The 144,179-nt window shown below is 34.5% G+C and overlaps 1 protein-coding gene and 1 pseudogene across 1 annotated transcript; one reads left to right on the plus strand and one right to left on the minus strand.

Annotated features, from left to right (window-relative positions):
- Positions 1-27,206: 27,206 nt before the first annotated feature.
- On the minus strand, positions 27,207-71,386 carry LOC149561406 ((S)-8-oxocitronellyl enol synthase ISY1 pseudogene; annotated as a pseudogene).
- Positions 71,387-140,358: 68,972 nt separating this feature from the next.
- LOC149561407 (protein PLANT CADMIUM RESISTANCE 7-like) lies at positions 140,359-143,063 on the plus strand. The gene is made up of 4 exons (XM_089823783.1): positions 140,359-140,765; positions 140,956-141,027; positions 142,363-142,572; positions 142,676-143,063. Exons 1-4 carry the CDS (start codon positions 140,621-140,623, stop codon positions 142,729-142,731), a joined length of 483 nt encoding a protein of 160 aa, XP_089679909.1. The 5' UTR covers positions 140,359-140,620; the 3' UTR covers positions 142,732-143,063.
- Positions 143,064-144,179: the final 1,116 nt, after the last annotated feature.

The raw sequence follows: 144,179 nt of genomic DNA on the forward strand, positions 1-144,179 counted from the left end.
TGATTGAATAAGCCTAGTTCCTAAATAGAATAGAGGAAGAATAAAAAAAGATGGATAAAGAGAAATAACATTAACAATGGGGAAAATGGACCTTATGAATAACCATACCCTCAATGCACAATTCTCCAAGAACTATTGCAGTAATGCATGGTCCTTCATTGCATCTAAGTCTAAAATAAATGGATAATCCCCAACAATATTGATGAGAAGAAGATAGTTTGATGTTAGAATCACAAAAACTATCAAGGCTTGGAGGACTATCTTCTAGAGATACATTGGGAAAATGAATTACTGAAAACCCCTATATATTGGGGAAATTGAATATGTCTATTAGGGTCCTCTTCAATGGTTGGTGGAATCAAGAAATAAAAGAGGTTGGATGATCTATTTCCCCCACCTTCACTAACCAAATTGATGAAATAAGTGTCAAAGATGCTAAAAAGAAAACAAGGAAGGAACATATCCTTTATTCCATCTAAAGGGGTTTAGTCAAAGAAGTGACTTCAATTTTTTTTTCATGCCTCCAAAGAATAGGGGTGAATTTGACATAGAATCTAAATATTACACCAGTTCATGGATTCTCCTAGGTTGGAGAAATTAAAAAGGAGAACTATAACTCCTATATGATGCTAAGCACATGGTTCGTGAGAATTATGAAAAAAAAATAGACACAAGACTTAGAGGCCCATTTGCAGAAGCTCCTCCAATAGCTCACATGTCCTATCTCTATAGAAATACCATAAACCTCCTCCTTAAAAGTGTCACTTCCATAGTAAGAAATGGAGACCTTATAGAATATGAAGATGAATGCATTAACAGTAGACAACTGGGTCTCTAGGTAGCTAAACATAGCTAGAACCATTCTTATGTATTCTCTTCTAGAATTATTATGGGACTTAATCATAGTTTAAGAGGTGGAAGAGATGGTTTTAATTTGGTAGCATGATATAGACTACCACACCAAGTTGAAGGAAACCATTAGAGAAATCTTGGAGCTTAGAGAAGAAGTAGTGAATGAGTCTAGAATTTTGGATGCAGAGACTAAAGAAGTCATAACACTCCTCTACCAATGACTTAGATTTAAGATTACTTATTGAAGAAGGTGATATATTTGATCTAACCTCATTATTTCACTATCCATGAACCTATTGAACAATATTCTTCATTCATTTAGGATGCCACATTAGAAGATCCTAAGATTATAGATGGATTTTTCATGTGTAGATTCTTTTCCTTTATGGTTTGACAAGTAGGAAGAAAAGAGGTTTGATCAACCTAAGGCATTGCTAAAAAAATGAAGATATTGAATAGCTTTTTTTTGGGAACCTATAATGCTATTAAGGTTTAAACTCAAAATAAATCCACTAGTAGGAGGCTCAAGATCAAATGGGGAAAGATAAGACCTATCTAGATTGTGTAAATGGGGTTGATAAGGATAGACTCAGTGAGATCATAAAGCTGTAAAAAAAATTATAAAGGAAATCAATATTTAGGTTAATGAGTTCCATAATTCTCTCTTTCAAAATTCTTTCATTGATTTTTTTTTTTTAAATATCTCAAAGCCTTGAATCTCAAAGTTTTAAAGCATAATTTGTTGATCTCTTATTCTTTCTAATGGTGAGAGATTTTGCATCCTCTAGAGCCAATCAACCCTTTCCCCTAGAAAAATGTGTCATGCTTTCCATGTTAGAAATTTTCTATATATAATTTTATTGAGATGTAATAAGATATTGAGGCAAAGAACACTAACCACATCCCATTGCCCATGATAGTGATTAAAATTTAAAGATGCAGGAACATGGTAGTATTTTGATACAAAAATCCCTCTAATGCAGGAGCATCCTAGGCTTTTTGGAAATCCTGCATGTTGGAGTGATTTGACTTTGAAGTTGGAGGACTTGGTCAAAGGAGTGTTACTCAATCGCTATTAGGTATATTTTTGGCCAAGGTGCTCATTAGTTGAAGGAGCTTAGTCACTGAAGGACCTTAGCATATAGTGTGGTGCTTGTCATATACAATGGTGCTTGACATAATCTATAGTGCTCGGCATGCATTGGGAGCTCAACATACACTGGGAACTTGACATGTACTGGTAGCTTGACAATGCTTGTGGGAGCTTGGCAACACTTGTGGTTTTTTAATGCTCAGCTTAGTTTTCCTAACACTCAATTTGGTCTTGGTTACTGTAGGTGCCAAGTTGTCTGTGAGCTAACTTTTGGTATTTAATTCATGTTATAGCTAACTTTGGGTACTTAATTTGCATTGTAGCCAACTTGTGGCTCAACATATATTTAATGTATGGGAATTAATTTAATTTGTAATAAAATCTGATGGCCTGTAGCTTAGTTGGGTATAAATAAGGAGGTTTTGTGGAATATTAGGTAGGAATTTTTTATGATCATCTAGCTTGGAGAAGAGGATGAAGAGAGGAGAAAACATTGAGAAGGGCTAGTGATTGTGGTTGGAAAACTAGGAGATTACTTGGTGGGCTTGCGGGCACAAGTTGAGATTTCCTTGGGGTTTTCTTCTAGAATGTAGATATGGACTAGCTGGGATTGGGATTGTAAGTTGGAACTTATAGAACTATTTGTTTTGTAATTGTTGTTGTTGTTGGAAATATAAGAGGAGTAACCTGAGAGGGGAGGGGTGAATCAGTTACCACAAAAATGAATCCAAGTCCCTTAAGATGTCAATACAAAACTATTGGTGTAAATAAGTATTTATTATTTACACTTTACTTAAGTTTACTTAGGTTAATGCATTATTTTATTATTTATTAGTTTGACACCTAGGAGTATGCATACTTATACGTGTTGTCTTGTTGACAACATAGGAGTTAGCAACTCTTTTATGCACATGGTGTCTACAACACATGAGTTAAAATCTAATTTAAGCACATGGTGTCTACAACATCTCTATATGAGATACACCTTGTCATACTTATCCTCTCATCTATAATGGGGGATAATCCATGTCTGGTGGACGTGTGCTTAGTTGTAAAGCTTATCTCCTAGCTCATTGTAGAGACATTCTAGATGCATCTTAGAGGCCTTTATATATAGGCACTCCTAGTGCATATGTACATGACATGACATTACATCAATTCAAGTTGATATTTTAATTTTGATCATACTTTATTGGTCCATCTTGTGCTTGTGCTTGAGTTCACTAATCTTGGGTGATTTTTCCCTAAGGAAAATTCTTACAAGGTATCAGAGCTGAGGGAATTTCTCACCACATAGCCATTGGAGACCATCTTTTTACTTCATCTCTTTGAGGACCTCGAGTTAGATTAGGAGTATCATAGTTATTGGGAGTGTCTAGAACCAAAGTGGACCCCACCATTGTGTTTGAAATATTGATTTGGTAAAATTTGACTATAAATTCACCTACCCTAGGTCATAGTCAAATTTGAGGCTTTATTCTTTCTCTCACTTTGTGCCTAAGTCTCCTTCACATGCCTTGTTGACATAGTCTCAATCACAAAGAAAATTATGGCATGAGTGGTATGGAAATCTTGCCTTCCACTACCTCCATCAACTTAGCTCAACAAACATGGTTAAAGGTATATGTACAATCAACTTTTCTAAGGGTGAATGTTCAACTTGTTCAATGGATATGCATCTAGAGGAGAAGTTTGATAAAGGGAAGTCTTCAAGAGCATCAGTTGTTCTTGAGTTGGTTCACTCAGTTCTAGTAGGCCATTTTTCAATAACATCAATTAGCAAGGGTTGCTATGTCCTCACTTTCATTAATGAATTTTCATGCTACACATGGGTCTACTTTCTTGATCACAAGAATGAAGTGTTTGATAAGTCTCTAGCCTTCAAGAGTCATGTTGAAAAATAGTCAAGAAAAGCCATCAAGGTTCTTCATATGGACAATGAAAGTAGATATGTGAACTTAAGACTTCGAGACTTTTGTGAACTTGAGGGTATTGATCTTCAAAATCCAATAGCATTTAGTCTACAAAAGAAAAAAGTTGTAGCAATGAGGATTATAAATCTTAAGTCAATGGAAAGTTGCATGATTCAAGCCAAGTCTCTTGATCCAACACTTGAAGTCAAAGCTATAAATAGTGCCAATCACATACTTAATATGTCTCCTCATTATGTCCTAGATGGAAAGAATCCTTTTGAGGTATGGTGCAGTAGAAAATAAGTTGTGAAACACTTCAGAGTCTTTGTTGTCTAGCATGGGAAAACATATCTTCAAGGGAATGCAATGCACCACCACCAAGGCCTTGTACTTTCATTAGATATGTAGACAATGTTAAGTCATATCAACTTATGGATCTTGAGACTTATGAGTTATTCATAGAGATGAATGTTGACTTTGAGGAAAGTTCACCTAGCTTATCCTCTAGTCCTCTCTGTACTTCATACATTATGGAAATTGATAGTGACACCAGTGATAGTGATTCAACAAATTTAGATATGTGGGATCCTATTGACAGATACAAGTAGAGGTCACAACATAAGCACATTCCACATGTATACATTGCTACAATGATAGATCCATGCAATTCAAAACAACAGGGTACACCTAGTCTTCCAGTTCCAACACCAGGGGATGACTGCATAACAAATATTTTAGGTTTGTTTGTGGAGTCATACATAGCAGATTTGGGAGACATCATTGATGATATACATCTTCTCTATGATGAAGAAGATCCTTCTTTAGTTGTTGCAAGGGCTCACTCTGACCCTCTTGTCCATTCTCTATATGATAAATCTTCCTAGGTTGATATGATTGTGGATCCTTATGTACAGTAGATAGTTGGTTCTTTGGGACATGTTCCACATCCATCCTTGCTAGATCTACACTTTTTCTTTTTAGAAGTGTTAGAAGGAGCGACTATCAGTATCGACACATGGATAGTTGAGCAGGTTTCAGAGACACCATTCATCTTTGAGATTCTTTCTACACATTGGGGAAGTATCTTGTATCTACCTATGTCATTGTTTCTTCCAAAGGGGAGGAACATTATTTTGCAATCATGGATTAGCTTCTACATTGGAGCAGCTATCACTGATCAACATTCTACATTTGGGGGGGAGGGGGATACCTTGTCTCCTTTCTTCATCTTCTCTTTTATGGGGGGACTTTTTCCTCTTATGGGGTTTTGTCCTTCTCATACTTCTCTATTGTATATACATGATGTATGTCATAATGGGGGGGGGGATCTTGATTACTCCATCCATCCATGCATCTTTTTTTCTCATCTCTCTTTTTGGGGGAGGGTTTTTCGCATGAGGTTTTCCCTCTTTCTCTACTTTATGAGAGATTTCAATGTCTTTTGTACATGGGTACCTAACATGGCCTAGTAGCGAGAACCCATCATGCATTTTCATCTAGCTTTTGTGAGCTTAAGTGCATTCCTCTAAGTTGCACTTAAGGTGGGTGTTGGTGTAAATAAGTATTTATTATTTACACTTTACTTAAGTTTACTTAGGTTAATGCATTATTTTAGTATTTATTAGTTTGGAATCTAGGAGTATGCATACTCATATGTTTTGTCTTGTTGACAACATAGGAGTTAGCAACTCTTTTATACACATGGTGTCTACAAAATCTCTACATGAGATACACCTTGTCATACTTATCCTCTCATCTATAATGGAGGATAATCCATGTATGGTGGATGTGTGCTTAGTTGTAAAATTTTTCTTCTAGCTCATTCTAGAGACATTCTAGATGCATCTTAGAGGCCTTTATATATAAGCACTCCAATTGTGTATGTACATGACATGACATTACATCAATTCAAATTGAAATTTTTATTCTAATCATACTTTATTGGTCCATTCTAGAGTTCCTTGATGTTGGGTGATTTTTCCCTAAGGCAAATTCTTACAAAAACCAAAACCAAAACTCTATTGAATACATTGTTGTAACTCAGTTAGCACAATATCACTTGGTTAACACTAAGAATTATTGTCATTGGGTAAACACTTGGTTAATACTGAATATAAGAATTGTTACTTGGTTAACATTGAACATGTAGATCTTAAGATATTAAGTGTGATTAACCTTAATTAACTTGGTTGCATAAGCATAAAAAAAATAACATGTACACATGAGACACCAAGATTTAATGTGGAAACTCAATTTAGGGAAACCACCAATTGCAACTAGTTACTATTTTTCACTCTTCTGAAGTGAACCCTATTAGGAGCCAACCCTATTTAAGGTTACAAAACACACTATTACGTGTGATCCCATTAAAGGATTTAGATCACCCTGTTAGTAGTGGCCTTATTAGAGGTCTTCAGACACTTCAATCTAGAAATGCCACCTTGTTAGAGGATTTGGAAAATAGATGTTAAGCTAACTCTATTAGGAGATTTTATTTACTACTACAATTATTAGAGAGTAACAATGAATTGACCCAATTGATGATGTAATTGTCTTCCTGATTTTAGATCTCTATTTTGGTTTGATTACGTGATCCTCCTTGATCATAATGATCTTTTTAGCTCAAGAAACTCAGATACTCTACTATCCTTCCAATTGCTTCCTTTATTCATATTCTATTCTTCCACACATACTCATATTCAATCCTCAACTTGACCTTATACTTATATGAATTACCTTGTCAAGTAAGCTTGAACACACTTTTAAACAATCAATAATCAACCCTTAAGTTAGCTAGAACTAATAAATAATTCCATCAAACTCAATATGTTGTAATAGGAAAATCCTTCATTAGCCAACCCAACTCAGTCAACACTAACTTTGAAAATAGTTTTCTTTGTTAAACAAGTGAGCTTGGTTAACACGCATCCTGAACTAAATTTTATTTTGTAACTGAGTGAGCTTGGTTAATACTGGTTCTATGCCAACTTCTCTTTGGTAACTAAGTGAGCTCAATTAACACAGGTTCCATGCTAACTTCTCTTTGGTGCTCAAGTGAGCTCAGTAGACACTAACTCTAAACTTGGTTGATATTGGAATGATTAGCATACATAGGAAACTATCTTCATCACTTGAGTGAGCTCAATAGACACTGACTAGTAAAGACTTGACATTTTGTATAACATCAAAGACAATATACAATTGAATAATTATTTTCAACAATATTTCTCTTTAGTATTGATGGCAACACAACATGTCATAATATAATGAAATTTTAGATAAAAATAAAAGTAAGGATAATATCCTTAGTTTGATTCTGATTCTCATCCATGAGAACTCCCTCTATCAGTGTGAGCTCCCTTTGACATCAATTTTCTCCATTTATCAGTAAATTATCCCTCTTTGACATCTTCATGCCAAAAGCATAAATTCTCCTTTCACAAAATTTCTTTGATATGATAGCATAAACTCTCCCTCTTTGACATCCTATGCCAAAGACAACATTAAATAGACTTCCCATGTACTTGATGTACTAATTTACATGCAATCTAGTCTTACAATACCACATCAGCCCTAAGTGATCTTCAAATACTTAGTTGATGCATCACTAAACATTGTTTAGTGAGCTTCAAATAGGGGAATAACCCCTAGCTTACCTCTTAGATACAATAATGCATCCTTAGGCAATGGCTTGGTGAATGTGCTTGCAATTTGTTCTTTTGTATTCACATATTCCAATCTCACCTCTTTGTCTTGCACCAATTCTATTAGAAAATGATATTTTATTGTAACATGTTTAGTCTTAGTATGCACCACACGATTCTTGGAAATGTTGATTGCACTGGTGTTATCATAGAAAAAAATACTGGATCCTTGATTTCTTTCTTCACACCTGACAATAGTTGTTTGAACCAAACAATTTTTGAACAATTGACTACTACTACAACATATTTTGTTTCTTCTATAGACTGAGAGATGCAATTCTACTTTTTGCTTGTCTAAGACACTAGCCTCTTTTCAAGAAAGAATGCTCCACCACTAGTTCTCTTCCTATCATGAATACTTCCTACCCAATCTACATCAGCAAAGGCTTTCAATTCAAAGTTGCCTCCTTTCTTATACCACAAATGATAGTCTTTAGTACCTTTTAGATACCTCATGATTCTTTTTATTTCCATCATATAATTTTCTTTTGGATTAGCAGAAGATCTTGCCACCATATCAACTGCTAGTGTAATATCAGGTCTGGTATGAACTACATACTGAAGCTTTCCAATCATTGATCTATATGTAGTGTAATCTACCTCTTTGGAGTCATCAATTTTGGAAAGCTTATGTCCAATAGACATAGGCATTCCAACTAGTCTAGAATCCTCCTTTCCAAACTTCTTCAATAACTCCTTGATGTACTTTGATTGAGTGATGTAGATACCATCTTTCCTCTATTGAATCTGCAGGCCAACAAAGAATTTGATTTCTCCAAACATTGACATTTCAAATTCCTTACTCATTTCATTAGAAAAATATTTGCACAATTCATCATGTCTAGTAAAGAATATATCATCTACAAAGATTTCTGCTAGGAATATCCTCTTTTGTGGTCCTTCCTTGATGTATACGATGTTGTTATTGCTTGTCCTTTGAAAACCAATCTTTTCCAAATAACTATGAAATCTTTCATACTAGACTCTGGGGGCTTGTTTGAGACCATAAAAAACTTTGTGTAATATGCAAACCATATTCTTTTTTCTTGGATCAATGAAACCTTCAGGCTACTCAATGTAGACTTCTTCTCCGAGGATTCCATTCAAGAAAGATGAATTTACATCCATCTTATATACTTTTAATCCTTTATGTCCAACATAAGCAAGTAGTTTTCTACCACCTTCTAGTCTAGAAACAAGAGAAAACTTTTCTCCATAGTCAATACCTCCCTCTTGAGCATAAGCCTTACATACTAGCCTTGCCTTATTCCTTGACACTTATCCATTTTCATTCAACTTATATTTGAATACCCATTTTGTGCCAATTACATTTTTGTCCTTGGGTCTAGGAACAAGGGACCAAGTCTTATTTCTTTCAATTTTTTCTATCTCTTCATTCATAGCTTCAATCCAACTTTCATTATCTAATGCATCTTTAATAGCTTTAGGTTAAAATTCAGTAACCAAACATGTAACTTTTAGTTTTTTTCTGGAGATTTTGCCTTTTGACTAATCTCCAATGATCTGCTTAGGCGCATCATACCTTTTGACATATCTAGCAAGCATAGGTTCCTTCTTTCTAATTAGACCTAGCTCACCATCATCTTTTGAATCATGCTTGGGTCCCACTATCTGATTCAGGTTGTTTAGACTATCAATCAATTTCCACTAGTTGAAACTTGGGTCCTTTTGATAGAGACTTAGGTCCTTTTTATTGTGACTTGGGTTGCATTGGTCGTAACTTGGGTTAAACTAGAGATATTGGAGACTTGGTTGGTGAAGCTTGTTGATTCCCATTAGTTTGAACTTTAGGTGAAGTATTAGGTTCATACTAAGTAAAGTTTCTATATTTTTTAGGTTCTTTACTACTTTGTTCTTCACTCTTTTATGCAAACTCATCAATCATTATATGTGCACTTTCTATAACCTGGTGAGCAGTTAGATTCAAACATTTATATGCTTTTCTTTTGTTGGAGTATCCCAAAAATATGCCTTCATCACTTTTCACATCAAATTTTCCTTTTCTTGTCTCTTTTAAGATATAACATTTTCTTCCAAATACTTTGAAATAATAGACATTAGGTTTATAGCCATACCATAATTGATAAGGTCTTTTCTCCAAATATTTCTTCTGTTGAACTCGGTTCAAGGTATGAAATGTAGTGCTGATTGCTTCCTTCCAATATTTGATTGCAACATTTTTCTCTATCATTACTATCCTTGCACAATCCATGATGGATCAATTTCTTCTTTTTTCTATGCAATTTTACTGAGGTGTACTAGGTACTGATACCTATCTTTTGATTCCTCTTTCATTGTAAAATTCATTAAATTTATTTGAGACGAATTCTCCTCCTCTGTTTGATCATAAAAATTTAAATTATTTTCTGTTTTCTTTCTCTACTCTAGCTAGATACCACTTGAATTTTTGAAATGCTTTAGATTTATCCTTCAAGTACATTACTACCATCATCCTAGAATAATCATCAATAAATAAAATAGAGTACTTATCTTCATAGTAGATTTTTGCGCCAATAGGTCCACAAAGGTCTATATGAACTAGCTCCAAAACTTCTTCAGAATGATAGTTCTTGCTCTTGAAGCTTGTCTTTCCCATCTTCCCAATTTGACAATTCTTGCACATGCCCATAGTAGATTTCTTGAGGCTTGGAATGCCTCTCACTCTTGTATTCTTGCTTATGTTGGCTAGGTTATTAAAATTCACATGACACAACCTTTTATGCCATAACCAACTTTCTTCTACTTGAGCTAGGAAACATGGAATTTTAGTTATATCTTGATAGAATAGATTACCTTTTGTTTGATTACCAATAGCAACCAGATTTCCTTTCCCATCTAGTAGCTTGGCCTTACCATTCATAAGTTCTACCTTGAATCCAATGATGTTGAATTGTGCCACACTAAGTATATTATGTTTCAGTCCCTCAACCCAATAATCATTATCACATATGAGTTCATTGGTTAGTGCAATGCATCATTTTCCTTTTACATAACATGGTTCATCATTTCCAAATCCAACACTTCCACCATCATAGTGTACCAAGCTCTTAAATTTATATTGATCACCAATCATGTGTGAGAGCAACCACTATCTATGATCCATGTGTCACTCTTGCTAATATGAGAAATGAGCGCCATCTTACCATTTTCATCATCTGATTCATCTTTAATAGCAATGTAAACCATTTCATCTTCATCTCTACTATTAGAGTCTTTTTCCATGTAACAATATTTCTTATGTTTATTCTTGTTATTCTTGTAGCTTTTGAAATATTTCTTTCCTTTACACTTGCTCTACTTATTTTTGATGCAGGAGCATCCAGAGGTATAAGGGCAATCCTGTGTCACCCAAAAAAAAAAAGTACTTAGACTTAGTTTCTGTTTCATGTCTTTACATTTTTGGATACCCATTTGGGTCAAATAAAGGTTCCAACTCTCATAGTTCCACTATCAGTGTGTTTGAAAATCCCAAAAAAATAGAAGCATGCAATTTGGCCATCATTTTGGTGACCTAGAAGGTGTGAATTGGCCAAATGAATGTAATTGTGATTTAGAGCATTCCAGAAAAAGAATTAGGTCAAAAGGCCCCACGATTTGAAAGTTATTGCAATTTTTTGGGTTTTGGAGACCTCCTAAGAATGCTTCAAAGTCAGGTTTGGGGCATTAAATGACCTCCAAAAGGGTTGAAAAATGGGGGACGAGCAAAGCTGGTCCATAGGGCTATAGAGCGCTTCAAGAGATTTTTGAAAATGTAAACAGTTCGTCAATCGGAGCTACGGTTCAAAAGTTATGCCTCTCGAAAGTTTGGCTACCGTTTCTGGATTCTTCTAGATTTTCACCGACTTCTAACGTAGCTTCTGGAACCTTCTATTTTGTCAGTGGATGCCTACTAGCACTTTCTAGAATGTACTCCTAGTCCTTAACCCTCCGAGGTCTATTTAAGGAGATTTTTGGCATTGTAAAAGGTAGTTCAGAGTGGAGTTTGAGAGGAGGTGCTAAAAGGAGAAATATTCTCCAGATTTATGCTATTGTAAGCCCTTAGGGCATGTTCTGAAGTTTATTTTCTTTGTACTATTTGTACTAGCTTATTTTCTCAGTTAATATAATTTTCCTTTTCTGTTGTGTCCATTCTGTTCTTGGGTTGTGTCCCCATCAAGTGGTATCAGAGCGGGTTTTCCTGAGTGTGTAGACAGAGCGCCGACTATGAGGCAGTTTGCACCAGGACTGTGTGGTTGTGGGTTTGAGTTAGAAGATTTCTCCACGAAGAGAGCATGGTGGAAGGGCTAGAGCTATTGATCCTGAGGAGGTTAGAGCCCTCCAGAGGCAGGTACAAGCATTGCAAGAGGAGCTTCGTAGAGGAGCAAATGTTGCCGCAGGTGACAATAGTGAGGATGACAATGAAGAGGAAGTAATGGGACCAGAAGAGGAAGTTGACAGGGAAGTTATGAATCCTGTAGAGGAAAGGCTTTTTAGGGCCATTACTAAGTTTGGGAAAAGACCTACAATTAAAGTGGGTATATTTTCAGGAAATCTGAAACCAGATGAGTTGATCGATTGGATCAATGAACTGGAAGAATACTTTGAGTATGAGGATATAAGGGACCCAGATAGGGTTAAGTTTGCAAAGGCCAAACTGAAAGGCCATGCCAAAATCTGGTGGTAATAGGTTCAACTGGAAAGACCTAGAAGAGGAAAGGAGAAGATCACAAGATGAGATCGCATGGTGGACAAATTGAAGAAGCAGTTCATTCCTGTGGACTACGAGCTTGATCTGTTTAAGAAGATGCATGGGTTGAAGCAAGCAGGAAGATCAGTCCAAGAATATATAGAGGAATTTTACCGACTCTTGATTAGAGTGGGGCATGCAGAAGCAAATAAGGAGAAGGTTGCTCGTTATATCAGTGGGTTGCGACCTAGCATCCAGGAGGAATTAAGTCTAGTAAGAATGACCAGCATTGAAGAGGCATACCAGTTTGCCCTACGAGTTGAAGAGAAGCTGAGTAAAAGGTTTGAAGGAAGACATAGAGGGTGCGGTCAAGGAGGAAGGGGAAGCGGTAGATCATCTGGAGGCCGCAATGAAACCCAAAAGAAAAATGAAGATGTGGGTACTTGTAGAAACCAGAGGAATGAGGGTTTCAACCGCTCCTATGATCAAGACTTTTGAAATCAAAGAGGAAGAGGTAGAGAACGTGGACAAGGAAGAGGAGGCTTCCGTGGTACCTGTTTCCATTGAAATGAAGAAGGTCATCGTTCCTTTGAATGCCCTCAACGACAAGGAAGGACAGATAGGAGAGCTGAGTATTACGAGTAGAACTATGGTCAAATTTGGGATATAGGTTTTAAAAATGACTCCAATAGTAGAATATTTTAAATTGTATCTTGTTCATGAAAGCGAAATTTTAATTCACAACACAACTATTTAGATGATGTAAAAAGTGTGAAAAAATAGATAAGAATCAATTTTATGGAAAATATTTCTCCATGATGATGTAAGAACATTATATATTGTTGAATTTTTAATAATGCTAATACAAGTTTTATTGCAACGATTAAGAATTATAATCAATAAGCATGCCTATCATGAAGGACATCTATGTAGGCTTATGATTTTATTTCTTAATTAACATATTTAGTAACCACATCCATTGAAGATATCTTTTGTAAAAATATATTTATTTTTTTCTTGTTCTCTTCTTGATGAAAGTTACATAGAACAATGGCAAAACACAACTCCTAATACAAGTAATTAGAAGAAGTAAAAGCCCAAAAATAGAGACAAGAATGAACAATATACATAACATTTATCTATAATGGTGTAAATGCATGCCACATTCTTCAATGATTAGGATTGTATTGCAACCTTTATTTGAATAATGATTGTGAAAGACTTTGTTTGTTATCCACTTTTGCATATGTGTCACGCATGAATTTTTCTGCATCTTTCATCTACATTACTTCCATTTCCTCAACATAGTCAATTGATGATATTGCATTCTCCACAACTTTAATTATATTTGTGTGTGACTCTTTAATTATTTGTCGGCATTTATCAAACTTTGTATCCAAGAAATTATTTGACACCACTGAAGTAGTTAGGCTAGTATCAATAATGTTTGATTCTTTGTTCAAGGCATCCATAACTCAAATATTAACTTGCAAATTTATAAGCAAACATCAACATATAGAAATAATTAGAATAAAAAAGTATTAGAAATTAACATAAATTCTTTCAAATGAATAATGTTCAAAACAAGATAAATAAAACTCAAAACTATTTTGAATGAAACATTTAGATTGTAATGTTTGAAATATGGTGGCATTGCCTTCCAATTTTCAAACACTACAAACATAAACATTATATACATATTTTTTTAGTAAAAAATACTTAAATAAAATACATATATAATCTAGTTTAATACTGACAAAACAAAAACTAAACATTGCCATCCACATTAATGATATCATTTAATTATGAAACATGAAAATATAAGTTTTCTGAAACATGCAAATGTAAAACTACTATGAAACATACAAATCTAAAACATGCAAATCAAAACCATTTTGAAATATGTAAATCTGAAACTAATATTAAACATGAAAATCTAAAACTAATTTGAAACATGCACATTAAAAATATGTAAATGAAAAGTATTATAAAATATATAAATCAAATAGATTTTGAATGCAATTTTAAATCTAAATCAAACATGCAAGGCTAAACTATTGTATGCAAATCTAAACAATTTTGAATGCAATTCTAAATCTAAATGAAACTAATTTAAATTTAAATTTAAATCACTGTAGAATGCTACAACTAACTTTAAAAATAAATCTACATCTAAATCAAAACACATAAATAAATCTAAAAATAAATGCAAAACTAAATTAAAAATTAAAAAAATAAAATTAGAAATCTCACCTGCAAAAAAAATTCTTCCAAAACTTCAATCAACTCCTCTTCAAAAACTTCAATCTACTCCCCCAATAATCTCCACCTTTTCCTCCCTCCAAACACAAAATGAAAGTGAGGTGATGAGCCCTTTTTATAACTTGTGAGAGGCTCCTCATATTCCCCAATGGATGTCGTTTCACATTCCACAAATTTGTTTAAAATTCCACCACTATCCAAGAAAAATAAGCATAAACGTGCATGCAAAAAATAATTAAAAAAAAAAAAAAAATTTAATATTTAAATTTTAAACGAAATTATTTGATCCCTATTTTTTCGGCCCCTATTTTTTAGGGCCTAATATTTCAGCCTCCATTTGGCTTCCTATTATTTCAACCAGCTATTATTTCGAGAATGCTTTGTAACCGCTCCATTTTCTTTCTTAAATTGATTTCTAAATATAAATTTCATGTGTAACTCCCATCAAATTTATTTTTTATTTCTATTTGTTAATAATTATGATTGTCAAATGGTACTACACATTTTAATTTGGTTTTTAACATTTTTGTGAATGCCAAATGGCATTTTCTATTTTAAACTAATTTTTAAAACTAAATTTTATTTGTAACTTCCATCAAATTTATTTTTTATTTCTATTTGTTAATAATTATGATTGCCAAATGACATTCCATATTCTAATTTGGTATTCTTTTTGTGAATGCCAAATGACATTTGTTATTTAAATTTATTTTTAAAAGTGAATTTTGTTTTTAACTCTCACCAAATCTTTTTTCCTTACACAAATTATTCCTTGGAATACTCTCATGTTGGGAATTGTTGCTCCCATTGTATATGCCTCTCGACATAATTATAACATTAAATGTAGACAAATAAATTTATTATAATGTAAGAAAATTATATGTTAAAATTAGTCTATAACATACAATCCTATGCTAATATTATTTTTATTTAATCATCAAATAATTTGATATTCAATTCAAATTGTATGGTTGTATACTAAATCATTTCATTATTAAATAAAAACAATTTTAACTTAGGATTGTAATCTTATAGACCAAATTCAACATATAATTATCTCTTCTTACACAATAATAAATTTACTTCTCTATTTACTTTATAATATATTTTGACAATTATAAATATTGTTAATTTTTATTTTCAGTTAAACTTTATCAAAATAATAATAATTAATATAGTGAAGTTGTAAATTTTTTAATAAAATAATTTTTTGAAATTAAGAACTGGCTAAATACCAAGTGTGGTTTCTTCCATTACTTCTGTTAGTTTCAATAAACTGTAGTGCCTCAGTTGACTTGTGTGTTTACCCATTACAAAAAAAGGTTAAATTATTTTATCCTATGTGCTTTGATTTGACCTATTAAGATGCTCATTAAATAAAATAATAATTTTATATCTCATTCACCTATATAAAAGGAAATAGTAAATAATTATGAATAATATAACACTTGTTTATGCAATAAAAAAAAAAATGTATTATATAAGATTATATCAAATAAATGTATTAATAAATTGAAAAAAAATGTTAGACATTGATAAATATATTGAAGAACTTTTGATACAAAATTTATGTTGTCCAAAACAAAAGTTTGATGTAAGCTAAGTGTTGCTAGTATAATATTAGAGTACATACAAAAAATTGTACTAATATATAAAATCAAAAACTTAAATGGGTGAGAGAATTTAAAATACTTTATAGAGAATTTGCATGTTTTATTAGTCCCACCTAGATAGGGTGGAGACTTATGTTTTTGATTGACTTTTATTTTATTTTTCCAATTCAAAAGACTTATATTGAAAATATTTATATAATGCTTGTCAAAAACATTTATATCTATATTTTAGAAGATAAAGAATTATTATAACAAATTTAAGATAAGAATTCACAAATTTACAGGCAAGAGCCTACAACACAATGGTAAATTGTGAGCCTCTTATCGAAGAGGTCTTGGGTTTGAATCCACTCACAAATTAATCAATAATAATAATAATTAATAACAACACATAATAATTAATCTTGGCTTCGGCCTCTTACCGATAAAAAAAAAAGAATTCACAAATTTATAACTTATTATAAAATTTAGGATTAAATGTATAAAAAAATTGAATTAAATAAATATCTATTTTTGAACCCATTGTTCATTTATAAAATTATATATATAATATTAAATTGATTTTTAATTTTACTTCTCAAGTTAATTATAATATAATAGATTTATTTTAATTTTTCAAAATAAAATTACTAGTGCTTTATTTTAATTTTTCAAATCAAAATTACTAGTGCAGTCTACGGTTCTTAAAGACAAATCAATTAAAATGTGAGTTCTACTTTTTACTTGCTCATTAAAATTGAATCAACTCTTATGAATCTAGGGTCAATGAAGCAATTTTGTTTTAAATGTTGATTATTTTATAGTTAAGTTTATAAAATATTAAATTATTAAGATAATAATTTAATTTCATAATAGTTAAATAATATATTTTTATTCTATAATTTATTTTAAACAATTTAAATATTATATAAATCTATTTTTAAAATAAATAAATTTAATAATTAGTGTATAAAATAAATTTATTGAAGTTTCAGCTAAATATTATATCATTTTTATTAAAAAAAATTTCTCCAAAAAGTTTATATCAATTAAATTTTAGAAAATTTATTTTATTAAAAATTTACAACTAAAAATTAATAATATTTATAATTATCAAAATATATTATAAAGTTAAATAGACAGGTAAATTTATTATTGTGTAAGAAGAGATAATTATATGAAAATAATATTGACATAGAATTGTATCTTATAGACTAATTTTAACATATAATTTTCTTACATTCTAATAAATTTATTTATCTATTCAATGTTATAATATATTCTATAATATATTTTGACAATTATAAGTATTTATTTTCTATTTCATAAATTATTTTAAATAAACTTCATAAAAGTTTGAACAAGTCCTATAATAATTACTATGGTGAATAGAACATATAATAATTTATTTTACCCAACATTGGTGCCCATTTAATGGGTCAAATCGAAGTACACAAAATAAAATAAAATAAAAGTAAAAAATAACATTTGTAAACAGGCGGGTCAAATCATAAATACAAGTGGAATAGGCATATATGTAAATTCTTAAAATTTTGAATTCTTCATTTGGATGCACCAAATCGAAATTAGAATATGAAATAAAATAGGAATATGTATTCCAATTTTGGCCCAAAAATGAGGTTTTGCAATTCCACCTAAATAGGTGGAATTGGAATATGTATTCTGATTCCAATTTTATTTATTTTAGAAAACATAAATTTTTGGGTACACGAATTCCCATCAAATTCTGGCTTAACCAAACAAAGAATAGGAATGTGTACCCCCATTTTCTATTCTAGAATAAGTATTCCATAATAGCTATTTCTATTCCTCTGTTCCTATTCCTGCAGCCAAACTAAAGGAGGTAATGACATTGACTATTTAGCCGGTGCAAATATTCGATTGTTTAGCCAATGCCCTCACATGGAAAATGGTCTTAATGATGACAAAAATCGACTAAAAATAAATAGCCAAATCTTGATTGGAGAGTGATAGCTAACAAATTACTTGCAGAGGAACCCAACAAATGGATATTATAACATTTTCCTGGACATTCTTATCTTTTCATTCAGGATGAATGGATTTCAAGAGATGCCACCCACCTCCTAATGTGGTGATAGAAGATGTTTGTAAAATCTAGGCCAGCACTAGATTCTTGGTAGTTGTAATGCATGGGTCTCATAGATACTGGAATGCCCTTGTTCTATAGTGCATTTTATAAATTGGTCCTATAATCATAAGGATGTTATGGTTACATAACATGTCTTTTTAAGTATTTGTAATGATTAAATTTGTACAATGATATAATAGATATAATTAAAAAATTATATATACATGTTATTTTCAAAATAATAGTCAATACTTTTGAATGAGGAGTGAATTTGCGTCAGTGTTTTTGGAAATCTTCTGTAGTCAATTTTGGATTGGGGTTTTATTGTTTGCATGGCAGGGCTTGGGATTTCTTCTCTGTTGGTGAGAATAGATGGTTCTTCTCCAACTATGCATACAATGCGATTTGAATCATTTTATTCAGGGGAGAGCTCCAAGCTGAAAAAAGTTAATGGTTGTTTTCCGCATAGCCATGATCACCCTGTTCTGGTTATTCCTCCAATGGTTGTAATGGAGGACATTGACTATTGGACCAAGCATGCTTTGATATGCAAATTTCTTGGAATCCGGATTTCCCTATCCGCTCTTGAGGCATGGATCCACCGCTCATGGCAGGTGGAAGGCGATATGGAGATTATGTTGGCGGGGAATAGTTATTTTTTTGTTGTATTCTCTTGCATGTCTGATCGGGATCGTGTTTTTGAAGGGGGCCCTTATTTCTACAACCATGTGGGGTTATTTGTCAAACTTTGGCATTCAGGTTTTAATTTTGTTGAGGATCTCCCTTCAACAGTGCCAGTTTGGGTTCGCTTGCCTCGTCTTCCCTTGGAATTTTGGCGTGAAGACATCCTTCGACAAATTGCTGCTTTTTTGGGGAAGCCGGCTGCGATCGCACATCAATCCCTCGATAAAAAGGTTATTTCTTATGCTAGAATTTGTGTTGAAATTAATTTGAATAACCCATTACCAGATTCTTTGGAAATTTTTATGGGGGATTTTTCTTGGGTGCAGCAGTTAGATTATGAATCTCTCCCTTTTCGTTGCCAGATTTGTCATGAGTATGGTCATTTACTGCATCAGTGCCCCTGTAACTCAAGTTTCAAAGGAGTGGATGGTTCTATAGCTGGCAATACTGGTGGTTTGGCAGATACTATAGGGAAAGGACAATCTCAAATGGCTAATACTACCAAGGGGATGAATCCGCAAGATGCTACAGGTAAGGGTAAGGCTCAAATGCAGGATAAGGATGGATTTACCCCTGTTCACCCTCGTGCTAAGGGTCATGGTCAAAAGAGGCCTTTGAAAGAAAGATTATCTGATTCAGGTTTTAACCGCTTTGAGGTGCTGTATAGTATGGTTCTAGAGGAGGGTATTCCTCCTCCTATCTCTTCTGATCCAGTTTTCCCAGATGAGAGATCTGTTCCTAATGATGCTTGTGGGGCATCCCAAGTTGTAGTATATTAGAACTGTGAGGTCCCTGTAGCTCCTGTGACAGAGGCTCTGGTGACTCCTGCAGTGTTGGAGGATAATGATGTTGTTTTAGCTGACTTGGTTAAGGATGTGCTACCATCAGGTAAGGGCAAGGGTTCTCCTCTCCCCTTGGGGTGATGTCTCAACCCTTTAAGCGGGCTTCTTCTACTCCTCCTCTAAGGAGTGGGCGCAAAACAGACCAAGAGAAGATTAAACTCACATGAGATATATTGATTGAGTCTAGTTCAGTGAAACCTTTGGATTCTCATTTTCCCAATTCTACCCAATGATGATTATTCTCTCATGGAATGTAAGGGGGTTGAATAGCATCCCTAGACAAAAGGCTATTCATAACTTGGTGGTTGATCATAGCCCTGATGTTTTTTGTATCCAAGAGACTAAGCTCTCTGTCGAGTTTATGGTCCAACATGCCTCTAGTATTTGGTCTCGTGGCCAATGCCAGTGTGTTGGGGCAACAGGCAGTGCGGGTGGTTTAGCTATATTTTGGGATCCTCAAAAAATTTCTCCTCTTGGCTGGATGTCTTCTCGCTTAGCTCTCTCTATGGTAGCTTCTACTCTAGACTCAGGAGAGGTAATCATGGTTACTAATGTGTATGCACCTGTTGATCTTGTGGGAAAGGAGGAACTTTGGGAACATATTCAATATGTTAGAAATTGTCATCCTTATCATCCTTGAGTGTTAGCAGGGTACTTCAATTCAGTTCTAAGTTTGGAGGAGAAGCATGGTGGTTTGGCTAGATTGGGGCCTTCTTCTTCTCTTCTTCGGCAACATATATCTCTTTTGCATCTCTCTGATGTTAAGCCTTCTAATGGTCTCTATACCTAGAACAATCACAGGACTAGTGTTGTTGCTATCTCAGAATGTCTGGATAGATTTCTTATTTCTTGCTTCTGGGTTAGTGGCACCCTTACTATCTCTTCAGAAATCCTTGATTGGAGGGGTTCAGATCATTGGCCAATCAAATTTTCCACTATAGGGGCTTATGTTCTGAAGCATCCTCCTTTTAAGTTCTAGTTGATGTGGCTTCGGGACTCCTCTCTTCATGATTGTGTTTTTTGTTGGTGGAAAGATGGTGCTCCTGCCTATGGTACTGCAATGTTCTCATTTTCTAAAAGGCTTCAATATGTTAAAAGGCAGCTCAAGATATGGAATAGGGAATGCTTTGGGAACCTTCACTTTATGAAGAGGCTTGCTCAAGAAGATCTTGATGTCATCACAAGGGAGATTAGAGATCGAGGCTTCTCAGAGGATCTTGGCAAGGCTAAATCCCTTGCTTCTAGAACTCTAGAAGAATGGGAACTTCGAGAGGAAATTTTTTGGAAGCAAAAGGCTAGAGTTGATTGGCTCCAGGAAGGTGATCGTAACACTGCCTTTTTCCATAAAACAGTGCAATCTCATCGGAATCAGAGCACTATCTCTTCTTTGGTTAATTCTCAAGGTATCCAACTGAATTCCTTGCCAGCTTTGTTCCAGGAGGCTATTTGGTACTTCTCTACCCTCTTCTCTGAGGACTCTCCTCCTGTTGATAATGAAGAAAATCTTATTTTGTCCTGTATTCCTTCCCTTATCACTCAGGAAATGAATGATTATCTCATGCATCCTATTTCTTTGGAAGAGCTGGAGGAGGTGGTCTTTGGCATGCCTAAGGGGAAGGCTCCTGGTCCTAATGGCTTTCCAGTTGAATTCTTTCAAGAATTTTGGGACATCATTAATCATGATTTGTTGGAGGTGGTTAAAGAATCCTATGCTAGCAAGCAGATGCTTCGAGCTTTGAACTCTACATTCTTGACTCTTATTCCTAAGAGAGAGGGTGCTAATCAATTGGAGTTTTTTAGACCAATTGCCTTATGTAATGTGGTTTACAAAGTTATTACTAAGTTGATTGCTGAGAGATTGAAAAGGTGGCTTCCCATTATTATCTCAGAAGAACAAGGTGGTTTTGTTGCTGGCAGACAAATTTTGGATGGGGTGGTTATTGCTACTGAGGCTATTCACTCTATGGCTACTTCAAGGGAGAGAGCCATGTTTGTTAAGCTGGATATGGATAAGAACTACGATAAATTTAAATGGAGCTTCCTAAGGAGTATTCTTCTTTCTTTTGGATTTAGCTCTGACTGGGTGAGTTGGATTATGAGTTGTGTTACTTCTGCCTCTTTTTCTGTTCTTATTAATGGTCAACCTTCTCAATTATTTGGTGCTTCTAGAGGCCTCCGCCAGGGTGACCCTCTCTCCCCATATCTATTCATCATCATGGCTGAAGGCTTGAGCAGATTCATTAAGCATCAGGTGTCCCAGAATTCTATTCAAGGCTGGCGGTGGGGTAATGGCTTACCTTCTCTTTCCCATCTTCAATTTGTTGATGATTCTGATCTTGTTGGTCTTGCTAGGATCAAGGAAGCTAAAGCCTTTCGACATGCTTTGGACGTTTATTTGGTAGCTTCAGGCTAGAAAGTTAATGAGCACAAATCTTCCATTTACTTTTTTAACACTCCTGATTCTATTCAGCATAGGATTGTTAGTATCCTACAGTTTTAGATAGGATCACTTCCTTTGACTTATCTTGGCATCCCTATTGCTGTTTCTAGGCAGCCACGTCTCTTCTGGCAAAATTTGATTACCAAGCTTCAAAATAAGGTAAATCATTGGACTCATAGATGGCTTTCTACTACTGCCCAGGTTAATCTTCTTCAAGCTGTTATCCAAGCTCTTCCTACTTATCGAAGCATGGTTCACGCTGCACCTATTTACTTTCTCAAGGAGTTTGATGTTCTTTCTCGACAATTCCTTTGGAGTGGTAATTTGCATAGTACTAAATGGAGCTTGGTTAATTGGGCAACTGTTTGTAGGCCTAAAAAGGAGGGTGGTCTTGGTCTTCGATCTGCTCTATTGAGTAGTCAAGCTTTGGCTACTAAACTTTATTGGCAATGGTGCTCTGGACAACATCAACTTTGGGCTCGTATTATCACTCATAAATATTTTCATGGTGCTGATCTTTGCTCTTTTTCTGTACTTCCTCTTGAAGGTCGTGGCTCAATGGTTTGGCATACTTTGAAGACAGGTGTGATGTTGGTAAAGAGGGGTCTGTTTTGGATATGTAAAGGAGGTTCTCAGGCTTTGTTTTGGTCTAATGCTTGGGATGGATTCCCTTCCATTTTATCCATATACCCTCATCTTCAGCCTCTTTGTGACTCTTTTCTTGCCACTGGATGGAATAAAGTGGCTCATTACAAGACTCCTTATCAATTGGGACCTGTTGTTGGTTACAGATGGAAGCATTCTTCTGATTGGCCTCCTGGAGGTACAGACATGGATCGTCAGGAGCTTTCTCAAATTCTGGCCTCTAGAGAGTGTTCTTCTTTGCTTGGTCCAGATGTTTTGGCTTGGGGCGATACCTTGTCTGGTAAATATCATGTCTCTGCTGGGTATCAGGAGATAACTAGACAATTATTTGCGGATGCTGAGGTCCCTTGGTGGAAGCAAGTTTGGAATAAAGTTTCTTGGTCCAAGTGCAATTTTTTCATGTGGCTAGTGGCTCACAACCGTTGTCTTACCTGGGATAATCTTTGTAAATGTGGATTTCAGGGCCCCTCTTATTGTGTTTTGTGTGGTAATGGAGAGGAGTCTGTCTCCCATCTATTCTTCCATTGCTCCTATTCTACTCAGATATGGCACCTTTGGTGGAGCGCTTGGGGTTGCTCTTGTCGGCATGCTTCCTCTTTGCCTGAGTTTTGGGCCCGCTTGGGTATTGCTCCCTCCAAGTCTTCTTTTCTCCATGCTGCTTGGATTGCTGGCCCATCTTTCATGCTTTGGCATATCTGGTTGGAGAGGAATTGTCGCATATTCCAAGATGTTCGGCTTGGTGTTTTGCATCTTTGGTCAAAAATATCACATTCTCTTCAGGAAACTATTCTTGTGAAGTGTGAGCTTGATGGGGGTATGGATCCGGTTGATCTTGCTATCTGTAATTGCCTCAATTTTCATTTGTAGGATGGGGCTGTAGCTCATAGGTTTCCTTCTATGTCCAGGAAGCTTCACCATCAAAGGAAGGGTCGGGTTAACCGGGATGGGCACTGGACTCCTCCTCCCTATGGAGTTCTGAAAATTAACACTAATGGTTCTTCCTGTGGGAATCCTGGTCCAGCTGGTATTGGCGGAGTGGCTCGTTGTAGTTCTGGGGATGTCAAATTTTTCTTCTCAGTTCATAAGGGTGATTATACTAACAATCTCATGGAAGCTCAGGCTATTTTATATGCTGTGGAACAGTGTTGTTTGCGGGGATGGAGTAAGATTATCTGTGAGTCTGATTCCCAGGTGGTGGTGAACATGCTTTCTTCGCAAGAGCTTGAGGATGTTAGTTGCCAGCTGGCCACTATCCTCTTTTCAGTTCATTAGGTTCATGTATATTCCTCGTGAATGGAATAGAATTGCTGATTGTTTAGCCAAATGGGCATCTAGTCATGATCTGGGTTGGAATATTAGGGATAGGAGGCAACTGTCCTTTGAGATGGTGCAAGAATTTGATGATCTTGTTGCTCAAGATCGAGCTCCTTGTTGAGCTCTCCTTGTTGTATTCCTTTCTTTCTTAATAAATTTTTACCCCTCTTTTTGCAAAATAATAGTAATATTTCTTATATATCCAAAAACTTGTGAGAGTCGAGTTGTGGTGCCTTATGTCCACTCAATGTTGTAATACCGCTCAGATTTGTGCATAAGCAGCTCCTAGTGTGGAAAACTCTCCATGTCAAAATTCCTATAATGACCAACTTTCATTTATCAACCTTCCTTTTTCTTTTAAAATGAGACTATCAAACGTGCCTTTTGGGTCTTCCCTCATGCCCAACAACTCTAGAAGTTCCTCTTCTCCGCTTTTCCTGCATTATTTCCTCAAGCTTGGTCTTGGAAAACTACACTGCTTGGTCTTTCCTACATTACTATTATGCAATCTTTCAGACACATTATCCTTAAGCACATTTGGAGAATTAGATGTAGGGCTACCTTTTCATGCCCCTTTCACTCTCATCAAATAGAATGTTTGATAATCACTCCAAATTTCTCTCCTCTTCTCCTTTCTCTTCAAGATACTCTCAAGACCAATGTTGGGCTTAGAAGAGCACTTGATGATCTTTAGACTCAGCTCAGTGTGTTTGAAGCAAAGTACCAGGGTAGGTCCCTTGAACAACACCAACCTTGGTATGACTATTTTTCAAAATAGGGGATGAGGTACTTTCTAACTTAAATAACTAACAAATCTGATTTCTACAACAACTAAAAAGGAAATTAAAAACATTTTAATTTATTCTATGACTATCCATTAAGTAAAATAAATGTATTTGTAAGGATCCAAAACACATACTAAAACTAATTGAAAATATCTGAAGGTGTTGGTCAAGCCTCGACATCGGGTAAGAGGAGAAGCATTGACATAGGATTAACCTCCCAAGCTCAGACCTTATAAATCCTCACACAATCTTTTAACAAGAAAGGCCCTCCTACCCTGAGTTAGGCTTGGGGCACTATAGTCCAGCCATTTGAGCATACTAGTGTTTAGAATGTCCACTTAGTAATAGGTGGGCATGCCTGATTAACTGACACCACTAACATCTTGTGATCAAATTAGGTCAGGATGCCTCAAATCAACCTTGTCCAAGGATTTAGATGGGTTTCTAATACTCAATCACCACCACTCAACTTGATAGTAGGGTACAAATTGGACAATTATGAGATGACTTGGATGTTTTTAGAAATCATCATAAAGTTTACAAATGTCTATACATGGAAATTTTAATTTTTCGTTACTTCTTCCCTTGCAGGGATCCTCTCCTATCCATCCTCCTTCATTGGCTATACCAGCCCAGGTGATTCCTTAGAGAATATCACTTCATACTGATTTAATATTTCATAATGATCTTAAAATATTACCCATTAGCGGATGTATCATGATCACTATCATATGCAATGATGTATTCTATTTTGGTTATCAGGTTCATATTACAGAGTTCTTCTAAGAAAGTACTCGAAATTCAGAGAAGAAAGAAGATAGACATTAAAATCAAGCTTTGTACATATCGAGCCTCAAATGGCCGATTAGAAAGGTTGCAGAAATGTAAACAAAACAAGCCATAGTATGATCGAAATGAAAAGAAAAGAAACTAAGAACATAACCTGATCGAAAATGAGCAATGCCAAGGAAAAAACCAATTCTTTCTAAGCCACACGGCTTGATGGCCAATCCTTGATGGTGGTTGGGAGAGTTAGGACAGTAACTAAGAAAACCCAAAGGAAAAAAGAGTTGGTTTACTATGAGATGGAAATTGTGTATCGCTTGATGCAAGACGTTAATAATATAACATTCTCTTCGGCCAAGCAAGTCGTAGCCTTAAGCACTCGCCTTGATCAAGATGACAATTTCAAAGATCTTCGGTTTTCAAAGGTCGTTGCATTGAAAGGTCGCCTCTCATGAGAAGATTATAAGCTTTAAAATATTAAAAGTTCCTTTTCTCAAAACATTTCATATGTGTGCATATGTGTGTGTGTGTGTGTGTGTGTGTGTGTGTGTAATTATTTTAAATATATGATTTCATCATGTTATTTATTATATCTAAAGTCACACCTATAAATATACGTGTGTAGTTCAGAGGAATATGGTTTATCTCTAACATCATATTCTCTTTGTATATGCACATGTGTGTGTGATAAAAAAAATATTGACGGCATCACAAAACAAAAAAGGTAATGGTTGTGAAAAAGAATTTTTAATATTTACTATTTATATATGTTTGACCAAGTAGCTCATAATTGTCCAATGGTGTACTCTATTGTGAAGTCACTAAATCTTTATCAAGGTAGTTAGAGGCCATACCTGACAATCCAACAATGGACTAGGATTGCCCCATTCCTTGAATCCCGTTTAGCAATGCTTTCTCCCTTTCGTCTGCTCTTGCAACCAACAGCACAACATTTCCACAATAATAACAAGTTCCTCCGTTTAAATCAAATATTAAAATATATTACTGATAACTATAACAATGGTTAACTACCATAATCAATAAACAAGTAAACATAATAACCCGATTCAAATAAACAATCCATTTTTACATGAAATAAACAATTAACTATAACTTCCCTTTTCACATGATCAAGACAATGATAGTTTTAACTAATCATCTCAACGGCTAAAACGTATTTTAATTAGGTCAAAATTTTGGGATGTAACATATTGCAAATAGTAAACTTCTGACTTGAACAGTGATAAAGTTTACTGTGAATCAGTACTGTATCAAAGATTCGAACTGATTACATATTGAATTAAGCTTAATAAATAACAAGTTGATATGAAAACACAAACCGAAACAAAAATCAGTAAATCTCTTGGAAATGATGCTCTTCACTGAGTACACAGTACTTCGGTACATGTACCCTTGCAACCTTGCATTTTACTCATGGTGCAATTGCAACAATACAGCTATATATGATGCATACTTCAGGTAGCTCACTCTAGGCTGTCACTCTGCCTGCTGACTAACATTAGCTTTCAGGCATACTGACCAGAGCCACGGAATAATCTTAAGCAACTTCATTTTGTCAATCCATGATACAAAAGAAGATTTAGTATTACAAAACCCAAAGAAACCAGTGACAGACTCAAATGAGGCATTTAGTATGATGTCAACAAACCACCAATTTCCAACTTCCTCAATTTTGGTGAGGCGTAAATTATTTTCCCTCACAATTGCCTCCCAGATATGTCCTTTGTCCTTCATTGCTTCAGCCACACTAAATCCTTCACCTTCATATGGTAGCATTTCCAGCTCAAACTTCTCTACAATTCGTTTCCACAGTTTTTTCCATTTAAACACATCTCCATTAGAATAATTGAAGGCCTAGTTCTTAGCAATAGGTTCTACAACAGCCCATATTTCTTGCTCTGCAATCAATTCAGCATCAACTACATCCATAAATTGTTCCCAAGTGATTCTATTGCCTGGGTATTTGAAAGAAAGACCCTCATGTTTGCAAATAGAAGCATAGACATAGAGAATACCAATCATGTTCATTAAGCTCCAAGGAGAGAAGCCAAATATGACTGTAGGGCAGTGAGTGGACAAAGTCATTCCCTTTCTTCATGGCACAGTCAAACAATATATCTTCAAGTGTGTAGTAGAAATTAGGCCCAGGTAGCCTAGGAAGCTCTTCATGAAGGGGTGGCTCATGGGGCCGAATATTTCAATTTTCGGTCAAATTATCAAATGGACCATAGTAATGTTTCACAGCAGTCTGCATATAGATGTGCTCAATATTTTGAGCATTGGGTACTAGTAGATCTATTACATTATTAAACGTTCTGCCATTGTCTTCACAGTTCTGTTCCCCTGTCTCTCTACTAGCCCAACAAACCCAAAAAAGATGAGTCACATCCTTGAAACTAGAAATCCTTTATAAAGTTTCTCCTCTGTTTAACACCACATTGGATGTAATCAACTGTAGCATGTGGAGACCAATCAAGCTTAAGCCTCCTGGCAACACCATAAACTTTCCAGGGTCCATCAGGAGTGTCTGGCAAAGGCAAGATTTCAGCCAAGCTATTGCCCACAATTCCTGTGACTCTTAGGATAAGGGCTACTCTTTGCTTCTCAGATTTTGTTTCTGAGACTTGAACGTTCTGTTGAGCTCTTCTCTGCACCAAAAAAATGGTCACATACAGAATTCTGCTAGATAAGTGAGTCCAGTACACTCATTATTTCCCGTTTCAATGGTGGAGTGAGAAGAAATGGACAATTGACATTAAGTTGAGCAAGGATATATCAACTTTTGATCTTGTTTCCCCTAAACATCATTTATACAAGTTAGACATGCAAATCAAGTTAACATCCATTTATCTTGATTGGAAAAGCCACTACATAATACACTATATTTGGTACATAAATCTTTTCCTACAGGGTAGAACGTTCAATGTACAAATTATTTTCCCTGATATCTGAGAATTGGGAATTGCATCATTTCGAATATAAACTTTATTTCAGGATCACTGGCCAGTAACCTTCACATTGCCCTCCTGAAATCTTTTCCATGGCCTAGCTTTGTACTTGAAAATTTGAAATCATAATAATTTAATAAGCATAGCATAGCTTATTACTTAAGTCCACATCAATTCAACCCAAAAAACGGAGCAGTTCAACAACTCTTAACACTAACTTTTCAAAACCCTCCAAACCATGTTGCTACTCTCATAACTGCCTAGATACCATAAGAGCAAAGAGTTCACAATTACTATTTTTGAAATCACAAAACCAAAATAACTGAGAGCCTTAGCAACCAAAACAGAGCAGTTAGACCAGAAAACCAGAGCAGTTGATAAACAACATTTTTTTTTAAAACAGAAATTGAAGAGCAAATATGAAAGATGGAACGTTGAAGTTATCTCCATTAAAGGTGTTTAACATGAAGTTAACACCTATTACCCGCAAAGGACTACAATTAAGAGTTGGGTTCCAAGGAAGCAACAAAAGAACCAGTGAGGTTCTTGACTACTTTGCAAGTTTGCTGAATTCGATTATCTCAGTTATCATCTGTCCTACACAAGCCAATATTTTAAAATGTATGGGCAACTAAATACTTACTGTTCTATGACCAAGAGAGCCTTCTGATGCAGGGGCATCATGAGATTAGCAATTATTCAATGATCCAAGATTTTATATGCATTTATCATAATTTAATTGTTGGGTTATGTCTTAGTTTTAAAATGACTGTTTTAATGATGTAATCAGGGGGACAAACATTAGTGCCGTTAATAGAATAATGAGTTGTTTAGAAGTTAGGATTAGTTGAGGAGCCGGTTATGGGAAGTTATTGGGTTTATTTGGTCTTTGCAAAGTTATATATACAAGGCAATAAAATCTCTGATAGTAGGAGGGGTAGAGTAGGAGAATGGTATGGAGAATCGATGAAGAATAATGAGGCAATGTATTGGAAGATTGAACAATGAAAAGAAAGACTGAATTTTTCTTCAAAGAACTTCAGTTCTATAATTTCTTAGTTGTGATTCTCTGTTTATAATTTAGTTTCAAAAGAGCTTTATTTTTGGGACTATTTGTGTTTGGAATAGATGGTGTTTTCCAATCAAGGTATCATGTTCTAATTTTATTTTGTGCTTATTCACCCTTCTGCTGTGCGCACCTTCCCACCATGAGAGCCAACTTATTATGCCGGATCCAACAAAAAAAAACTAAATGCTAACCTGCCATAAAACACATTAGTTAAGAACATTCATACTGGAAAATATAATACACACTGAATAGAACATCTATATTTTCTTTCTCTATTATATGCATCAAAAAAGGCATTTCAAGCAGAAAGACTCTATGTTCATTAGAATCACTAGGCCGAGAACAAATTTGGCACAGCTTAGCCATATATTGCAATTAAATTGAATTTCAATCGTTCGAGAGAATTCAGTTTTCAGAAAAGTGAATGAAGAAAACCTAAATTAACACACGTCAATCCTATTTTATTGTTGAAGAGATTTCTTAAATTCTTAACTCAAAATGAAACATACAGAGCTTGGACAGTCGGTAATTGCAGGCTTCTTGCGATTTCTAAAATTGTAGAAACTAGTTTATAGACTGTCCAACACACCGGATGCAAATTATATCCGATATCTTCAAATTTAGCGAGATTGACGTTTTGGTTCAGTCCCACTCAAGAGGAATTAGTCAACCTAACATCGGAGCTCATGACAATGGTGACTGGTTCTCATATATTTCTTCTTTCTTGTTTGATCTGCTAATATTTTAATCATTCTGCTCTCTCCCCGATTGTTCTCATGACGAATCATTGTGTTTGATCCAAAATATTGACTAAAAAAATGACACGATCTAATCTAAAAGAAAACAATTTGAACTATAGAAACTTAAAAAATTTAAATGGAAACTAGTGTTCCATATATGTTTTCCTCTTTTTGGAGGTTTTATCTATGAATTATACTTCTGGTGAGATAAAAAGCATCTTAATTGAGGAGTCGGGAGTTGTATCAGTATCTTGAATGTCCAAGCTCTTTGTGGCAAGAATTTCAGATATCTATGGAATAACGAAAGCGGACCAATGTGGGCATTTTTGGGTTTAAATGTGTTCCAAACTGTTTAAATGTATTCCAAACTTCGAAGCCCATTTATTGTTGCCCGGCTGGGGTACGGTGGTGGTTTTTTCCTGTTTCTTTCTAGACTGAGGTACGGTGGTGGTTTTTTCCATTTTCGTTTTTGTTTATCATATACGTGAAGCGTGTTCTTGTGTCCCTTAGACTCTTGTAGTATCGTGGACCTCATTGAAAGACATTCATTTAGTTAGTGGAAGCTGACCTCATTAAAAGACCTGGAAGTTTTTCATTTTTTTTTTATATTGACAATGTGAGATTTGAACCATTGACCTCTCTAAAAGAAGTCATGCCAATTCATTGTTGTACCATGGGTAGCGTCTTTGTGAAGTAGAAATGTAATCTAGTTCAAAAGTTTAAATTTAGAAAGTTAACAAAGGTGGTGGACAAAAATTAATAAACAATTTATTTTTTATTTCAAGTTTTAAGCAAAAATCTAAAATTTTAAACGATTAGTAAATACTAGAAAAAAAAAGTGTCAAAATGTGTATTCTTATGTCATATTGTTTTGCATCACTATCATGTGCACGACGTAATTTGACAAATTTTGGTTATCTTGTAATTTTAAATTAAGTCTAAGTAGTAGCATTTAGATATTCATTCCATATATGAAGACTAATAAAATAGAGAGAGAATAAGCTCTGCTTGTGAAAAATGACAATTAGCGAATTTCAACCTTGGATTCATCCAAAACAAAATAAACGAAAAACTTAAGAAAAAATAAGGTTTTTGGAAGTATGCGACAAAAACAGAGGGGAAATCATTTGGGAAGCAAAAGGAAGTCCGATTGCCAAGACATGATCAAGCTGGGAAATATGAAATCTCTTCTCTGAAAACATCTAATTCTTTCCAGCCATTGGGAAATGTTAGGGCGCTGGACAAGGCTAGGCATCAGAATGGAAGCAAATTCGAAAGTTCAAATACTACAAAGTTTCAACAAAATGCTTCCACTCTAAACAATGAGGCACTCAACTTACATCTAGTTATCTTCACGGCTGAAAAGATCGAACAACAATTTAAGTTTTTTAATTTTACAAAATATGCGAAGCAAGGGGTTTTCAAAAAACCTAGCCCTGGTTTAGCCGATTCTCCAAAAAATAATAATGGCTCGGCTCCCAAAAGCCCTAATCTTTCTCTGGCATACATCCCTCCTCACCTCAAGAGAGATAATCTCAAATCAAATAATTCTCAAAAAAGCCCTAAAAAGGGTTTAACCTAGCAAGTGGAGGAGAATGTGGTTATTATTAGCAATCAATGTAGTGAAAAATGATGGAAAGAATGCTAGGATTTCAACATCTTTGCCTATTGGAATGGGCTAGTGCAAGAATTCAATAATCTTACAGATTGGCTGGAAGATTTTTGCCTGGAATAGGTAAATATCTCTCATTTTACCAATAGAATAGCTTATCTGCATTGTGCTAGTGAATTGATTAAGAAAGAACTTTTACAGCTTTCTGAATGTTTTTTCAAAGGATATGCCATCAAGTTTTTTGAGTGTTTCCCTGACTATAAGGAGGAGAACTTAGATTTCCTTATCCCCACATGGATAACCCTTTGGTCAATCCCACCAAAACTAATGCATCTAGAAATCTTTAAAAAATTAGGCTCCTCTTTGGGAGATCTAGTTGGAATTGATGTCTATTGTGAATTTTGTAACAGCATTAGATTACTAATAAAATGTAAAGCCAATTCTTTCTCTTTTAGTGCTATCAAAATCATCACAAATTCAACAATTTATAGCATCAATTGCCCCAAAAAGGATTTAGAGATTTTTGAAATTTTCAGATTAGATATTGAATGGAACACTAGTTTCAAAAATATATAGCTTAGTACAGATCTTGAGGATGCCCTACCTATGATAAACATAAATAACCAAAAAGAGCATAAAGAATACGACTTAGATCTCTTGAAGCCTCAGTTGAAATCAATTATGATCAGAGATGTAAATAGAGATAATAGTCTAAGGAGGGCTGAAAATTTGGATCAATCAAACTCCCCCAATGAGGAAATAGCAATAACATCTACAGCTCAGGAAGGAAATTTCAAGGATGAGGAGAGAGATCCTCAATAGATTCCTTCTTTTAAAAAAATAGAGTCTCCAAAAGAAAGATCTAGAAGCAGAAAAAATAAGAGAAGACATAGCAAAAAGAAAGAGAAATCTAAGAATAAGGCATCCCCTAGTTTAAGCAAAGAAAAAGAATTCCAAGAAACAAAATAGGAGAATGTGAATGATGAGGCCTTAATCAGCAGTGGAAGATGGATACAAATACAGTCATCACAGAATTAAATCCAGAGTTGGCAACAGATGAATCCCTACAAGTTAGAAATAGTAAAAAACTTTCCAAGTTTTGGCAAACACCTAAAAATTAGAGTATTAAGGAAAGAAAAGGAGAGCTCAATAATAATGATCAGGATATTGGAGAAATCTCTCGGGATTTCAGATAATTTTTGAATAATGATACCAACTACATAGAGGACTCTAAGTGGGAAGATAAAGATAACGAGGAATTTGAGCACCTTACTGAAGATCTCATTCAAGTCTTTAGTCTAGACAACATTGATAAAAGCAATACAGTTCAAAAGGAGAATCTTCTAAAAGGAGTTCTCAAGTTAGGTGGAGAGAACTACTCCTTTGAAGATTTAAGGATAGATATCATGAGTATAGAATGTGAAGACAGTAAACACATGCAAAAATCAAGAGAAACCTTAGAAGAGATTAGCATGGAACATATCATCAGTATAGAAGAAGACCAGACCAACATTTCAAAAAGAATTGTATTAGAGCTTGAAGCAGAGGGAAAAAAAAATGCTTGAAAACGAACAGGATAATGATATCAGCATTAACAACTAGGAGTAGTTAGGTATTTGTATGAATCAAGAAGGCATCAGAGCACCAAGGTATCGGATAACGAAAGTTAAAAGAGGTAGAAAATCATTAAAAGAGCTTAGAAAAGCAGATGGTCAGGCCAAGGAACATCAAAAAATTAGTGATATCTTTAATTCTGGGAAGGGGAAGATCATTCCCAAGGAAACATGAAGATCACTACATGGAATGCTAGAGGCTTAAATTCCTCTAGCAAGCAAAGGCTTTTATACCAAAATCTAAAAGCCTTTGAATCCAAAATCATAATGTTGCAAGAAACTAAACTTAACAAAGAGGAAGGACATAAATTAGAAAACAAAATGAGAAGATGGAAAATGCACCTACAAGAATCTAGAGGGTCTTCAGGAGGTCTGGGTCTTATATGGAATCCTAGGAGGGTATGTCTCAAGATCATTGACTCACGACATTCTTGGATCAGCAACTACATCAAAGGTATTAATTCTAACCTCCAGTTTTTGTTGATTAATGTATACAACCCTACTCAAAATTTAGATAAAAAAGTTTTGTGGGTAGAATTAAGTACATTCATAGAGGAACATAATAATGATCTAATAATCATAGGTGGAGATTTTAATACCATAATTGGTTTAGATGAAAAAGCTGGAGGAGCAAAGCAGATTCACCCAACTTCAATAGATTTTAAAAACTGGATAGATAAGAATTACTTAGTTGATATTCCAACCAACAAAGGAAAATATACTTGGAACAATAGGAGGAAGATTTCAATAATATAGCAAAAAGACTAGATAAATTTTTTGTGAGAGGAGATCGTAGCTATTTTGATTTCGATATCCAATCCTCCATACTTCCTATAGCTGGTTCAGATCACTACCCAGTACAAATTAGCCTAACTAAACCCAAAAAACCACATAAAAATCCTTTCAAATGCAAAAAGATGTGGTTCTTAGACAATAACTTTTTGAATCTAATCAAAATATGATGGAATGAAGAAACTTTCAAAGGATTAAGAATGTTTTCCTTTGTATCTAAAATGAAATATATTAAAGAAAAGATTTTAAAATGGAATAAAGAACACTTTAGAAATATTTTTAAAGAAAAATTAGACATAGAAGGAGAACTAAACAAACTAAATACCAAAATTATTTAAAATGGCATGAATAACAATTCTTACCTTCTAGAGAAAGAATTGTTAAGTAAACAAGAAAATATTTTAGCAAAAGAAGAAATCTACTGGAGACAAAAGTCCAAAGAAAAATGGTTAAATGAAGGATACTGTAATACCAAATTTTTTCATAATAGTACTATTTCAAATAGAGCCTTTAAAAGTATTACTAAGATTAGAGACTCTTCAGGAACACTAATAGAAAATCCAAATTAGACAATTGAAATAATGGTGAATCATTTCTATAAAATTCTTAATAACTTTGAAAGCTCTAACAAGATAGCCCAAGATAAAATGTTGGCAACCATTCCCTCATTAACATCTTCAGAAGATAATAAGAATTTAAATAAACCAATTTCTTTGGAAGAAGTTAAGTCTGCCTTATTTAGTATGAATCCAAACAAATCTCCTTGCCCAGATGGTTTTCAGGCCTTTTTCTTCTAGAAATGTTGGGACATAATCGGAGTAGACTTATGGAAAGCTGTCGAAGCCACAAGAAATGGAGGCTTACCTTTATCTAAAATTAATTACACATTTCTTACCTTAATGCCCAAAACTAATAATCTAGAAAATCCGAGTGAGTTTTGACCAATAGCTCTGTACAACACTATTTACAAGATATTTTCCAAAATTCTCTCTATCTATTTAAAACCCCTACTATCTAAACTTATCTTCGAAGAATAAATTGGTTTTTTTCCAAGGCATTCTATCTTAGATGGTATTTTAATCATTTAAGAAGCTATCCATTCAGTTATCAAAAATAAAACCCCAAGTATGTTTATTAAACTCGATATTTAGAAGGCATATGACATGGTTGATTGGAGATTTTTATGTAAAACTCTAGAAGCATTTGGCTTCAATTGACAATGGATCAACTTAATATATCAATGTATCTCTACAACCAAAATTTCTATTTTGATAAATGGAACTCCTAAAGGATTCTTTGATACTTCGAGAGGTCTAAGGTAGGGAGATCCGCTATCCCCTTTCCTTTTCATCATCATGGCTGAAGCCTTGGGTAGAGCATTTTCTAAAGCTCAATCTGAAAAGAAAATCAATGGTATTTCTGTAACTAAGAATGTTCCAAACATCACCCAGCAACAATATGCGGACGATACAATTCTCCCTAGTGAGAGCTCCTATGTAGAAGCTACCAATATCAAATCTATTATTTAGACATACTCGAAAGCATTTGGCCAAAAAATTAATGCAGATAAATCTGAAATCTTTTTTTATAAACACTACTCCAAAAATGGAAAAACTAATATGTAGTATCATGGGCTTTAGAAAAGGTGAATTCTTGTGTAAATACCTAGGTATTGAATTAGAAAATGGTAACAAACATCATAAAGTTTCGAAGCAGGTTCTCTCTAAATTAGAATCTAAGATTGGAGAATGGAAGGACAAATGGCTAACTTAGGTTAGTAAAGTAACCAAAATCAAAGTTGTCCTTTCTGCATTACCCATATATCCTTTATCTTACCTTCCTCTTCCTAAATCCATTAACAATAAGTTAGAAGCAAAATTAAGGAATTTCCTTTGGAAAGAGTGTGAGGAGGATAAAAAGGTGGCTCTCATCAAATGGGATAAAATTAGTAAACCAAAAGAAATGGGAGGTTTAGGAATTAAGAAACTTAATTGGCAAAATGAAGCATTGGGCGCAAAACTAACTTGGAGGCTCTTTAAGGAACACAATAAAAAATGGGCTAAAATTTTGTACAACAAATATCTTGATACAGATAACCCCCTTTCTATATTTAGAAAGAAAAATCTACCCAAAGGCTCTGATATTTGGAACTTTATTTCCAAAATTAGACATCTCATAACTAAGTATCTTTCATGGGATATTGGTAGAGGTCAAGAAGCATTGGTCTGGGAGGAATCCTAGGACGGATCCCCTCCTATAGACTCTCTAGGACTTCCAGATAAATGCAAACATCTCCTCACCAGCTTATGGGGATCAAAAGTAAAGGATTACATGTCTCTCAATAGAGATCAAGAATGGATATGGAAATTAGTAGATAACTTAGATCTAGACCCGGATGTGAAAAACTCTTTTAGGAAGGTGATCACCAATAGGAAAATCAAACAGATCAATAGGGAAGATAAACTGATCTGGGCAACATCTAAAATAGGTCAATATAATGTTAAAGAAGGATATAAAGTGATTATCAATTCCCAAAAATGGGAAGAGATTAACATCCCACTACACCTTTGTTGGGATGCCCCATGCTTACCTAAAGCAGGATTTTTTCTTTGGTTAGCTTTTCAAGGTAAGATCCTCACCGCTAATAAATTACAAAAGAGAGGAATTCAAGGTCCCTTGAGATGTGTTCTCTGTAAACAAGACACTGAAGAAGCAAATCATCTACTATATAATTGCACATTTTCTAAACTTTGTTGGGAATGGCTAAGACAAAAATTGGATTAGACCTCTCCTTTCCTAGAATCTTTTAAGGACCTTCTGACTGGATGGCCCAAAGGGCAAAACAAGGGTATCTATAGTAAGATTTGGAATATATGCCCATCTATTCTCTCATGGGAAATTTGGAAGGAGAAGAATAGAAGAATCTTCAAGAATCAAGAAATGCAGGTTGACATCCTTATAAATAAAATTGACGCTAGCATTATTGAAACCCTCAACGCTCATATTAGAAAATCTAAATTCGAAGAAGGGTTCTTCTCCCTTTGGGATAGCAAGATTAAAGTCAAATGTGCTAACTTAATTAACCCTCCTCAACTTTACTCTACTAGGAATGCAGATGCCAGGAAAAATTGCAAATGGGCACCCCCCCCCCCCCCCTTCGGGATGATATACAATTAATTTTGACGATGCCTCTCGTGGAAATCCAGGACAATCGGGCATTGGTTGTATAATTGACAATGAAGATGGTAAATGGATTATGAAGAGAGCTAAATATATCAATCCCACCTCAAATAATCTGACTGAACTTGAAGCCCTACTAGAGGGCATTAAATTATGTTGAGAAATAGGTATGACCAAGCTGATCATTGAAGGAGACTCTCAGATAGTTCTTAATGTATTACATAAAATATCGACTCCAAACTGGGTTCTAAATTCTAAACTAGAAGAAATTCTCATTCTATTAGATAAATTAGAAGTCTACCAATTAACTCATATCTTTAGAGAAGCTAATCAAATACCAAATAAATTGGCAAATCTAGGAGTTGACGGTATAGACCTCCTTAGAATCAATAATATTACATAGATAAGCTACTCCTCTAAATCAAGTTGGTATTATGTTACTTCCTTTCATGAGTTAAGCTTATATTAGATTTTTTATTTATTGATGTGTCTCGGTATAGCTTGTTTCACTTATCTATTATTATAAGTCTAAGTATCCAAGCTTTTGATAGGATTATGTTTTGGTCTCTTTTCTAATGATTCTTATTTGGCTTTAGTTTTGCCTTCGAATCATTAAGAACTGTTTCTTCTAGAATCTTCCCTTTCTAGAACTTTCAATTTCATCCCAATATTTAGCCACTTCCTTCGACTTTGTCACTTTCATTTTAGACCATGGATACTAATATATACATATTTCATGAAATTGAGGCAAGAATGATGGCTTTTAGGGGTAACATCAAGCCAGAGAGGTGGAGTAGGATTCTTAATCTGATTGACAATATAACTAGGGCAGCCTTATATAGGCTTTGGGTGAAGGAATTTTTAGTTACGATTTCACCTGGAGGACCAACAACAATATTATTAGAGCTTTTATTAGTTGTTTAGCTAGGGCTTAAATAGGGCAATGGGAAATGGTTAGATTATGTTCCAATATGTTTAATTCCATCTGGTGTCATGGTGTTGAAGAAGTTATAATGAGCTTAGATGACAAAGGAAGGGTTCTGATCCCAGAAACTTATATGGCCTTCCCTCTAGGAAGCTTTGATATAGCTATTGTGCCCATCTGACCCTAGTTATAAGGGACATTCATGAGTTTTCTGGGGCTTGGTCCAAGATGGAGGTCAATATAAATTTTTTGTTAAGATGGAGAAGAGTGAGGGATGATTAGGATTGTGCATGGTTGCTTAATTACCTCAATATTTTCAACTCCTACATAAAACCAGGAACTGATTTGAATAATTGGATAAATTTGGATTTCTACTTTCCCAATTTTGAAAAGTCTAGCGTACTTCTCTGGTTTTTCCTCCTAACTTTCATTCTGAAGACTCACATGAAATCTCTGAAGTTATCATGGTGACTGAAAAACTTGATCATCTAGATGCACAGTGTTTAGTTTGTCCTGTTTAGTCATTTTTTGGATGGACTAGATAATATACGGTTAGATACAGGCAGAATTAGTAGCTTTTTTGGTTTTCCATCTTAAGCTAGTTATCACTTTAATATTAAGGATTTGTGGACAACTATACTATGAACAATTTCAAACAGTGTAAAATAAGTAATTATTTTTTATTATTATATGTATTTGGACTCTCTAAACCTCTTATGGTCACCTAGGGTATTAGATTCTTCCCCATAAATTTTCTTTTGATTTAAAGAGCCAGAGAGCATCTAGAGATGTGTATGTTAATTTTATCACCTATATATATGAATCCAACATTTTATATATTCATCAAGGTTTGCTTATGTACATAGTTTAATGAAATCTTTGGCATTTTCTAATTTTGTTAATATATGTATGTAAGTACAATCTTATGAATTATGGGCTCATATATATAGGTTAATAGTCAATGTATACATTTCTAGGTGAGCCCTTTGGCTATTTCATTGGCTTCATATTTTAACTCTTCCGTTGAGTAGATTATATTGCAATTTCAGAATATACTATCTGCTCATTCAGTATTTTGTTTTGGTTTAAAGCTTAGATAATTATGTTCTCTACTCTTGATTTTCAAATGGCCTTCTAAGGGTTTTGATATTTCTTTATCAGCATATGTGGAGGTTTTATTTTAGCTCATATCTGGTGGAGTTTATTGGCTCATGATGTTCATAGATTTAGTCTATTGAGAACCAATTTTATATAGTCATTGTTGATAAGCCAACTTGTGATCTTTGCTCTTTTATTGATAAGTCTGATAGATCTATCTCCTTGAGTGTAGGTTTTTATTTTTGATTTGACTCCTCATATTAATGGTTTGGCCTTGCTATGATAATATTGTTGATATCTATCCTACTGGGATCAAGATTTTGTTTTTAGGTTCATAATGATTCCACTTTACTGGAGATGAGTTAAGTGTTTATTATCTCTTGGTTTTTTAGATTATTTTAGCTATGTAGGTTTGATTTGGTTAATCGGTTAGATTGTAAATACTTTTTTGGTGCTAACCATCCTAACATATCTATGCTCTTTAGTATGTCTGGTGGTTTGTTTGTGGTGCTTTTCAAGACCAAGTTAGAGAAAATTCTCAAGTCGAAATTCTCGCAGGGCAATTTTTGTTATCATTTTGTATAAACTTATTGTAAAAGGCCTATTGTATTCAAATTTCTCTCAGAGATTCTCTCCAATAGCTTTTGAAACTCTTTTTGGGGGTATGCCCCCTTGATATTCTATATTTTTAGGACAATTGTCTCAGGCAAGACTGGAGGTTTTCTTCCCCATTCTTTCCTACCAATGCCCGTTTGAACGGAGGACATGTAAAATATTTCTAATTAATAAAATACATTATAAAGGCTTTGGCTGTTTATTGATAAAAAATAATAATAATAAATTAAATTAAGTCTTAATTAATACCTATAATTAAATATGCAAATTGATGTTTAGATAGAGATTGACATGCATCTTGATTGTGTCTTATAATTTAAAATTTTGTTAGTTTATTTTTCAATCAATTAATTAATATAGTCAAAGTGCATCTTAATATCTAGATATATGTTTCCACACAACACCATTTATGTGAGACCTTGCAATTTGATGATATAAATATTTTAATTTATTATTAATTTATAACTAATTAATATATACAATTAGATATACATTATGATGTATAGAAAGATGAGGTATGCATCACCATCTTATAAAGTCCAAAAAATGATGGTTTTTAGATTGCTTTTAATTTTGAAGTATATTTTGTATTATAAAATTTTAGTATAGTTGATGATTTGACTTCATATATAAACATGGTGTTGGCTTATTTATATCTATTTTATTATTTGATTAAATTGCGACCCAAAGGTACCTACCATTCTATTCATAAAAAATGATTTCATATTAAGCATAGAGAGAGAACAAAAAAGGTTGAATACCCTCGACAACTTCTTCTAACCTCTCAATATGTGTCAATGGGAACAAGCTCACGCTTATAGACATCATGTATTCATAATTTTATAAATTATTCCTATCTATACCATCACACAACACTCCATGATTATCTTCTTCACAATCTCAACTGCCACATCTCCCTCTTGCACAAATATGCACATGAATGATGTTGAGGGAATCACCCTCGATATCAATTGATCAAACATTCTTTTCTAAGAAAATTTTGAAGCTACTAAGTAGGTCCACATATTCAACATATTTTTTACTATCATAGAAGAGTTTGACTGAACCTACATGCACCAATTCTTCCTTTTCATCTTAATTATGAACCCAATACTTGATGGATTACGAATACTCCTCGATTGCACCATCAATGTTTAATTTGAAGTATCTTTTTGAAATTAAAATTCTAATTATTGTAGGTAAATATAATTATATAGTCCTAAGTGGAATTGGATGCACAAATTATTTTCCTTTTATAATTTAAAATTAAGATTTTAATATTATTAAAAGAAAAAATGATGAGTAGAGCAGACTGTGAAAAATAGAAAACCTTGACTATTATGAATATAGAAGTGTATCAAAGAAACTAGAGATGGAAGCTAAAGAAATTAGGGTTTATAGAAAATTCCAAAGAACCTACAGTTCGGATAGCCAGAAAACCTAGCGCAAAAATCAACTTTTCTATTAAAACATCAAATCCATTTGCTATCTTGGATGAAACACATGAATTGGAACATCATGGCAAGCACCAAAATGATTGCAAAGAAAAGCCAATGTCAAGAGAAAATCTGATAAACAATGAAAAAAGAGTAGGACGTTAAACATTAGAGATAACAAACTACAAACTTAGCAATTGATCCAAATGGTGCCCTTATTAGGTGTCTTTGGCTTCTCCTTCCCATGCCAAAATTTATTCATCTTCAGCTTAGACTGTAAATAGAGATCCCCACTTGATTATCTTCTCAACTCTTAGTCTAGATAGGCAAATATGTTTTTTCAACCACACCAAATATGTAGGTTTTAATAAAAATACATTGTTTGCTAAACAAACAAGATTTCTAGTAGATCCCCCTATAGATCCCAATTCCCTACTCAAGAATCACCCTCAGAAGATTGAGAACTCAAGCTTCAATCCTTCCCCATCCATTCCTAAAAAATATACTCCACCACACAGAAGGATTTTGGACTCCAAAACCCAACTCCCCTCTACTTTTTCGCCCCTCTGCTTTTACTGGGCTATCCCAGTCAAATCTAAAGAAAAGATTATTATTATCAGCAATCAAGATAGTGAAAAATGATGGTAGGAGTGCTTAAATGTTAGTGTATTTACATTCTAGAATGGGCCTAGATTAGAAATGCCCAATCTTATTACTTGGCTTGAAGTTTTCTGCAAAGAACAAGTAAGTATTTCTCACCACTCTGATAAATTATTATACATCCACTATAAGGATGAGTTTATTAAAGAAGACTTCCTCTATGTATCTGATTGCTTCTTCAAAGGATATGTAGTTAAATTCTTTGAATGGTTTCCAGATTGTAAGGAAGATAATTTAGATTTCATGATGCCCACTCGAATCACTCTTCAATCTACTCCACCAGAATTAATGCATATAGAAATTATTAGGAAAATAGGTTGTTCTATTTGAGACTTGATTGGTTTGGATGACTCTTTTAAATTCTGTAATAGCATTAAAATTTTAATAAAATGCAAAGCAAACACCTTAGAAATCAATCCCATTAAAGTAATTACCAACGGATCTCTGTATAAATTAAACTTTTAGAGATGGGAAGGTAAAATTTTAGAAATTATCAAACTAGATGATGTGAGGAAGATAACTTTCAAAAAGCTTCAATCTACTATACATCCCACCTCTACCTTCTCCATGATGAATATTAGAAATCAAAGATTACAACAAAAGAAATACATTATGGAGATTAATAGGATGGAGATTCATCAGGATACAGTAGTGAAAGAAGTTTTGGAAAAAGAGTTGGGAGAAATTAGAGAAGGCAAGAAAATTAAATCAATACTGGTTTCAAAGGGTACCAATTGCTCTCTTCACACCGCTAAGAAAGCTTAGGGATTAGATCTTAAATTTTATCAAGGGGACATTAAAGAAAAAAATACAGTTTTTGAAGAATCCCCCTATATCAGTTAAAAATATAGGTTCCACTAATATGACAGTCTTGAATGAATCAAAGGGCATTAGGCCTAATAAGGAACCTTAGTCTAAGCAAGATGAGTTATCCTATAAAGAACCTAATGGAAGATTCAACAAATCCACCCAAGCTAAGCCCAACACAAGATATTAGAATTTAGCAATTAGTAGTAAAAAGTGTAAATCAAAATCAAAGTATGCAAAGAAGGGTAAGTTGCCAAAAAGTCCCAAAAAAGAAAAGACATTCTCAGAAGGTGAACTAAGGAACCAAGATACAAAACCCTCTGTTATCAAAACTAACATCATAGAAGAGATTGAAAATAGCCTATTATTCTCTGATGGAACTCAAACTAATGAAAAGATCATAGTTATGGAAGAAAACATGAAGACCCTACAAAAGTAGCAAGAAGAATCTATGAACACAGAATCTCCAATATCAAAGCTATAAATATGTTTACTAAATTTTGGCAAACCCCTTCTACAAGGTTAGATTCTCCAGATCACATCCCATGTGATCATAAGGCAAAGGATAATGGACAGAGTGATACAAAATGACTATTAACTCAAGATCTTCAGATTTTTTTATATAAGGATATGGAAAAGATAAAAGATCAGGAAATGGGAGTGTTAATGAGACAGAGAAAGAATATTTGGAACTTTTATCTGAAGAATTGATACAGGTATTCGATTATGAGAATCTAGACAAGAGCAGTGATTGACAAAAAGAGGAACTTATGCAGTGAGTGTTAACTCTAGGTGGAAACAACTATACTTATGAAGATCTAAAAAAGGACTTGAGGTTAATTGAGGAAGAAGAAGAGAACAATACACCCCTCAAAAGGAAAGAAAATATATTAATCATAGCACATGGAGATGATTCTAATAAGTGTAGTCCTACAAAAGCAAAAAACCACCAAATGGATAACCATTTAATCGAGGAAATCCTAGCAGAGAACAATTAGGTAATAGTAGTATTTGAAATAGCAGAAAGAGTAAAGAATCAAGCAAATTTGGAAAATTTGGGTTTATCTATGAATTAAGAAGGATTAAAGACCCCAGATTGTGGAAATCTAAAACATAAATGAGGATGGAAATCATTAAAAGAGTTAAGGGAGGTAGTAGGACAAGTTAAGGATCAAACTAAGATCATAGATATTCTACAAGGTGGGAAAGGGAAGAACCTTCCCAAGGAACAATGAAAATCACCACATGGAATGCTAGGGGACTAAATGCTCCTAGCAAAAAATGCTTATTAAAGCGTAATCTAACACTATTTGATACAAAGATTCTATTAATCCAAGAAACTAAATTAAGCAAAGAAGAAGATTTAAAGTTAGACCAAAGATTAGGAAATTGCAAATCAGAATTCAAACCATCACAAGGAGCCTCGGGAGGACTGGGTATTATATGGAACTCACGGAAAGTCAATATAGAAGTCATAACCTCCTATAGAAATTGGATGGGAAGAAGAGTTTCTAGTACTAAGACCGATGTGCAGATGATTATTATTAATATTTATGGACCAACATAAACAACAGACAAATTAATATTTTAGAGAGAGATTAGCACTTTTTTCAAAACATTACAAAATGAAAACATATTCATTGGGGGAGACTTTAATGCAATATTAAATAGAGAAGAAAAATATGGAGGGATAAGAACAATATCCAGAGCTACAGAAGAGTTCAGAGAATGGACAAAAAGGAACTCTCTCATTGACATTCCAACAAAAAAAGGAGTGTATACATGGAATAATAGAAGAAAATATTTTAGTTACATAGCAGAAAGATTGGACAAATTTTTCTTTAAGGGAGATTTAAGCAACCTGAACAGAGAATTTAAGGCAGAAATTCTATCAATGGCAGGATCTGATCACTTCTCGGTGAAAATGGAGATCATAGAACGGACTAAGCCAAGCAGGAATCCTTTCAAATGTGAAAAATGTGGTTTATGGACAAAGACTTTATGAACAATATTCAAAAATGGTGGCAAGAAGAACAATTTCAAGGATCCAAGATGTTTTTCTTTGTATCCAAACTAAAAAGTATAAAATAAAAGATTCTAAAATGGAACAATACACAATTTAAAAACATATTTAAAGAAAAGTTAGACATAGAAGAGAAACTAGAAAAACTAAACAAAGAAGTTATCAAAAAAGGAATGAATAATGAAACCTATCAACTAGAAAAAGAATACCTTCTAAAACAAGAACAAATACTAGCTAAAGAAGAAGTATACTTGAAACAAAAATCTAGAGAAAAATGGTTGACAGAAGGAGATCGCAATACGAATTTTTTTCACAATAGTACACTTCTTCATAGAAATACTAACAATATTTCAAAAGTCAAAAATATGCAAGGTAAATCAATAGAAAATCTAGACAATATAGCAAAAATCTTTATGGCTTACTTCAAAAATATCCTTAATAATTATGATTCATCAAACAAATTAGAACAAGAAGAAATGTTGAAAACAATACCTAAGGTAATTTCTTTAGACGACAACATTATCCTCAATAAACCTTTTACCTTGCTAGAAATTAAAATAGCTCTTTTCAACATTAATCCTAATAAATCATCGAGAATAGATGGATTTCAAGCTTTCTTCTTCCAAAAATTTTGGGAGATAATAGGAGAAGATTTATGGAAAGCATTGGAAGCATCAAGGAACAGAGGAACTCTGTTAGCAAAAATCAACCACACCTTCTTGACTCTCACACCCAAGAAAAATAAGTGTGAAGCACCAAGAGACTCCAGACCTATTTCTCTATGCAATACAATTTATAGAATCTTCTCTAAAACTCTAGCAAATCATCTAAAAAATATACTCCCTAAATTAATATCAGAAGAACAAATAGGATTTGTTCCTAGGAGATCAATCCTAGATGGTATTTCAATCATCCAAGAAATGATTAATTCAGCAACCAAAAACAATGAAGCATGTATGCTACTAAAATTAGATATTCAAAAAGCTTATGACAAAGTAGATTGGAGATTTCTTTGCGAAACTCTCAAAGCTTTCAATTTTTTGAAACAATGGATTAACATCATCTTTCAATGCATCTCCACTCCAAAAATCTCACTTCTCATCAATGGTATCCTAGAAGGATTCTTTAGTATATCAAGGGGGCTCAAACAGGGTGATCCTATCTCCCCTTTCCTCTTTATCATCTTGGCAGAATCCTTTGGAAGAGCAATCAAATATGTGCAACTTCAAGACAAAATTAAAGGAGTAAAGGTCACCAAAAATGTGGAAAATACCATGCACCGACAATTCGTTGATGATACTATTTTAGCCGGAGTAAGTACTAAGAAAGAGGTTGATCATATCAAAACAATTCTAAATAATTATACAAAAGCATCTAGACAAATAATCAATGCAAAAAAATCAAAAATATTTTTCTTAAATATTTACTCCAACAGACAGAGAAGACTATATATGCAACAAACTAGGATTTAAAAAGGGTACCTTCCCTTTCAAATACCTAGGAATTTACTTAGATAAAGGAAATGAAAACAACCAAGGATGGGAACAAACCTTGGAAAAAATAGATAACCAGATAGAAGCATGGAAATGGAATTGGCTGACTAGGGTTGGGAAATCAACAAAAATCAAAATTGTTTTATTAGCTCTACCAATTTATCAACTCTCATGCTCACAACTACCTAAGAACATAAATCTAAAAATTGAAAGAAATTAAGAAACTTCTTTTAGAATGGCCTAGAAGACAAAAAGAAGGCAGCATAGATCAACTAGGAAAAAATATGTAGGCCTAAAGAAGCAGGAGGATTAGGCATCAAAAACCTAGAATGGCAAAACGAAGCATTAGGAGCAAAACAAGTATGGAGAATGTATCAAGAACAAGATAGTAAATGGGCCAAAATCTTATATAATAAATAATTTAATGTATCCGATTGGACCTCCATATTCAAAACTAGAAAGCCCCCTAAGGGCTCTGCAGCATGAAATTTCCTAATGAAGTGTTAGCCACTTATAATCAAATTCTTGACATGGGATATAGGGAGAGGGGATAAAGCATTGTTCTGGGAAGATTCTTGGAATGGAAACCCCCCCTAGAACAATCAAAGGTATCCTTTAATGCCATAACTCTTTTAAAGACAACATGGGGATCAAAAGTGAAAGACTAGATTCAAGTAATCCATTTTGATGAAGAAACCACTTGGGAATGGAAATCCTTTGCCAATTGTGCACTTAACTTGGTAGACCAAGTAAGATTAGGAAACATCCTAAAAAATTGTCAGATCTCAATTAAAAATAGAGAGGATAAACTTATTTGGGTAGCTTCAAAGGATGAGATTTATAAAGTCAGAAAAGGCTATAATCAAATTATCAGCTCTTAAAGGTGGGAACAAATAAACATCCCATTAAATATATGTTGGGACCCAGCAGGGCTTCCTAAAGCAAGCATTTTTCTATGGGCGGCTATCCAAAAGAGAATCCTAACAGTAGATAGAATACAAAAAATGGGATTTGAAGGTCCATCAAGATGTATGCTTTGTAAAGAAAATTCAAAAATAGTAGAGCACCTTCTATATCGATGCAAATATGCATAGTAATGTTGGATGTGGCTCAAAGCTAAACTAATTTGGATAGACCCCCTACCAGGAAAATGGCACGAACATTTGATTTGATGGCCAAAAGATTCGACCAAGAAAGTATATGGAAAACTCTAGCATATCACTCTAGCAATATTATCCTACGAAATATGGAAAGAAAGAAATAGATGTATTTTTCACGATCAAGAACTTAACTATCAATCACTTTGTATCAAAATCGAGGCCGCTATAACAGAAGGAATGAATAGTGACCTAAGGAAAAACTCAAAAGAAGAAGGATTGTTCTTAGAATGGGATGCAGAGATTAAAAAACTTTGGCCACACCTTATTAACCTACCTCTCACATATAAAAAGAAAAATAGTATAGTTAGAAAAGAATGTAAATGAGATTCTCCACCGATTGGATGGAAGAAACTGAATTTTGATGGGGCCTCAAGAGGCAACCCAGGAAAGGCAGGAATAGGGTGTATAATTAGGGAAGAAACAAGGAACTAGTCAGTAAAAAGAGCAAAGCCACTAGACATAACAACAAATAACATGGCTGAACTGGAAGCAGTAGAAGAAGGCCTGAAAATTTGTATTAACCTTAGCATTAAAAAAATTATAATTGAATGAGACTCCCAAATAATATTAAATGCACTTAGGAAAGGGAAAATGCCAAACTGGATATTAAATTCTAGATTAGAAGCAACTTTAAAACTTTTCGAAGAATTTGAAATAGTAAGATTTTTGCATATTTGTAGAGAAGGAAATTCGGAAGCAAATAGCCTAGCAAACAAAGGTATAGATGGAGAAAATAAGCTATTATTTAATTATAGCTTAGATCAAGGAAATCATTCTTAGATTTTATTAAAGTTTCCCATCAAACTTTCCTTGTGGGGTTATGATTTTCCTAACAACCGCATATTTGGGCTCTCGTATCTGAGCATGATGTCAATCTTTTAACAAGTATCTCTTTAATTATGAAATCAAGCGAGGTAATCTTATGAATATAGGGAGATGGCATCATCGATCTTAGTTCTAGACTCTTCCCCTCGAGATCTATAATAACGTGGGTCTAGGTCTCGGCTTTCCTACCCTTCCTTATAGCTATGTCTCTGTTTGAACTTCTCCCCATGGATACTAATATATGTTTGTATCATGCCCACAAAAATCAAACTATGGCTTTCTGTGGCCCTGTCAAACCAAAGAGATGGAATAGGATTTGTAGGCTGATAGATGATATGAGTCGTGGTGTAGTTAGTAGGGCATTAGGGGAAGGGGTTTATAATTACAAATATTCATAGTGAACAAACAATGACGTCTTGGGTTTATGGGTAGGATGTCTTGCTAGGGCTGGTGTAGAGAAGGGGGATATTGTTAGACTGTGCCACAATTTGTTTGATTCAAGCTAGTTGCTAGGTCTAGAGATTGTTGTGGCCAACATAGATGCTAAGCTTAAAATTCCTCTGCCAAAAGCTTATATGGAGCTTGAAATAAGTAGCCCTGAACTCAAAAGAATTCCAAAGCACTCGTGCTTGGTCATTAGAGACAACATTCTCTTTTATAGAGGATGGCCAAGGATGGAAGTGAGCATTCAATTCCTACTGAGATGGAGAGGAATCATAGAGGACCCTGGTAGAGAATGGCTAATGAATTATCTTCAGGCTTTTGATGTCGAACTTGGAAGATGTGGAGTTTTGCCTCCCTAATTATGAAAAATCTAGCAGAGGAAGGACTGCTTATGAATTTCTATCAGGTTCAAAGGCCAAAAACCTCCATGAAGCCTCTGAAATCATCATGGTTTACAAAAAGCAATATTGAGGATTCTTGCCTGGTCCTAGGGTCAATTTTGTTGGTCAACATAGATCGATTCTTAGTCAAGAGTATAGCGCCTCTATGTTATGGTTAAGGATGTTTAGTTTTAACCACGCTGAATTTTCCCTAAGCAACGAATATTTCTTAATTTGTATGATGTATGACTGCATTTTTCTAAGTAGTCATTATAGTTTTCTTTTTCTAGTTTATTACCGGTACTCTTCTTTTCCCCTTGTTAGCATTTTCAATGTATAAAGCCTTAGATAAGTCTTAGATGCATTTTCCTTGGCAGTATATTACTTGTTTGAAGTTTAGTAGATATTTTCTTGTTGTGATCTACATAGGCAGCCAAGATAGTTCTTTTTGAGTAAACAAGGCTGGTAAGGTTGTTTTGTATAAATCTAACTATATTAATATAAAATCCTTATTTAGTTTTATCTTGTCTCAAAATTGATTAAGTCTAGTTTGGCTCTTAGCCAGTTTGGCCTTTGTTAGTCTGCATTCTATCATTTATTCTTATATCTTGTTATTCTTCACACATATACCCTAAATCAAAATTATAAGGTTCAATATTGACACGAGTAGACAAGATTCGTTAAACATACAAAAAGATATCAGAGTTAATATGGAATATGGGCAACATTATATTAAAACTAACAATAGTATAACTATTATTAGTAAGAAAACTCATCAAAAATGTTATGATTTTCACCCTTTCTTCTCTACATTTAAATATATCAATCAATCTAGACTTAATCTTTTATTTATTTGATCATGTTCAATTTTAGGAGAACGATTCTTGGCAACAACTCAGGTCACTCCTTTTACAATAGAAGATTACACATCGGTCGGATCTTAAGTTGTTTATTCCTTTGTGGATTATATTGCTATGGTCTTTGTTTTTATTTTAATCATGGATTAACAATTAACAATGTTTGGTGGTTAGCTTGTCGTGTTTTGTTGAAATCAGGGCTCTTATTCAAAAAACTCAAGGCTACATTCCTCAGAGCTCTGATGGATTTCCATCACTAAAATTATCAAAGTATAAATATATGCAGAAGTTATGAAAATTATTTGATCAATTTCTTATTGGGGTATGCCCCTTTTACTTTTGTATAATAAAGGACTTTGGTCCCGGGCTAGACTGGAGGTTTTCTTTCCTACCAGTGCCTGTCAGAACGAAGACTATTGTAAATATTTATTATTTCATTAATATAATACAAGGCTTAGGTCATTTACTGATCAATTTTTTTAAAAAATTTATATAGTCCTAAAATATTAGCACCCAAAATAGGATGCTCTTTTAAGCTCTATTTTGGTGATTTGAAGATCTGGTGTTCATTATGCTTGATCTTAGCAATTTGATTTCTCCTTTTTCCACTATCCTGACACCCAATTTGAATTTGGGATAAATAGCTTAGCTACAATTTTTTTTGAAACATTCTATACCTAAGATTATAATATTTCAAATATTTTATTCCAACACTTTTTGGCCCAAATTTGGCTAGGAGCTATATGTTGGAGCGTTAGTGGGACTTACATCCCATGGTTAGCTTTACTTATTTTTTAATTTTAAAATGATGGATGAACTATATGAACACAATATCTCTCCTCATTTTGGTAATCCATCTATTTTTATGCAATCAACCTATCAAGTGCAAACTAGAGATAAATAACAATCAAACATTTAGGTAATTGGATTCAAGATTTGAAGGCACAAATCCAAAGTCTAGTTTTTCTAATTTATTCAAGTCAATTCTAATATAATATTCCCCATTGAATGAAATTTCTCTCCTATGGTGTCCAAGTAGAGGATATCTCAATCAAGAAAGCATATCCTTCCTTGCACTTGCATTCATCTCTCCTTCATTTCAATTAATTATCAAGCAAATAGGAGTGACATTCATAGATTCAATCATTTATGAGGGCACAATTGGTTCCTTGTAATGTCCCTAATTAAGATAGGAGTGACATTCATAAATTCAATCATTTATGAGGGCACAATTGGTTCCTTGTAATGTCCCTAATTAAGATATTATTGAATATTGGACAATTTGTATGATTCCTCATGTTTACAGTTCCATCTATTCTCTATGATTTGCTATGTAATGGAGAATATGAATCATGTTCCCAAGTATAATGTTTCTTCTATGACAATGGTGTGAGTGGCTTCTATTGTTTCTTGAAGGCCTTAATGAAATTTGTATTAACATCACTAATGCGTCTCGTTAATATGATGGTTTCTATTTTATATATCGAATGCTATTTATGCATACCTATGTTGGAAATTATTGATTCATAATTAATGGTTGTCTTGTGTAATAGCCAAGAGGAAAACCTCACATAAAAAATAATTGTAGTAAGTCTGAATTCTTTACTCGCTGGTTTGAAGGATTAGATCTATTCACTGATAAACCAATTCCCTATTGAGTGGGTATGCACCTTGGCATCTGAAAAGATGATCTCTTAGCAGATCGTGACTCACAAATTATTTAATTATTTCACTTATTAATTACTAATATTGATGCTCGTGTATTCATCTTTGTTTCTGATGGGATAAAATTGATGTTATAGTGGCCAAACTCCACACGTAAACATGCCCACATCAAATGAATTACATCTGCTGCATGATTGATAGACTTCACTTTAGAACCATGCTCAACCCTATCAAAATCATCGAAGAAACTTTATCAGTCACTGACACTATGATTCTTCTATTCTGCTCGGATTGGTATTTTTGTTATTCCTGTATGTTGATGTCTTCTTTAAGCTTCTCGATATCTGTACTTTGGGTACTACCAGTATGCTTTCAATTTCTATATCAGTATTCTGTTTGTTGTGTATATTACACTTATGAGTTTTGGGTATGCTGGAAATTCGATACCCTCCTTTGGTGATATGGGCGTTTCTTTAATACTCAATAACATTACTGCTTAAAACTAGAATATGCTCATGTATGATCATTCTTCAAATCTAGCATTGGTTTCTTTCATCATTGATTGTGTGTCTTCTGATCACTTATATTATTTCCTATCCGATGCTTTGGCTTTCTTGACTTGTGCCTACATCTTGGTAGTTTTTATGTTGCTTTCCTATTTAGTTCTTTTTTTCCCCTCTGATTTATATATTATAGAATGATGAATAAGAGTCCATTATTAAATCTCTAATTCATGTTTGCTACAGGCTATTTTTTGGATTGATTATGATTGGTTGGATTTATAGTTTGCAGAGTCATATGCAGACTTGGAGTGGTGTTGCCCCCTCAGATTGAACTTGTTCTTTGTCTAAATATGGAATTATAGAATATATGAAAGGACACAACTGTATGATATCATTTATTTAATTATTACTATTAGTAATAATATATCTAATTTATATAGTTATTATTTGTCATATATATGTTTAATAATTAGTTCTATCAAACTGATTATAATAATACTTGTGTCAAGTTTATTTGTACCATTTAGCATTCTTTTATTATATTTAATTATAATCATATATCATAGATAATATGGTTGTATTGATTAATCTATATTATATGTTACTAATTTTCTTATTATATTTATAATATAGAATAATAAATTATATTTATAATTTTCTATTGTTTATTCTATTATTAATTTATTATATATCATATATATGAATTATATTATTGTATTCATCATATTATTATATTATAATCATATAATATATGATATTAAATTATTATAATGTTTATAATAATAACTAATAATATAATTTATTATTATATATTCTATTATTAATTTATTTACTATAAAATAAATATAGGGACATGACATTCCTATTCTACATTTGAAGGTTAAATCCTTGAGACCAAGTACATTCAAACATCTTCAAGTATGAGTGATACCTACATCCATCCATGAGGGTTTAAGCAAGGTGAATCAAACATTCACCTTTACATAATCTCCTTTATGAAATTCTTTTAAGTTTGTGGTTCATCCCTGAGCATGGGTTTGACCAATGAAAACCCCCTTTACGTAATCTTTCCTCCATTTTTTTGTGTGTAGGAGCATTTTATAAACCTTTCAATTTTTTCAAGTACATAAAAAAGAATAAGAAGAATCCCAAATGTTTTAGTCAAGAGTGCCAAGTACAAAACGCCTGAAATATTTTGTACACCTAGGTATAAAATGTTTGAAACACTCTATACAACTAAGCAAAAAATGGATGAAACATGATTTACCCTAGAACTTCATCCCAAAATAAAATCACAAGTTAGTATAATAATCTGGACCCCAATTCAACTCATTTTTTATTTTTGGCAGTTTGTTAGTTTTGTCAATGTTCATCTATTTTGTCATTTACATGTGTCTTTACTCTTTTCATTTTCAAATTACATGTTTAGTGAAGGATCATTGACTCATTCAATATTTAGGCCCTCACTTGCGCCTATTAGGATGTCTTCCTTATGAGTGTACAAGTTTGAAAGGGAATAATCAACCCCTTTGTCTTTTCTCCCATTTTCTTCATGTACATCTTTGGTGAACTCAACTTATTGTTATTCCTATTTTTATTTTTGTTGGTTAGATATTATTTATGTGCATATTATTCTTCTAGGTTCAATATTTAGTACATTATATGATTTAGATCTTTATTTTTTATTTGATGGTTATATGTTCTTTTCATTACATTGTTCTTATTTGATGAATATTTGTATATCTCTAGTTATCTCATTAGATGCTTAAATATTTGCATAGCTCTAGATGTTCCATTCATTACATTGTTCTTAGTTGGCTCATTATCTTATGGGATCCTTATGGCTTGATCTAGGCACAATGTCTAGCTTTGCATCTTGTTTTAATGATTCAAGATGAAGTTATATTATGATCAGTATGATCCTATATTGGCTTTTATGTTCTAAAAACAGAGGTGGGGAGACTTAGCTTGTGATAAAGATTCACAACAAATGATACTAAATGGCATATTGTTCTAGAAGTTGTTATACATATGGCCAACCCTCTTGTGTGATCACATGACATGATGTATCTAGTATTCGAGGGTTTCTAATGGATTTGGGTTTTGACCTATATGTTTGTGATATGTTTCCTTTATCTTAGGGTTTATGATTAGATAAGCCAACCTGTGGCTAATGATTTTGTATATGAGTAGTGTAGATGTTTTTTTATTTTAGTAAGAAGAATTAGAAAAATAGTTGTTAGAAAAGAAAGATCTGAGAGATATGGGAAGCAATTGAAGCACTAATTAGGTCTATAGAAGTTGTACTAGTTTTGAGGGATGATCAATTGCAAGCATTTAATGAGGAAAGACAATTTATTTGACATGTTAGCAATTGTATATTGATAATGGTGATGTAATTTTTTTATTTTCAGACCAACTTGATGTTAATATATTATTTTTCTTTCGTCAGTGTTCCTTATTTCTTGTTTGTTTGGATATTTCTACTATGACATCTCTTGTTGCAAGGATTTGACTTCTCCTTTGAATATTACATGTCCTTGATGGACCTCCCTCCTTTTAGAAGGTGAGTCTCCATTTACTTTTCTTTAAATTAGTAAAATTTTAATGAATAGAAAAACTATCATACATTATAATCTAGATTTCATTTATAATATTTATAATTCATTGACTAAAAAAATGTTCAAGTATTCTCAAAATTTAATTGGAATGTATCTTTCTTTAAACTTTTAAAGAAAAACTATAAAAATGAGGGATGCGAGAAAGTAGAAAAGAAATTTAAGGACTAGTTCAAAGATAAATTTTCAAATGGATGAATTAAAAATTAATTAATTAATTGGAAGGATTCCATATCACTAACTATACTATTATCTTTTTTATCATAGAAGTGAAAAATGTTGTAAGCAATTTAGTCCATGAAAGGGACCTTCAAAATTGATGTCTTACAAGGGTGAACCCACAATAGTGGGTTACACTTTTTTGGAGGAAAAAAATCCTCTAAAGATGCACACCCACAAATTTTTATATGGGGACTTTTGATAGAAAGCACCCAACAAGTTTCGATTGAAACTTGTTTACTTTCAATCGAAACTAATAAAATAATAAGTTTCAATTGAAACTGATTATTTTACTAGTTTCGATCGAAACTAGCATAATAGTTTTGATCAAAACTAGTAAAGTAATTTTGATCAAAACTATTATGACCCAACTAGGGTTTAAAATCCCTACACCACCAACCCCTCCCATCATTTTCACAATGCTCTTCAAGAGTTTTGATCAAAACTATAGAGCCCAATGGCATCCAACTCACCAACCATTGAATCAGGTAGGAAATTCAATTTTTTCAACCTTATGTAAAAAAAAATTTACATTTTATATATGCTTTTAGTATTTGTTATTGTATATATACGTCTATTGTGTGTGTGTGTGTATATATATATATATGTATTATAGATCTACATATACACACACACATATGATATGTGTATATGCATATATATGTGTATACACATATATATGTATATACATATATATGATATGTGTAAATGCACATATATGAGTACACACACACACACACACATGTGCGTATACACACACACACACACACACATATGTGTGTGTGTATGTGTATATACATGCACATATATATTTTTATATATACATGTATATTGTGCATGTATACATAGTCTCTAATTTTTAATGTTTATGTACTTATTTTTATGTATGCACATGTTACATTTATATTTAATTTTTAAATTAATGTGTGTGTGTGTGTGTGTGTTTACATGCATATACATATAAATTATATATGCTTATGTGTCCATATATTTGAGTATGCATATATACACATGTATACATGTGCATGTGCATGTATGTCAAACACATTATGTATGTATGTGTGAATATATATATCATGCACATGTGTACATATATACATGTCCATATATATCATACATGTGTATATGTGTACACACATGTTTGAATACATATACACACACACACATATCTGTGTGTGTGTGTGTGTGTGTGTGTGTGTGTGTGTGCATGTTTATTTTAAATATTAAGTACACACACACACACACACACACACACACACACACACACACATATGTACACAAGCATGTGATATATATGCATTTATTTATATACACACATGTGATATATATGTGTGTGTGTAATGTATATTTATCATGCATTTTTTTCTTGGAAATTTTAAAAACTGAATGTATGTACACACAATTTTTTAATATACTTGACCTAAATTATACAACTTAAACTCAAAACTTTGAATGATAACCCTAGATTAACAACTCACAATTGGAACCTTATTTATAATTAACTTGTGTAGTAAAACCCCTTAAAATAAATTATTTATGCACCTCTTACTACCCCTTAAACATTGTATTGAACTATAACAAATAACATGACCCTAGGTCCATAGGACCCCTTTAAATGTATGCATATATGAACTAGAGACCACAACACTTGTAATATAGAAATTCATGTCATGGATTGATGTTCGATTTTGATATTCTCCCCCTAATCCATCATTTTAGGATTTTTTTCAACATTTTCATATAGATTTCAATGTTAAATTAAAGATTCTCCTAGTTTAATGAACATCCTAAATTATGACCCCTCTACATGCATGTATGAACTATCTACATGACCTAGTTTAGAAAATTATGATGGATAAAGGTTTGATTTTAGGTTATCCCATTTTTAGACATCTTATTAGGACCCCTTACATTATTATGATCTAGCCCGATACATGTTTAGTTGTATATTATCTCTTTAAGTCATCCTATTAATCTATCCCTTCAAGTATACATGCTCACGTATAAAGTTGAGATCAATGTGCCTAGTTTAGAAATTATGATCTAGATTGATTTTATATTCTCCCCTTAAGTCATCATCTTAGTCCATTGCTTTCAACATTTTCATATAGATTTCAATGTTCGATTATAGATTCTCCTAGGTTAATGAAAATTCTAAATTAGGACTCCTTTAAACACATATTTATGAACTAAATACAAGGAGCATATAGAAAACTATGATAGATAGAATGATAGAAGATACATGAGATTTTGGGGACCTAAGCAGTTGAAATTTGATATATGTGTCATGTAAGACCATATATATACAACTGTCCAAAATTTGTACTAATCATAAATGTTAGGACCTATTATGTATTTGAGCCTCCTTATGACCTACTATGTATGCTAGTCCACCCATGGTACTACTTAATCAACGATTATGACCCCATAGAACCCATTAATATATCTACCTCTTCTACCCTTTTTATCCCACCATAAAGTTTTCTTGGACCCTAACTTAGCACACAAAATATATCTTAAGACCATTAACATATTTTTAGTATGCATTAGTACTCCTTAATATGAATAAGGACTTATAAGTATACGTTTAGATCCCTTTATATATGCATCAGGACCACTTATTACCCATAATGTATCATAAGGAGTCCAAAGATTCATTGATGGGTCATATGACCCAAGTTAGGACATTTGTTATACATTAAGACACATGAGGACTAGCCACATATTAGAAGGGGTTCTAATGGGTCATGGGACCATTTATGACCCTTATAACTCAACTTTTAATGTATTAAGACAATCCCTTAGTAAGGCTCTTTAGTATCCTACCTTTAAGATCCTAAAATTGAACTCTAACAAATAACATGACCCTAGGTCCCTAGCGTAAACATCTAAATCTGATCACATAAATTCATAATCAAATTTAGTCATCTTCTAAAGCATATTTTAAATAAATATTAAATATTAAATTATTTTAGCGCTATCCCCTAGTTAATTAATTTAATTAATTAATTATAGCCTAATTAATAAATTAGTAGACAATCAATATTCTAATTTACTAATAAAATTCCCCTTCCTCTATTAAATTAAATAAATGCAAAACTCATTTAATTTAATCTCTAAAACCCCTCTTTATTTAATTTATTTAATTAATCAAATCTCTACACCCAGAAACTCATCATCTAAACTAGCAATTACCCAAAGTCAACTTGTGCACTGATAATTCTCTTTTAATTAAATTATTCATTTATTTAATTAAATCACATGCACCAATAATTCCTTTTTTAATTAAATATTTCATTTATTTAATTAAATCTCATGCACCAATAATTTCTCTTTTAATTAAATTATTTATATATTTAATTAAATCTCATGCACAAATAATTCCTCTTTTAATTAAATAATTCATGCATTTAATTAAATTCCATGCACCAATAATTCCTCTTTTAATTAAATAATTTATTTAATTAATTAAGATCACCCACCTACCTTTTTTCTAACAAATCCATCCACCTCACACATCCTCCTGTCAATTGAACCACCTCACCCACCCTAACTAAAACACACCACCTCCTCATCTATGTCTAAAATCCCTCTCCAAATCTTGCAAAAATTAAGGCATGATGTATTCCCTCTTACTCAAGCCCAAGTACACTCTCATGTTACATCTCCCTCATCCACCTCTAAACACATAAGTCCATCTCCTCTACCTATCTTAGTTAACTCAAGCCTATCTCACACCTCACTCAATTTATTGATCCACCTTTTGATTAGAATTATTATACCATTTTGAGAGCTAATAACTTTCAAAGTGTTATTTAGTAATATTCATATTTCCATGCATCCATCCACAATCATCCATTGTTAAAGCATCAAGCATATAATTGAGCACACATCCATAATGACAACCATATCTACACATCAAGGAAGGTGCAGAGGTAAAAGGTTTTCATATTTTGTTATTTGATTTCCTTTTTGGTCAATCTATTTGTTTGCTTCTTATTCTTTTCGACAGGTAATGGGCTGAAGCCTAGATTAATTATTATTATTTGTTTGAGATGAATTATTATGTGTTAAACTCAAGTGGATTTGAACCCAAGACCTCTCCATTGAGAGGCTCACAAGTTACCATTGTGTTATAGACTCTTGCCTTGTTTGCTTTGTTATCAGTATGTGAATGCTTAGTTTATTCTTTGTATTCTTAGGACACTAATTTTATCACATACATTTTGGCACGCCTAGTGGGACCCCACAAATGGGTCATTTTGCTATCCAAGATTCATTCTTCTTTGTTAAAAGACTAATGGATTATCTAACATTTTTGTGTTTTTGTGGTTCCCTTGTATAGTTTCTTAGGTTTCTCAGGTCAAGGTTGATATCAAGAGCCTACGATATAAAATTCAAAGTTTCGGGATCAAATTTCAATAATTTATATTTTTTCATGATTTTTCATAAAAGAGAAAATATAAGAAGTAGATAATAAATTTTGTTTTTGGGTTTTTGTTGATGTCCATAGCCTATAGTAAAAAATTCAGAATTTTTGGTCAATTTTTGATAATTTATTATTTTCTCATGATTTTTCATAAAAAGCATTAGTTTGTGAGAAAATTAAAGAATTGGATGATGATTTTTTGTAGGTTGTTGATGTTTGCAGCCTACAGTAAAAATCAAAATTTTAGATTAATTTGGAATAATTTATATTTTTCATGTTTTTTCATCAAAACATTATTTTGTGAGCAAATAAAAGAATTGGACAATGAATTTTTTTTGTAGGTTGTTGTTGTTGATGATGTGCATAGGCTACAGTAAAACATTCATGCTTTTTGAGTAATTTGTGATATTTTATATTTTTTGTATGAGTTTTCATTAAAACCATTTTGGAGCAACTGAAATAATTGGATGCTTAAATTTATTTTGTAGGTTGATATTGATGTCTGTAGCCTATAGTAAGAAAATTAGAGTTTAAAGATCAATTTCTGTCAAATTATAAATTATTCATGATTTTTCATTAAAAAATTATTTTGGGAGAAAATTAAAGAATTGACTAATGAAATTTATTTACAAGTTGATGTTGATGTTGGAAGCATACAGTAAAAAATTTAGTTTTTTTGGATTAGTATTTAGCAATTTATAGTTTTTTCGTGATTTTCTTTAAAAAAATCTTTATGAAGGAAATAAAGGCATTGACTAATGAATTTTGTTTTGCACGATGCAAATGTTGTTAGGATTTAGATCTAAATAAGTCTTTGAGGGTTAAATTTTTAAATCTTAAGATTTAACTCACATTTCATTTTGGGTACTAAAAAGAACAATGCATGCTCTCACATACACACAATCTTGAATGATTAAGAGAATGAACCAAACAAAGAATTTTTCAATTTGGGTATAAAATGAAGTCACATAATCTTGAATGCATAAAGTTTCAAAAAAAAATTGCAAATTGCACACTTCAATTTGGGCTTTAAAATGAATCCACAATTCTTGAATGACTAAGGTTAACATGCTCTTATTCCCTTCTCTTTCTAGCTTTCATGGTTTGATTTATTAAGTTAACCCCTTTGAATGATTTCTTAAGTTGATGATCAATTTACTAAGTTTACCACATGTATTTTCAAGTTGGAAAAGTGAATATTGCATCTCAATCACATGTGTCTTCTATCATAGATAGCCAACTTAAAATCTTCAATTTGGAAAGAAGAAAAAATTCGGTGTGTTTATAGGAGTGTTTCTACTACAACACTTATGTGGGCTCATTTGATTTCTTGCATTTTAGAATCTAGTTAATTAAGAGAAATGTGTATCAAAAGGTTGTTAGCAAGATCATCCGCAACAACCCTAGGAGCACTTCTAGAGAGACATGTCCATTGGGAAGTGTCACCTCATTGAAGAACAACCTTACACTAGTAAATTCCCTAGATAGTATAGAAACAAAGTGCTGAAAAAAATTATTGCTTTATATCCACACAAGTTTGGGCAATGTTTTTCTGATGGTAGTCTAAGGTAGGAGAATTTTCCTATGATTTCAGCATGGTTAAAATAGACTCTTAAGTGGGTCATGTGTGTAACAACCATTTGGGAGGACTCCACAGATCTAATTATGAACCAACTTAGTAGCTACATTTTTAGCCATATTCTAAAAATCCAATTTGACCTTAGGGATAAATTATTTATAAAGTGCTTGCTTTGTGATTCGACCTCATGAAAACATCTGTTGAACATACACAGTGCTCGATTCTGTTTTCCACAAATCCTTTTCCTGAAAATATTGCGTACTTGTCTCTCTCAAAGTTTCTATGTCCTTTGAGATATTTTTTATTCACATATCTTATTTATTGTTATTAAATTTATCTTTGGGTACTGATAGGTTGTTATCAAGTTTTTTCACAACAAACCTAGGATTATTTTGGTTAAAATTATAAAATTGTATCATTTCTTTATATGTTTGAAAGATTACTTATCATATTTATTATTGTGATTATTTATTTATGCACATTGAATTAAAGTGCTCATGTATGACTAAATAAAGCCCAAGTTTACAAAGGTCAAGCTTAAACCATCCTTAGCATATAGAGAAAGAGAGTCGGCATGCCCAAAACTAGCACCTTCCAATCCTAAACTTGTGAAGGAACTACAAATTGAGAAAAAAGGAGTCAAAACAACATTAAAAATAGAGTGGGATAACAAAGTCAATAATTTAATCCTTAGGAAAGGATTAAATCATAGGCTTATTGACCATTCATCTATCAATCATCATGATTCCTTTTAGCCTCATCACACATCATGCACTTTTTTTACTGAGAGCTTTATCATTAAGTACTAAAAGGTTGTTAGCCAATCCATTTGCAACAACCCTATGATTTTTTCTAGAGAAAGTGATTATTCAACCAAAGCTAAGGTATACTTACTATAGTCACTACCTGATCTAAAAAAATTTATACAGAGAAAGTAAAAAAAATTGAGTCTTCATGTTAAAATGATCCAAACCCAAGTTCAAAAGAGTTAAGCTTTAGCTACCCTAAGTATACAAAGAAATAGAATCTGAACACAAGAAACAACACCCAATCCAAGAATTACCAAATTAGACCAAATTGGGAGAGAAGACATTGAAAGAGAATTACAAGTAGAATGGGAGTGCAAGATTGATAGACTGAGAGCCCACCCTAGAGTTAATTACACCCTTATCAAGATCACAACTTATGACTATTATGATTAGGTCCAGCTTCTTCCTCACACACTTTGCACTTTGTTTACCCTAGAGTCCTTTCTTAAATCTATCATATATCTTATCCTCTTCAACATTGTTAGTTTCATCATTCCTTACAAGTGCATCCAGAATCCTTGCCCAATTACATCTTGATTAACATCCTTTATCACATCCTCTCTTTGGTGTCATCATCCTATCGGCCATATATCTTATATCTCACATCCACATAGCACTCCTACTATCCCTTGGCTAACACACTTGTCCAATGTAGTTTATATCATAATTTGTTTCCCTCATCACCTTGATCAAAAGGTTGGGCTCCACAATTGATTATCTACCATCATCCTATGACTACCATGAAAATCACATTATATCCACCTTTGATACCAAGAGAATCCTCACAGTCCTATAGGCATCACATCTTTAGACTAATCCTCCAACATATGACTATCTTCCAACATTGGTCACCACCTTTAGCCTCTTAGAAAATCTGTGAATTTTAAAAAGATCCTATTCTTTGTCTCACAAATTACATCCACTATCACAATGTCTCTACATGCTATGTCTAGGTTATAGTGTTATTTCATGCCACCAACCACATGTCTCAATAAAATTGACAAAAAAATAAATTGCTACATATCCTCTCAGCACAAGAACTAATGCATGTCTCCATCCTAGGAAAATAGTAAATATATAGGATCCAACATTTCAAGATCCATAACCCAACACCAAAAACATCATGACTTCACAACACAGATTTTGTGATAGAGATATTTATGGGTTTCCCTGGGAATGCATCATTTATTCGTGCCATCATTGTGAAGCATAAAGATACCATCAAGGCACATTTTCAAAGAGAATACATTGGAGGTTTTGAATTTGGGTGAATGCCACCATCTATCACTATCATAGATCCCACTCTATCTTATTCCAATGATGATGATATTCTTGTTCACCATGATTCATATGTTGAAAGCATTAGAAATACTGCTCCACACATCCTCCAAATTAGCCCATTATGTCTCCATGGAATACCCACTAGTAGTCCTTATCCTACCTTTGACAAGGAAAATCCATTTATACATTCATCCACACCTCCTTCCTATATCACACCCATTTATCCCCCGCATCCATCATTTATGTCTCCATCTTCCTCCATAGTCATGTTGCAATCTCCACTTTTCCAGTCTAGATCCACCACCTTCATATCCTCCAACCCATGTTCCAAACCCTCAACTCAATCCTAGTTATGCAATGCATCAACCTATCTCATCTTCTCTTTCCAATCCAATTCCATTCATTCTATCCTTCATAACTCCTCTACCTTGTATTAGTCTACCATATTCAATTCCATCCTATATAACAAAAAAACCCCTTCTAGAAACAATCTACACCTCTAAACCCACTTCATATTCCATACCCCAATCTATCACACCTGCTCCACTAGAAAGAAAACTACCCATCACCAGTAACCTAGTAATGCCTCCTCTCAGAGATAGCCAAACCTTTCCACCACCACAACACCAAAAAACAAGGGTAAACCCTTATGTGTACTATCTAGCCATGCCATCTCATATGTCCATTTATAAACCTCCATTCATTCAGCCAAGCCTACAAAATGCCACCCAACCTTTATGTAACTTTCCACCATATACTTTTGCCAATCCGCCATCTCAAAATATAACACCCAAGTCTCAAAGGAATTTTACAAGGAATCTAATAGGAATTGCGTCTCCTAAGTTTGAGTAGTCATTTCATCTAATCCCATCACATGAAGTTAGTGATAAATCCTTTCCATCTCCCATGATCATAATTCCCCTACCATCTTCTATAGATGTCATCCCTCTTTCATCCACCCCACTTATAGATATCATTCCATCTCCTACCATCATTGAATCCCTCCACTTCCTATCCACATCTCCTCCTCCTAATATTATCTAAACCCCATCTAATAAACCTCATGATTACATCCTTCATCTACCCATCAACATCAAAGAAACTTCCATCCTCCCATTAAAATCATCTAAATAATTCACTCATATGTATCCTATCACATCATCTACTCCCAAAAAATCCTATCAACATCTTGTCCAAAAGCATGTTCAAATATCCATTATCATAAATTACAATCCTCCCATTCTACCTACTCAATCTCAAGATCCTCCCATCCCACGTATTCCCCTACATGGTCCATTTTTAACATCTACTCCATCTAAGATCAGTCACCATCTCCTCCATATCAAGATCCTACCCTTTCATCTATCACTCCACTTCAACATCTTATTATTTCATTCATCCCTCCAAGTCAATATCCATTTCCATCCACCCATTCAAAGAAAGATAATCAAGCCCCATCCCCTCTACTTCATGATCATACATCTCCTATAATTTATGATAATAGATCTATAGAAGAAATAATAACTATCATGCCCAAAACTTCTACTCCTCCAACTACTAATGGACTCACATCTTGTATTCCAAATAATCAACATCATATTAATAAATAAATAAAAGTTTATCTCTAGATGTTGGTATCCCTTATATCCCTTTACAGTCCCAATTCCTTCCATCTTCACACGAAATTTCCCATCTATCTCATTCCACATCTACTTTGGGCCTTTATCCTACTACTTCTTTCCAGCCCTCCATTTTTGGTCTCTATATCCCTTAGCTAAATCCTTCACCATTTCCATCCATTTTGGGTCCTTATATACCTAATCCAAATCTTTTATCCCCTCCATCTATTTTGGGTCCTACTCCTTCCTCACTTCCATCTATTTTAGGTCCTTTTCCTTCATTCCTTCCATCCATTTTGGGAAATAACATGCATCCATATCATGTATTCCAACCCATCACTCTATCCCCTCAAATCGAAAAGCTAGATAATCAAATGTGCTCATCCTTGAATTCCTTCCAACCTTAAACCTCTATCATTCCATCCATAATCTCTCCATATCCTCCATGCTCTTATTCCCATACCATGGCTAATGGAAGAAAATTGGATGCTAAAATAAAAAAGCATAAATCCAAAAATCCAAGTATCAACATGTCCCATCTCAAATGCATGTTCAATAAGAGAAACATCTAATCCAAAAGAAAGAAAAAATTAAAAGGCCACATAGGCCCAAAATGGATAAGTCAAAAATCATGTAGATACCCAAGATACTCATAAAATAAATGCATCTCAAAGAAAATTTTTAATTGGCATTCATTTTTTTAGCTCAAAAATCCTCATCCATTCATAATTTATCCAAATCTCCATATACAACCCCCTGTCCACCTAATTCATTCTTAGTCCTTGTGCTTTTTATCCTACATTGCCAATCCTCAATCTTTCAACTTTACTTTTGGTCCTTATATTCCTCCTACTCCATTTTCTCCTTACTTTCACTCAACATTATCTTTCCCACTACTTCATCACACTTTAGGGTGTGCACCAATGATGGTCTTTTGCATTCACCCATAAGTCTTACATCTTCCCATCCATTATTTGCCAACTCCCACCCACCATTCTACTCATTTAATCCAATCATTTCCATGCTTCCTTATCCACCCATCCTACCAACATCTATGAGTTCAAATCCAACAATAAAAAATAGAGAGATAGAGAGATAGAGAGAATAGAAAAGCACAAAATTAAGCATCTAATGGTGAAAATGTGGCAATTCAAGTGCCTTGGATAGGTTACTTGGTGAAAACCTTGCAATAGGTGCCATGTGTACTTAGACTGTTCTATTATCTATCAAATCCCCATAGGATATCTCCATCCACTTACCCATATCCCCAAGGTGTTCTAAAATCACACGATCAAAATACTTGGACCAAACATTATACTTGTAGAAAATCCAAAAATATTGCACTCTATCATGATCCATATGTATTATAGCTCCCCCATGTACAACATCATCCTAGATTTTGACATGTCTTATAAATAGATCCAAATGTAACATATCTCATGTACTCTATCAACAACTCTATCATGCTATCCTTCACCCTCAAAATATGTGCTATACAAATATATCTCGTATAATCCTCACCATCCCCTATACATGGAACCAACATATTCTCATTATCCCTTGTAAATAGCTCTTGTATACTGTCATCTTTGTAAATATCTTAGTCAGTTTCATTACATACACTTCCCCATATTAGTCACCAATCATCAACTCATCAATTGTCAGTCCTTAGTCATTATCGTTAGTTAGTCCCATCATACATAGCCCAATCTTATGTCATCTCATGATAGATTATGTCCTTTAGCTCTTACTGCTTCGGGTTTCAAGATGTCATGATGTGAGATCTCATGTCACTAAATTGTTATCCTTAGAATTTCCAATTTCTATTGAATCTATGTGTTAGGTGCTATTGATAAGTCTTTGTAGGATACATCTTTCCTCTCATTAGACTTGGGTTTGTCAATATCGAGTCCTACCAATCTCTTTAACACATAGTTATTCTTTGTCAATTTACTATTTCTTTTGATGTTGGATTTCAATTTTAGTTCTTGATTATATTTTTTCATAAATTTGGTTATCCCCTCCTCAAGGTCACCATGGTCATTCATATCATGGTGTATTGTGAATGTGGAAATTAGAGCACAAAGTCTTGATTGACCTTTCATCAATCCTATCATACATAGCCTGGTCTCATGTCAGTTCACATCAGATCAGGTCCTTTAGTTCTCACTAATCCATTCTTCAAAAAGTCCTTATGCGCAATCCTCTATCACTATAGTTTTTTCCTTAGAAATTTTGGTTTCTTTTTTAGTCTAGGTGCTAGGTGCTACTAATAAGTCTTTGCAGGATACATCTTTCCTCTCATCAGTCTTGGTCCTATTAGTATTGATTCCTACCAATCTCTTTAGAACACAATTCTTCTTTGTCGATTTACTCTTTCTTTCGATGTTGGATTTCAATGTTGGTCCTTGATTATCTTTTCTAAGAAATTTGGTTATCCCCTCCTCAAGGTCACCATGGTCATACATATCATGGTGTATTACAAATATGGAAATTAGAGCACAAAGTCTTGATTAGTCTTTCATTAGTCCCATGATACATAGTCGGGTATCATGTTAGTTCACGTTAGATCAAGTCCTTTAGTTCTCACTACTCCATTCTTCAAAAAGTCCTTATGTGAAATCCTCTATCACTAAAGTGTTTTCCTTAGAATTTGTGGCTTCTTTTTTAGTCTAGGTGCTAGGTGCTACTGATAATTCCTTTCAGGATATATCTTTCCTCTTGTGAGAATTGGGTCCATCAATATGAAGTCCTATCAATCTCTTTAGCACACAATTATGCTTTGTTGATTTACTCTTTTTTTTTTAATTTTGGATTTCAGTTTTGGTTCTTGATTATCTTTTCTATGCAATTTGGTTATCCCCTCCTCAAGGACACCATGATCATTGGTATCATTGTGTATTATGAATGGAGCAATCGAATCACAAAGTCTTGATCATTCTTTCATAAGTCCCATCATACATAGTCCAAACTCATGTCCATTGGGTCCTTTAGTTCTCATTGCTCCATGCTTCAAAAAGTCATTATGCACAATCCTTTGTCACTAAATTGTTATCCTTATAATTTCTAGGTTTTTTTTTGAGTCTAGGTGCTAGGTGTTATCGATAAGTCCTTGTAGGATATATCTTTCCTCTCATCAAACTTGGGTCCATTAGTATTGAGTCCTACCAATCTCTCTAGCACACGAATTTTTTTTTTTGATAATTTACTCTTTCTTTCAATGTTGGATTTCAATTTTGGTTCTTGATTATCTTGTTCAAGAAATTTGGTTATCCCTCCTCAACATCACCACAATCATTCATATCATGGTGCACTACAGATGGGGCAATCAAAGAGAAAATGTCTTGAGTAGTCTTTCATTTTTTCTTTTCTCCCCATAAGTCAATCAGGTATAACCCTTGCATATCCAAATGTATGACCATTTATAATTACATGGAACACTTGGGAAATATTGCTTATTTGTGATTTATCTAGTATCATTTCCACTTTGATTCCCATCGAGTTCATGTGTGATCATGGGGCACTCCTTGTGTATTTGTTTTGAGTCATTCCTATGTAAAAATGATAACAAGGCCTTGATGTTCTTGGTAACCTTGGCCATTCACCAATATTGCTCTATTAAATTAAGTGCTCAACTACATGGTGATTCTCCTCATGGAGACTCCCATGCTTAAAGCTTCAAATGAATTCCATCTCATCCCCCCATTTCACAACAAGGAAATAACAAAAAGAGTCATTTGTTATCCTTATCAAAATCAACTTATTAGTATCTATCCTACATCCTTATCCTATCTTTAAACCTATCCAAAAATCCCAGAAAAATTCTACAAAGTTTCAAAAAATACCACCCATTCATCCACACATCCTAAGGGTTCAATTTTAAAATTGAAATACCTCATTTATCCCTCATGTCCTCCATCCTATCTCACAAATTTGTCTAATTTGTACAACTAATCTCCCCTTGTCTCATACTCCCATAGTGAGAGTATGAGCCACTTTTAAACCTCTTTCATCCTTCATGTGACTTCCATCTCACCCCAATTTTCTTACTTTTGAGATGTCATCTAGTCTTATTTTCTCTTCTCACTGCCTCCTTGAGGCGGGTATCACACAGTACAATCTTTTATCAAGACTGGGGCAACCTAGCTACTTTAAAACCTTCTTCATGTCATCTATTATAAAAAAAAATTCTTTGAAATAGTATTGTACAACACTATATCAAAGAGGGGCAAAATCTAAACACCTAAATCTGATCAGATAAGTTCATATTCAAATTTAATCATCTTCTAGAGTTTTTTTTTTAATAGTAATTGGTTGAAGCCTAAATTATTTATTACTCATTTACTAATATTGTTAAGATTAATTTTTTTGATATCTGATTAAAAAGATCATTTGAAAAGAGATTGTTAAGAAGGAGATTGTTGAAAAAGACTATGTGTTTCAATCATTGTTTTGTCACTAATGTCAAACCTACTACTTGTTGGTAAGACAATTGCTTACAAGATTCAAGTACTATCACTTAGTTGATTGATGAGGAGTATTTGATCAATACGATGTAACAAAGGCACCTAGAGGAAAGGTTGAGTTATGGTTATGTAATTAAGTACAAGGATCTATTAAGATAGTGATAACATGATGTATTGATGATCTACTTAAGGTTGCAAAATGGCTAGCTACACTTAGAAAGTTTAGAAGAATAAGTTAAATAAAGTCTGTCTGCCAAGCTTGACCGAGTGGATAGTAGGCACCAAGAAAAGTTAGTGCAAGCTAAGTAAAAGAAAATTCTAGTTGATGCTGAGTGATTTTATAGTTGATGCCGAGTAAGGCAGTATATGTCAAGCATCAGAAAATTGATAATGCCGAGCTATTGCATTATGATAAAGATCAAAGATTTGCTAAATATAAGCCCACAAGTTTATTTTCTTGGAACTTGTGAACCATGAGGAGGATAAGATTGATGAGCTAGTGGCATAGAATTTTATGTAAATCATTTTTAGGTGAATTCAAATGGATTCTAGAAGTTTCTAGAAAAGACAAGATATGGGGTAGATACATTGTATCCTACCTAACTCATCCAAAACCCTAATTTGGATGATGGATAATAAGCGAGAAAATATTCTAATTTCCTTATATAGGAATGTCTAGTCATGAAGAAAAAAAAAAGGTTAGAGAAGTTGGTGTCATGTGCGAGAACCTAAGGAGAAGAAGGAATTTGGGGTTTTGCTTCATCAAGTTATCCAAGAGAAGAGTCTGCAATGGCATACCAAACAAGAAGGCTTAAGGGGATGAATGCTTGAAGTGTGAAAAAGCTATTAGAGCTACAAAGTATGAAAGCCAAGTAGAATTGAGGACTGAATAGAGATCTATAATCTGCAAGTGAAGTTGTAAGTTGTATCAAATCAAAGCTCTACTGTTACTCTCTAACAATTGTATTAGTCTAGGGTAAATCCTTTTGATTAAGGTTGACCTAACAGTCATTGGAAAATCCTTTAACAAGGTGGCATTCCAAGTGAATGGCCCAAAGTCATTTAACAAGGCTCACTTTTAACAGGGTGATTGAAATCCCTTAACTGGGTCACATTTAACAGTGTGTATTGTAACCTTTAACAGGGTTGGCCTTTCACAGGGCATCGCTTCAGAAGAGTGAAAAGTGGTAGCATGTTACTGGTGGTTTTTATCAAATTGGGTTTCCACATAAATCATTGTGTCAAAGGTGCAGATGAATGTGTTGTGTTTCATGCTTTACATTTCTGCTAGTTGATTTGACAATAACATATAAGTTTTAGTAAATACACAATGAATGCACACATGGGTATGAATTTTTTATGGGTTTACTAAATAGTGAAATTTTTTATTTTGTACATCTAGACCTTGAATAACTAATTCAACCCCCACTAATACATTTAGCATCAATTTGTGACGGCCAAGTGTCAGAATTGCGACGCAAATGTGTCGCCACTGCGACGGTAGTAGACGTCGTTGTTTTTTAGTCACAAATTATGACGTATATTCTTGGACGTCACAATTTTGACGCCTATCCATCACAAGCTCAACATTCTATCCCATCATTTCTCCCGACGCAATGGATGTGGTTCCTATCGCAATTCTGACGTCTTCACCATGCATTGCGACGGGGTGGTGTCAGCATCTGCCCACAGGTTCGCTGAGGCGGGAGCCTTTACAGTTCTTCTGTGGGCGTCGCACTTGCGACGTCCATGGAAACTTGCAACGGTGTTGTCGACGCTACTGGCCGTCATAATGTTTGCGAATGTGTCGCAATTGTGATGCAAAATCATCAATTGCGATGCTTATTTCATCGCAATGCATGCGACGCTTATTTCATCACAATGCGTGTGCGGACGTCGCAATTGCGACGTCCGTGGTTAACAATATGGCGGGGCCGTTGTGGCGACGACGCTAACTGTCGTCGCCGCCACAGCGGCCCTTCCATAAGCATCATCTTCAGCTGCTAGCTCTAGCAATGTGTTCGCAGTCATGTCGAGCAGTTGTATTGCTCCTTCATCAAATGCGGTTGCCCATAGCTCCCCAGTGTGGTCTTGCAATTATAGGCAGACCATGTAGCTATAATTGCATTCCGTAAATTGCTTGTCACATTTTTTACCATACCATTATTCATTTGCATTTTTAGACAACTTTTTCTTGCATTACTTTCCTGCCACTTGGTTGGGGCAAGCCGAGTAGGATAGCTTGTCTGTGTTGACCTCTATAATGGTTCCTTTCATGATGCACTTTATAGCACAAGTAGAACGCACAGTTTGATCATGTATGTCATGAATTGTCATTCTCAATACTGTAGGAGGTTGTGGGGCATAGCTAATCGATGGCTCACCGTTGTCCTTAACATTTTCATCAAACCATGACTTTAACTCCCCTGTCTTTGGAATTTGGAGATTTATCATCAGTTGTGTATTACCTATGGTGTTGAGTACTCTTCCATTGAACTCAGTAACACTGCCTCCCTTAACCACTAGAACTGTAGTGTCTTGCAAGTAGTAGCTTTGTTGCAATTCATTGCCCACTTGCTCGGCTGTTGAGCTCCAAAGCATCAGATCAATGGGCCTACGAGTCATATCAAGCAATTGGATGGCGTGCCGAGAAACTTCCATTCCATTTGCTCTTCTTATCGTGGAGGTTGGTTGTACACATATTGTTTTCCGGTGCCCTGTTGTTGCTCCCTCGGCTGGTGTTGGAGATGGTAATGACATCCTCTCAATCTTCTGACTCCATGGCTAAATGAAATATATATTCTCGCCTTTTTGCTACCCATGCTTCTAGAATTTATACTTTTTACTATAACATTGTAATTCTCATAAGGTGTAGCTTGCTAAAGAATCACTGGTATGAGGATGAAGCTTCATGGGTTGTGCCAATAGAGATATATACAAGCTTGCTTTAATTTATATCAATAACCAAGTGTCAAATTAAATCATAGTAACATGAATCAGACATTGAAGTTAGTGAATTACAAGACCATACTATCTTAAATAGAAGAACAGAACACACACATCATTATATGTAAATCGAGCTTTGTACATGAATATTTTATGATCAATAAAATATATTTTTGCTGGTGTGGCTGAGTTTTCCCCTTCCTATCGAAGAGTTTTCCCAGGATAAAAATGCTTTGAGTGTTCAGTGAATTGTTTATGCTTTTTTATTGCTGTTTATCTCTATTTCTGGGCTAAAACATCAACAGAGGCAATAGGAGACCTATTCATTTTTTGCTTCCTACATTTTTGGTTAGATTACAGGCTACCTTTTATATTGGATGGGCCGGGCTTACACTTTTTTCTTATGGAACTTGGATCATCTTTAAATGTGTCCAATTATTATTATTACATCACAAATTTGACTCATTTTCATTGTCATCATGGGTCTTTTTTTTTTTGGTTAAAGGTGGCAAGGGGGTGAGTATTCGTGCTTGTGCTTAGCTTGGACACTATTGGAGTCATTTCAATCTCTATGATGGTTGATTGTTGGAGTAATCAGAAACATGAGAGGATGGATAAGGAGTCACGAATAGGGAGGCAGATAGAAGCATTCCACTAGGTAGAGCACCCCATGCTAGAAATCCAATTTTCCTGCCACTTGGGTCCAAGAGGACGAGTGTCCACTTTTGGGCTTAGTGTGAGAATTTCTTTGGGCTAACCTGTCATGCTCCCTGATTCCAATTGTATGGTGATTGGATGCTATGAAATAAATTTAGATGTGGCATGAATAGGGAGGGTAGATACCAACACTCCACTAGGTAGGCCGCCTCTTGCTTGATGTCCTATGTGCTTGCTAGTTGGGGCCAAGAGGGTGAGGGTCCGCACTTGGTCTTAGTGTGAGGATTGTTTCAGGCCAATCTATCATGCTCCCTTCTTCAAATGTGAACTCTAATAAAAAGATGGGTTTAATGAACTATACTTCAAATATTTTTCTAGAAGGTTTGCGGGATCTCAACCAGATTTATCTTGATAAAGTCTTTTTATGTAACCTACAATAGTTATATATTCTACAAGAAAAGTGTGCAAGATATAGTGCAATAATTATATGTTTACTACATTAAAATGTTTGTAAATAATGGGAAAAAAATTGTCATGTGTGAAAGTTATGATGGTGTTACGATGATATTTTTTTTGGAGGATGGTTGTGTTTTCACAAAAAAATATCAAACATGTATTTATGATATGCAGTATTTCAAAATTATGCATAAGGGCAAAGAAATACATTGCATTAGCTCAGAACTAGAATGTATTTAACTTCTAAGTCAAACCCTCAAAATCAATCAAAAACTACAAAAGGTAAATGCCAAGCAACAAAGAAACACTTGTCAGATGAGCCAGTAAGGCTGGCTGCTATGATGTACGATCCATGAGGGGGTTGTAGTTCTTAATGAAAAAGTCTAGCTTTGTTTTAACTCCTAATTTGGTTCAGTTGTTCCACATCAAATACATCAGCCATTACAAAGACTCTCAATTAATTATTTTAGCATTAATTGGTGCCATAGAATTATGAGACTGCTAATGTCCCAAAAAATTTCAACCAATTTTTTTTTAGTACAATTTTCCCTATAAAAGCCATGGGACTAGCTGATTTATGAGTCTCCTAAACTTCTTAGCAGTTTAAGTGGCTCCCCTCTCTTCATGGGACTATGCCCTAAGTAGTTGTGATTTCTGCATAGGGGTATAAAAACTTGTTTTTGTTTGTTTTTTACAGTATTCACTAAGATGATTTTCCTACAAATGACACAGGAAGCTACAAAAATGATGTTACTTCTATTTTTGAAATGAAAATTGTGTGTGAAAGATCTGCATAGCTTTTTGACAGTTTGTGGTAATTTTGCTCATATCTTTGAGTACCTCAAGGAGGCACAAAATGCTCATTAGGCTTCACAAGTTTTGTTTACCATCTTTTACAATTTAGAAGAACCAGTGTTGTGCAATTTGAAAGCTAAATTCATAATAAAGTGCTCTCGATTGATCCATTTCTACTCAGCTTATATAGGCAATGGTGATGTAATAGCAATCACAAATAGTGACATGGAAAGGAGAAATGTTGTGCTTATTGTGACGGGCCAAACAAAATGAATTGCTAGTGATGTATTTGCATTTGAAAAGAATCACTGTGTTTTTAGATGAAGAGCTTGTGGAGTTCTTGTCAGATTTGGAGGCAAGAAGTCAACAAGTTTGATTTTCCTCCTTACTAGCTAATGCTAAGGGATAAAAATTTATTGACAAAATGTGGGCCAAAATTCTGGAAAAAATTGGGAAAATCCTGATCAACCTTTTTTTGGGAAAATGTCTTGATTTTTTAAAGAAAATATAATATATGACAAATATTATGTATGGAATAATTAACTTATATTAAGAGTGATATATATATATCTTATTATATATATTGTTATATAACAATTATAATATATTGAGGGTATATTACTTGTATTATAACTATAACTAATATAAGTTAATATGTTAAAGAGACATGTCTCTTTATTTCACAGTTATATTCATTCTTATAGTAACTTGAAAAACACATAAAAGATCCACAAGTGCTATTACAAGTTACAGAATAGTCGATCCTATTTCACTAACATGGTATCAGAGCAGTGTTGTGATCAAGACAGAAAATCAGAGATCTAGTATCACAACAGATCGTTTCCCAGGAATAATAGAATCATATGCCTGAAATAATGATGGAGAACTTCTGAACCATTGGAATAACTATATCTCTGACTCACCTTGTGCGGCATCAACTTTGTAATAGGAACCAACAATGGAAGATTACTGGGTTAGAACTTGATATGTATCAATAGAAAGGAATGAAGAACATTGTGTACGTAGTGAATCATGATATACATAATGTGTTATACAACTGTGAGGATGAAGGAAGATGTCATAGTAGTTTCAGTGAGTAGCTGTCTTCTATGCAAAGCAAGTATTGTTACCAAAACTACTTACCATGTCACCTACAAAGGCAATGAAAAGATTAAGATCTAAAGTATGCGGTGGGAGTATGCAGTGGAAATGATCTGCATAGGGCCTCTTAGAGCACTCTACGATTACAGATCATAATTGCAATTTGTCTATGTTGATGGAGAATTTTATTTTGGTGAAGACAAAGACAATATTCAAGCATTGCTGGTACCAGATGATCGACCTCATACTTAAAACAATAACAACCACAAAACTGTATATTGGGATGGCACATAATGAAATATTTTGGATTTATTTTGTTCTTAGCTCCTCATCTCAAGTCATAATTTTTGGAGGACATATCAACTTTTATATATCCAATGACTTATATGAATAAAACAACAATTATATATCTCACAAAGGTAGAAGTATAATGAAATGTGATACTAATAAGGCACTGAGACTGAAAAGTTAATTATTTTGGGTGACCCATCTGCTAGGTGAACCAAATAAAGGAGTTGTGTGGTGGGACAAATGCCACAAATAAGACCTCATTCAATTAAGAGGACCGTGGCTATGATGTGCCAACACAATGGATAAAATTGCTAATCATTGACACAAATTCTCATTTATAAAATCCTTAAAGTTACCTTGACATAGCAGTAGTGAATATGCAGGGGGAGCAATTACTGTCCTTTGGGGAGCTTCTAATCTGCTTGCAAGGGATTGCATAAGATTGATAAAGCAATATTATATTGTTGACTGAACTACTGACATCTTTGCATTTACAAGGAGTTGGGAATGAAAATACACATCCATTCATACAAGTACTCTAGGGTTCCCATATCAATATCAATGGGATGGGAATAATTTTAGATTTCAAATATAAATTTTAAAGGCTCTATCTTGGAAAAATATAAGGTGTGGATATGTGTGAATGAGTACGAGTGGGTAGTGTGTGTGAAATAAAAAAGAAGACCAATGGAGCACAACACATGCTAGAATCGCAACATAATATGGGAGTACAGACAGTATATCCAAATTGTTGGACAAATTGGCTTAAGGGAATGTTACCAAGAGATGGGATGCATTGATTGGAGATTAAGGGCATGCATAAATATTTTCGTGAAAGAGAGTGTATGTGATATAAAATAGAATACTACAACAATAACGGATAATATGGCTAATCCAAGATGATTTGATTATGTGGTATTCGTAAAACCCATTAGGAAGAGCCAAACCATCTTATCAAACTATCAATATGGCTAGTCTCTCATTCTACATACTACGACATTAACCCTTCTTGATATGTGTAACCCTTGTACTTATGAAGTCCTTGCATAGCCATTGGAGTTCAAACGTTGTACTATAAATTGATATAAGAGTGGTGATCTCTTATGAAGTGTTGGAGTTTATGAGTGTATCACAACCTATACGGAGAATTAACACACATTCATGTGTTTTGGGGTAGGGTGGTTATTTGAGTATATATCTTATGTTTCTTTTCTCCTCTTGTTTTCTCTTATGTCAACACTCTTCTTAATTTTTATAGATTTGGTTTTGTTGCATTATTATCTTTAATGGTCTAAGGAGGAGTTCATTATATTTTCTTCTAGTATCAATAAAGTAAATATCAAATGTCTTACATGAGGAAGTACAAACAAATTTGATAAGTATTACTTTCAACTAGCCAAAAACTATTGTTATTGACACAAAATTTTCTTGTGCATTAACAAGTTATAAGTTTTTTTAATGTTGTGATGTTGCTATCAGGATTCAATTGTGTAGTTTTTGGTCAAACTCATTGGTCTATGTTTATGAGTAGTGTTTCACAATAACTTCTTTCTCATTAGAATGAATAGAACACTAAATACTCATTGCATCTAGGTTTGCTCACGGAGGTGAAGCATTGGGCTTTCTCGAGATGTTACCCACCCAAGCACCACTCCAACCCAAATGTTCTTAACCATGGAGTTTTTTAAAGGTTAATGTCATGCTCAAAAATCAAGGCTAAAGCACACAATTTTTTTAAAAAAAGGTAATAACAAGTATCTTATTGAGCTTCACTTTTTTTTGAGAATAGTTTAATATTCTCTACTAAACAGGGCCAACCACGTGAAGGTGGAAGCTCATTTGGCCCCACCCCCCTCCCCCTAACATCACTCTACATTCCCTGTTAACATCTAACATTCATTCATTCTTTCAACCATTAATAAAATGTAACATTCAATCAATATCACATGATAACATTCAATCAATATCACATGATAACATTCATTAACACATTAGATTCGTTAACATGCAACATTCATCAATATTTTGCATTAACACATAATTCATGAACATTCATTAGCACATAATTAAATTCATTGAGACATAAAATACAGTCATTATCAATTAAGGTATGTAGTGACAATCATTTCTTTTTTTTCTTTCTATTTCTTTTTTCTATGTAAGCTCTAAGAGGAGCATCAGTGTCATCATCAATTCCCCCCTCATCAGTTGTTCTGTTCTCTATTCTTGATGATCTCAAATTCCTATGCTGTTGCAAAGGGGGGTCCTCTGCAATAACAAATAAAAGAGTTAAATTAAAAATAATTTATTATAATTGTTACAAGTATTTAATTATTTTAAATAACATCACTGTGTCTCTTTACCTGATCTGACCACATCATTTTGTCTGGACTCAACGTCAACACGGTCATGAACATCGACCCCTCGATCCTCTACAACTACTATACAAAATGTTGCGTTAATCCAAACACCGATTGCAATTACATATAAAAAATTTAATAGCAAATGTATACCTCCACCACTGGGATGCACATCATGCGAACCTTCGACATCCACAGATAGTGTAGAAGGATTGTCAGGCTGCATTCCAACATCCTACACATTGTTATCATTGCTTGCTTAAAACAGATATACTCACTTTATATTGGAACTTAACATCAAATAGACTAATTGGTAAACTATTCAATTTGAAATAAATTTCATTTAGCTTATTTACCTGTGGCTCAGATGCATCAGTATTAGAACCTTCCACACTAATTTCAAGAGACCTTACAACATTAAGCCATTAAAAGCAATTTCAAAACATATAAGCTAAAATTCTAGTTAAAATATACATTAGAATTAAAAAAAAACAATTTTCATACTCGAGCGCGCGGCTATAACTCATGCAACGGCCTTCTTGCTTAGCTGTAGAAGCTCTCCAGCAATCAAATTATACAAACTACAAGGCCTAACAAAAATTTGAAAACATATAAGCTACAAGTCTAGTTAAAATATACATTAGATTAGATTCAACAATAGCAAGCAATGTTATTCAGAATTAGATTCAACAAACCTTAGCAGTGTAAATAGCCATCTCCTCTAAACTAGACTCCAAACACGAGGGGGCATTCACATACTCTTCCCCTAAAGGTATCCTGAAGAACAAAAGCCACTATTCTTGAGTTTGTGAATTGCAGCTCGAGATGAATGAAGCTTAAAGGGAATGAAAATTGTTTTCATACATTTAAATCAGGATGTAATATTTATTCATAAGTATATACCTTGCAAGCACTTAAAATTGTTGTTATATGTGTTGCGGGAAAAGAAGAAGTTTATACTTATGTGTATAGATGCACTTCCTATATGCGATCCAAAGCTCGAATGTTATCAAGTGTGTCCAATGATGGGGAGAGACCTCTATGCAAGCAGAAGATTTGCAATGAAACAAAAGAGAAGAAAATTTTCTTATAGTAAGAACAAGTTTGTTGTGCTGCACAGGGTACCAACAAAATAGTGTATAATATATTTTTCTTTACCTGGCTTTCAATTTAGCATGAGAGCCTTTAATAGAAAATTCAAGTTGATAACATATTTAACAAGAGCTGCAGGGCAACATAGTTCCTGCGTAAGTCCAAGAAAATGTGTGAGGATTGACATAGATTTGCGTAAGTCCAAGAAGATGTGTGAGCATTGACATAGATTTTGTGAACATTTTATATGTAATGAAGATTTTACTGCAAATGGAATGAACCTAGGGGTCGATTGGTAAACTGATTATTTGTATCAAATGGTGTAAAATTGAAACTAAAAACATTTCAACTGGCCATGCCACTCATGGACTATTCCTCCATATGTTATAATACTTTCATCATATATCACAAATATGAAATAGAATATGTAGCACACTGAAATAAAGCATTAAAAGATAGTGTCTAAATGTAATTAAATATATGGAACTGGTTATAAGAATTTGTACAAATCAATTAGAATGGGTTGAAATCAGTGCATCTTACTTCAACATTTCATGTAACACAGCCAAATCCAAAAGAAATCTCGCAGACAAACTACCTGAGATTTATAACCTTTATCTTCCAATATCCAATGGCTCCTTATAGGCGTTAATACAAAGAAGCCAACTTTCAAAAACTGTGGCAGTGATAAACATTTTCAAAAATAAAATTATATTAGGTATAAATAAAAAATAGTGAAGAATGGTGTAGACTTGTAGCCAGAAGATAACACAGTGAAAATTGATGAGCTCTTTGTTATCACCCACCTCAAAGAAACATGCATATCAACTCCAAGTGTCAAATGTCAGCTGTAAGTGCAACAATGCAAGTTTTCATCTGTGTAACTTGTTTTTCTGCTATAGTCAATGCTGATACATCCTGCTTTAACATAAATAGATTAGTCACCAAACAAATTATCAAGAGACCCTATGGTCATCGTCATGATTATTTGCTAAGCCAATTTCAACATCAAAGCCTCTAATATGAATATAGAGGATCATAACTAGATCCCATATGATTGTTATAGAGTGAGATCTGAAACATTGTGATTCAAAAAACATATACAATCTCTTCTAGAAAAAACATCAAGTAAAATCTTGGATAGCAGAAAAATTGTTATGTATAACAGAAAGATGTTTTTAATTCACCAAATAGAAGGATGTTTACCAATGAATAGTTAATATATTTTGTTGCACTGACAAGTGTGGGTGGGAAATTCCTGGGCTGCTACTCCTAAAGTCAAATATGATGATGTTGAATGCCCTGCCTCATGGAAAGTAAAATCCTATTGTGCATGTCTCCAAAGGCACCATTGGAATACATCTAATGATGTTATGAGATCTTATCTCTTTGTATTGGGTACCATCTTTGAAATACTTGATCTCTTCTCATTCCTCAGCTAATCAAGATTGCAGCCACAGTACAAATAAGTAACCAACTATTTCTGAGTTTGATTCTTCTCTAAAGGAAAATGCCAGAACCACTTCTTTTTCTATTACTGAGTTTTTCTGCATGTAATCACCAGTTTGCCAAGTTGTTTTAAGTCTGACCCATGCTCCATATATGCCAAAGTAAAATAATCAAGTAGGATGCATGTGAGCAAGAGATAATTATGTAGAACCTAGATGTAGAATATAATTATGTGCATTCTCTTGCATTGATGTTTTCCTATATCGTACATATTATTATTTTGAATTGTAATACTGATAGCATTTTCACCGTGTCTTTTCTCTAAATTTGAATATTTCTTTTCATGTTTCATTTGCCACTTCTTTTCATAGTACCTCTGAGTTGTACTTGTTTACTTAGCAGGTTTTTAGGGTACTTGCTATTTTTAAAGTGATAAAATGTTAAGAGAGATTATGGTGATGATGAAGAGTATGCTATTACGATGCTGTCTTTTCACTTGATTTGCGTTCAATTTTATGCCTATTGAAAGGATTTGTTGTGTATAATAAATATCTCTTTCTATGAATGTGAATCAGTTTTCTGTCACTTTCTTCAATTTTTGCCGAGAATGAGTCGTTCTCTTACTCTTTGCTTGGTCTATTCGTTGTGTTAAATTCTATTTTTGTGGGTATCAATAAAAGTTTAGAAATATTTAAGCATATATGTAGGAGACGGTTATAGTTAGTAGTAATATTAAGGATTTCAGGAGAACTGAATAAGCCCTGATTCAAAGATAACTTGATAGAATGTCCATAGTTGTGTCGTTGAACCAGACAAAATCTTGTTATTAGTGATTCTTGTAAGGTGTTAGCTAATATAAATATCTATTTCAAATACAAAAATATAATAATGTACGTGGTCTTGAGTTAGTGCCTTTCAAAATGCCTTTATTTTGATAATATTAAAACTTTTGAACTTACAAATTGCCTGCCTTGAGTAAGATGTGCCTTTTTTTTTTTTCCTCTTATATCTCACTGGCGTCGCAATTGCGACGACATCGGGCTAAAATTGAAAAAAAAAAGCCAAAACCACATTACCTTTTCTTGCTGTCGCAAATTAACATCGCAAATTGACCCCTAATGTATTAGTGCCCCCCCACCCCCCACCTCCACCTCTCAGTTATTCTAAAAGAATTCCAACAAATTTTTATTATGTGTTAATCTTGAGTAGATTCAAACCCAAGACCTCCCCAATGAGAGGCTCACAGTTTAGTGATACATTATAGGCTCTTGCCTAATTAATAATACTTCTAAATCATATTTTAATTAAATATTTAATATTTAATCAATTTGGTTGTATCCCCTAATTAATTAATTAAATGATTATAGCCCAATTAATAAATTAACAGACAACAAATAGTCTAATGTATTAATAAAGTCCCCATTCCTCTATTAAATTAAATAAATGAAAAACCTATTTAATTTGATCTCCAAAACCCCTCTCTATTTAATTAATTAAATCCCTACATCCATAAACTCATCCTCTAAACCAACAATTACCCAAACTCAACTCATGCACCAATAATTCCTCTTTTAATTAAATAATTTATTTATTCAATTAAATCCCATGCACCAATAAATCCTCTTTTAATTAAATAATTCATTTAATTAATTAAATCCCATGCACCAATAATTCATCTTTTAATTAAATTATTTGTTTATTTAATTAAATCCCATGCACCAATAATTCCTCTTTTAATTAAATAATTCATGTATTTAATTAAATTCCATGCACCAATAATTTTTCTTTTAATTAAATAATTTATTTATCCAATTAAGCTCACCCGCCAAGTTTTTTTCTAAGAAATCCACCCTTCAATCAACTAATCCACCTCACCCACCCTAACTGAAACACATCACCTCCTCATCCATGTCTCAAATCCCTCTGCAAATCACTTGTAGAAATTAAGGCATGATTTATTCCCTCCAACTCAAGCCCAAGTCCACTCTCATGCTACATCTCCCTCATCCACCTCTAAACACATAAGTTCATCTCCTCCACTTATCTCAGTCAACTCAAGCCTATCTCACACCTCACTTAGTTAACTGATCCAACTTCTGAGGAGAATTATTATACTATTTTGAGAGCTAATTACTTTCAAAGCACTATTTGGTGATATTGATATTTCCATGCATCCATCCATGATCATCCATGGTTGAAGCATCGAGCATACAATTGAGAATGCATCCATAATTATGACCATGTATACACATCAAGGAAGTTGCGGAGATACAAGGTTTACATTATTTATTATTTAGTTTCCTTTTTGGTCAATTTATTTATTTACTTTTTTATTAGTCTATGAATGCTTAGTTTATTCTTTGTATTCTTAGCACACTAATTATATGGCATACACCTAGGACCCCTTTAAATGTGCATGTATATATGAACTAGAGACAATGACGCTTAAAGCTTATAAATTCATGTAATGGATTGATGTTAGATTTTGAAATTTTGCACATGCCATCCTAAATTAGGACCAAAAATTACCACACATGGACCCTTATATAAACACAGACATGAAGTTACCACATAATATATTGACTTAACTTTCCTCTTAAGATATCATATATAGGACCCTACTAAACATGTCTTCATGAACTAGAAACCATGTGATATATCTAAGAAAATTATGATAGATAGATTTTAGATATTCTCCCCTTAAGCCATCATATTAGGATCAATTTCAACTTTTTGTATGTATAGATTTCAATGTTCAATTATAGATTCTTGTAGGTTAATGAACATACTAAATTAGAACCCCTTTGCACACATGTATTAACTATCTAGATGACCTAGTATAGAAAATTATGATGGATTAATTTTTTACTTTAGAAACTATCCCATTTTAAGATGTATTTGTTGGAAATACGATAGAGAAAATAAACTCTGAGAAGGGGCAGTGTGAATTATTCCTTCAAAACTTTAACCATAAATTCATTCACCACACATCCATCTTACAATTTGCATGTAAACTAAAATGGCTAGCTAAACATACTCATCTATAGCATGAAAGAAAATAACATTCAACACATGTATAACACAAGATATATGGTTACCTGACACAAGATGTTTGGTTACCTAGAAACCCTCCAATGAGAAGGTAAAACTAGGGTGGGGATGACACCCACAAATCTCTATTACTGTAGTAATAAAGTGTATCTAATGAAGGCTACAATGTTTGATCATAAACTATGATCTACCCTATGAAAGGTCTGTCTTGTTAAAGGCTTACAAAATTGTCAAATCTTACCCTATTAAAGGATTTCAACACCTTGTTAGAAGTGTGCCTAATTAAAGGATTTCAACACCCTGTTAGAAGTGTGCCTAATTAAAGGACTTTAACTTACAATAAAGTAAGCACCCTATTAAAGGATTTACAACAACTTATTAGGACTACTCTGTTAGGAGAGTTAACTAATTCACTTGCTAGAATATCTCAACAATGATCCTTCAGTTAGTACTCTACTACTAGATAACATATCACCTCTTTCTTGATGTGTACTGGATCCTCTCTAATCACATGTATCACTTCTATCCTCTAACTCCTTTCCTTTGTTCTCCTTTAACTGATTCTGCAATGTGTCTCAATTCAAAAATCCTTAGCCACCATGAATGCTCTATTTATACATGAAAAATTCTCTCTTTTCACATTCCACACTTACATATTTTAGGGTTTTTCCTCCTTATGAAGACTTAGGTGACTTAGGATTAGATATGAATCAATGGTTGTGATTCACCCATTTTTTAGCTTAAAAAATCGTTTCAATTGATTGGTTGCATGTATTGGATAGGCATCCTCAATATGGATTCATCCTTATCATCTTAGAATTGCAAAACAATCCTTAACTTAGATAAAAAATGGTTTATATAGAAGTTTGTGCCATTACAAACAACTATGTCCAAAATTAGTTGCTTAGCACTTGAAGTGTCTGATGCTTGACATCCATTTTATCTTCAATGTTGTAACTTGGCCTCTAAATGATTCAACATCCATTGATCACTCACTATTTGAATGACTCGACATCTACTATCTGCTTAGAACTTGAGTGACTTGGCACTTACTAGTTACTTGGCACATACTGAATATCTGACAACTTACACTCAGCATACACTACTTGTTCGACATGAACTAAGAAAATGACTTAAGTGTATTATCGCTCATATGTCAAAATCATTCTAATATTAACAATCTCCCCCTTTGACATGAGTGGAAAAAATACTTTGTCATGCATGAATAACCTTAGCCCTTGAGCATAACTCAGATAATATTCATATAGTACTTGGTTTTCATACAAAATTTCAAAATTCTATAACTCCCCCTAAGTTGATTGTTCTGTCCTAATTCTAAAACTGAATACTCCTACTGAGTATATCACTTTGCTTTTGGTTTTGTACTATAGTATCCATCTATGTTTGGTCTCCTCCAAAACTTATTCTCTCCTTTGATGCATTCTCCCCCTTTCTTCATTCTCTCCCCCTTCATTCATTCTCCCCTTTTTGACACTCATGTCATGGGTTGTACATGAATTATGTGTTTGTCCAAGAAATATTTATGGACCTCCATCATTATCTTTAGTGATCCATACCAACTGTAGTGCTACCTCTAGAGATTTTATCTATATGTCTAACTTGGCAACAAGGGTGACTAAGCCTTCATATCTAGAAAGATGGGGATCTTTCTTCAACAATGTCTCTACATAGGCTAATTCTTTATGTACCACCTTCATGTGAGGGTTTAACATGGACTAGATGTTGATTAGTGTAGCCCTAATATTTTCATCTTGAGCATGTAAAGCTACTAATTGACCTTGTGTTGATAATAAATTCCTAAAATGAGACTAACCTTGACCAAGAGATTGTTGTAGAATGTTGCCTGTTTTCTTTAAATCTCCCTCCAAATGGTCAATATGTCTCTACACTTCTTGTGTGAACAAGGGAACATCACATAGCTTAGTGTAAAGAGAGAAAATTTCTCCAACATCTTCTTTACATCCTCAATATTGGTTTCTAACTCAACCTGTTGTAGTGCAATGGCACTAGATATTTGTTCATCCACCTTTGTTTGAAATTTCTTCTCAGACCATTCTAGTAATTTGACATTGGAATCTAGGTCTTCATCATTGATATTTTCCACAATATTTTCCAATTACTCAATGATTGTCTTGGCTTCATCAAGTGCAGGTAGGCTGAATGGATCAAGAAATATGTCCTTGATATCAAGAAGCGCTTGTTTCTACCTATGCTCCCTTCTAAGTAGTTCTCAGTGTTCCTTCCTTGCTAGAGCATCCTACAATATGCTCATCTTCTCTATTGTGATTGTTGTAAGATCATAATTTGGCAACTCAATCACCTCATATAATTTTATGTCACCATAGGATATCACCTCATCAAACTTAGATGTGCTAGGACTTGGCCTTGATGCTTGCAATGTTGTAGCTTCAATACTTGGTCTGTGAAGTGCTTGACTAAGGGTAGGAGTAGCAGTGTTTGGTAAGGTAACCAATGTCTAAATAGCCATTACTTCCTCTAGTTTTTTAGTTAGGATATAATCTTTAGTCTTATCCTTCTCCTTTTCTATGATTTTTTCTCCACCTAGTGTTTGTGGTGTAGGTGCAGGACTGGCTTCTTGACCTATTTGGACTGGTGTCCTTTCTTTCTCAATTATTGTAATTGTTAGTACTGAAATTTTTTGTACCTTAGTGCTGACATGTAAGGACATTGTGTCCTTCCTTTGATATACTACAATAGACATTCGAGGTTACACCTCTTAAGATTGAGAGGGGGCAATGGATAATGCTTGTGTTTTCTCCCCTGTAGATGCCAATTCTACCTTCTCAATCTCATCCACACTTACCAACACATGATGACTACATAATTGTGCCTTGGTGATGGAATCAGTTAGTATCTTTTGCATATCCTCCTTTATTAGGGGATTGATGTTCTGAATGGTATTGTCAAGCACATCCTTATCTTTAATGTATTTGCTTGTGGACTGGCACTCAACATGTGTACTTCTAGTACACTCTGGTCTTGTTGTTGCTCTTCCTTAGTTTTTTCCTCTGTAGTTTCTTCCCTATGTACTTCCATTATAGATTATTTATTTGTTACTTCAACTACCTCTACTTCTTCTTTTTCTTCACCTACTTCCTTAGGTGCCTTCTCAATAGCCTTTTGTGTTGTCAACCCATAGATCACCTTCCATATTTGTGTGCTTTGTTGAACAACAACTTCAATTTTGTTCTATAAGATATTAAAGGCTTAGTACTTTGGAGAAAATATTCCCTTATACTTGTTAATAGCTCTTTTCATCTCATATTTGTCTAAGTCTGGCATCACTCTTGCAAGTGTAGTCTCTCTAATATTTCTCTCTATTGTGAGATTATATTTCCACCTTTTCTCAACTTTATCATATATGCTATTGGGTAAAGAGTTGGAAATCTCAACTAGAGTAATCTCAAAAGTTTCCTTCATGGCATATATAGACTCTTCTACTTTATCCATATCTAACTTCCCAAGTTTATCAAACTCAACATGTGTAAATCCACTTAAATCAGCATTACTCTTGATATTTTCACACAAGTTGTCCAAATCAAAAGAGGGACTATGACTTACCACTTCTAGTTGGTTGTTATCATCTAACTTGATCCTCTCCTCATCTAATTTATCTAGGGCAATATACTTCCTTTCCTTCCTTAACCATAGCAACAAAAGAGCTAGACACCATAACAACTAACTAGTGTTTGCATAAATTCAAATAGCATAGCTCGACACATGATAAATACCTTGAGAAATCTTATGACTTGTGTCAAGTAGCAATTGAATTCAGTTTGAAAATGCTTGAATCAATTTCCCCAATTCTCCTTTATCTCTCCATTCTATCTTCAATCTCGAATAATAGAAAATGAGTTGAAAATCGACCATATAGCCCTTAAAACTTTGTAATTAATGCTCAGTGCTTACACAATTGTAAGCTCAGCTCCAATAGAAATGTTGACTCACTCGACTTCCATGTAATTTCTAATATTCTTAGCAACCATAGCAAGCTTGGCAAACACAGTGAAACTTTTCATGCTCAGCAGCAACATGAAAAAATTTAGATTTATTCTAAGTTCTAACCAATACTTTACATCTTACTTCATGCATATATGATGTTTTCATAACTAGATCCTTGGAACTGATGTATAATTAAACTTTGAAATATCAATCCCACACATACCTCTTAATTTCTTAGTTGGGGGTGGTGTGATCACCTAATCCATTGGATGAAGTGACCCCATCTAAACTTGATGTGTTGCAATCTTCCTTCTTCTTCCATGTCTTGTTCGTCTACACTCTTACTTCTTCAACATCAACCTTTCCTTTTCCTTTTTTGAATTCATTGCTAGGTGCTCTTGACCTTGTTGGACAATTTCTTCTTAAATGACCAATCTTCAAACAACTAAAACATGCAGTTTGACTCAACCATCTATTGTAGTCACTTCTAAAATGTGTTCTAATGCAATTTTCAGCAACATGCCCGTACTCTTGACAATAGTGACAACCATACCTTGTATTGTAATCCCAATTGTAGGATTTGCAAGTATGGTTTACCTTGGCTTGCTTATTTGATGACCAATTAGGCTTTGATCTACACTCATATGCTCTATGTCCATAATTCTTACAACTATAGCAATAACCTTCAAATCTTTGTGTACTCGATGTCTTGCTCTTGCATTCATGTGCCTGATGTTCTTAATTGTTGCACTTGTGATAGTTACCCATGAATTTCTTCTTAGGGTTCTAACTTGCATTGTTGCTCCTCCAAACATTTATTGTATGACCTATCTTTCCACAATTATGACACGTGGGTTTGTATTTCTTACCTTTGTTGCTTCTTTGTTCACTACTTTTACATGATTCTCCTTCTTTAGTACCAATGTAACCGAATCCAATAGTATCACTGTTAGATCTAGGAGATCTCATCAATTTTTCAAAATACTTGATGGCTCCACTAGGTCTATTAAAACTTTTAGCAAATTCCTTTTCTCTTTTCAAACCATTTCTTAGTTGTTCATTCTGTAACTTCAGTGTTGTGATCTCAATATCCTTTCCATTCAATTCATGATTGACAATCATCATTTGATTTAATGTTTCCAGTTGCATGTGAGCAATCTTATTCACCTCTGATGTCTTCTCTTCCAGTTTTTTGGTGAGTATTCTTTTGTCATCTTCAATCATGACCTTTTCTTCTTCAAGTTTCTTTTTCTGCTCGATCACCTCATAGAGAAATATTGATTGGATTTCTTGTTCTATCTTAAGATTTCTAACCTCTTCAGTTAGGGCACCATTCTTTTCTATTAGATCTGCAATTGCTACATCAAATTCACTTGTGTTTCCATCTGCAAAAAATTTAGTAGTGTCAATCTCTTGGTATTGTGTGTCATTCTCTTCAATAACTATATCTTTCCTTCTCTTTAATTATCACTTCAACTCATCTCTTGCTTCATTCAGCTAATTTAGTGAAAGCTAGATTTAAATCACCTAATTATCAATAACCTTTCCTAACTTATAGACTTCCATCTTCAAGATCTTTCCTCAAAGCTACAAAGCTTTCCTTTCCATAGAACCAATGCTCTAATACCAATTGTTGTAAATACAATAGGGAAAGTAAATTCTGAGAGAGGGGGGGGAGGTGAATTGGTCCTTCATAACTTTAAACATAAATTCATTCACCATACATCCATCTCATAATTTTTATGTAAACTTAAATAGCTAGCTAAACATATTCATCCATAGCATGAAAGCAAATAACATTTAACACATGTATGACACAAGATATTTGGTTACCCAAAAACCTTTCAATGAGAAGGTAAAACTAGGGTGGGGATGACACCCACAAATCTCTACTACTATAGTAATAAAGTGTATCTAATGAAGGCTACAATGTTTGGTCATAAATTATGATCTACCCTGTGAAAGGTCTGCCCTATTAAAGGCTTACAAGATTGTTAGATCCTACCTTGTTAAAGGATTTCAACACCTTGTAAGAAGTCTACCTGATTAAAGGAATTTAACTTACAATAAAGTAAGAACCCTATTAAAGGATTTACAACAACTTGTTAGGATTACTCTGTTAAGAGATTTAACTAATTCACCTACTAGAATGTATCAGCAATGATCCTTTGGTTAGCACTCTGTTGCTAGATAATAGATCACCTCTTTCATGATGTGTACTTAATCCTTTCTGATTAGATGTATCGTTTTTGTCCTCTAACTCCTTTCTTCTTTTCTCCTCTAATTGATTCTATAATGTATCTCAATACACAACTCCTTAGCCACCATGAATGCTTTGTTTGCACATGCAAACTTCTCTCTTCTCGCATTCCACACTTACATCTTTTAGGGTTTTTCCTCCTTATGAAGATTTGGGTGACTTAGGGTTAGGTATGAATCAATGATTTTGATTCACCCATTTTGCTGCTTAATTCATCCCTTCAATTGATTGGTTGCATGCACTGCACAAGGATCCTTAATATAGATTCACCCTTACCGTCTTAGAATTGCAAAATAATCCTCAAGTTAGCTCAAAAATAGTTTGCATAGAATTTTGTGCCATTACAAACAACTATGTCCAAAACTATTTACTCGGTACTTGAAGTGTTTGATGCTCAGCATCCACTGTATCTTCAATATTATAACTTCGCCTCAGAATGACTTGACATCAATTGATCACTCAGCATCTAAATGACTCAGCATCTACTGTATGCTCAACACTTGAGTGACTCAGCACTTACTAATTACTTGACACATACTGTATATCTGACAACTTGTGCTCAACATACACTACTTTTTCGGCATGAACTAAGCAAATGACTTAAGTTTATTGGCACTCATATGTCAAAACTAATATGAGATTAACAATCTTATTAGGACCACTTACATTATTATGATCTAGCTTGATATATGTTCAAATTTAGATTATCCCTTTAAGACATCCTATTAGGACCCCTTTATGCATGCATGTACATGATATGCATATGTTCGATTCATGTTTAGGACTTAAATATGTGTATTTTAATTTCATTTATGTATAGGACTTATCTGTGTATGTTCATTTCAATTTTAGGAAGTTTATGTATGTACATGCACACATACGTTCATCTCATGTTTAGGACTTATATGTGTATGCTCATTTCATGTTTAAATATAAATTCTATACATGTGTATGTTCATTTGCATTTCCTAATTTAAACATGATGTTTGTTCATTTTATGTTTAAAGGAAAATATAATTGTATGTTCATTTCATGTTTAGGACTTATATGTGTATACGTTCATTTCACATGTATATGACTTATATGTATATGATCATTTCATGTTTAGGATTTATAGATATACATACATTTGGTTATCTAGTTTCTTAAATGACAATATAATAAGTTTTAGGTACACACATATGCACGCACATACATACATTTACATACTAGAGATATTGACACATGGCAGATCAATAGCCTCCTATTCCACCCATGTAGCAACATATTCCCCCCCAGCAGGCTCCTATTCCACCACAACAATAGCCTATTCCCCCCTAGCAGCCACCCCCCCTCCCTAGGAGGCTCCTATTTCACCACAGCAATAGCCTATCCCCCACCTAAACAGGCTCCTATCCCACCCCGTCATCAGCCTATTCCACCTTAGGAGCTATGTGATTGCACTAATCAGGAGATTCAAAGACTTTAGGAATCCCTAACTAGTGGTACATGCTCTAGCATATATAGTAGTATATGCCAAGGTATTTTACATAGTGATTCATGGTGCTTCTCCATATGCTACATATACCATATAGGAAGTTTGTGAGAGCAAGAGAGGGTAGGTCTCTTCAGTATTTCTTTGCAAGAGGTATAGGGCATAGTGCTCAAAGAGACCTTGAAGAGGGAATGTTTCCCTTATTATCTTCCATAGAACTATATGAAGGGGTATTAGGATACAAAGTGTATAGATCCACATATGGTTGCATTAATATTCCCATTCTTCCTTGTTGATCATGGTCATTATCAAAATAACAACCATATTCCACTCTATTTTGCACAAAATCTTTATGTTGAGGTTCTCTTACACGAGATGGTGAACTACACTAATTTACCAAGGCATTTAGGATAGGGGCTTGATAAACTAGCTGATAGGTATGCGTATTAGCAGGCGAGTTATCAAGCACCAACACATAGGGTGATTTTTAGATAGAGGGCACCTGTTATTTCCCTTATAATATTGGGTCCCTTGGCTAATGAGGCTATGCGTAACACCCAGTTGCAGGGGTGATTCAGGAAGTTGCGGATATGTTCATAGCTATTAGTGTTGAAAATGATTGAGTAAGATTGATAAAGAGAGAGATTGATATACATGTTTCAATCATTGTTTTGTCACTGATGTCAAACCTATTTATTACTAGTGAGACAACTGCTTATATGATTTAAGTACTATCACTTATTTAATTGATGAAGAGGATTTTATCAAAAGATGTAACAATAGCACCTAGAGAAAAGGTTGAGTTATTATTATGTAAAGGAGTACAAGAATCAATTGAGACAGTGATAACATGATGTATTGATAATCTACTTAAGGCTAGCTACACTAAGAAAGTTTAGAAGAACAAGTTATACAAATTTTCTCTGCCAAGCTTGACCGAGTGGATAGTGAGTGCCGAGTGAAGTTAGTACAAGCTGAGTATAAATTAGTTGGAGCCAAGTAAAAGAAAAATCTAGTGGATGTTGAGCAAGATAGTTGATGTTGAGTAAAGTTTAGTTGATGTTGAGTGATTTCATAGAGGATGTCGAGTAACACAGTATGTGCTAAGCATCAGAAACAAGATAATGTTGAGCTGCTACATTATTCTAAATATTATAAATTCAATGAATCTGAGTTGACAAATTTTTTTTCTTGGATTGTGTGAACTAGGTGGAAGATAAGGATGATGAGTTGGTGGCATAGAATTCAAGGTAAACCATTTTTAGGTGAATCTAAAGAGGATCAAAGGAGAAGTTTCTAGAAGAGATATGGAATACAGGGTAGATACATTTTATCCTACCTAACCCTAAAATGGATGATGGAGAATGTGCGATAAAGATCATAATTTCCTATTTATAGGGATGGCTGTTCATGAAGCAAAGGTTTTTATGTGTGAGAACATGAGGAAGTGCAAGAGTTAAGGGGTTTGCTTCATCAAGTGACCTAGAGAAGAGATTGCATTGGCATGTTAAGCAAGAAGGCTTAAGAGTATGGATTCTTGAAGGGTGAACAAGCTAATAGAGCTACAATGAGTGAAGGCCAAGTAGAATGGAGGACTAACATAGAGATATGTAATCTACAAGAGAAGTTGTAGGTTTGTATCAGATCAAGCCTTACTGTTACTCTCTAACAATTGTAATCAGTCTAGGGTAAAATCCTTTGGATTAAGGTTGACCTAATAGTCATTTGTAAATCCCTTAACTGGGTGACATTCCAAGTGAATGGTCTAAAGTCCTCTAACAAGGCTTACTCCTAACGGGGTGATTGAAATCCTTTAATAGGGTCACATTTAACAATGTGCATTGTAACCTTTAGCAGGGTTGGCCTTTCGCAGGGCATCACTTCAGAAGAGTAAAAAAGAGTAGCATGTTTGTGGTGGTTTTTCTGAAATTGGGTTTCCACATAAATCATTTTGTTAAATGTGTTGCTGAATCTTTTATGTTTCATGTTTACATCTCTGCAAGTTGATTTGATAGTAACCTACAAGTTTATAAGTGATTGCATAATATTATGGATACATGCATGATGGTAAATATTTTATGGGTTCACTAATCTGTGAAAAGTTTTATTTATACATCTAGACCTTGGATAACTGATTCACCCCCCCTCCCTCGGTTATTCTAAAGAATTCCAACAATTAGATCCATATCAAGTGACAAAGTTTGTCATTTCTTGATGTCTCATCAATGTTCTAGATCATCATTTAATGCTTCATCTTCAATAAATATGTATAGTGCAATAGACATCCCTTCACTAGCCAACTTAAAGGGTCTCACTAGAGTGTTAGAATAAGATCATTGACTAGCCTAGTTGAGGATATGTTATAGGGGAGCTTTTCATACCTGTATCAAATGTTTGAGCTCATGTGGGTAGTAATAGGTCACATCCTCAGCCACGTTCTTCTCATCGCTCAAGTGGTGGTCATAGTGGTAGTGCACATCATCATCCACCTACTAGCCACTATTTTTTCTATAGAGGGACAAACATACACTACATACCATTAATCCAATGTGGGGCATGCTCAAAGGTCAAATATGGACCTTGATGATGTTGATTTCAGCTTGTCAACCACAAGATGAATGTAGGACTTGTTGACACATGAGGATTCTACTTCTATTCCATCTCATTTGGTTAGTCCACTTGGGTCATAATTATTAGGACATGTGTCGGTTACTAGTCATGCTAGTGTAGATGCAAAGATGGGGCTAGATGAGGCCCAACAAAAATTGGATATATTGGTGGACATGATTAATGCTAAGTAGTTTGAGTCTTATCAAATGCCAACATCTACACAGGTAAATATTATTTATTTTGTAAATTAAGTCTTCAATTTTTTTAAATAATTTATGTCTATACCATGTGTAAGTATACATTTTTTAAATTTGATTTGTTTCACATATGTATTGTAGGGGGCATGCCTCTTGTTACACCATCTTTGATGGCTAATCATGTACACCATCAAGAATCATTGGGTGGTGTTAATAATAGATAGGTGAGTTTTAAAAGTTTTATTAGACACACATACATTTATAAAATCCACAAGTTGTAAACAAGATATTTAATTTATGATTAGACATTAATTTACTTTCACTGGATATATAGGGGTCAACACATTCTTCTGAGCATCTTGATAGTCAATCTTTGAACTGTGTTGTGAGGAGATGTTATGATGAGACTCATGCACTTGGTGATCTATAGTTTTCTTTTTTTTTTTAGATTATTTGATATACTTTAATCTAGAGAGATATTCATAGATTAGATAGAAACTTTATATGCACGTTATTTATAATTGATTTGATAGATATAAATGTATATGCACACTGTTTATATTTGATATTATCTTGTGAGATCTAGATAGATACATTTTTGTCATATGTTCGATGACTGACATATTGCATGCTTGAGAGTGATGTTTGACACATTTGATTATTGATGTATACATATGTGATTAATTTTGTTCTATGAAAGTGATATTTAGATATGATTAAATGACACTTGATCTAGAATTTATAATATGTGTACGTGTATGTATGATGGTTTTTGTTGTGAAATGTGTTCAAATGATCTTTAAAAATTAGATATGTTTGATTTAATTTAACTTAAATACGTAATTGATGATTTCATTTATGTCCTAATTTGAACAAGTGCTTACATATCACAATTTGAACAAGTAGTTAATTTAGTTTCATTCCCTTAATATGTGTGTCCTAATTAGTTAGATTCTCTAAAAAGGTATTTTGTGTATTTCTTTTGAATAATTTACATATATCCTAATTAGTTATAGATGCTAATTCAATCATTTGAAAATGCAAGATACAATTTGAACTTGACTAGTTAAATGAAATAGTAAACATATAGTTCATCCCCTTAAGACCAATGTTCTAATTTCTTCCCCTAAAGACACATTCAAATTAGTTACATAAGTTGATTTGGATAATTTAAAGATTTTTTTTTTTTTTTAAAAAAAAATTGAACTTGAGTAGTTAAATTAAAAGAGTAAATATGCAGTTCATCCCCTTAAGACATGTCTTAATTTCATCCACTGAAGAACAATATTCTAAATTCTTCCCCTTAAGATATATATTCTAATTAGTTACATATGCTAATTTGAATAATTTAAAGATACAAAATACAATTTGAATTTGAGTAGATAAATGAGAGTAATATATAGTCCATCCCCTTAAGACACATATTCTAAATAGTTACATATGCTAATTTGAATAATTCAAAAACACAAAACACAATTTGAACTTAAGTAGTTAAATGGAACAATAAATATATAGTTCATCCCCTTAAGACATGTCATAATTCCATCCCCTTATGACCAATGTTCTAATTTCTTTCCCTTAAGATACATGTTCTACTTTAAATAATTTAAAGATACAAAACATAATTTGAACTTGAGTAGTTAAACGAAAGAGTAAATGTATAGATCATCCCCTTAAGAAAAATGTTCTAATTTCTTCCCCTTAAGACACATATTCTAATTAGTTATATGTGCTAATTTGAATAATTTAAAGAAACAAAATACAATTTGAACTTGAGTAGTTAAATGAAACAATAAATATATAGTTCATTTCCTCAAGGCACGTCCTAATTTCATCCCCTTAAGATAAATGTTCTAATTTATTCCCCTTAAGACACATATTCTAATTAGTTACATGTGCTAATTTGAATAATTTAAAGATACAAAACACAATTTGAACTTGAGTAGTTAAATAAAAAAATAAAAATAGTATTGCAATATAGTTCACCCCCTTAACAAACATGTCCTAATTTCATCCCCTTAAGAAAAATCTTCTAATTTCTTCCCCTTACGACACATATTCTAATTAGATACATATGCTAATTTGAACTTGATTAGTTAAATGAAACAACAAATACTCTCTCTCTCTCTCTCTCTCTCTCTCTCTCTCTCTCTCTCTCTCTCTCTCTCTCTCTCTCTCTCTCTCTCTCTCTCTCTCTCTCTCTCGCTATATATATATATATAAGAATATTTTTCTAAATGAAGATTTATCGTCAACAATGTATCTCATTATTGAATCAATCCAACTCAAGCTACAAACTTAACACTAATGCAGTCCCGTTAAGACAAACATTCTAATTTCTCCCCCTTAAGACACATATCTAATTAGTTAAATATTCTACTTTGAATAATTAACACAATTTGAACTTGAGTAGTTAAATGAAGAATTAAAAAAAGTATTGCAATATAGTTCACCCCCTTAACAAACACGTCCTAATTTCAAATCGTTCAACCAAATTTCAAATTATACAACCAAAGTCCATGCATAGTTCAAGAAAACATGTAATATATATTACAAGTTGTTTCTATATTGTATTAAGTGGGTCAGCTCGTTGTTGGATAACATGTAATATTCTCTCATGGTCATCAATATCAAGCCTCCAATTATGTATTCCAAGTCCTTTGACTGGATGAAGAGATAGACTAGTGACAATTACATGGTTGCTATAGTGATAAATCTTGTTATTAGGTTCATAATTAGTGAAATGAATCCCATTTTAAAGTACTCTTGTTTAATTCAAATATGTTTCCTATACAACAGAAAAACCTACATACACATTTAAAAATATCATAGATTAATTACTTACTAAATATATATACACATATACATGTACATCAACCACGTAAGTCAATAAATTTGAATTCATAAAAAACAAATATGTATGTTTAACTATATTGACCTATGGGAAACATTATTCCATCACTTATTTCAATCTTTGTTAGCTTCTCTATTTCCATGGTGCAAAGCAATAAATAATAGATAACACCTTCTACATTCTTGGATTCTACCATGATTGCAAAAACATTGCCTACATAGAGTATATATGTATAAAATTCATCTACATCAGTCTAAATTGTAAATTAAGCAAAATTATGAAGAAAAAAATGTATATGTTCATGCCAACTCTAATCAATCCTAAATTATGGTCATAATCACTAGAAATCAATGGAATATTATCAAATTCTTCATCCTCAGACTCATTTGTATTAATAACATCTAGTGGCACCAAAGTCCATTCACCCACTTATCTGTGTTCTTGATTAATGCAACCACCACAATTTTGATCAATGAAATCATGACAAAAATATGAGCAATCTCTAGTGTACAATGACCACACAATACTATATGCAGTCATAACTAAATACAAAGATCGTGTCTTTTCTACCCTCTTGCATGCATGTATTCATCTTCTATCAACACCTGAATGTAAGACCCACACATACATATATTAAAAATGAGTTAAACATGTACATAGATTATTTTATTCACTTAACATATTGAATACAAATTTATTCAATTTATTTCTTCAATTTATTTAAAATTAATTGATCTATACCTGATATCTCCCAAAACACTCTGAATGGTATGATTTGATTTTCTTGCCATGACATGTTACCTATATTTGCCACCATAAAGTGCATTTTGCATCACTCAACCACATCATGGGAATTATTAATGTGATTTCCTTGAGAGGCCATTTGATACTTTCTTAAAATGTGTTTGCTACAAGGGTAAGTGCACCAAGTTGTGGTGCCAAAAAGATGACACCCATTTTGTTTTCTAACTTTCAATAGTGCATTTGTGCTTTTTAAAACCCCATATTATTATAAATGGGCTGCAAACACGTAGTCCATTCAATTTTTCCTCATTTTCCAACTTCCTCTCCTCACAGCGCATATGTGAATTGAGAAAATTGAAGATTTTTGCCACCCTCCTCTTCAATATGCCTCCTCGTCATTGAAGTTTGAGATCACGATCATGCTGTATGTTGTCTAACCTTCTTTTTGCATTGTTTTATATTTTTTTGTATTGTTTTGTAGGTTTTTTTCAATTTTTCTTGAATTTTTTTTATTTATTTATATTGCAATCGATTTCTTATCAGGAAATGTGAATAATAAACTGACAAATCCCCAACAAGATCAAAACCAAAACCGTCAACAAGATCCAAACCAAAACCCTCAACAAGATGAGAATCAAAACCCTCCACAACAAGAACAAGAAATTTCATAACCTACACTAATTGGAAGACCTCCTCCTAGCACACAAGAAAACATAATAAATGAAATAGGATGCAAAAATGAATTAGAAGCACTCATTGGTAGGTTGAAAGCTTGTGGACAAACCAATCCAATGAGATCTCAATTGGCATCCTCCCTTGAGTCCATTATGACCCACATAGCTTTTGTTAGTGGTCAGTTAGATATTTGGCAGGTTAAGAGGGATGAACAAAAAAGATATTATGCAAACAAATTATCATATCAAGATGTTAAAAAAAAGATATACCAAGAGGCAAAAATGAATTAGAAGCACTCATTGGTAGGTTGAAAGCTTGTGGACAAACCAATCCAATGATATCTCAATTAGCATCCCCCCTTGAGTCCATTATGACCCACGTAGCTTTTGTTAGTGGTCAGTTAGATATTTGGTAGGTTAAGAGGGATGAACAAAAAATATATTATGCAAACAAATTATCATATCAAGATGTTAAAAAAAAAGATATACCAAAAGGTAGCATTTGTGCATTATTTAGAAAGTCTGGTGAACAAAATAATGTTAGAGAGACAACTAAATGATTCCCCATCCATTGGTGCATACATGATGGTATTAGAAATAATTTTTGGGATAGATGGCGGATAGTTTTTGATGCCCCTCCCTGCAATAATCATGAGGTCCCAATGTATTTCGTAAAAAAATTGTATTGTGAGTTTGTCCTTGGGGAGATCCTCAATTATTTTGATATATTAGAATCTTAGGGTAGAGGTGAGGGGTCATCATTTGAGAGGTTGGGGGCACGTCATGACCCTGATGTAGTCAGGGCACCTGTGGTCAAGCCATAGGGTGAGCATGTCACTATTCCTTCAGTTGTGAAGGAACATGTAGAGGCCAGCACTCTAGGGACTATTAATGCTTTAACGCAGACCCTCATTCTTTGCACAAGTCCATTAGTTTAGGGGGAGCCTTCTGTGCATCACGGTCACATGTGCACATCATGCGGATCCTTATGCACATTTGGTAGTCATGCTGGAGATAGTGCAAATGATGGACTAGTCACTGATCAGTTCCTGAATGAGACATTTGACATTGAAACATAGGTAAATTAAAATTATAATAAACTAATTTGATCACATTTCATATGTATAGTGAATGACTAATTAATTAGCATGTATTGACATTGTTCAAAATTTAGGGTTAGAGTGTTGGCAGCCCTAGTAACGATCCCCCAACCCCATTTTTTGTCCCGTCCATGAGTCCAAAGGTATGTATTGATTTAATCATTTTAATTAATACATATATTTATTAATTAATCATATGAAGGATTGACATAAAAAATTATGCATATGCATCAGTTCTTTATAGGACCGTTGACATTCACTATGAACTCCGAGCCTAGACGTGATATGAGCTTCATAGAGGTACTTTTTTTCATGTTAATTTAATTCATTTGATTATATTTGTTTCATGTTTCATGTTACATGTAACATGTATTGTATGAAATGCAGCTCTTGACATCTAAGATTCCTCATCTTCCACAGTCCGTCGATCGTGGAGTGGCTACTGTAGACACCTAAATTTGATTACACTACTTTGGTAATCTAATTTAGCCATCTCTAAAGGCATCATTAATTAAATTCTTATTTAAGTAATCCTTTGTCATCCCCTAGTTGATTAATTTAATTAATCATCTATAGTCCTAATTGATAAATCAAATAATCTATTATTTATCAATTAAATCCTTTTCTCCTATCTAATTCCAAAAATCCCCATTTATTAAATAAATCTATTTGATAAATGAAATCCTCAAATTCAAAAAAAACCCTAACCTATCTCTAATCCTCCATTTAGCCTAATCCACCCCATCCACCCATGCTAACCAAGCTTAGCCACTAACTCACCCACCCTCATTAATGCCATCCACTTGCACATCTCTAACATCCCTAATCTAATCCTAAAACCAAGCCTAATCCACCCCCTAATGTTGTCACATTCCTTAAACAAGTTTAAGACTTTCCTAAACCAAACCAAAGTCTTCCCTCAAAAAACCCAACCACTAAGTCATGACTGCTCTTACAAAACATAAAGACTCTTACAAGCCCACTCATGACTCTTACACCCATCTTCCACACTCTTCCCTCTTCCACACTCATTCCTCTTACATCCCTCTTACATACTCAACCCCACTCATCATGACTTTAACCAACCCTTAACCCTACCCTCTCACACTCATCCTCCTTGTGACAAGTGTCACCTTCCCATTGGTGCTAAACAAGCACAATCCATGTGCTCCCCTTTGAGTGCATCTTAGCCCTCCTTAAGCCTTCATCCATCCTTGCATCTAAGCCCTCCATCCCTCTACCCCTTAGCCTATAAATTGAATCCCATCCCAAGCCATTTCATCAACAATCTTTGAGCTAAAGTTACCATGCTATTTTGAGAACCAAAGCCATCAACCATACCCTTATAATGCCAAATTGAGAGCTCACAAAGCTACCAATTTGCCATTACCCATCTCCATTGAAGCAACTTTTGAGCATCTTGAGCATACATCCACAGCAAAAGGACACATCTACAGAATCAAGAAAGCATGGAGTGTTTTCTCTCGTGAGGTTTGCACTTCTTATTTTCTTTCTTAGTCTAAGCATATATGTGAATTTAGTTTTTGGTTTGTGAATGTTTACTTTATTTGTTAATGTTCTTTGCATACTGATTCTAGTTCTACAGCTACAACTATGGCTAGTTCATAGCCATTAACTAAGGTATGAAAGAATTTTCTTGTTTTTAGTTGTTGTTTATAATAGTTAGTATTGAAATTTCTAATTTTATTTATAAGTGATTATATTGATTCAATTGTTGTAGGGTCTTGTTACACCCGATCGTCCATGAGCCTTCGAGGTGGACTTGTAGAGGGACTATTTGATGGCAGTAAGAAAATAATTATTTTTTTGTGTACATATATTCAATTTCAATGTATAATAATTATTGATTCATATCTACTTTGTTTGTATCAGCACGAGTTAGAGAAGAGCCTCAACAAGAGGACGAGCGAGCATGTGAGGAAGACCCCATCATCGCCATCATCTCCTTCCACATGAAGACCAAAGACCTTTAGAGATTTGTTTCCTTCCCCTAGTGGGAAGGAGAAGATATAGTTGATAGACATACATGTATAGGCATCAGCGGACATATATGTTGGATTTTATGTCAGTGGGCATATTCAATATACATTTGATGTATATATGACATTTTATATTTGATGTATGTCATTTATTTGATGCATGACATTATTAGACATATGACATTATTGGTTAATATATGATATGTTTGTTCATGTATGACATTATTGGTTATCATAATATATTATGTGTTTGTTAATGTATGAAATTATTGGTTATCATTTTATATTATATGTTTGTTTATGTATGACATTATTGGTTATCATAATATATTATATGTTCCTTCATGTGTGACATTATTGGTTAACATAACATATTATATGTTTGTTCATGTATAACATTATTGGTTATCATAATATATTATATGTTCATTCATGTATGACATTATTGGTTATCATAATATATTATGAGGTTGCATGGGTACTTGTACCCACACCCCTGGTACTCGTACCCACATACCCAAGTACCAGGTACACATATCCCAAGTACTGGGTACTCAGTGGAAAGCATCATAGCTAAGGACCTTGATTGAGATTTTGGATTATTTTTTTAAGTTTTTTGTTTGTGTATCAGCTCGTTGTTTGTCAAGCTTAATTCAATACCTAATCAGTTCAAAACTTTGATAGAATATTGATTAACAATAAACTTTATCATTGTTTAAGCATAATTTTATCATTTCCAATATTTCATCATCATATGATTTATGATCTTGTTCATGTTTAAAGTTTTCCTTCTCTATTATTTGTTTATCAAGCTTAATTCAATACCTAATTGGTTTGAAACTTTGTTACAATATTGATCAACAATGAACTTTATAAATGCTAAAGCTAGAAATTTATCATTTGCAATATGTCATTGTCATATGATTTACGATCTTCTTGTTCATGTTTAAACCTACCTTCTATGTTATGCATCTAAAAATTTATCGTAAATTGTTATTACAAACATATAACAAATTTGAAACTGAAAACAATACATTACATTTGCAAAATTTATCACTATTCTTGATTTGAAAAATCATTTTCATGACTCATAAATTTAGGTTTTCTATAAATATAAAAGTATAATTAAAAATAAAGTTTGACATGCCCAAGTACCCCCATTCCCTATTATAAAAAATAGTTGTACCTATATCCATACCCATACCCATACCCTAAGTACCCCAAGTACCCCCGTCCCCGTGCAACCTTGTATATTATATGTGGATCTTGGTGTTTTCTATACACCTATGTCATCTATAGGATCTCTTACTACTTAGAACATCCCCTGACCTTGCCCAACCTCCTCACCAGGTTAACTGATCCAAACTTGCAGCATCACTCCCTTACTCTTCTAGGAATAGTATCCCTCCAAAGGTTTTATAGGTCTACTAGGGTACTATAGCACTCCATAGTCCAACCAAGGTTTTCATGATGTCCTAAGGTATTATTGGAACACTTGTACTATGCTTGAATGGATAACAACAATGGGTTTGTACCCGATTTCAAGATTTCTTCACAAAAGGGCTACAAGGAGAGCCCCTAATTAGGCCTCCACCTAGATTTCTAGGGCCAATAGCTCCTTTGTCTTAGAGGTTCAACACTCTGGCCTTAAGAACAATTCATACATAGAACCCATGCTCAAGGATTTTTAGGGTCTCACGGTGCGTACAGGCTGTACAACAAAAATAGCAAAATTGAGGGTTTGGTAGGGTTTTCTTGGTTTCTTGTTGTCCCCAGTTTTAAGACACCTTCCACACTTCATCAAGACTCCTCCTCGACAATTTAGAACCTCCTCATACCCCTCTTCAATCCCTTAGAATGACAATTCTTCATTCTTCAAGCTTTGTTCTTGACAGCTCTTCCTTTGTTGACAGTCCCTAGTCGGGTATTGCCTAGCTTGCCTAGGGCTTGGTCAAAGAATTATTTGCACTCACTTTTAGGGCCCTTTCTTGCATAATATAATACATTAGGGTCTATAGCCTTAAAATCTAGAATACCATGGAATTTTCATGGTGGAGACAAGACTTACAACCCTTTCATGATAAACAACTCCAAAATTGGTAGCAAATAGGTATCTTTGAAGAAATTTACAAAACCTTTCAAAACTTGGTCACAAACTATAACTAATGCATGGAAAATGGAAAACAAATAATAATACAACTATAACATGCAACAAAATGATAATAGCCACATGATTTTCCTCCAAACAAGATTAAAAACCAATAAAATCTGTGCTAAAAACAGTCACAGTCTATTGCATACATTCCAATAGTACGGATTCATACAAGAAATGAGTTGGCAACCCTTGATTAGGGTTCCTCCAAACATAAATAGATTTCTCCTCAAGTTAGAGATAGGTTTTAGGGCTTTTTCAAAGCTTCTTTACAAAGTACATGAAAATATTATACCTATGTTGGAACCCAATATTGGTTTTCATGACAAGAAAGAAGATATTCTTAGTTAGTTAAATATTCTTGTTTGGTAGTCTAGGAGAACTCGAGAAGATTAGCATAGACCTAGTAGAGTTCTCAGGGAGGAAGAAGATACATATGATGTTCTTAGACAAGTACAACAACAAAGACAAAGACAGAACCGAATAACCTCTAGAAACCAAGAATCCCAAATATCTTAGTCTATGAACCATTGTTGGGAAAATTGGAGTTTGTATTCTCTAGAAAATACAGTAGATCTCAAAAAAGGGAAGGTATCCCTGATTCTATATTTCAATAATTACAAGACCTTAACTTCTCACCAAACCTTATAGGGTCTAAGAGAAAAGCAAAAAGTAGACCTTCATCTCCTTTGAAGGAAACCCAATCAACTCCCACCCTACTATTTGGAAAACTTAAACTTTACATGGGACAAATCTCCCCCCTAAATTCACTATCTCAACTCTAATTGTTGTAATAGAACTACTCGACATAAAATTTTCTTTGCAAAATAAAACAAAATCATTAATTTCTCAAATATTTTCTTTTTTCAAATTTCTTTGTAAAATAAGTGAATAATCATAACAAGATGCAATTAAATTGTAAACTCTAGAAATAGAGCATACACGGTAAAAAATATTCAAGCACAAGAGAAGCAAAGAATTTTCGAATTCCATCAACAGTAATGGAAAGATGAAGAAAACTAAATCTTGTAAACACAAAAACAACCAAAATTTAAGATGTTTTATGTTTGTGATTTCTGTATCTCTAATATTTGAAGGCCTAGAAGATATTTTATATCATGTTTACAAAATTATTCATTTACAAGTGAAAATAAGGAAGTCATTCATACAAGATTTTTACTCACTAATTGAGCGGAGAAGTTTCCTGTCATGACCTTGAAAAATGAGGCTCCATCAGATTTCAAAATCAAAGATAAATGCAAACACAAACAATTGTGCGTGCACTGTTCACATGCCATTGGTAATAACAACTTCCTTGCCTGCTCTTCTCGCATTTCAAATTTTGGAACCTATAAATTCATGCATTTGTTAGAAGGTACTAAAAAATAATCACTATTGGCAAGAAATGAATTACAAATCTCTAAAAGTTTCTATAACCTTCAGAGGAGGTGTGAATCGATTTGAATAATGAATAGAGAAGCAAATGATTTACAAAACATTTTCTAAATTTGTATTGGCCAACACTATGAGTTTTAGGATCGCCCGAGATGGCATCATAAAATCAAAATAGAGTAAGATCTCCAAAAAGTGAGAGAGGTTATTGTAGGTCTCTACAACACAATTCTATAATACCTAGAATTACATCCATACCTCACATGAACTTTGAGATATGCCCCATCAAAGATTGCTACCTTATGGCATTTAGTGACCCTTACAGATGTTTTAGTTTGGCATGCTCGAGAATGTTCAAGTGCTCAATGGGATAGGACGAGCTTTGGGCTAGGGTTTACTCAGCCACCCAAAGCTAATGGAATAGATAGTTTGATCCCATGATGAATGGTGAGGGAGATTTGGCAGTTGGCAACTTTGTATTAGCTAACACTACAAGTTTCAGCATCACTCGAGATGGCATCGCAAAATCAAAACGGAGTAAGATCTCCAAAAAGAGAGAGAGGTTATTGTAGGTCTCCATAACATGGTTCTATAGGACCTAGAATCACATCCATACCTTGCACAAACTTTGAGATGTGCCCCATCAAAGATCGCTACCCTATGGCATTTAGTGACCCTTAGGGACATTTTGATTTGGTGTGCTCGAGAACATTTGAGGGATCAACAGGATGGGATGAGCTTGGGGATAGGGTTTACCTGGCCACTTAGAGCTAACAAAATAGACAGTTTGATCCCACAATGAAAGGTGAGAGAGATTTAGCAGTTGGCAACTTTGTACTGGCCAACACTACAAGTTTTAGTATCACCCGAGATGGTGTGGCAAAATCAAAATGGATTAAGATCTCTAAAAAGTGAGAGAGGTTATTTTAGGTCTCCACAACATGGTCCTATAGGACCTAGAATCACATCCATACCTCACACAAGCTCCAAGATATGCCCCGTCAAAGATCGTTGCCCTATGGCATTTAGCGACCCTTAGGGACATTTTGATTTGGCATGCCTAAGAACATTCAAGCACTCAATAGGATGGGACAAGCTTGGAGATAGGGTTTACCTAGCCATCTAAAGCTAACAGAATAGATAGTTTGATCCCACAACAAAAGGTGAGAGAGATTTGGCAGTTGGCAACTTTGTACTGGCCAACACTACGAGTTTTAGCATCACCTAAGATGGCATCACAAAATCAAAATAGAGTAAGATCTCCAAAAGGTGAGAGAGGTTATTGTAGGTCTCCACAACACAATTCTATAGGACCTAGAATCGCATCCATACCTCATATGAGCTCCGAGACATGCCTTGTCAAAGATCGCTGCCCTATGGCATTTAGTGACCATTAGGGACGCTTCGATTTGGAATTTCTAATAATGTTCGAGTGCCAACAGGATGGGAAGAGCTTGGGGATGGGGTTTACCTAGCCACTTGGAGCTAACAGAATAGATAGTTTGATCCCATGACAAAAGGTGAGAGAGATTTGGCAGTTGGAAACTTTGTACTAGCCAACACTATAAGTTTTAGCATCACCTAAGATGGCATCATAAAATCAAAATAGAGCAATATCTCCAAAAAGAAAGAGAGGTTATTGTAGGTCTCCACAACATGGTCCTATAGGACCTAGAATTTCATCCATACCTCACACGAGCTTTGAGATATGCCCTGTCAAAGATCGCTGCCCTATGGCATTTAGTGACCCTTAGGGACGTTTTGGTTCAGCATGCCCGAGAATGTTTGAGTTCTCAACAAGATGGGATGAGCTTTGAGATAGGGTTTACCTAGCCACTCAGAGCTAATGGAATAGATAGTTCGATCCCACAATGAAAGGTGAGAGAGATTTGATAGTTGGCAACTTTGTATTGGCCAACACTACAAGTTTCAGCATCACCTGAGATGGCATCACAAAATCAAAATAGTGTAAGATCTCTAAAAAGTGAGAAAGATTATTGTAGGTCTCCACAATACAATCCTATAGGACCTAGAATCACATCTATATCTCCTACGAGCTCCAAGATATGCCCTGTCAAAAATCACTGCCCTATGGCATTTAGTGACCCTTAGGGACGTTTCGGTTCGGTGTGCCTGAGAACATTCAAGCGCTCAACGGGATGGGATTAGCTTGGGGTTAGGGTTTACCCAGCCACCTAGAGCTAATGGAATAGACAGTTCGATCCCACAATGAAAGGTGAGGGAGATTTGGCAATTGGCAACTTTGTACTGGCCAACACTACAAGTTTCAGCATCACCCAAGATGGCATCGCAAAATCAAAATGGAGTAAGATCTTCAAAAAGAGAGAGAGGTTATTGTAGGTCTCCACAACACAATCCTATAGGACTTAGAATCGCATCCATATCTCGCATGAGCTCTAAGATATGCCTTGTCAAAAATTGCTGCCCTATCGCATTTAGTGACCCTTAGGGACGTTTTGGTTCAATGTGCCTAAGAATGTTTGAGCGCTCAATGGGATAGGAAAAGCTTGGGGATGGGGTTTACCTAGCCACTTGAAGCTAACAAAATAGATAGTTCAATCCCACGATGAATGCTGAGGGAGATTTGGCAATTGGAAACTTTGTACTAGCCAACACTATGAGTTTTAGCATCCCTGAGATGGCATCACAAAATCAAAATGGAGTAAGATCTCCAAAAAGAGAGAGAGGTTATTTTAGGTCTCTACAACATGGTCCTATAGGACCTAGAATAGCATCCATATCTCACACGAGCTCTAAGATATGCCCCGTTAAAGATCACTGCCCTATAACATTTAGTAACCCTTAGAGACATTTTGGTTTGGTGTGCTCGAGAATGTTTGAGTGCTCAACGAGCTGGGATGAGCTCAGGGCTAGGGTTTACCCAGCCATCCAAATCTAATGGAATAGACAGTTTAATCTCACGACCCTTTTTCCACTAAGTTGCAAATTTGAGCAACTTTTATAACTTTCAACAATGCAACTTTGCACAAAAAGTGCAATTTTTACATTTTTTACTTGATTTCATTTCTACAACTTGAAAAAGGTTTGACAAAACTAAAATAACTTATTTCCAAATGCTCAGCCCTTAACCAATTCACAAACTCCTGCCATTCACAAATCAACACACTACAAGAGGTTAAATCTTTCATGGTACTTGACCTAGGGCTTGATTGGAAAAATCACAAAACACATCCTCCAATCTTGAAACCTTGGAATATTCTACAGGACCCTACTAACTACCATTTCCCAAGTGGGTATGAAATTTCAACCAAGGAAATTGCAGTTAGAGGCCCATTTTCAGTGTGTGCACCAAAATGTTGTCCTAAAAACCTAGTTTCACTAAAAATGCAATAACTTGAGTTAGAAAACACGTAGAATGATGAGACCAAAAGAAAAATAAATCTGATTCAAAGATATATCTCAAAAATCTATCATATCTAGTCTAAAATTTTATACATTTCATGCAACGTGCAAACAACAATCAAAATGACTTGAAAACTAAATTTTTTTCTTTGCAACTTCTTCCAATCCATTTATTAATGCACTCTAGAATCAACCCAAACACTTGGGACTCTTCCTCACCATGCCAAAAATCCATTGCACCCTTCACTTGGGTCATTACAAGCAGTTTGAAAGTTTTACACCAATTTCTCTTCAAAATCAGCCTGAAGACATGATGATGTTTAGCCTAGGGCCTGCAAGAAAAAATAGTAAACCAAATTTTCTGCCCCTAAAAATTTTTCCATATGTAAGAATACACCCCTAACTTTCTTCCCACCAAATGGCATCAAGATCCCACCATTAGATTGCAAGTTAGAGGGCTATAAGTGCAATCTAGTCAATTTACAGGCTTACCCAAGCAGTACTTAGTAAAATGGCAATATCTTACACAAATGAATAGAAAAAAACCTCAAACCAAATGAAAATGAAAGATACTTAAAATTCCTATCCAACCATATCAAATTTTCACATGTGCTAATCCTTACTTGTCTATACAATAACAAAACATAGGAAAAATGGTAGAAAATCAGGTTTTTATTTCTTCACAAGACATCAAATCCATACAACCATAACCCATTGAGGCATGTACGGTCATCTCATACATATTTTCTTCCATTCCAATGGTTATAACCACATTTCAAATAGTTTTTGTAATGTACACTTGGTTTTTCAACAAAATTACAAAGTTGTCAGCATTTTTGCAATTTTGCTTTGACAACTTTTGCATTTTTTGACATCTTAACTCCTAGATGCCTAAAACTTAACCAAATGACCCTAAGAACCTTTATAAAATTCTAAGAAATATAAAAAATCATTTTGGCTTTGAAAAATCACCTCTATTGCTCTTTTTTACCCCTTGGTTCAATTTAGCACTCTGGCTTATAATCGCACCTAGAGTTCAATTGACCTTACATCTTGGGTCTTATTACATCATTTTTCAACCTTGTTCCTAATTCATAACTAGTATGACACCTATCTATTTTTCTTGGTGCCTTACACCAATGATCATCCAACTGGACAAGTTTGGATTGTTTGAGTGCATGAAAATGCATTAAATTTGATGCCATAGGTATAGCAGTGGGAGATATGTTTAAAGGAGGCCATGGTTTTATGTGAAAAAGTAAATTTAATCATCATAAACATGGTTTAAGATCAACTAACCGGTCTTGAAAGTGATTTCTTGGTCAAATTTGAAGAGGCCCCAATTTTTTGCCTTGTTTGGTGAGGGTTTCATAAAAAGCACATATAGAGAGTTTATGGGTTCAATCCAATTGAATAATCTTCACTTTAGGATCATATTAAAATACTTTACCAAGTTTTATGGTTGGGGGATAATTATTTCATATAGTTCCTTTGTAAATGGAGGGGTTTTTATGCCTAAAAAGTGGCCCATAGTGTAATAGTAGAGACTTGGTCTAAAACAACCATACCTCATCTTTTGATATGTTATAGAGAAGCCAAATGGATATCCTAATATTTAATTTATTTTCTTAATGTTATGAAAAAATGTGGAGAAAAATGCAAGAGGATAGTATTTTATGCCTAAAAAGTGGCCCATAGTGTAACTGTCATCGAATGACAGGTGTTCCAAGCCTCTAAAACTTTGAACTTGTTCTTGGTCATTTAGGGCAACCTATACTTGGTGTTTCTATTTTTTGGTCTATACTAGTAAGTTGGTGGGGTGTTCACTTGTCCATCTTTCTTAGCATAACTTTTATTGCTCTTTTTATCTTATTTTTGCTTGCTTCACAAGTTTTGTACATAGGGAATTTACCCATGACTTAAACACCTTTGGACAAGATATTTTTTCTATTTTTACATCATCACTTTAGAAAAGTGGAAATATTACTAACCTAGTTTGAAAATCAAGTCTATTCTAGTTATCCTATTGAATTATTGTATCTTCTTTCATGCCAGTTACAACTAGATATAAGATTCACCAAGAAAAGTGACATAAGGCTATCTTTGACATATCACCTAGAAGAGAGTTAGAAAATTTGAGTTTTAATCAATTTTCTACTACCTTTAGTGAGTATACACCCTCTTTACCTAGATTTGGAAATAGTGTCTCATTGACATTATCTAGGGAGGAGCATGAAAAGAGGATCGACAAACTCCTATCTAGGATGGTAGACGAATGGTTACAGCATACAGAATGAGAAAAACAAGCCTATATGGAAGAAGTGTGAAAATTTTCTCAAGTATTTACCAATTAAATTTTTAGACATTGTTCACTTTTACCCCAAAGATTAAAACATACTAGACATGGTTTACAAGATAATGATCCAGATCTAGAAATCACTAAGAGATCTTACAATTTCAACAAGATAAATATTAACAAAAGCTCATGAAACTAAACTTGGATCAAGAAAAAGATAAATGCTTCATGCACTTATTCTCTCAAGGAGTAAAATTTTCACGCAATCTCAATGTTGACAACTTGATTCAAAAGGAGGAACCTTCACCTTTAGAAGTTGTTATGAAACAAATAGAAGAAATGAGAAACCATATGTTACACAAAAAATGAGCAAGAGAAACCTAAGCCATCTTTTACACTTGAGTCTATATGTCTATTTCCTTTTGACAAATACTTGTAAATGTATTCTTTTACTTGTAAGATTGAATTTTTTAAGTATGAAAAATATGATGGTAGTGGAGATCCTCATGATCACATTAGGGATTTTTGTGCACAAAGTATGAAATTCTTACATTAACTCACTTATCTCATAAGCCTTTTTTTCTAGAATTCTTAGTAGGAAAGGTATGGAATGGTTCAAAAAACTTTGTCCTCCACTTATGTCATTTGATAAAATGGAAAAAGGTATTTCCAACATTATTCCTAAAGTATTCAACATGCGATCACTATGCTAGACTTATGAAACATCAAACAACACCAAGGAAAACATTATATTTCCTTTCTTCAGTGATGGAGGAAGCTTTATTCATGATATCCAAGGAAAATCCTTGAAGCTGAAAAGATTGATATATTTATCAACAACCTTGTTCCTTAATTGCAGCATGAACATAGGAAATAACTATTTTCCAATTCCTTACAAATTGAGGATGTTTCAGTTAAAAAGGGTGAAATCAATTGATGAAGGACAAAACTAGAATAATAACAATCAAAATAATAATATTATAAAGGGTAAATCGTACTCATGGAACAAGAAAAATAATGTGGTAAATGATGGTATAGTGGACACACCCAAACCCAAGGAGCCTAATTTGATCAACTTGACTAATGACATTCAAACTACAAAACAATATGCTTCTACAAGAATATTGACTCAAACAAATCTAATGACTCTAGTAGAGGTAAACCATCATGGGTTTCCAAATCTAAGCACACTTTTACACCTCTAGGAGACTCACTTGAACTGGTGTTGAATACATTGATATTGAATAAGATCATTACACTACCATATAACTATAAACCTTATGAACCCAAGGTTAAGCCTAAATTTTGGAATAACAATCACTATTGAATCTATGATAGGAATAAGGGTCATAAGACTAAAAACTATGGTACAAAGCACCTAACTTTCATTTATCGATATGTTTGTAATAAGGTTAGGGGATAGATCTCATGATCTCCCTATGACCCATCCATTTTGGTAAGGGCACAAGACCCCTTGGTGTGTTTATAAACCTTGGACATCATTTGGTCCTAATGGATGATATGTTAGTCATTTCATGTTTTTCTAGGTGTGTCTTAGGGGTTTGGAAGCCTAACAAGGTTTCTAAGTGTTAATCAATTTGAAATGCAATATTTCTTGCTATAGCGGCAAAAGTTGCTTAAAAGTTGTCAGCAACTTTTACAATTTGCTAAGCAACTTTTTGGTTTAGGAGCCCCAACGGCTCAAACCATTTGATGGTTGAGTGGAACAGTTGGAAACAACCTATTTAGGCTTGAGACATTTGAAAATGGATAAAGAGGGAAGATACAATTGTAAACTTGCTTTCAAATCAATAAAATATACCAATTTCTTGATATTTTGCCAATACAGTACGAAAGAATAAGGGGTGGATGATGACCTTTCTGATTTGAAAGTTGATGCTAAGTGTCTAAAGGCTTTTGGCAATGGTTTGAAGTTTTTATCCTTTTTCTTTCAAAATTAATCGAATTTATAAGCTTGCTAATCTGAGAAACCCTCAATTTCAGGGTTTTGGCATTCAAATGGCCCTAACTTGTTGATCCACTAGTGGAATTTCTTCTCCACTTATATGAAGCAAGTTAGGGATGTGTACTATAAGATTTTTTCAGTTTTGGAATAGGAATTGAAGGAATTGAATTTTGGGAGCAAGCCCTAGGTCAAATATCACCATGTATTTGACCAGTTTTAAGGAGACTGGATTAGATAAAGAGATGGAGAGACTTTGAGGATTTGGTGATAAAAAAAATTGTCCTTTTTGAGTTAGTAGAACACCTTGGAAGTGGAGTTTTGGTTCTATGCACCCATTCCTAACCTCTTGCTTTGAAACCCAAGCCTAACCTAGCTAAGTAGGCATGTGGACTTAGTCAGGGTTATGATATGCTAGAGTGGAGTCAATCTCTACAACTTTTGGGTTTGAGAGAACTTGAAAAAGGGTATCTAAAAGTGTGATTTTTTTTTAAAGTCTTTTGGGAAGTTTTGGAGTTAGTGGCAAAAATCAAGGATTGGAGACCTAAGAGGATTCTAGGTCCTTCCTTGCAATTTGTGTTGTGGGTTGTTGGCAGTGCAACCAATGGTGGATTTTCCTTAGTTGGGTTGTGACTAAGTAGTTTCTAGCCTTTGTTGGAAGTTGTGAGGCCTAGAACCACAAAATCCCTATTTTACCCAAATTAAGGGAACTTGTCCTTAAAGGCTTAATTTGGGTCAAATTATTTTGTGTCATACTTGTGTATGGTGAGTCTTAAAACCCTCATAGCAGCTCCTTGCAGAGGTATACACTTTTTGAAGTGAAACAAACCAATTTTTCAATCCTTTAAACATTTTGAGTGTTGGTTTTGGGGTTGGGTCTTAAGGTTGTGCTTACATTGTTGCACTCTACATCAAATTATATGAAACTTAAATACCTCATTCAAGATCTCATTGATGATAAGAAAGTTGGGGTGGATGGACTCATGACTAATACTAATCATAAGGTTTTCAATGAACCCAAGTACCAAAGCATGAACAAGAAGAAAGTTCTAGGAAGAAAAATAGGATGCAAAGATCAACTACATATGATTGAGCCAACTTGTGAGAACATAAACATGATTAAGTCTAAAGGGAAAAAGGAAGGCTATAAATCAAACATTGATGAACCACCTATGATTATCCTTAAGGGTGTGCATTCTTCCACATAATCACAACCTTACAATCTTGAGACTAAGAACAAACAAACATAACAACCTATGGTCATCCTTAAAGGATTTGACCCCCGAACCCATACATATGCTAAAAACTTGAATCTTGTGACTAGGAGTGAACCAAAGATCATACACATTGGTCTTAATGCTTCCAAACAACATCTGAAAAATTTATAAGATGGGTTTTATAAGTTTATGATTTGAAACTAAATTTGTTTTGGAGTTTATCTAAAATAATTACATATAACAAAACAAATAAAAGATAAAAGTATGTTAGTCATAATATCATTATTGCTAAAAATGTTCCAAATGTAAAGAATTATTTGCTTGAGCTTCTAGCAATGTTCAAGCAGCTTACTAAATGGCTTGATGAGTCTTGGAAACTTCTCCCATTATATCCTTGCTTTTTCCAGTTTCAGTTTCTGGTTACACGCACACAATCATGACTTTACATCACAAAGAATTCACATTCTAGCAATTTTCATGTTCTTTCATTACATTTCGATCTAAACAAAAAATTCTAGACTTTAACTTATTCAAATGACTAATCTGGAAATGGGTCCTATTAAAGAATCTAATATAAATTCAAATAATGTATCAAGATTCTAAACAAATCAAAACATAAAATCTGTGATTTAAACTTATCTCATCACTTACACATAATAACAATACCCACCTTGTCATGTGGACAGTCCTGGGGGAGAGGGTGCAACATTGTATTTGGATCCAATTGATCACTCTTTCTCTCTCTCCCTCTCTCCATATTCAATCTAATGAACCAGCTGGATCTGCTCTACATTTTAATGTCTCAAGTATTGCCTCATGGTCTGACTCGCAAACTTTCCAAAGAATCTTATTATATGATTTTCCACCATATTTTATCAAGTGGATATTTGATGCAACTAGGTTTTAATAATGAAAAATCTTCCTCTCTATTTGTCAATCCTCGAATAACCACAAGTTAGGGTTCTTCATAGAATATCGTTTGAGCCATGTGCCAGTTACAACCACCACACCGATATGGTACTCTAAACCTTCACCATCTATAACTGAGTGATCCAATTTTTGTTTAGCTTAGACACAACAACAGAAATAATAATCTATCCCTTCTTCATTATCTTTAGGTGCAATAACAACAAAAACATGGCCTGCAGTGACAAATGTACAAAATGTGGTCATTAATTCAAAAAATACTTAGGTAAAAGTTATAAAGTTACATATTAAAATTAAAAAGAAATATAAATATATATATTACCAGGTTGCACTAGATCAAACAAGCGGTCAAAGTCAATAGACGAATCCATCTCTACCATTTCCAATGCTTGTGGGGGATGATAGGTGTCAATTGGGTCCAAAACCCGTATATCCCATTTGTCCACCCATTCAGTTGACTCACAGTCATCCCAATTTTCCTCTGCACATGATGGACAATAGCATGCTATTTTTTGTTTGTAGATACTCCATGAACCTACATTAGAGCTTCTAAAAGAGTGCAACTCACTAGATCATATTAGTGTGCAACAATCCTCATATGGTGCAATGTTAGTATTATCTATCAATCAAAAAAATCTACAAACTGTAGACTCACCTTCCTTACCTAGACCCATTGTAGTGTTACACCACTGGACGATAGATTTTGCATGTGTCAATATTGCTCCATCTTTGTACTTTAGTTCTTCATGAGCTTAGACTCTTTTGATGCATGTGCCTACACCATCGTGCTCTCCCTTTCCATGACCAACCTCTATGAAATTTCACATATATTGAATTCTACACAACTTGTGCATCCTACTCAACCAATAGAACATTTGTGCATTCTTGAATTGAGATGCGCAATTGTCTAACCAAATAATGTCCTAACGATATGTTATGCCCCTGTTAGCCAAATCTCCATAAAATAGTTGAAAATAACCATCTACAAACTCCGTAGAATGTGATCGATCATCGCTGATGTAAAAATGGTACTCCCTCAAAATCTTCCTATCATCCTCTGTACTTGTAGGTGAATGCATGAATGTTATGTGAACAAATATGGAAACCTATTAAGAGGTATAAACTTTTCTTGTACCTCATTTTGTGGTTGTAGTGTGTAGTTCTCTATGAAGTCTACAACCGAAACAATGGTATCTAGTGGAAACATATCCTTGCACAAGTTGAATTGGAAATCTAGCCATCAAGCTCTATGTGTATGCCTTGCATACTGGTAAATAATTTTTTCACAAAAAATCTTCATGAACTCATACACTAGAATCTTTTCAATGACTAAATCACATCTTTTACCCTGTTTTCCATCTTTTAGAGCATATTTCACTATCTTAAATTTTTTGTAATCTACTATTTTATTTTCAATTGCATGTGTACTATCCATATGTTCACAAGTTGATAAAAGTTGGAAAGAACCACAAAATAAGCATGTACCATCCAAGCATGATGTCTTGTAAAATTTTTGACTGTCCCTTATTTCACATAAAATGTTGAATATGAATTCCCTTGAAGATCTTGGTGGCTCATTCATGTCACAATCCTACAAAACAAACTTAGAATGTAAAAACACACATATATGCCTAAAAACATCAAAATGGTTAGAAAATTCAATATGTATCCTACAACAAGTTGTGCATGTGTGATTTATCTTCACATAAAAAGGTTTACCCATCTCAAAAAATCTTTGACTTATTCAAATTTGAGGATACATACCAATAAATTTTGCAAAAAATTGTGTCTGAGTTAAGTCCAAAAAATGTTTCGCATGTGAGTCACGATTTTGGCTACCAATCCTCCTTCTTACAACATCTCTTTGATTAGGGGAAACACGTGTGTTATTTTTCTAAAAACCTTCGATCATTGATTTCAAAGCTTCACTAATTTATTTATCCATTCGCGGTAGTCTATTGCTAAATGTCCATAACTCATTTTTTGTTGGATCTTCCAATCTCGCATGCCTTAGCATGGCTCTCCTTAGAGTACCTCTACCAATTTTTAATGTTTTGCTTATCTTTCTCATGAGTCAAGCTTTCTTCATTTGGGTACTTACTATTGTCAATGTAAGTACTCATCTTGTGATATTACTATCTTTGGTGTGTGATTTAGAACTCACTTTATCATAAGCACTCATTAGATTCTTTACAATGCTCTTTTCATTTGAATCGTCCATCGTTCTTAGCCCAAGAATCTTCATGATAGGCCTAAATTTTAAATTCTTCATCATTTTAACAAATAATTGGCATTGACCTATAATATTTAATTCTTCAAAGAATAATCTCCACATACGGTTAACTTTTCTTTCACAAGCATGCTTGCTAATCTTATCAGGCATTGATTTCAAAATGTTAGTATCAATATCAATCAAATATTTTGGTCTTCTAAAACAAATTCTAGAAGGTGTTATAATCTCTTCCATTCCCTCAACATTTTGAACATTAACATAAGGTTGAGTGTTTTTCATACCTTGAACCGAAGATGATGTGCCTTGGCAATAAGATGCAAAAGATGGAATATCACCTACTTTATATGTTGATGTTGTGCCTTCAACATGACATGATGGAGTGTGTACATCATCAGATCTAAAAATTAGTGTCTCGTCAACATGAGAGGATGATATGACTCCAACATTCAAAGATGGTTTAGCTTCACAATTCAATTGTCTTCTTGAGCGTAATAGTCTCATTCGTTCTCTTTGTCTTTCCAATTCTTCCTCTTTGTTTCTTTGTATCGGCGATTCTTGATCCTCTTCAAAAATCAATTCTTCATTATTGCTTTTCAATTATTTTTGTTCACATAGTAGTTTCATTTTATCTCTTTTAATTTCCAAATTCTTTCCCTATCTTCATTTATTTTAGTTTTTGGTTTCTTCCTTGGCATGATGATGATTTCTACATGTCAAATTATTCAAACATCTGAATTACTTACAATTTGTAAATTACAAATCATTCAAATACATATAAAAATTACAATTATTCCAATGAATACACAATATATATGAAACAACTTGCCAAATTTCTAACCATTTCGAAATAACAATTCATTCAAACATACAAATTTCAATGAATTCATTATATATTAAACATGTCAAATTATAATCAAATTTGTCTCTATATATCAACAAACAATATTTAAAAAGGACTGCACTAACCTTTTCTATAGAAAGAATATTCAAAAAGCCTTTAAATAGTGTATCCAATGATTGAAGTTGGTGTTTGTTAGCTTCAAAAAGTCCTCAAATAGTGCTTGCTAATTTCCAACAGCTTGAAACCCATGTTTTCTATTGGAATAATAGAATGCACAATAGACAAAAAGTAGAATATGGATCAAAAGGGACCTAAACTTGCTTTGTCACCATTTTTTGGTGATTTCACATAGTGTGTATGCACTATAGTGCGTACACACTATGTCAAAACACATCTCTCCCTATCCCACCATCTCCCATCCCCTACTCTCTCTCTTCCTACTCTTTTTCCTCTCCCATCTCCTACTCTCTCTCAGTCTCTCTCTCCTCTCCCATCCCCTACTCTCTCTCTCACTCTCCCTCTCCTACTCCCTCTCCCATCACCTACTGTCTCTCACTCTCTCTCCCATCCCCTACTCTCTCACTCTCTATCCTCTCTCATCCCCTACTCTCTCTCACTCACTCTCCTCGCCTATCCCCTACTCTCTCTCTCTTGCTCTCTCTCCTCTTCCATCCCCTACTCTCTCTCGCTCTCCCTCTTTCATTGCCTACTCTCTCTCATGCTCTCTCCTCTCCCATCCTCTACTCTCTTTGTCTCACACACTCCCATCCCCCCTCTCTCTCTCAAGCTACTCTCTCTCTCTCTCTCTCCCCCCTCTCCCATCCCCTACTCTCTCTCTCTACTCTCTCTCCCCTCTCCCATCCCCTACTCTCTCTCACCCTCTCTCCTCTCTCTCCCATCCCCTACTCTCTCTCACCCTCTCTCCTCTCCCATCCCCTACTCTCTCTCAGTCCCATCCCCCCTCTCTCTCTCTTGCTCTCCCACCACCTTCTCCCATCCCCTACTCTCTCTCCCCTCCCCTACTCTCTCTTTCTCTCCCTCTCCTACTCCCTCTTCCACCACCTACTCTCTCTCTCAATCTCTCTCTCTCTCTCACACATCCCCTACTCTCTCTCACTCTCTCTCAGGTCTCCTATCCCCTACTCTCTCTCCTCTCCCATCCCCTACTCTCTATATCTCTCACACACACTCCCATCCCCCTATCTCTCTCTCCCTCTCCCAGTCCCTCTCCCACTACCTACTATCTCTCTCTCTCTCTCACTCTCTCTCTCCCTCTCTACTCTCTCTCCCATCCCCCTACTCTCTCTCACTCTCTCCCATCCCCTACTCTCACTCTCTCTCTCCCATCGCTTTCTCTCTCTTTGCCACCCCCTACTCTCTCTCACTCTCTCACACTCTCTCCCATCTCCTACTACTCTCTCTTACATACACTCCCATCCCCCCCTCTCTCTCCCTCTCCCACTCCCTCTCCCACCACCTACTCTCTCTCTCTCTCTCTCTCTCTCTCTCTCTCTCTCTCTCTCTCTCTCTCTCTCTCTCTCTCTCTCTCTCTCTCTCTTTCATAGACACACACTCCCATCCCCCATCTCTCTCTCCTCTCCCATCCCCTACTCTCTAGATCTCATACATAGTCCCATCCCCCCTCTCTCTCTCCCTCTCCCACTCCCTCTCCCACTGCCTACTATCTCTCTCCCATCCCCTACTCTCTCTCTCTCTCCCATTCCCTACTCTCTCCCATCCCCTACTCTCTCTCTCCCTCTCCCACTCCCTCTCCCACTGCCTACTCTCTCTCCCCCATCCCCTACTCTCTCTCTCTCCCTCCCCTCTCCCATATCCTTCTCTCTTTCATAGACACACACTCCCATCCCCCCTCTCTCTCTCCTCTCCCATCCCCTACTCTCTAGATCTCTCACACACACTCCCATCCCCCCTCTCTCTCCCCCTCTCCCACTCCCACTCCACCACCTACTCTCTCTCACTCACTCTCTCTCACTCTCTACTCTCTCTCCCATCCCCTACTCTCACTCTCTCTCTCTCCCATCCCCTACTCCCTCTCACACTCTCTCCCATCCCCTACTCTCACTCTCTCTCTCTCTCCATCCTATACTCTCTCTCACACTCACACTCTCTCCCATCCCCTACTCTCTCTCTTACACACATTCCCATTCCCCCTCTCTCTCTCCCTCTCCCACCACCTACTCTCTATCCCCCATCCCCTACTCTCTCTCTCTCTCCCATCCCCTACTCTCTCTCTTTCACACACCCACACACTCCCATCCCCCCTCTCTCTCCTCTCCCATCCCCTACTCTCTAGATCTCTCACACACACTCCCATCCCCCCCTCTCTCTCCCTCTCCCACTCCCTCTCCCACCACCTATAATCTCTCTATCTCTCCCTCTCTACTCTCTCTCTCCCATCCCCTACTCTCACTCTCTCTCCCATCCTCTACTCTCTCTCTCTTCCACCCCTACTCTCTCTTATACACACTCCCATCCCCCTCTCTCTCTCCCTCTCCTACTCCCTCTCCCAACGCCTACTCTCTCTCCCATCCCCTACTCTCTCTCTATCTCTCTCCCTTCTCCCATGCCCTACTCTCCCTCTTTAATACACACACACACCCATCCCCCCCCCCTCTCTCTCTCTCTCTCTCTCTCCCATCCCCTACTCTGTCTCTCACTTGCTCTCCCTCTCCCACTTCCTCTCCCACCACCTACTCTCTCACTCTCACTCTCACTCTCTCTCTCTCTCTCACTCTCTCCCTCTCTACTCTCTCTCTACCACCCCCTACTCTCTCCCACATTTTCACACTCTCTCCCATCCCCTACTCTATCTCTCTCTCTTACACACATTTCCATCCCCCCTTTCTCTCCCTCTCCCACTCCCTCTCCCACTGCCTACTCTCTCTCTCCCACCCCCTACTCTCTCTCAAGCTACTCTCCCCCTTCTCCCATTCCTTACTCTCTCTCTTTCACACACATGCACTCCCATCCTCCTCTCTCTCTCTCGCTATCTCTCTCCCATTCTGTCTCCCACCACCTACTCTCTCTCTCTCCCCCATCCCCTCCTCTCAATCTCTCTTTCCCATCCTATACTCTCTCTCCACCACCTCTACTCTCTCTCACACTTCCTCTCTCTCTCTCTCTCTCTCACACACACACACACACATTCCATTCCCCCCTTTCTCTCCCTCTCCCACTCTCTCTCCCACTACCTACTTTCTCTCTCTCATCCCCTACTCTCTCTCTCCCCTCTCCCATACCCTACTCTCTCTGTTTCACACACCCACACACTCCCATCCCCCCTCTCTCTCTCCTCTCCCATCCCTTACTCTCTAGATCTCTCACAGACACTCCCATCCCCCCTCTCTTCCTCTCCCACTCCCTCTCCCACCACCTATTGGCTCTCTCTCACTCTCTCCCTCTCTACTCTCTCCCCTATCCCCTACTCTCTCTCTCCCCTCTCCCATCCCCTACTTTCTCTCTCTGCCACCCCTACTCTCTCTCTCACACACTTCCATCCTCCTCTCTCTCTCTCTCCCTCTCTCGCTCCCTCTCCCACTACCTACTCTCTCTCTCTCTATCATTACCTACTCTCAATCTCTCTCCCATCCTGTACTCTCTCTGCAACCCCTACTCACTCTCACACACTTCCTCTCTCTCCCATCCCCTACTCTCAATCTCTCTCTCCCATCCCATACTCTCTCTTTGTCACCCCTACTCTCTCTCACTTCCTCTCTCTTCCATCCCCTACTCTCTCTCCCCCCTCTCCCATCATGTACTCTCTCTCTCTCTCTCTCTCTCTCTCTCTCTCTCTCTCTCTCTCTTACACACACACACACACACACACACCCATCCCCCCATCTCTCTCACTCTTTCTTTGCCTCTCTTCTTCCCTCTCTATGCACTATTTAGGTCTCAATAGTGGATGCACACTATAGCGCGCACACGCTATTCAAACCTTTGCATTCTACCAAGCCTAAGGCTTGGTTTTGCCTTGGGGATCCAACCCAAAGGTTTGGAGTCTATAAACTGGTCTGAGACATATTTTTCTACAAATATACAAAAAATGATTTATTTTTCTTATGTGCTCTCCTTCAAGATTCCTCGTGGTTGAGCATCAATAAGATCAGGTTACATGACATTGTAGGTCTCTGTGTTAGCTATATAACCATAAAAAAAAAAAAAATTATTTAAACTATTTCAAGCCTTTCATCTATAATTTCTTTTAAATGTATGTCCATTTTTTGTCAAAAACCAACATGTACTAATTGGGCTGTAGATTTTAGCTCGTTCATCGAATTTTACAACAACTTAGTTTTTAAAAACTAGACTCCATTCTACACACTTTGAAAAAAAAAGAAGTTTTGATTTTAGATTAGTTTTCAATAATTTCTAGGGGGAGCACACAGATATTTCACGTTTTTGGGATGTGTCTAGTTAAAAAAATTATTTTTAAAAAAATACACATTATAAAATTACATGAAAAATTTGGGATAAACTACATAGCGTTAAGTAACTTTTGACTAGAGCGATTAAAGAATTTCAAAAAAAAGTTAAAATTTTAGGGGGGCCATACTTTGTACTATGTTATGTTTTTTTGGAATAAACAGTACCACTTTCTGTGGCCCCCATTTTTGAGGACCTAAAACTAAACCATTTTGAAAAAAAATTAGTAGTGTAGAAACTAGATTCAAAGGACTACTACTTTTGTTTTGTCATATCTTAAAATTTTGAGCGTAACTATCTTTAAATTCTTGTTGAAGTTTAGAAATTGTTGATTTCAAAAGAAAGGTGTCCACTTATACCCCCCTTTTGGCACCACAACTTGGTGCACTTACCCACAACCTCCTGCACCATCCTGCTCACCCTGTTTATGTCCACTCTCAAAAAAACTCCAAATGTGGTATATTTTGGTATCAATGATATCCACATAATGCACAGAATGGCATAGCTGATTTAAATTGTGTTGTGCATCCATCTAACCTTACAAAAAAAGTTCTATTTGTATGCATTGTTTTTCAAATATTCAAAAAAAGTCCTAAAATAATGTTTCACAAAATGTGTGGTGTGCTCTTTATCATCACTAATGTAAAAGTGATACTCTTTTTTAATAACTTGTGCTTGATCTATACTTTAAAAACTACCCAAATTGGTGTGTGCATGTTGATAAGACACTTAGACTATAATAGTGACCTACTCTGTAAAGTAGTAATCTACTTGAAGTTGTTTTTGAGAAACGAACAAGTAATTTTCTACAAATTCAACAATAGATAAAATTATTCCGAGTGGGAAAGTTTATCTTAGTGTTTGAAACTTTTCTTCTTGCCACTTAGCAAAAAAGGCACAACGTATTTATGGTTGAATCAAATTATGAAAAATTGACATAAATTCTTCAACAAGTATCTCATCTTCTACATATTCCAACCTTGTTGATTCTTTCCCAACTTTTTTTTTTATAGATTTTATGTACTTATATCTCTTAAATTTTACCATCCCCATCATATCAGTATCTTCATCTCTAAAAGGAGATTTAGTTAGATTACCACATGTTTCACAAGTTCCTCTTATACAATCTATTTCACCTATTGCATAATCATTTGATTTGGTATATAAGATTGATGTTATGAATTGGATTGGTCATTTAGGAAAAGAGTTTTGAGAATCACCACTTTCTTCTATCATCTTTTGGAACCCTTGAAAGTACAAATCAAATTCAACATGAAATCAACAACAATAAGTTTCAAAAGATTTATTTATCTTCATAAAATAGAGCTTCAATCTTTCAAAAATTGTTTGTCCAATCTTTATGTCAAGATTTAAATTTAAAAATGAGTGATATAATTCATGTTGTGTGACATCAAACCAATGCTTTGTGTGTTGTAAGTATTCCTTAGGCCCAACCCTTTGCTTGATGCTATCTCTTCTATTTGGTGAAGGACGAGTTTTATCAATCCAAAATTGAATAACCAAGCTCTTAACCATTTCTCCACTGTATTGAGATTCTCAAATTGTGTAATTATTTCCTTAGACTTTTTATTGAATGTCCTCTTTGTAGTATGTGTAGGTTGCCTAGCATATTATCTCAATTTTTCCACATCCATTTCAATTAAATGATGAATGTTTTTATAATTAATTTTTATCTTCAATATTTGAGCTAGATTAACATCTCATTTGTTGCTTGATTAATTTTTAGCTGCAAGAATTTTTTTTTTTTTAAGTCTTAAAGTACAATCTTAAGGGGACATATATATACATATATAACTTGAAATATTATATAATTTTATCTAAATCCCAACATGTACAATTGAATATTATAAATTTAACTTTTAATGAACTAAAAAGCTTGATGCACATACTTCTTTGACCTTGTGATGAACCTTCTTCAATAACTATTGCTTCATCTTCAACTTCCTCCTATCCAACATTTCCATCATCGACTACTACACATGATAACAAATAAAATCAAGAACTTGTAAGGGGAACGGTCTCTAAAATTAGAAATTAAAGTTATAAAGCTTGCCTAAATCTAGAGAGAGGTTGCACTTGCAAGAGATGTGTGTACCTATTTGAGCTTGGGACGGCTCTTCTCCTACCTCAAGAAGTTGTCCCTGTTGAATATGTTCTACACATGTACACATGTAAGTATTTTAGTCATTAAACCACTTTGAATCTTAATTATATATACTAAATTGAACCCTAAACCTTGTAGGATTTGAGCAAATAAGCCAATCAAATCCACAAAGCCTTCGAATCCCTGCATGCAAAAACCTGTCACAGAAGAAAAAGACGAGAAGAGGCAAGGGTTTTGCTAAAAAATGGAGATAGAAGAAAAGTTGCTCTCAAAATGAAAAATGCATAAGAGATAATGAAGAAAGTAAAATGCTCATCCTTATAAAGGTGAGATAGAAACCCTAAACTAAAAAGCTAGGTTGCACAATATAATTAAAAAAATATTAATTATATGCACCTACAAGATAGCTTAAGAAAACTAGAGTAATATGAAAATTAATTAATTAAATCAAAGTGATTTAATTAATAAGTGCAAACAAATAATTACTCTAACACCCCCCCTTAAGCGAAGCTTAGGAGGTAAGCTAACCTAGCACAACTATGAAAGTAGAATTGGGTCCCGGCAACAAGGCCTGATCAGGTACACAATTACAACAAAATATCTATAAAGAGGAGAAATAGAGAAAACCACATGGGAAAAACCCTACTCCAAAAAGAGATAGCAAAGAATGTTCCAGAAGAAGGAACAAAGAGATCAGAAGAGAATCATTGAAGCATGAAGAATCGCAAAACTCTGTCAAAATGCTAATCTGTAGAACCTCCATGGAAATAGAAGGCACGAACCAAGCATGTCTATATGGTAGATGATCCATCTCACTGAAATGCATAGGTAGCCAGCTACTGCAATCGCCTAGTATGTAGGATCAGGTACTAAATACATATCTCACACCAATGAACCATCAACCAAAGAAGCATAGAACAACAATATAACCCCCCGTCAATGCAAGTGAGGTGACAGGCAGCTGAAAAGGTGGGCCAAAAAAATCTCCTACAACATAGGAACCAGACACATCGAGAGTGAGGTACAAACACCAATAAAGGCACGTGTCATCAACACTGCATGAGAAAAAAGAGAAAGAGGGCCTATAAGCGGCAAACAATTATCCCCCCCATGGCACTTTATATAATAGTGCGAGTACAACGAATCACAATGATGAAAAGGATCCCGAAACACAAGAGTGGCACTTTATCTCAGTGCGTTGCATAAAAATTCTTACAATGAATATCAAAAATGATCAAAAAAGACATAAGGCTGAAACAACAGAAGGTAGAGCCCAAAACAAAGCAACTGAAGCAACAAAATCGATCCCCGGACCTGAAACAAACAGGATATCCACCAGAATGCTAAAAAGAAAAAGATTGAATAGGATATGCCTAGAACAGAATCTGGAACAACAACCAGCATCACTAGAAAGAGCACAGAAAGAGCTTTCTAGCGATATAAAGAAGTCCAAAAATGGAGATCGGATGCTCAAGATACGCCTCTCGGAGTGCAAAACAGAACATCTAGCTTTGACTGCCAAAACAGGCAACCAAACTACATCAAAACTCAAAAACACCTATACCAGCATCTCCATCTTGGAACCAGCTTTTCGGTGCATTTTTCAAATTAAAAAAATACGTCCGTATGCTCGAGTTACGGAAGAAAAACCTCCAGGGCCTCTGAAAAAGCATGAAAATTTATTTTTTAAAATAAAAATAATAATAATAAAAACTTTTAAAAAATCTGCCACCCTTGCTAGCTGAGGCGGAGCGGAGGAGGCGGCAGAGCCGCTGGCGACGAAGGAGGGCGGGAGGCGCTGCTCTGGCGGAGCTAAGGCGGTGCCGCGGTCGGAGCTGCTACGGGTCGTTGGGTGGTAACCGCCAGTGGTTCCGCTGCAGTTAGTAAACTGCCGCGGATTTAAAACGGCGCTGTAAAATTTTTTTTGTATTTTTTTAGTTTTTTGCCTCGATCCACATGCCACGGGCCGTACGACCCTGTTCAACAAAAAAATTTGCCTCCCAGATCAAAGTTGTCCAAATCGGACAAATTTTATATCAAAACAGGGGTTTTAACGCCTTCTTAATCCATCTGTGAGGTCTGTTTGGCCTCAAACTGCTCTGAAAATCAGTGATCCCCCTGTTTTCTCTGAAAAACACCAGATCTGATCTGCCAAACCCTTGTTCTCCCTTTTTCTTGAAACACTGAACAAGCTACAATAGATCTAGCTCTGATACCATGTAGGATTTGAGCAAATAAGCCAATCAAATCCACAAAGCCTTCGAATCCCTGCATGCAAAAACCTGTCACAGAAGAAAAAGACGAGAAGAGGCAAGGGTTTTGCTAAAAAATGGAGATAGAAGAAAAGTTGCTCTCAAAATGAAAAATGCATAAGAGATAATGAAGAAAGTACAATGCTCATCCTTATAAAGGTGAGATAGAAACCCTAAACTAAAAAGCTAGGTTGCACAATATAATTAATAAAATATTAATTATATGCACCTACAAGATAGCTTAAGCAAACTAGAGTAATAGGAAAATTAATTAATTAAATCAAAGTGATTTAATTAATAAGTGCAAACAAATAATTACTCTAACAAACCTAACACTTTTAACCAAATTAGACTCTCACATAAATTAAATGGACCCCTAACCATAACTCTAAAATAGGTAATTTACTTAACATAAAATTAAACATATATTTAAAATGCTAAACCCTAACTCAAAATGGTGATTCCTTTAATAGTAACCTTGATTGCCAAACCATATCCCTAATTTAATAAACCCCATATTAGTATAAATTATAAAATCTAGATCCTAGAAAGATTACGTTAAATGATCTTATCTTAATTTTAACGCCTAATCTTAAATGGTACACACCCACTAAATTTAAACCCAAATCCTAACCTTAATTTCTCAAATGTGACCATAGATGATAAACCCTAATCCTAAATATATAAAACTATAAAAAAAATTTACTATCAAAAGACATATATTGGGAAAGAAATCAAATACACATGTACCTTTCTTCCTTCTATAGTATCTTGCTAAATTTTTTTGACAATTTTCTTCTTCTTGTTCCTCCATTCTATTTCCTACAGACTTACTTGCTCTTTTATTTTTTGTCCCATCACAAATTCTTTTGCAAAGTTCAAAAAAAAAAACAAGTTGTATATATTTCCTCCCAATTGAAGTGTTATTTTTCTGCTAATTATGATTGTAAAATAAAGTAATTGATTATTCAATTATATGGGAATAGAAAAATTGAAAGAAAAAAAAAGGTCTACACAAGTTTCGATCGAAATTACCTAAGTACTTTTGATCAAAAGTAACTAGGTAGCATTCAACCTATGGTTAATCAAGCTAGGTAGTTTCAATCAAAACTACCTTAAATAGGTTTCTATCAATACTTACAAAATAGTCTCGATAGCAAGTAGGTTTCTATCAAAACTACCAAACTAGACATGTTTCAACAAAGGCTATAAGATTTCAGTTATTTTGTGGCTTTCAAGCTCAATTTCTATGTTTGGATGGAACACTGAAGACACGTCATTTTGCATGGTAGAAGTACGCAAAATGAGCTTTCTAGTGACTATGGATTTGTTATATGTTGATTTTTTTAGGTATACATTTTTTGATGTGAATTAAATAAAGGTTCATCATCCAAAATAAACCTCTATATTGGACGCTCATGGAAAAATACTAACTAAGAGAATAGTTTTTTTGAAAAATAACTAAAAGCTTTGTATTCAATTTCTCTTTTAATTAGAAAAATAAATTTTCAAATTGGGCAAATATATAATAAGTTACATGCATAAAAAAATAGTGTATGTCAAAATTAGAGTTAGGTCAACTTTAAACACTAATAAAATATGAAATACTAAGGATAAAGATATTAGACCATCTCCATGAGTTTGGTATGGATGTTAACAAACTAAATTTAAAATAATCACATTCATATATATTGTAGAGAAAAAGTTATGCAAGTCAAAAATAGTGCTACTTAAAAAATTAGGTTTTTGACAACATACCAATTTTTCATGGGAGAAAAAATAATTCAATCAAATTGATTTCTACATACATACATACATACATACATACATACATACATATATACATACATACATATATATATATAATCTACAGAGAAATTTCTAAATGACCCTAATTTACTTCATCTTCAAATTACTAACCATTAAATGACAATTTACATCCGAAAGTGAAAATTCACAATTCAGTGTCAGTTTAGGAAAATTTGTGTAATCCACTATTGTGGGTTCACCCAAAACTAACTAAACTTTGGACTTGAAATGTAATGTCCCCATTTTAGCAGTTGACCAAGTGTGTGTGTGTTAGCCTTGTTCTACATGGTCTCGAGGGATAACGAAGGGTTTAATGGGATCTTGGAGTGTTTTGGCCTAATCATTTCCAGTTTGGGCCAAAACGAAGTTGATTTACTCAGTTTCAGGCATACTTACTATTTTTAGTAAGTCGACAGGACATAGTGCAAGTCAATTTTGGTGATTGGATTCGATACTCCTCGGTGAGAGCTTTTCGATGAGCTATCACTCACATTATTCGGAGTCTGATTGCTAATACATTTTAATGCCTGAAGTTTTATTAAAGTAACGTCTAATTTAATTGTAAAATATTAAAGTGTTACTTTAATATTTATTTTATGGTGATGTGTACCCAAGGGAGACATAAGGGGTATTTTAATATATGTTTTATATATTACACATCTTTTATCCCACATTGCCCATATGAGTTGAGCGGACCCTTGGAAATAGAATAAAAGGAAGCATTTGTGGCTTCATTAGGCAGGTTGAATATGAGAAGAAATTGGTGTGTGAGTTGCAGCTCCGTTCTTGGCATTTGAGGATGTCTATCCTCTCTTGTAACATTCTAGACATCATTCCCTTGGGGTTTGGCCTTTGGAATTCTTTTTTATTGGCTTCATTATCAGGAAATTTAGTTGCATTTCGGGCTACAGGCAGATTTGGTATTTTGCTCATATCTTCTTCACTACTTGTCCAACGCTTATGCCGCTTTGAGGGAATGGTATTATGAAGGTAGTCGACTGATTGAAGGATAAAGTATTGTAGCAACAAGTTTGAAAGCATGGACTGGAGTATTATGTCAATACTGCTGAAGTAATTAGTGAGTTGATAAATTTGCCATGTGTTTGGTGAAAATAACATTTTATTAGCTGCAGTTCATTTCCACTTTGCATATTATTGTAGTTTCTTTCTTGTTTATGTTGTATGATACCAATTCCATGCATGAAACACAAAAAACAAATAAATGTTTGATTTTTGGAGCTATAAGGGGTTTAAAACATTAAACGGAGAAATAAGAAGTTGAATGCAAACTGTTTGACATAATTCCTTTCAGCAATTTGGTTTAGTTTTTTTTGGGACATCCAGGGGTGCCCATTATAGTGGTATTAGAGCTATAAGTCCTGCCATCTTGTGGAGGTCTTATAGGGAATTTGGAACAGCCAGATAGAGGGAAAAAGTGTTTGATGAAATGTCAAAACACTAAAATCAGGAATAAGTAAAAACACAGGCTAAGCATTTATGTTTGAACATGCGACAGGGGTCTTATAATTTTTGTGATACCAGAGCAAGACAAAATAGGATTTTAGACTTGCAAAGCAAACAGTCTAGTACGTCCGTGCAGGTGGACATTGAATCCAACCATACAGACACAAAGGAGATATTCTTTGATCAGGACAATAATATGGGTGATCGAGATGACAGGAATACAGGATTAGGCAGAGGCAGAAATGCTGGTCCAGATCAGGGGGAGGTACTATTTAGACAGTTACTAGATACATTAGAGCAGGGGAAGCGTATGCAGCAGGAGCAAAATAGGCAAATGGACATGATGTTGCAGCTCATGGCTAGACAGATGGGTGTCAATATTAATCCAGGTGATGCCAACAACAGAAACAATAACAACGAGGGAAACAATAACAACGGGGGAAACAATAACCATGGAGGCCAAGGCAACAACAATGGTCCTGAGAATAACTTTAATGGTAATAATGGACACGGCAACAATAGGAATGAGGCTGATAACTTTAGACACATTACACGTCCAGCACGGACTGCGAGCTCGAGACCTCTTCTACCCACTTTCCCACCCAGAGATCCGGTTCAACCAGTAAATGAACCATAGATTACCAAGTTACAGGATCAATTCAGGAGGGACTGGGAGGCTAGTGGACTGGAGTTTCAGGCGGATATTTCTCTTAGAGATTATATGGACTTGAGGATGAGACACATGCCTAAAGTAGGAGGGAGGAATCAAAATTTTGAGCTGAGGAAGAAAGTTGGAAAATTTTCTTTACCTTATTATGATGCTTCAGGGAAGATAACTGCCCAAGCTTGGGTGCAGAAGGTAGATACATACTTGCAGCTAAATCCTATGCTTGAGGAGGAGGCTATCAAGTATGCAGCTATGCACTTGGATGGCGTTACACATGAATGGTGCCATCATGGCATGGTGACTTTGGGGCATAATCAGATTACATCCTATGAGGAATTCATCAAAACATTGATTGAGAGATTTGACACTAAGGATCCCGAGTTACATTTCAAGGAGCTAGCACAATTAAAATAGCTAGGTTCTGTGGATGCTTACATTGCCGAGTTTCAGCGCTTGTCTATACTTGTTACTGATATCTCTCCTAGGAGATTGGTGGTGTTATTTTGTGATGGTCTTGCTGATCCATTATGAGGTTGGGTGAAGGGACATGATTCACTCACCTTAGCTGAAGCAACTAAAAAGGCATGAGATTTAGCCCCTTCAGTATACAAAGGAAAAAACCATTCAATAGATTCTTCCTACCGCAAGGACAAAGACAAAAAACCATTTCAGAAAGAGTATAGCAAACCCAAAGAAGGATCAAAAGGACTAGACAATGAAACCTTGAATGAACTTCGAAAGAAGAAGCTGTGCTTCCATTGTAGAGAGCCTTGGGACTTATTTCATAAATGTTCTCTCAAGACTAAGGCAAATCAAATGGAGTATTTTTCAGTAGAAGAGTCAGAGTTAGAAGGGGAGGATTAGCACTCTGATTCAGATGAGGGTAACACTATAGAGGAGAGAAACATTCCTAAGGATGATAGATCGTTGGTACGCTTGACAGGGGCCCAAAAGGCAATCACATTTAAGTTCACGGGTACTATCCAGGGGCAAAAAGTGATATCTCTTATTGACACTGGGGCTACACATAACTTCATAGATGCACAGTTGGTAGCCAGGAGAGGGTTATAGACAGAGGAGCATGATGGGTTTAGAGTCATGGTGGCTAACAGTGATAAGTTATTATGCACTCGGAAGATATCTAATCTTCGCATCAGGTTTGGAGATGGCTACGAGTTGGAGGATGAGTTCTATGTTGTGGACATGGGAGATTATGATGTCATCCTCGGCATGAAATGGATGGCTTCACTAGTTGAGTACACACTCAATCTAGCAAAATTGGAGATGAGATTCCAACATGAGGGCAGAACTGTGGTACTTAGAGGACTTTTAGATGGAGGTTGCAGAGTAGTGTCCTTGAGGAGAATGCAGAGACTTTTTTGTCATGATGACATAGAGTGGGGGGCAGAGTGCTACATCATGCCAACTTCACGAGAGCCACAAGAAAAGAGTCATCCACCAGATGTCCAGAAGATACTTGATAGACACGCTAAAGTATTTAGCGATATTCCTCATGGGGTTCCTCCTGACAGAGGGATGGAACATGTTATTGAGCTCGAGGAGGGAGCCAAACCAGTTATGATTACTCCCTATCGTCATCCTAAGAAACACAAGGATGAGATAGAGAAGGCGATTAAGGATTTGTTGGAGATAGGGCATATCAGGCCCAATAATAGCCCCTTTGCTTCAATAGTAGTATTGGTAAAGAAGAAGGATGGAACGATGCGCATGTGCATCGATTACAGGGCACTGAATAAGAAAACAATTAAAAACAGGTATCCCATTCCTAGGATTGATGAGCTGATTGATGAGTTGCATGGGGCATGCTTCTTCACCAAAATTGATTTGCGATTCGGATACCATCAGATCAGGATGAGAGCAAAGGACATTGAGAAAACAGCCTTCCGATGTCACTATGGCCACTTTGAGTTCATGGTTATGCCATTTGGTCTAACCAATGCACCTGCTACATTTCAAAGTTGTATGAACCAGGTATTCAGGAAGCAGCTGAGGAGATTTGTCTTGATCTTCTTTGATGACATCTTGGTCTTCAGTAAGACTTGGGAGGAGCACTTACATCATCTGGAGGAGGTGTTATCTATTCTGGAGAGAGAGTCATTGTATGCCAAGGAATCTAAATGTGAGTTTGGCATGACTGAGCTCCTTTACCTTGGGCATATCATTAGTGCAGATGGCGTTCAGGTTGATCCCGAAAAGATTAGAGCTATTGTAGAGTGGCCTACTCCCACAAACCTTACACAGCTTAAGGGATTCTTTGGTTTATGTGGTTTTTATAGGAGGTTTGTTAAGGGATTCTCATAGATTGCTACACCCTTGACAGATCTTACCAGGAAAGGAGCCTTCGTGTGGACAGGGGCAGCACAGAGGTGTTTTGAGCATTTCAAGCAGGTAATGTCTTCATGTCCAGTTCTAGCTCTACCAGATTTCACGAAGCCTTTTGAGCTTTATTGTGATGCATTAGGTGATGGGATTGGAGTAGTATTGATGCAGGAGAAGCATCCCATTGCATTCGAGAGTAGGAAGCTCCAGGGAGCTGAGAAAAGTTATTCTATCTATGACCAGGAGATGTTGGCCATAATGCATGCATTGGCCAAATTTCAATCATATTTGGTAGGTGTATGTTTTGTGATCAAGACTGATCACAACAGTATTAAATACTTCATGAGCCAACGTGATCTTAATGACCGGCAACAAAAATGGGTGACTAAATTGCAGGCTTATGATTTTGACATAGAATTTGTCAAAGGTAAGAAAAATGTGGTGGCTGATGCCTTATCTCGGAGACCTCACTTATGTGCTCTGGCAGAGATTGCAGGAGATTGGAGAGATCAGATTATAGCAGAGTATGTCAGAGATGCTTGGGCTTTTGGATTGATTTCAGGTACCATACAAGATGATCGCTATGAGGTGATAGATGGATTGATTAGAGTTCAGGATAGGGTTTATTTGATTCCGTCATCACATTTGAGAGAGCCGATACTGAAGGCATTTCATGATGCACCCACAGCTGGACCTCCGGGGGTCTTCAAGACCTACAGGCAGATCCGAGAGCGGTTTTCATGGAAAGGGCTCAAGGATGATGTTCAGAGGTATGTCAGGGAGTGTGTGGTTTGTCAACAGAATAAGGGAGAGCACACATTTCCTGCAGGTTTATTACAGCCCTTGCCCATTCTTGATAGGAAATGGGAAAGTATTTCAATGGACTTCATCACTGGTTTACCACGAGTGCAGGGAAGGGATTGCATCTATGTGGTGGTGGACTAGTTGATGAAGTTTTCTCACTTCTTTGCTATTCTATCCACTTACACAATAGCACAGGTGGTAGATCTTTTCTTTAGAGAGATATTCAGGTTACATGGGCTGCCCAGATTCATTGTCAGCGATTGGGATAGTAAGTTTATGAGTGTTTTTTGGCAAGATTTGTTTAGGTTGTGTGGTACAAATCTTACACCTAGCACTAGTTATCATCCGCAAACAGATGGGCAAACAGAGATTGTGAATAAATGGGCGGAAGGATATTTGAGGAACTATGTAACTACACAACAAAAGGCTTGGATCAGATGGTTGCATATGGGAGAGTATTGTTATAACACCACTTATCATATGTCCATCAAGATGACTCCTTTCATGGCACTCTATGGTTATGAAGCACCTAGCTTCATGGATCTAGTTTTGGGGGACAGTAGAGTGCCCAAAGCCAAAACCTTATTGCAGGATAGTTAGGACATCCTAAAAGTGCTCAAAGAGAATATACAATAGGCCTAGAATCAATAGAAATTGTATGCTGATCAGCACCGAATAGAGCGTAGCTTCGAGGTAGGGGATATGGTTTACTTGAGGCTACAACCATATAGATAGTCATTGCTCAAGAAGAGCGGAGCTAAAAAGTTGAAACCTAGATTTTATGGTCCCTACAGGGTGATTCGCAAAGTGGGCAAAGTCACCTATGAGCTTGAGCTTCCAGAGGGCAATCGAGTGCACAATGTGTTTCATGTGTCTAGGCTTAAGAAAGCCATTGGTCAGAGTGTAGTGCCTTCTACAGATTTACCCCCTTTGGATGAGGAGGGGAAGCTTGTGTTAGTACCTGAGGCTATTCTAGACACCAGAGAGAGGAAGCTTAGAAACAGGATAGTGAAGGAGTATTTGGTCAGATGGAAAGACCTACCGGAGGAAGATTCTACATGGGAGAGTGAACAGGTTATTCAGCGGGCTGGACTAAGATTTCTTGAGGACAAGCAATTTCAAGGGGGGTGGACTGTAATGTCCCCATTTTAGCAATTGACCAAGTGTGTGTGCGTTAGCCTTGTTCTACATGGTCCCGAGGGCTAACGAAGGGTTTAATGGGATCATGGAGTGTTTTGGCCTAGTCATTTCCAGTTTGGGCCAAAACGAAGTTGATTTACTCAATTTCAGGCATACTTACTATTTTTAGTAAGTCGGCAGGACATAGTGCAGGTCAAATTTGGTGATTGGATTCGATACTCCTTGGTGAGAGCTCTCTGATGAGCTATCACTCGCATTATTCGGAGTCCGATTGCTAATACATTTTAATGCCTGAAGTTTTATTAAAGTAACGTCTAATTTAATTGTAAAATATTAAAGTGTTACTTTAATATTTATTTTATGGTGATGTGTACCCAAGGGAGACATAAGGGGTATTTTAATATATGTTTTATATATTACACATCTTTTATCCCACATTGCCCATATGATTTGAGTGGACCCTTGGAAATAGAATAAAAGGAAGCATTTGTGGCTTCATTAGGCAGGTTGAATATGAGAAGAAATTGGTGTCAGAGTGTAGTGCCTTCTGCAGATTTACCCCCTTTGGATGAGGAGGGGAAGCTTGTGTTAGTACCTGAGGCTATTCTGGACACCAGAGAGAGGAAGCTTAGAAACAGGATAGTGAAGGAGTATTTGGTCAGATGGAAAGACCTGCCGGAGGAAGATTCTACATAGGAGAGTGAACAGGTTATTCAGCAGGCTGGACTGAGATTGCTTGAGGACAAGCAATTTCAAGGGGGGCGGACTGTAATGTCCCCATTTTAGCAATTGACCAAGTGTGTGTGCGTTAGCCTTGATCTACATGGTCCCGAGGGCTAACAAAGGGTTTAATGGGATCCTGGAGTGTTTTGGCCTAATCATTTCCAGTTTGGGCCAAAACGAAGTTGATTTACTTAGTTTCAGACATACTTACTATTTTTAGTAAGTCGGCAGGACATAGTGCAGGTCAATTTTGGTGATTGGATTCGATACTCCTTGGTGAGAGCTTTTCGATGAGCTATCACTTGCATTATTCGAAGTCCGATTGCTAATACATTTTAATGCCTAAAGTTTTATTAAAGTAACGTCTAATTTAATTGTAAAATATTAAAGTGTTACTTTAATATTTATTTTATGGTGATGTGTACCCAAGGGAGACATAAGGGGTATTTTAATATATGTTTTATATATTACACATCTTTTATCCCACATTGCCCATATGAGTTGAGTGGACCCTTGGAAATAGAATAAAAGGAAGCATTTGTGGCTTCATTAGGCAGGTTGAATATGAGAAGAAATTGGTGTGTGAGTTGCAGCTCCGTTCTTGGCATTTGAGGACATCTATCCTCTCTTGTAACATTATAGACGTCATTCCCTTGGGGTTTGGCCTTTGGAATTCTTTGTTATTGGCTTCATTATCAGGCAGTTTAGTTGCATTTCGAGCTACAGGCAGATTTGGTATTTTGCTCATATCTTCTTCACTACTTGTCCGACGCTTGTGCTGCTTTGAGGGAATGGTATTATGAAGGTAGTGGACTGATTGAAGGACAAAGTATTGTAGCAGCAAGTTTGAAAGCATGGGCTGGAGTATTATGTCAATACTGCTGAAGTAATTAGTGAGTTGATAAATCTGCCATGTATTTGGTTTTATGAATTCTGAAAATAACATTTTATTAGCCGCAGTTCATTTCCACTTTGCATATTATTGTAGTTTCTTTCTTGTTTATGTTGTATGATACCAATTCCATGCAGGAAACACAACAAACAAATAAACGTTTGATTTCCGAAGTTATAAGGGGTTTAAAACATTAAACAGAGAAATAAGAAGTTGAATGCAAACTGTTTGACATAATTCCTTTCAACAATTTGGTTTAGTTTTTTTTAGGACATCCAGGGGTGCCCATTACATGAAACCCATTATGCCAATAAAATTAAAATCTTTCTTTTGACTCCCATCATCCCTACTTGTAAAACTTGGTTGATTGAATAAGTAAAGATGAACAAGAGAGTGGACATGCTTGGAAAAAACCTCTATTGATAACCCAAATACTTCTATTTTCTAGAAGCATACCTAGGAATAGAAATGGTCATTCTTGCACCTTGAAAGAGTAGAAAGCTTACCCATGTAAATGCAAAAGCAAATATGAGCTTGAAGATTAGATTCTTCTAATCAAATTCATGATTTGGGCAAATAAATCTAATAGAATAAATCAATCTAGTAAAAACCCATTTCAGGGAATCCCAAACCCATTTCATCTTCCTTGAATATGTAAGATATTGTTCCTTTATGGATTTTTTGCATTTTAGACCCATTTTCTAAAGCCAAAAAGTCATACATGTATTGGTTATAATTAAAGTTAAATATAGAATTTATAACCAAAATTTTGAATCTTTTCAAACCATTATAGATTCAATTCCTTATAAATGATTCACAAAGTTGGATTAGATTCACTAGAACATTGTGCAATGACTGAAAATGGTATCTAGATCATGAGATCTTCATTCAAGGATAAATAAGTTGTACATGCATTCATATTAGAATATTTGTAATGGAAAAAAAGGGTTAATATATTGCCTAACAAGTTGGAGGGAGGGGGTGGGGGCTTATAAAGGAAAATAAGTGTGGGAGGTGACAAAAAAGGAGTTTGGGACTACATTTTTTGAAAATAGGGGAATTCTTTAGTATGTGATGAATGTGTGTGCTATGACTTAGGTTCAATAAGTGAATCTCTCGTCACCTAGATACTTATTTCAAGAATGGGTTAACCCACAGTATTGGGCCACATTTTTTGGGGAGAAGGAATTCCTCATTTTTAGTCAAGTCCAAAAATTTGAGGTTTCAATCAAAAGTGACTTTCAAACAAAAGCCTTTTTTTACTTTTGATCAAAATCCACAAAAGATTGTCATTTTATAGAAAGTGGGTTTTCATTGAAAATCTTTTTTAAAATATTTTTTATTCATTTTAAGGGGTTTTGATTGAAACCCACTACATAGGGGGTTTAATCAAAATCCCTTATTAAAGGGATTTTGATCATAAGAAAAATATCCAAAATACTAATTTGTATTCCCTAGAATTTTAGTGACTTTTTATAGATAGGGGTTTCTACCAAAACCCCATAGTTTCAATAGAAACCCCTTTCAATCACCTACTCAAATAATTGTTCCCCAAAAATCCATGTAATTTTTGCAATTTTATGGCCTTCTGAGATCAATAAGAGGGTTCAAATGAGATAGTATTGAGAAACGTATATGCATGACAAAAGTACTCTAACGCTTCAATAATTATTATTTTAAAATATTTTGATTTAAATATGCATATTTTTTAGATTAATTGAATATAAGTTTCTTACCAAATATCAACCTCTATGATGGAAAAATAACAAACAAGAAAAAAGATTCTTAAAAAAAACTATACAGTAGGTGTTGAACTCCTCTTTATATTAAAAGAAATGAAATTAGACAAATGAACATATGTTGAAATTATAGTTATGTCAACTTGAAACATTAGTAAAATATAAATTATTGAGGATAGAGTCATGGAACCAATTGCAATATTAACTATGGATGCTAAAAACCTAGATTCAAAAAAATCACATTCAAATCTATATTAGAAAAAAAGCAATGCTTTACCAAGTGAGTGTCACTCTTTAAAAAAATTGTTTATAATAAGGTACTAGTTTTTTAGAGAGACAAAACAAATGGATCCAAATCAATTCCAAAAAAAATAAAATTAAAATACTTATAATCTTTTTTAAAAAATGTTAAAAGACTAATTTACATCATCTCAACAAATTTATAATGGTTTGGCAACAATATGTGTTCAAATGACATTTTTTTAGAATGTAAATTTCACTCTCAAAGTAATAACCCATAATTGTGGGACCAACCATTATATCATAAGCATAAGAAAGGTCATTCATGTCTTTATTCTCACTTGTTTCTTATTCGAACTCAATCAATAATGGGATATTTAGTCCATTACAACTTAATGGCATTGTAGGTTTATTGTAATTTAATTTACCATTTACCATTGTAGGTTCGCAGTGGGATATCATGATTTTGGTAAGTTCTTTCATCCTAATATTTTCTCCTACCTCATGACTATTTAGGTATCTAACTTAAATGTTCTTGTTGTGTACTTAAATTTGATATGCCTTTTAAGAGGAAATTATATTTAATATGTGTGAAGATAAGAATAATAGTTCATTTTCTAGATCTATTATAGAAGTTCACTTTTCCATGTATTATACTAAAAGCATGATATGCTCGAATAAAATGTTATAAACTTGGTAACATATTTGTGAGCCTTTATTAACAATTGAGCTAATACATCATGTATAAATACTCATGTGCCACCACCACCATCTAATAGGTATACTTCCCTTCCAAGTGGATGTATCCATTGTTGCCCACAATTTTTAGTCATGTGACATATAGGATGTGGATGGTCCCCTTAGTCATGTGACTAGTCCTTTGTTTCTTATTGTGATATCAACATGATAATAGTAAGTAGCCTTGGCTTGCATTCGTTAAATATATTGTCGACATTACTCATGTTGATCAAGAAGAAAAAAATTATACATCATTATGGATTGGGAGTTTGTTCTTGATAATTATTAAGGCTCCAAGTTGGTTGGAGCAATCCCCTTGCAAAAGGCCCTCCTCCTCTTACTCAAATTACTTTACTAGTATAATGATGTAATCACTTTTATTGTGTCCATAGACTCTTCCATTGACTTTTGAAATTTGAATTCCATCTATTTTTTCTAAAATTAATGTGTCATTCTTTTATTTAATAAACAAAACTATTATGTACTTTATTAAAAAACTATTTATTCATTGACTAAAAAATTATTTAATTATTCTCAAAATTCAATTGTTACATATATTTCTTTTTAATTCCCAAAGCAATAGTATAAAATATATATAAAAGAAGAGAGATGTAAGAAAGAAACAAAGAACTTCTAAGGACCGGTTCAAAGCTAAAAATTCAACCGGGTGAATAGAAAAATCATCATTATAATAAATTGAAAGGACTCTATGTCATAGAAGTGACGAAGGGTGCATTAATAAGCAAGCAATTTAGTCCATGAAAGGCACCTACAAAGTCTGATGTCTTACAAGCAACTTTGGACTTGAAACCCCCTCTGCCAATAAAATTAAAGTCTTTACAATTGACTCCCATTGTAAAACTCGGCTGCTTGAATAGGTAAACATGAACAAGAGAGTGGGCACACTTGGAAAAAGCCTCTACCGAAAACTCAACTACCACTCTGTTCTAGAAGCGTACACAGCCATAGAAATGGTCTTTCTTGCATCTTGAAAGACTAGAAAGCTTAGAAAGATTGGATTCTCCCTACCAATTTCATGAATCAAGCATATCAATCTGATACAATAAAATCAATCTAGCGAAAACCCATTTGCAAGAAATCCCAAACCCATTGCATATTCATTGTCTATGAAAGCTATTGTGAAGGATGTATCAACAGCAGCAATATGAATATGGAGGAAGTCCAGGCCATGCTTCTGCACCTCCTTTACAGGCACCATATTCTCAGTATTCTCACCACTCTTCCAAATGGTCCACAGGCCTCTATGATTGCGGCCATGATAGTTGTGACAGTAAGTAAAATCTTCCTTCATCCATTAAATTTAGACTGTTTAAACATCACATCTTAAGACTTATTCTTAGACTAAAAGTGTTCATTATTTTTCTAAGCCTAATTTTTCTTATCTAATGTTTAAGGATTGCAACATTAAATCCTTCCTCCTGGCAATAAATGTTGATGAAATGTATTGTTGTTTATAACAGGTCTCTTCACATGTTTCTGCCCCTGCGTTACTTTTGGGAGAGTGGCAGAGGAGGTAGACCACGGCAGGAAGAGTAAGCCAATTTCTTTTATCTAATTTATGATAGCATATTTATGTTGTATAAATAAAATTTATCCATATAGATATGGAGAGAATCAAATTTGAATAATACATAAGAATAGTAGTCTATAATGAAGGGAAGTTGTCAAAAGAATAAACAGTAGCCTTATCTTTCTTAGTTTTATGGGGGTACAGTTATATAATTAGGCCTCTGGTATTTTTAACTGTAACAGAACAGAGTACCATTGCAATCAATTATAAGAACTACCCAAAATCTTTTCTTTTCTTGTTGAAAGAGAACAAGAGTAGAATGAGTCTAGTCTTAACATGATTTCAATAAATCAAACTGTAATTATAAATTGTAAGAAGTGTTCGAAGAATCGTTTGTGTTGGAATGCTAAGACGTGGCCTAATAGAGATAGCATTCAGCTATCTTTAAACATCACATACTAAGGAGATAATTAAGCTTGGAAAAGAAAAAAAAAAGCCAACTTTGACTATTTAACACTTTTAGTGTTAGAATGAAGCTTAGTGTGTGATGTTTAAGCCGTCCAAACATTCAATCAGATACAAATTTGGCAATGCTAAAGATCTGACTGAATTTGTATAAATCTTATATAGAGTATCATATTCAGAGGTAGAGTTCTAATTTGTCAAAGTCTTAGTCTTTTTAACTGACACAAAGCAAAGAATCAATTATAGTTCTAAATTGAAAGAGAATAAGAGTAGAATCAGTTGAGTCTTAACATGGTTTTAGAAATCTGAAAGATACTTCTAAATTATAATTCAAAATAGTTTGATATCTGAAGAAAATGAATTTTGCATGTTTTATAATCTAAAAATTTGATATCTTGACTTTGGAAAAAATTGATTACAATAGTATAGACTGCGACAAATACTAATAATAAAATAGTAATTTACTTCTAAATTGTAAGAACTATCTATAAAAAATTCATTTGAAACAAAAACAAAATAAAATGAATTTAATCCTAACACTTCTTTAAAAAAAATCAAACTATAATGAATTTGATCCTAACACTTCTTTAATAAAATCAAACTATAATTAGTATCACTGGTATTGCCAATATTTAGTATCACAATTTTCCATTGTTAATATGACATAACAAAGAAAGGATCTAAGAATTAGAATGTGTAGTGTAATTCTAAGAATCAAATTATTACTAATTGAAAATGAAGTTGAAATAAGAGTTATTATGCTTATAAGATTAAAAAACTCATTTTGCAACATTTGACATTATTGGTATTTTTATTGTGATTTGCAAAGTTCCCCATCTCTTAGTAATGACCTTTCCATGATCACTGATATATGATGTGATATGATTGACAGCTTGTTGCACTCATGCAACCATTTACAGTGTATTATATCTCCTAGGCATGGGATGTTTATACTCATGCCATTACAGATCAAAACTGAGAGATCAGTACCATCTACCTGAAGAGCCATGTAGTGATTGTTGTGTGCATCTCTGTTGCCCATGTTGCGCTCTTTCTCAAGAACACAGAGAACTTCAATTCAGACAACAAAATCCCTCCACAGGTATATATTGCAACTCAAAACCATTTAATTTTAGTATTTTATTTTTTCAGATGAAATCAAAACAAAGAAAAGAATGTCTCTAATTTTTATTAATTATTTACAGGTTCAGGTAATCCTACAATGGCCTCTCCAGCAGCCTCTCAATTCATGTACAAATAAAATGTATCATTGTGAGTATCAAAGTGAGGACAAAACACCTTGATATATGGCATGGCCATGGCTCAACTTACCTATAAACATGTTTCTAATGCAATGAAAAATATGATTGCACTTAGATTTAACTATTTACAGCACATATATTTGTGGTCTAATTGTACGTCTATTCATTATTTCAGAATGGAATATTAAGTGCTGTCTGTCTTAAATTAAAGACAATGGTGGATGATGTATTTCACATTGAAGGATGAGGCATCCCACTTGTTAGTTGAAGTTAGTTAAAACTTGAGATTTATTATATCAAGCACAAATGAAATTATTGTTAAAGCTAGTCACTTCTTAGATTTAATCTGTTAAAAAAATTGAATTAATAACATATAGAAGAAAAAAAAATGGTAATGTTTATTTTAAAATTATAATATAATTTTATATAGTAATGAATTCATATATCTTTTTTAAAAATTAGATTCTCTAAAAAGAATTATTTATTATTTTATTTAATAAATTTTAATTTAAAAAATTATATTGAATTGATTATTGTCATCTAATTTATTATCGAATATTTCCTAGTTTAATATAGTTTACTACAACATTTAACTATTGTTTTTTACAATTTTGTATTCACCTACATAAAAGTGCATACTTAAATATTTTTAACTAGTTTTTTGTACTAGCTAAAAGGGTTCTATACCACTTGACATTCAAATGAAAATATTAATATTATTTAATGAACAACATCAAGATTTATCATTCATGATAGGGGTTTCATTATGGCCTCTATCTCCACAAATAACATACACATTAATGTATGTTTGAGCATCTTCTTTGTTAACAAATAATGGCATTGCAATCGGAGATGTTGTGCTCCATTTCAGATTTGGAACTTCACAAGTGTGGCTTCCACCATACATCACCCTCACCCCTATAACACTTTCACTATAACTATTCACTTCCACCGTGTGATTCTCCACTCATACAACCAATGCGAAAACTTCACCCTTACGGAACTACCATTGCTCATGTGACACTACTCAACACTTATGGCTCATATTGTACGTCACTTGGGACTTAGCAATCAATATTTAGCACTTGGCACTTGCCAATCAGCACACTTGGTGCTTAGTGCTTAGCACTTGGCTTTGGCACACTTGGCCTTTGGTGCTTGCCACAAGTGACACTCTGTGTTAGAAGTAGTGGTTTTAATATTGTGCCAAAGGTTTGACCTATTAATGCCCAATACAACCACTAGACTTATAGAACGCACAAGAGGTTGTTAAACAATGTCACAAATCTCCACAATGAATGTTCACGCACTACCAACATTCCCCCTCCTAGCATTACTCTATGTGTCTTGTGTGGATTCAAACCTTTGACTAAGATTTGATACCACTTATTAGAAGTAGTGGTTGTTGTTGCACTAAAATATTGACATGTTAGTAGTTGATAAAACC

Source organism: Cupressus sempervirens, chromosome 4, assembly GCF_028749045.1.
Source record: "Cupressus sempervirens isolate cs-2001-9-10 chromosome 4, ASM2874904v1, whole genome shotgun sequence".
In the NCBI taxonomy this organism is placed as follows: Eukaryota; Viridiplantae; Streptophyta; class Pinopsida; order Cupressales; family Cupressaceae; genus Cupressus; species Cupressus sempervirens.

Coding starts and splice junctions, on each gene's coding strand:
- LOC149561407 (XM_089823783.1), top strand. CDS start 140,621: ATGTATCAACAGCAGCAATATGAATATGGAGGAAGTCCAGGCCATGCT. Junction 141,028..142,362: donor GGTAGACCACGGCAGGAAGA/GTAAGCCAATTT, acceptor TATGATTGACAG/CTTGTTGCACTCATGCAACC. Junction 142,573..142,675: donor ACAACAAAATCCCTCCACAG/GTATATATTGCA, acceptor AATTATTTACAG/GTTCAGGTAATCCTACAATG.